Source organism: Vicia villosa, linkage group LG1 (assembly GCF_029867415.1).
Source record: "Vicia villosa cultivar HV-30 ecotype Madison, WI linkage group LG1, Vvil1.0, whole genome shotgun sequence".
Lineage (NCBI taxonomy): Eukaryota > Viridiplantae > Streptophyta > Magnoliopsida > Fabales > Fabaceae > Vicia > Vicia villosa.
The window spans coordinates 60585646-60729824 of record NC_081180.1 but is presented as its reverse complement, the minus strand read 5'-3'; the positions used below and the strand labels follow the sequence as shown (position 1 = coordinate 60729824).

General features: G+C 33.1%; 4 protein-coding genes, 2 long non-coding RNA genes and 1 other non-coding gene across 11 annotated transcripts; 4 read left to right on the top strand and 3 right to left on the bottom strand.

Annotated features, from left to right (window-relative positions):
* The first annotated feature begins 39629 nt into the window (after positions 1-39629).
* On the top strand, positions 39630-40913 carry LOC131639196 (transcription factor MYB44-like). The gene has a single exon (XM_058909702.1). It carries the CDS (start codon positions 39778-39780, stop codon positions 40624-40626), a length of 849 nt encoding a protein of 282 aa, XP_058765685.1. The 5' UTR covers positions 39630-39777; the 3' UTR covers positions 40627-40913.
* Positions 40914-47717: 6804 nt separating this feature from the next.
* LOC131607407 (uncharacterized) lies at positions 47718-49794 on the top strand. The gene is made up of 5 exons (XR_009285294.1): positions 47718-47952; positions 48049-48083; positions 48833-48909; positions 49131-49259; positions 49477-49794. It is a non-coding gene; the product is annotated as an uncharacterized LOC131607407 (long non-coding RNA).
* A 6960-nt stretch (positions 49795-56754) lies between these two features.
* Positions 56755-66135, bottom strand: LOC131639188 (probable cadmium/zinc-transporting ATPase HMA1, chloroplastic). Its single transcript, XM_058909693.1, has 13 exons — positions 65456-66135; positions 65230-65380; positions 64940-65124; positions 63694-63840; positions 62734-62929; positions 61800-61912; positions 60532-60773; positions 60084-60189; positions 59324-59488; positions 58692-58908; positions 57802-57989; positions 57635-57721; positions 56755-57234 (listed from the first exon to the last, which is right to left on the bottom strand). The coding sequence occupies exons 1-13, from the start codon at positions 65951-65953 to the stop codon at positions 57100-57102; spliced, it is 2430 nt and encodes an 809-aa protein (XP_058765676.1). The 5' UTR covers positions 65954-66135; the 3' UTR covers positions 56755-57099.
* Positions 66136-84713: 18578 nt separating this feature from the next.
* On the top strand, positions 84714-84820 carry LOC131645318 (small nucleolar RNA R71). Its single transcript, XR_009296947.1, has one exon. It is a non-coding gene; the product is annotated as a small nucleolar RNA R71 (small nucleolar RNA).
* Positions 84821-102292: 17472 nt separating this feature from the next.
* On the top strand, positions 102293-105397 carry LOC131607390 (uncharacterized). Of its 5 annotated transcripts, none has more exons than XR_009285292.1 (5): positions 102293-102701; positions 103111-103892; positions 103985-104572; positions 104761-104826; positions 104984-105397. It is a non-coding gene; the product is annotated as an uncharacterized LOC131607390 (long non-coding RNA). The 5 variants fall into 5 exon arrangements; XR_009285286.1 differs by having other exon boundaries at positions 102293-103294; positions 103363-103892; XR_009285285.1 differs by having other exon boundaries at positions 102293-103639; positions 103789-103892.
* A 7048-nt stretch (positions 105398-112445) lies between these two features.
* On the bottom strand, positions 112446-118983 carry LOC131639178 (protein MRG1-like). Its single transcript, XM_058909686.1, has 11 exons — positions 118728-118983; positions 118111-118164; positions 117464-117477; positions 116825-116970; positions 116378-116413; positions 115377-115417; positions 115063-115164; positions 114114-114193; positions 113845-114014; positions 113268-113352; positions 112446-112815 (listed from the first exon to the last, which is right to left on the bottom strand). Exons 1-11 carry the CDS (start codon positions 118863-118865, stop codon positions 112734-112736), a joined length of 948 nt encoding a protein of 315 aa, XP_058765669.1. The 5' UTR covers positions 118866-118983; the 3' UTR covers positions 112446-112733.
* A 13156-nt stretch (positions 118984-132139) lies between these two features.
* LOC131607382 (uncharacterized) lies at positions 132140-132882 on the bottom strand. The gene has a single exon (XM_058879394.1). It carries the CDS (start codon positions 132833-132835, stop codon positions 132383-132385), a length of 453 nt encoding a protein of 150 aa, XP_058735377.1. The 5' UTR covers positions 132836-132882; the 3' UTR covers positions 132140-132382.
* Positions 132883-144179: the final 11297 nt, after the last annotated feature.

Sequence of the window (144179 nt, the reverse complement as noted above, 5' to 3'; positions counted from 1 at the left end):
TGATTCTTTCCTGCACCATAACTTCCATGTCATAGTACGGTTCAGTTTTTTTAAATGTCGTGAAATCGGAGGGTTTTATCTTTTTCGTGTTAGCAACGGTTGAAGTAATTGGACAGAGAATAAAATGTGTAAATTAAGATCTGTTTTTGTCGATGTCAGAGTGATTTGGGGTATTGTATATTATGCTTTGTTTGGATTAGAAATGAAAGTGATAGGAAAGAAAGTGGAAGGAAGGAAAGTTATAGGAATGAAAGTGAAAAGAAAGTGAGATGATTTTTTAATTGTTTGGTATAAATGAAAGTGAAAGGAAAGAAAGATAACAAATGACAAAAGAAAAATTATATATTTAGTAAATGACATTAATATCCTTGTTTAGTATAAAAAAACTAATTAAAGTATCAATAAATATTTTAATACATGTAAAGTAATCTACAAATATAACAGTATTTATTTTTTAATATATAAACAAACTATATAAAATAGATTATTTACGTAAATAAAAAAAATAGAAAGAAAGCTTTTATATTAGTTTAAAAAGAACAATATATTATTGGAAGCACTTTTGTATTTGTGAACAAATCATAAGGTTATTATAGTCTTTATGAATAAAATGTGTGTTTTTTCACACTTTCCTTTCATTTTACAGCGGAAACAAAATAGAGGTGGGTCTCAGCTGCAATTTTCTTTCCTTCTCACTGTTCATAAAGTCACAAATGGTAGAGGGATCTCGTAATTTGAACTTTTTTTCCTTCTTCATCTTTCTCTTTTACTTTCATTACAAACAAACATAATGTTAAGAATTACGGTGCCGCGTATACTTTGGTGAAACGGATAGGCATTGGTGCTGGTGTTGTAACAATATATTTTGGGCTGGTTGATAATATATAGTTACAGGATAGGGTGTTTAAAAATCTGGTCCGATTCTATTGTTTGTTTTTGGTATGTAATTTGATTTATTTACAGTGGCAGAATTAGGTGCTAACTGAAGGAGAGGGCTAGTCTTTTTCCATTTTTCTTTGGTGTAATTTGTTGTGGTTTATGTTTTAGACAAGCTTGTTTCAGAGGAATTACTTATGCATGGTTTAATCTAATCTATTTATTGGCTTTTAAAAAAAAATAACACCACCACTCCATGGATCTTTTATGCCTATGTTTAATATTTAGGTTGTAGTATCAATTTGCACGATAAAATTGAGAAAATGTTTTGTCCACAGCCCCTTTCTTGGCATTTTTTAAGGAACTCAAAAATATGTGGGTCTCACACTAATTCTTTCTCTCTTAGCTATCTCTCTCTGCTGTCCCAAACGAAAGAAGTTGCCTCTCTCATCCTTACTTCTCTCTCGGCTACTTCTCTCTATTATATTCCATTTATACCAAACACAGTGTAAGGTTAGCTGCATTTATTTATGTCCAATTCTTTTTGGAAGGTCAATACAATGCCACACGCAAAGTTATGTGTGACATAACGTCGTACAAATGCATGTCTTTTTTTACCTTTAGTCATTGATTTTCATTTAGCAATCACTCGTATTCTGCATAGGATAATTTGGGGATGATTATAATTTTTTATCCAGCATAAATGTAACCTTCAGTTACACAAAGTAAAATTCAACTCATATTTTAAAATTTTCACCTTAATCTTATATGGATTTGAGTGTCGGAGTGCTAATCTTTTTTTGTATGTGCCTTATCCGATATTAGAGTTTGACTTAATTCATCCTTACAAAATCGGTTGATAAGGTAAGGAGTGTCACTCTATATAAACTCTTTCAATGCTCTATCTCGAACCAATGTGGGACTGTAGGATCTTCCTGATACACCCCCTCATGCCCAACATTCTTTTTTGGGCTTGATGCGTGGATATAAACGGTGGGTGGCCCATGGTCTGATTGGTAGGCTCTGATACCATATTAGAGTTTGACCTAACTCTTCCTTACAAAATCGGTTGGTAAGGTGAGGATTGTCACTCATATAAACTATTTCAATTCTCTATCTCCAACCAATATGGGACTTTAGGATCTTCCATTATATCCGATCACTAAAGATCTATCACCTCCGCACCAAAAGAATTTTCGTGGTGGTCTTCATCAATTTATCTACAATTCTCTATTTCAGTACAGAATAATGACATTGTTTGTAGGAATCATTTTTCTTTTATACTCTTGAATTTCTTCATTTTCTTTGAATCTCTCGAATTTCTTCAATTCTGTAATCGTATAAGCATTCACTTTCATCACCAACAATCGTCTTCGATCAAGTGTTTAGATTCTTCAAGACAATGTTACATATATTTTCTCCTGTCGACGAAGAATGTCCTCTATTGCAAAACCCACAAGCTTCATCGATGATTCCTAAACTGCCGTTCCTATAAACTCATTTGGTTCCTCCACTGCATAATCAACTTCCTACACCTCATATTTCACTTCCTCTACCGCATAACCAACTTCATTCACCTAATGTTTCCCTTTGTCACTGCATAATCAGTTTCCTCCACCCCATGTTTCATTATTTCCACCACAGACTCATCTTCCTCCTCCTTGTGTTTCAGTCCCCTACTAGTTTATCTTCTCCACCACCTATATGCCTCGCTCGACGCATAGAATGAGAATAAGCTCCAATTGAACATTTTCAACCTACTACTGCAACAAAACATGAGGCTCATCTGCGCCAAAGAGAACCAGTGGAAAACTCCGACCAAGAATAGTACATTTTGATGAAAAATAAAGTTGCTTGAGTGAACATATAAATGGGAATGAAATATACTTGCTTAATTATTATCATCTCATAAAATTGTTCCATCAAAATACATGGTTTTTGTCATCATAAAAAAGGGGGAGATTGTTAGAACAAGATTGAGAATCTATGTTCAGAATCTGGTTTTGATGATAACAAGCATATATTTTGTGAGTAACAATTTTATTACTAATGGTTTCACTTAGTGTGCAGATATCATGTTATAAGCCTTATACAGGATTCATCAGAAAAAGAATAAAATGACTACATCATAAACTGGCTCAAATATGAAAGAAGAATCAAACATCTAGAAGATTGAAGAAGCCAAAATTCATCAGATGTTCTGATTGAGAACTTGTAAAACAAGCCCACTCAGAAGAACATGCAACTACAACAGTATCACAAAGAGCTAGATTTCAACAAGACAATCTTCAAAAAGTTAAACAGAAATATCAAAATTCACATACAACAAGCACAAAATCAGAAAGTACATCAGAAGCTTTAAAGGAATTGAAAAAGAAATATCAATATACATGAAGATCCGTTACAACAAGAAGATCACATGAATAGAAGATCAAAATTTCTGATAGAGTAACGCGGTGACATATAAAACGCAAACAACAACAGAGTCACTTGTGAACCAATGAAGAACCTACAGCTCAGCATACAAATTAAATAAAATACAAAGCTTAGAATCAAATGGGAAGCCATTAGAAACATCATCATAAGCAAAACGGCTACAACATTTAAAAGGAACAATTCCCAAGGTTGATTGAGGAAGCAAGCCACATGCAGTGCATCGGAAAGACAAGCTTAACCAAAGAAACACGCCATCAACTGCAATCATCATGTTGAAGATAAGGTTCTTCCAAGAACAACACTTGTCATTAAAGCTTCAATCTAGACAAAGCATTCAAAGTAATATTCAAACTTCAAACTATATATATATATATATATATATATATATATATATATATATATATATATATCAAACTTCAATCACAACGGCTAGATTCCAACGATAACTCATCAAGCTATATATATAGATCAAATTTCAAACTTGAGAGTGTGCCCATTCATATACCAAAATGCATTGAATATGCATCCAAAGTGTGAACCCGTGGTGCAACTACAGAGTGCAGAAAAAGAAAAATCTTGAGAGAAAATCTGTAGAGAAAAGCTTAGCATGAAAGTATAAATGAAGAAATATAAAATCATGCATCAGAAGTTACACAAGAGGCAACACATACTCTGTATGTGATGAAATAATCCATAGTGTTGTTATACGCTAACCATAAGTCTATGTGAAGAAATCATAGAAGAATTGAAGAAGAAATCTCTGCTGTTTTGCAGTATTCTCCACTGGAGTTATCAGAAGTTCACCAATACTTGATCAACTCATACATTTTTCACATTGAATGACTTGAGAAACTGAATACACTGAGTTGTTGCTCGAAGAAGTGTTTCATGTCTGCTTATGATCATTAAATGTGTTATCAGCTGTAACAAGTTTCATGATTAGTATTCAAGAAGAAGACAAGCATTGGAAGAAGCAATTCAACATAGAGTTGTTGCTCTAAATCTGCTTGAAGAGGAAATGAAGATAGTCTTACAAGAAAGAATTAGTTTCAAGAGCTAAAGCTCTAATCTCCTTACTTTGATGAGAAAAAAGACTGAGCTGAAAGAAGCAATTAATACAAGAGTTGTTGCTCTTAATATGCTTTCAGAAGAAGATGAAGATCCCTGAAGAAGCAAATAAAAATAGAGTTGTTGCTCTAAATATGCTTTCAGAAGATGAAGATCAAATCATAAGCAATCAACAAAAGAGTTGTTGCTCTTAATCAGCTTAAGAAGATTTGAAGACAAAGATCAGCATGAAGAAGCACTTACCATTTGGAGTTGATGCTCATATTCTGCTTAACAACAGAAATACAAGGATCTCATTCAGAAGTTGAAGACAAGAAGACTACAAGATATTTTGTTTCTTGTAATAATATGTAAAAACACATAGAGTTGTTGCTCGTTGTGTGTTATAGCTTAAGAAACTTCTGATAGATTGTTTAGGCACCAGAAGTGACTTTTAGTCAGCGTATCGTAAACATACGTATTGAGAATAGGAGACCATCTGCTTAATTAAGAAGCACACCTGTAATCTCCAGAAGATAGATGAACGTTATATCCAAATGGGATCACTGAACGGTTAATCATCTATAGTTAGTCACGAGCAGTTGGCTTGTGCGGGGTTAGTCACAGCAGGTAACTGTGCAGGTTACTAGATTGATGAACGTTATATCCAGATGAGATCACTGAACGGTTCAGTCATCTAGGAGTTAGTCACTCGCGGGTAGCTTGTGCAGGGTTAGTCACAACAGTTGGCTGTGCAGGTTGTTAGTCACGACGGAGGATCGTGCAGATGTAATCAAGTTTGGTTATAGTGGATTAAGACATCTGTTGAGAGGTAAATCACCTGAAGAAGGTGGATTGGAGGTAGCCTTATTCAGAAGGTGAACCAGGATAAAAATAAACGTGTCTTTTACTTTCTGCACAATTCAATTAAATCTGAACATTCACGCAGAATATCCTTAGAACTGTACTGAGACAAATCAGAAGTTCTGATGATACAAAGAAGTTAAATTGAATATCTCATTGGTTATGCAACTCCATTCCAAGCATGCTTCCGCAATAGTGTAAAGCATATCCAGAAGATGAGATACTAAGAAGAAAGAAAAGAATTTAAAGAAAATGAATTTTTAATTGATAAAGAACACAATTCAATCCCCCTTTCTTGTGTTTTTCTCCACCTTCAGAGTTGTCACAAGAAGACTTAAGGTTGAAACATATTTGTCTTCTTTTTAATATAAAATACATGTTTGTCTCCTAATATAACTGATACATATATAATACTGAAATGGGTGAAGATATGGACTATTAAAACACTGTCGAGAGTATAATAGAAATTATATCTAAAACCATATCAGCTAAAAATGATTTTACGGGTTAAAAATGACATTGACACAATATCATTAATATAATTATTTTAATTGTCTTATTATTAAAAGGGTCATGCTATCAAGTGCCTCAGGGGTACTCTTTAAGCATTACATATAAAGAAAAAATTCCTTAAATAAATGATTTATTTTAATATTCAATACATTGAATACAAGCAATTTCAATAAAATAAACTTTGTTATTCTTAAAAAAAAGTCAGTTATTTCTATTTCTAAAATGTTAAATATAAGTATTACTTACTTTTTTTAAAACTCTTAACAAATACCCCTAAGGCACTCGTTAGCATTTCCCTTATTAAAATACTCAAATAATAATTTATTTAATACAACATTTAATATTTTTTTAGTTATTCTATTAATTTACATTGCATAAATTCCATTCAATATGCTTTATTATTTATTATATTTTGAATATTTTTAAGATAGATGAATAAATCCATCAATTCACCGGTTTTTGCTTCAAGTTTTGTTAACTAATTATGAGAAGTATAATTAATTTTGATATTTTGAGTGAAAATTAATAAATTTTACCTTTTTTTTCTATTGTAGAAATTATATTAAAAAGGAAAAACAAAACAATTGATTCAAATATTGAAAAATGAAAAATTTATTGATAATTTTTTAAGTATGTTAATAAACGCGCGTCCGACCCTGTTACCCGTGTGTTTAATTAAGTTTTTTTCCTGGGTCCGATTTTTTAATTCATGTTTCTACTTTTATTTTTGAAGACAATTTGTTATCTAATTTTATTTAAGTCTCATATATTTAATTATTATATTAATTTAACTTTTAAAACATAATATGTTTAAATATTATATTTAGCAATTTTTTTTAACGTTTTATGAAATACATATTAAAATCTTATTTGGTAATTATAAATCCAAAATCAATTTTGATTCAAATTATCCAAGCAATATTAAATGTTCATAATTAAAACAAGTGAAACGATTTTATTCAATTTCAATTTAATTCTTTGTGTTTTTTTAAATAATTTCCTAATGCTCATTAAAATAAATGTAATGTTCATAACTATTTTTTATTGACATTAAAATATTTTTCAAATTATTCTAAGAGATAAATAAAAAATATTTTAATATAACAACAAAAAAAAATCACCTTATTTTTTGTTTACTTACTAAGAAAAACTGTATATAATAATTTATCCAAAAGTATTAGCATTTAGACTAAAAAATTGTTACAAATATTTGTTTTCAAAATATGTCCTTTTGGGTAATGTATCTAATCATTAATATTAGTAATTAAATACAGTGGAATACATGAATATATATTTTTTATTTACAATAACATTCAATTAAATTTACACTACCTCCAATGCACTTATTAATTGTCACTAGACATTATAATTATATTTTATAAATCATATAAATTATGATTTATGATTGCTAGTATTTTTAGCGGTATAAAAATATATTTTATAAATTATTTTATATGTAAATTGTTTTTAAATAATAATATATTTTTTATTGAAAATTAAATTCAAAATACTCCTTCCGTTCCAAAATATAAGAGATAAAAGTGCAGATTTTTTGTTTCAAAATATAAGAGAAAAAAATCAACTTTCATTTTTTTCAAGGTGAAATTAAAGACAAATTGCATTTAATTTACATTCTTTCTTACTTTTTCTATAATCAACCACCAATTAGAATTGTTTTTACATCTTCGGAAGATAATCATTTCAAGAAAATCTCAAAAAGTTTTCATCCAAATTATTATGATTTTACTTTTCTTAATAAGTGTGGTTTTATTTTTTTTCTTATATTTTGAGACAGAGGGAGTATAAATTAGTTTTACACATTTCTTTAATCATATATTTTTTAATTAGGAAGATTTAAAAAATAATGATAATACATTCAAAAATAACAAAATTTAAAATAAGTTTAATAAATATTTTTTTGTCAAAAAACTTGGTTTATCTAGAATATAAAAAGCTATATTACAATTTTAAACTCCAATTTTATTAATAGAAATTGATGATATTTTTTGGTTTTTTAACTTATATTTTTATTTATAAATTTTTACAATAAATTTATATACGATTAGTTTTTATTTATTTTGAAGATTGTTATTGAAGATTAGGTTATATGTTTGATTTTAATTTTCATGTTGAATTTGCATGAGCATATTAACATAATTTATTAATTTTTGACGGGATACTGTCATACATTTTAGATTTGTAAAATTTGTAAATATGATCTGATCTAATAAGAAGGTTTTAAAATTGAAATTTAACGAATTGTTGTCATACATTGTACGCTATAAAAAAAATGTAAATATGATGTAATAGGAAAGTTTTAAAACTAAAATTTTACGGGGAGCTGTCATACTTTTTTTTTTTTGACAAAAACAAACTTAACGACTTTCATTCATCAAACAAAGTTCAATACAAGGAGGTAGCATATTAAGGAAACTACGCCTAGTCCAAGAATTGGCCGCCTTAGCTAACAAATGGGCAACCGAATTCGCTTGGCGCTTAATGAACTTTACCTCAAAGTTCGAAAATAAATGTAACAAATGCTGAATAGACTTAATGATAAAACTAAATTCAGAAGAGCCGACATATTTATCTTTAAGAGAATTGACGACCGTTTGGCTATCACTTTCAAAGATAACATGCGAAAATTGGGATGAGATGGCATGATGAATTGCTTCCTTCAACGCCGTGGCCTCGGCTTCTAGAACAGAAAAAAGACCCGTATCCCAAGCAACACCTGCTCTGATGAATCTCCCAAGATGATCTCTAAAGCACCACCCTCTGTTAGTAGTACCACAAACATTATTATAACCTGCATCAACATTGCATTTCACCTGATTTATCAAAGGCGGAATCCAAGTCATAGAACTATTAATAGAATCACCTATTGTATGTTCCCCTCTGGATAGGAACCAATCGTACCAGTTGTGGTAGGCTTGTAACCCAACTCTAATAGCATCTTCTCGAGTATCTTGCCAAACCACATTATTACGACTCCTCCAAAGGACCTCAAGCATAACTGCAAATCTACCCGCCTCCCTACGATCCTCCCGGCCACAGACATCAAAAATCAAAGACTTAGCATCTTGGAAGGAATGTAAACGGGGGTCGATTAAAGAAGACAAACCTGCTGCCCGCCAACTATAAGAAGTAGAAACACACCCGAAGAAAACATGCCAATCATCTTCAACTTCTAAATCGCACCACGGACACAAAGATGAACAATTAACATGATGTTGTTGCAACTTAGAACGAGTCGAAAGACAACCCCTACAGATTCTCCATAACAAAAGTTTAGCTCTAGGAGGCGCAGAGATGTTCCACAAACTCTTCCAATTGCCCTCAACAACCTGAAGCCTAGTACCGCTTTGCATTCCTTTCCAAAGATTGTACCCCGATTTCACACTATACTCTCCATTCTTCTCCTCTTGCCAAACCAATCTATCTTCCACAAGAATGGATTCAGCCCCCACATGATCAAAAAGAAAGTACACCTTACCAACATCCCATTGTTTGACGTTGGGTAACAAAAGATCTTTAACGAACATCTCATACACTTCTTGATTTTGTGGGCCTCCAACCCACCACCTTCCTTTCTCGCGCACCCACGGATCCGTCATAACCTTAATTTTATTCCCTTCGCCTATACTCCACCTACTACCACTCTTAAGAACATCCTTAGCTTTGAACAAACTTCGCCAAACAAAACTCGGATTATGACCAAGATTAGAATCAAAAAAAGAGGAGCGAGGAAAATACCTTGCTTTGAATATTCTAGCCACAAGAGAGGTAGGATTCGTCATAATATTCCAACCTTGTTTTGCTACCATGGCCATATTAAAGGCTTTGAAATCCCTAAATCCCAAACCTCCTTCACTCTTCCGCATAGTTAACCTCTCCCAAGCCATCCATCTTATACCTCTATTATTACGGCCACCCCCCACCAAAACGAGTTAAGCATTTTCTCGATATCGTTCACCACCCCATCCGGTATCAAGTAAACACTCATAATATAGGCGGGGATGGACTGGAGCACTGATTTAATCATAACTTCTTTCCCCGCTTTAGATAAAGATCTACCGCTCCAAGAATTAATTCTTTTCCAAATACGATCCTTAATAAACGAGAACACCTCCTTCTTGCTCTTGCCGATCATGGAAGGTAAGCCCAAATAGTTCCCTGTACCCAACACACGTCTCACCCCCATCACCCTCGCTAAATCATCTTGGGCTGGCACACTCAAATTACTGCTGAAAAACACTTCAGATTTTGAAAAATTGATCACTTAACCCGTTGCTTCAGCATACGTATTAAGGATACCCATAAGGTTTGTCACCTCCCTTATACTTGCCCTGCAAAATAGAAAACAATCGTCAGCAAAAAGCAAGGGGGACACACTAGGTGCCCCCCTGCAAATCTGAGCACCATGGATATCTCCTCGTGAAACACCTTTCCTAATAAGAGCAGAGAGGCCTTCAGAAACAAGGATGAACAGATAGGGCGACAAAAGGTCTCCTTGTCTCAAACCTCTTCCTGGAATAATGGGTCCAACTCTATCTGAATTGACAAGCACAGAATAATGCACCGAAGTAACACACATTAACACCTAATGGGTCCATCTCTCCTCAAATCCAAGGCGTAGTAGAATATCTCTAAGAAACCCCCAATCAACTCGATCATAAGCTTTACTAATATCAATTTTCAATGCTAGAGTAGCCTTGTAACCTTTCGATTTCTGTTTCAAAACATGCAAAATTTCCGTAGCTACCATAGCATTATCGAAAATGGACTAATATTTAAAATAGGTTTAATAAATTTTTAAAACTAACTCATTTGGATTCAACTGGGGTTTATTAATTTATATGGACTCAACTGGTAGATGTGAAGTATCTTACTAGTATCTTTAAAATTTGAATATAGAAGCATGTATACGGGTTGCTCGGTCACCGCTGGGTCGATTTTTGAAAATCGAGCCCGCCTATTTTAACTCATTTAAAACCGAAAATATCATTTTAACTACCCGAGACCCTCATATATATACCTGCCCATTTGGCCTTTTTTGATTTCGAATAGCTCGATTTATTCCTGTTTGAGGGTTTATGTCCATCCCTACCCGTCACCACATCTTTATTTCCAAAATACTTGAAAGAATTTGTGAAATATGTCAATAACAAACAAAAACTGTATCTAATAATAATAATTGTACATTACAGCTGTCCCTGCTCGATTTTAATAATTGTGATAAAGTACTACAGTTCGCCGTACTATATTTATTTGCTATTTATAGATAATTCCACGCGGGTTGAAAAACTTACAAAACTCTCTCATAAAGGTGAAGTGAAGCATTATTATTACCATCATTACCACGCTCTCTCTCCAGTAAATATATACAGCTGCAAGTTACCAGTCCAAAATGATGGTTACAGTAACTTTACACTCCCTTTTCATTTTGCAGTCCTCAACTTACTCTAACTAGTAACTACTGTGTATTTTGGGCACGTCAAAATATCTTATCACCAATTGAAAGTGACCATATTAACTAGGGTGGTAAAATTAGGGGTGTTCAAAATCGAATCGATCTAATAGAAAATTGGAAAATCGAACCGAATCAAATTAAAACTGTAAAAAATCGCTTTTGATTTAGATGTGTTTGGAGCATTTTTAATGGAACCGCGTAGTTCGATTCGGTTTATAGTTTGTATTTTACAAACCAAACTAAATCAAACCAAACTGCATTATGTTACAAAATCTTACTAACTAATATATATTTTCTTAATATTTTAGAAATATCATCATAAAAACAAAATATATTTTATCGTATTCTTTGTAAAATATTAATTTGCATGTATAATATTTATTTACAAATGCAAGTTCATGTATATCATTCTTTAGACCGAAGATAAAATTGTAAGACACGTTATTATGTATCAAATCATAAACTTATTTTGACAATTATAAATTTTTTTTATGACAATGTATGAACGATTAAACACAAAATTATATTTTTCTCTACATGTATATGTATAGCTCAATAAATTTTTTGTAAAAAATCGAATCAATTCAAAGCGCATTAATTTGGTTTGGTTTGGTTTTATTTTTGAAAGTCAACCAAACCGAACCGCACATTTTTTTCTCTTGCGGTTCGGATGATTTTTAGCATCAAAATCATTCAAACCGCACCGCGAACACCCTTAGGCAAAACGGGCTAGATTCGAAGGAAAAATCCATTTTATCCGCACTTTTTCGTGGGGTTGGGTAAGATTTGAGGCCTGTTTCCTTTAATGTGTCCGTCTTACCCGGTCCTATTTTTTTGTGGACTTTTGTGGACATGAATTTTTTCATACAATTTTACAATTTTTAGGTTTAATATGTTCAATGCCCGCGGGTCTTCCTCGCTCCGTCATCACTTTTTTGTATGGCGGGACAAGATTTTATACTCGCACTCTCAAATATGTCTATCTCACCCTATTTTTTTTATAGACTTTCACGAAACTGATCTAAATGTAGCGGACATGTCTGTTTGCCACTCTTAATATTAACTAAAGTTTTCTTTATATTGCATTCATTGGCATGGTAAAATACAATTAATTTTTATGTTGATATTAAAAGTTGTTAGTTTGGTAAGGAGCATTAAGTATTGTTAATTTAGCTCATAATCAGAAGATTATTGCATGCATTGCATATTGACACAATCCGAAGATGAAGGATTAAGATTGCATGAAGACAGAAGGCATTAGTTGGCACTGGGCAGTAGGTAGGAGTAGGAGGTACAAGTAAACAGAAATGGATTGGATACGGATCTGTTGGATGATACTATTTGACATTTGAATAATGAAAACCTATACCCCCATCCTACCCGACAACTTTCTCTTTCGCCCTTTCCCTATACCTTTCTTTAATTCATCAACATCCACTACTAGTCCCTACTTTTATTAGGAATTCATTCAATGACAAAATTGCACTATAGCACTAGGTTCTTTAATGTGATTTTAAAGTTTAAGATTTGTGGTCACTTCGTTCCTTCTTATAAAATCTTTCAAAAAAAAGTGTATAAGAAGTACTCAAACTCGTCATATAAAAAAAATCCGGAAACTTAATCTACCCATTTTTTTAAGGGGTCTGATTAACCAGTGTCCTTAGAATACTCTTTAAATATACTAAATAATAAAAATATTTTTTATAAAAATTAATATTTCAATTTTCAATGCATTTTTAATACATTGAATACACGTATTTTTTAAAAAATTTATCACTTTAATCACTTAAAAAGTGTTTCAAAGGCATTGGTTAGCATTTTTATCTAATCATTCATAATTTGAAAAAGAATAAATCTATCTTTATCGCATTGATTTAATTTAACAAGTCAAGTCATGCATATATCAAATTCATAAAATATTTTTTAAATAATTTAATATCTAAAATTTTACTTTTAAAAAAAATAAATTAAATGTTATCTATTGGAACTCATGCTTTGATGTTCATACATAATTACAAACAAAATTATTGAAGTATTTGTATTAATAAATATAAGGTGAAATTTTTTTATTATAATAATAACAATAGTGAATAAACAATTAAAATTGCATTCAATTTTTTGTAAATGTGACAACTAGTACTTCAGACAACATACTGTACAAACAAAAATGTTTATTCTAACATGTTCAGTTAAGATAATTAAAAATGGAAGAGGCTTATAATTAAGGAAGAAAAAGTAAATAGGAAGAAGAGAGGAAGGTGACCGACAGGTGTGAGTGAGTGAATGGAGAGAAATAGGGATAGATATAGGCAGGTAAAGAATACAGCCTGGACTGATAAAAGAAAGCAGGAATGATTCGCGCTCCGATTCGGCGACCGATCTTGTCGTTTTCTGCCACGTCAACATACTCTTGTCTTCTGGGTCCTACTCTGCTTATGTATTTTTCTCCCATCAATCAACGACCAAAACTTTTTTAAATTAAATTCAAAATAAATAAATAAATATCCGCACGTAATGCTATACAGCCTGTATAGTCGTCAGTCAAACTCAGAAAACCCATCATCACCCAACCGTTATCATCGTTATCTCTCTTTCTCTCTCCTTTCCGTTTTTTCTTCTTTATTTTACTTTAAGCTGAGATAATTACTGTATTATTAATTATTGTGGATCTCAGCATTTTCTTTGTCCATATTAACTTCAACAACTGTTATATTCATTCATGTTCACTTCCACATCCCTATCTTGCCCCTAACGCCTCAACTTTACTTTCAATGGTTGTTAAGTTTACTTTTTTTTAAACGGAAATAGGTCCCAGAAGAAGAAAAACTGACTTACCTAGATATGTTTTTGTTGCTTCAATTTAAATTTGTGGGCCTCGAATATTGTTTTTATAATGCAAAAACATTTTGTTGGATAAAACTAGTATTATTAATTTAAAATTGCTATCCACCGTTCTTTTCTCGGTTGTGTTTGTTGTTGATGAAACACTGTTCTTTTCTTTCAAAATATAGTAGGCATTTATGTATCAAAACAAATAAAGTAGCAGATACAACGAAAATAAATTTTAGGTAAACTTTAATGGGTCTTGTTAACCAGTACCTTCAGGACACTCTTTAAGCATATTAAATAAAATATATATATTTTATAAAAGTCAATATTTTAAAGAGCACCCTAAAGACGTTGGTTAGCATTTCCCAACTTTAAAACCGGAGGTCATAACTGTTAATTTTATAAATCAGTCTTTCAAATCTTTTTTATATAATATTACATTAATTCTATTTACTTTTCTATCCTAGTGAACACCCATAATTTTTAATCTATAATGTTAACATTCAACATTCAAGTCAATATAAGAAAAAAAAGTGGCGTATGACTGAAAGAGGATTATGCTGCTGCACCATATTTGAAACAATGTTCAATAGGTCATTGGCCACCTGCACGCCATGGTTAGCATATAACAGATTCGAAAACACTTTTTCTCCATGCACTATTACAAAACATATCATTGATGAAGATATATTACTAATTCACTGTAATAATATTTTTTTTATGTATATTATTATTTTTTATTTTATGAAGAAACATTGATCATGATTTTTAAATTTAAATGTGGTTATAAAAATTGGGTGAAAAATTTCGAATTCCAGCATCCACATTTTTCTATTTTTTCAATAAAAATAAGCGTGTGACCCTTAACATTTTTTGTTATTTAAAAATTTAAAGTATAACAATTACGGTTGTTTTATTCAACTGTGGTTATGTGTTTCATATTTCATTACAGTTGTTTCTTGCAACCATTAGTTGTTTCTTACAACCATTGTGAAATTCTTTTCACTTAATAAAAACATAACAGACAATTGATTTTGTTTATAACACTCAATGTTGCCTTAGCGAACGAGATGACTGCAATAGTAAAATCTTCACCATCTTCAGTAGATGTGCCTACATTAGATAATTTTATTCTTCTTCCACTTTGGAGGCCCTAACAGATGTGCCTTCAGACTTTCGAACCTTTGAAGTTAAAGCTTCCTCAGATTTCTTCTTCTCTTCCTTTGCTTGTTTCTTCATGAGCTTGGTAATCTCCTTCTTAAAATCCCTCTTTTCAGCCTTATACTGTTTATGTTTATCCATTTTAGCTGTAATGTGACCTGGATGTTTAAGTTTACCCATTTTTATAAGAAGAAAGCTTCCTTGAAGACTATGCATGAAGAACCTGACTTTGACTATCTGGAAGACTATGCTTAGATTCTCTCTGTTTTTGTTTCTGCAAACGTCTATTTATGTTTTTACTCAGATTATCTCTTATCTCTTTTTTTATCTTTTATGTGTAAATTCTTGTGCCTACTTCAAAAGAAGAACATCAAGAAGAAATGTGGGAAAACTAACAAGTAAGTATTTTATATACTTCGTTCATAATTTACTGTAAGTTATAATTTCTAAGGTTGTTCACTCACAACTATTATTATTTGGAATTATATGTATTTATTTGGATATTATGGATAACTACTTCATATGTAGGTCAAGACACCAAGAGACAAGACTCCAATAATGGCGACCTATGTAGGTCAATGACCTATGACTTATTTCACAACGGTTGAAAAATTCAACTGTAGTTATACGTAACGCGCTACTTAACTTATAACAACAGTCACACGCCCGTTGTGAAAACTATAATACATACAATCACACCTTACCTAACAACAGAGGTAAAACTGTTATTATATGTGTTTCAGAACCATCATTATGGTGGTTTTCGTACTAGTGATGTGTTGTAGGAAATGGTGAAAGTATAAGTAAAGGCTCACCCTAGTGAAACTATGGCACAGATCTGAGGAACGAAAGAAGCTAAAATTATCGATTTATCCTAGGTTGGACATGATCTTGTTTCGACAAATCGCACAGAGATGTTAGAAGGACTTGGTCATCTATTCTTTGAGGACAAGGTGGTGGATCTGTGATTGCTTCAGCTGTAGCGACAACAACTTTACGTTGTAATACGTAGCTTTGGAAGCCACCATTGTCGATGGGTCGAAAGAAAGATCTGAGGGAATAGAAGCTGAAATTCAAGAGAAGTGATCAGGAAATGATGATTTGCACTTCCAATGGAGGAGATATAGATTTCTAACAGAAGATGTTCAATTGAAATCAGATTTGGTTATAGTCGAAATCCCTTGGAAGTGCAAGAGGATTGGACTACTCCTGAATTGTGGGAGAAGCCAGGATAAATCCTTGTGTCTCACTTTCACTCCTCTTTATCTCTTAACTGTTTTTATCCGCTGCTGCTCATCAGACTCTGAATCAAATTCTAATTTTATATTCAGAATCTGTCAAGAGATTTTATTAAGAGAAAAGGGAGAAAAAGTTAACACAATTCAACCCTCCTTCTTGTGTTTTCTCACCTTCATGCAGATGGTAACAAATTCTTCTAGAGAAAGAAAGATTTCTAGCTTACATAACTCTGTTTTGATAATTCCATCTCTAAAGCTGAGATGAGCATAAACATTCTTGTCAATTTCATGAACAAATCCTCAGGCATGTTGCAGTCAAATTTCTTCATATTTGTTTGGATGAAAGCATCAAAGAACTCAAATTTTAAATAAACATTGTCATCCACATAGTAAGATGACATGAGATTCTTGAAGGCAAAGTTATAGTAAAACTTATTTTCTCGTTCTTGAGACAAAAAAATCATCTGAGAAGTATGTTGTAGTTAAGATACTTTCGAAGGAACAATCTATCTTTGGTTCCATTGATATTGATGATGCTAACACAAAAGTAGCACGAGAATAACAAGAAGGCAAGGAGATGAAAGCAAGAGAAGATTATATAGCAATTTAATTGATTAAATGACATTTTAATTGATTACTTCATTAGTGTCAATTGATTCTTATTGATTGGTGGAGGCAACAGGCATGTTTTAGGGCTTTTAATCTATTATCCATGGTTAAATAGATTAATTAACGTTAATTTTGAAATTTTAAAAAGTCCTAATCGTTTAAACATTTAGGTTTAATCGATTAAATGAAGATTTTTCAGCTTCTTTGGTCCTTTCGGGCCTTGAGAGATTTTGAACCCAAATTTTATTTTTACACCTCCTCTTCTTTTGTTTTACACCCTCTTTGCTAAGAACTTTATTTTTCACAATAAAGATCAGTATAAAAAAATAACTAAATGGACTATGCAATTAATTTAACGATTGTTAGAGGAACAACCAGAGTTTTTTGAGTATATTCTTTTACCAGGTAATTTACCTTAAATATCAAGAAACATTTGAGAAGAGATCTCCCCCCCCCCCTGTTACAAAAAATGGAACCAAGGTTTATTCTCTTTATTTTTGCATCTCTTCGAATAATTTGATACGAGTTCTTAGCTTCAAATATTATTTCCTCCTTAGTGAGGTTCCTTAAAAAGAATCTTGATCCAACATAAATTTCCAAAGAATTCTTTGAGCAATGAATTATATTTCTTCTAAGAATATTTGGACTCGTGCTTTGCACAGATTTTCATGGTTTGAAGATTGGTCTCTGAAGTTGCAATGTATTCCTACAAAACATATCATAGATATGTTTTAATCTTTGGTTCCCAAATCTTTTTTTGGGTTCTGGTGGTTTTAAGATGACTTAGATCTTTTGAGATATATGTCATTGACCATCTTAAATCATGCATTTTGTAAAAACAAAAAAGGTTCAATATGACCATGCTTATGACAAAAATTGCATTTATAAACAGGGTGACTAATTTTCTTTTTAGAGTGACAAATACTTATAAATGACTTGGAATTATTATTATGATGATAACATAATTTGGATTTATTATAAGTAGCTCTTTGGTTAGATAAAATCATATCAATATTATCTTTTCCTCTAATAAATTTACTTATGGTTTCATGTAAGTTATCCACTAGGGATGGGAATAGGCCAGGCCGGCCTACAGGGGCCTATAACCTAGCCTATTGTTGGAGCGGTAAAGCGGCAAGCAAAAAGTAATAGGTATTATTTATTACCGGGTGATATAGGTTATATCGTATCGTAGTCCACAGAGATTGGTGAGAAAAACTGCCGTTCGACTATCTTGCGTTCTAAGTTTCATGATTGGGTGCGGAAAAGTAAATGCGGGAAAAGTAAATAAAAGCAAATAAACAATCTCAATAGTCTAAGAGAAATAGTTATGGAATTGCATTTCGTTCTACCCGTCGAATACTTAAATCGGAAGATCTTATCGCAACACACTCATAATACGCATCAAAATCACCAGGCATCAATCGAAACGCCACATCAGTGTCCATTTCTGAAACACAGACAAAAACTCAACCGTACTATTCACATCAGCGATGTCTCAACCGACACAAACAACACAGAGGCATTAAATTCGATACCCATTGCGATTATTAGCCCTAAATCCATTTCTGAAATCTAGAAACTAACAGTTATCATTCCTAATCAAGATCTACGGTGTCCATTTCTGCAACAACACAAATCCAGAGCATTTAAGCAAAAAGATCAAGAATAACAACAATGATGATTTGTAAAGCGAATATATAAACGATCCCAATATCGAAAAATGTACATACAATAAGAGTAGAAATATACATACAACACCCACTATTGGAATGAAACATAGGGAAGAAAGGAGATGAACCGGAAACTCTCACCGTCACAATGAAATCGAGACAAATCCATAGTCAATCCACATGATGTAGCATCCAATGATGTTTCTTAAGCCTCTAAACTATCAAAAATGGATCAGAGCCACTCCAAGGGGGAAATGGGTGATAAAACCGTAAAAAAATCTGTTCAAAACTATTTATACAAAACTGATATCGCAGAGCGCGCGACGCGCCCTCTCACTTATGTACCAAACCGCCCAAGTGCACGACACACCCTAATCCGGAGCGACGCGCCCTTAGTTCTGCCCAAAATTTATTCTTTTGCTCCTACAGCGCGCGACGCGAGCTACACCAGAATAGTAGCTTTATTTCTTCAAAAACGTGCAGCAGCCGTGTCTTCGACACTTTATTCCTCGAGGCTCCGACAACGCAGTAAAACCTACAAAAATACAACAAAACTATCAAACGGTACATATTTAAACAAAAACGTAATAAAACTCAAAGTATACGAATTTACACAAAAACGGGGAATTATTCAAACGGTACTAACAAAAAGTATCGATAAGTGCCACTATTTACATACACAAAATAACTACATTTTGGCACTTATCAAACTCTCCCCAACTTGAATCTGTTTGTCCTCAAACAAGGCCCAACACTCAAATCGCAAAAGTAAAAATCCAAAGAATCAAGAATCAACAAGATTTGGAAAAACGAAACAATTGTACGGTTCAAACAAAAATGTACGAACAAAGTAAATACTTACCACAATCCTACAACGACAACATGAAAACGAAACGAATCCTAAGTACAAAAATCATACAAAACATTCAAAAACAAAACAAACTCAATCACGAATCACGCCTAACAAAAATTCATCGGTAGATGAAAAACACCGAAAGGTGAGGACTTTGACACACACCCGACAAACTTGCAAACAAAAGACAAAATTATGCATTCATCCACAAACAGTATCGAAAATGCAATGACACGAATCACAAGGGCTTTAAAGGTTGTAATGTGGCTCGGTTAATAAACAAGTGATAAGTCCTAAAGCTAATCGAAACAAAAACTTGCCTAAACCTAAGGGAGTAATTACTTCCACAAAGTTTCAAACAAAGGAATTTCAATCCAACTTTTCTCTTCATCACAAGTTTCACACCAAACACAATACTTATTAGCACACTCTTATTCATACTCTTTTTGTTATTTTCTTTTTCAAACTTTTTCTCTTTTTTTTTTCTTTCTTTTTCTATTCTTTCTTTCTCACATTCTTTTTTTTTTCATTTTCTTTTTCTTTTCTTTCCACAACCTCATACCAATCATATCATAAAGAGGCAAACATCCTCTTCCCAACTTGAATTCAACCACAATATCAAGTGAATACTCCCTACTTTCTAAGGCAAGGTAAAAATCCAACCAAACATCATAGTTAAGGATCAAGAAAAACGATAATCAAAATCCATCAAAAAGGTGAACTATGTCTCAAGTTCAAAAACAAAATGGACAATGACAAAAAGGCTCAAAGGGGTTACGAATGGTCACACACTCACAAGGTAAATTGACATTTGGCTAAGGTAGTTGTGCTCAAAATCAAACAAGTGCCTTGATCACTTTCGTGCATTCACAAAATCAATACTAACGAAAGATTAAACATAATAATATCCAGTTAAAACAAGAAAGTCGGTCACTCGCATATGTACACAATGGAAAGCCACCTCACATTTATGGTAAAAAGGGAAAACTAATTGTGATTCAAGTCATGAGCAAGTTATGCAAAAAGAATGAGTAATATGAAATGTGTACTAATGAAAAGTCTCATAAACATGCTATGCTATAGAAAGCGATAAACGATTACCTTGCGACGTACAAATTTGAACAATCATTACCGCACAATCGGCATGTCTAATCTATCACAATCGGAGAATTACCAAATGCGACTCCAAGTAATCGGACCAAAATTTGAGTCTAAACAACAACAAAAGAATTAAAAAATAAAACTATAAAATACTATACTATAAAGCCTTGGTGTAAGTGGGAAAAATGCGAGCCAAGTGAACAATTAAAAAGAATTTACTGGCCAAAAGCAACACAGCGCGCGACGCGCCCTAGAGCGCGTGACACGCGCTACACTAGAAATAACCACACCAGTCTAAAAAGACTAGACTTTCTAATGCGGCCTCCACTTATCACCTACATAACTCATTAACAGAAAAATAGAAAAATAAAACCGTTGGGGTGTCTCCTAACAAGCGCTCGTTTTACGTCGTTAGCTCGACGCCTTTATTGTTTCGCGAATGGTAAGTAACTTCCCTGCGGTACGCCAATGCTTTTGCCTCAAACGCAACCTAAAGAAATGACCTAACCACACGCTTGAACAAACGTTGCGAAACAATATAATTTACAACAAAACGTAAACAACACGTATGTGCAAATACTCAAACAATAAGAAAAACACAATTTACAACGGAATGGTGAAATTGACTAAACAAGTTAAAAAGTGAAGATATGTAATTTAAGAGCTAATCTGAGTTCAACTTGTTTAGTCAGTTTACCAAACAAAAAGAAACAAGTATAACTATACAAAAATATACAAGTATGAGTCTATACACAAAATATACGATATTCACATATTTACGAAACTTAAAACGAGAAACCATCGCAATGCGATTAATCTCAACCAATCCCCAGCAACAGCGCCATTTTGTTGGAGCGGTAAAGCGGCAAGCAAAAAGTAATAGGTATTATTTATTACCAGGTGATATAGGTTATATCTTATCGTAGTCCACAGAGATTGGTGAGAAAAACTGTCGTTCGACTATCTCGCGTTCTAAGTTTCATGATTGGGTGCGGAAAAGTAAATGCGGGAAAAGTAAATAAAAGCAAATAAACAATCTCAATAGTCTAAGAGAAATATTTATGGAATTGCATTTCTTTCTACGCGTCGAATACTTAAATCGGAAGATCTTATCGCAACACACTCACAATACGCATTAAAATCATCGGGCATCAATCGAGACGCCACATCAGTGTCCATTTCTGAAACACAGACGAAAACTCAAACGTACTATTCACATCAGCGATGTCTCAACCGTCACAAACAACACAGAGGCATTAAATTCGATTCCCATTACGATTATTAGCCCTAAATCCATTTCTGAAATCTAGAAACTAACAGTTATCATTCCTAATCAAGATCTACGGTGTCCATTTCTGCAACAACACAAATCCAGAGCATTTAAGCAAAAAGATCAAGAATAAAAACAATGATGATTTGTAAAGCGAATATATAAACGATCCCAAGATCGACAAATGTACATAGAATAAGAGTTGAAATATACATATAACACCCACCATTGGAATGAAACATAGGGAAGAAAGAAGATGGACCGGAAACTCTCACCGTCACAATGAAATCGAGATAAATCCATAGTCAATCCACGTGATGTAGCATCCAATGGTGTTTCCTAAGCCTCTAAACTATCAAAAATGGATCAGAGCCACTCCAAGGGGGAAATGAGTGATAAAACCCTAAAAAAATCTGTTCAAAACTATTTATACAAAACTGATATCGCAGAGCGCGCGACGCGCCCTCTCACTTATGTACCAAACCGCCCAAGCGCGCGACGCGCCCTAATTTGGCGCGACATGCCCTTAGTTCTGCCCAAAATTTATTCTTTTGCTCCTACAGCGCGCGACGCGACCTCTAGCGCGCGACGCGAGCTACACAATAACATCAGCTTTATTTCTTCAAAAACGCGTCCGTAGCCGTGGCTTCGACACTTTATTCCTCGAGGCTCCGACAACGCAGAAAAACCTACAAAAATACAACAAAACTATCAAACGGTACATATTTAAACGAAAACGTAATACAACTCAAAGTATACGAATTTACATAAAAACGGGGAATTATTCAAACGGTACTAACAAAAAGTATCGATAAGTGCCACTATTTACATACACAAAATAACTACACTTCGGCACTTATCACTTATTTAAGGTCAGGTCAGGCCAGACCTATTTGATAAAAAGGTCAGACTTAGGCTTTTTTTAAAAGCCTATTTAATTATACAGGTCGGGCTTAGGCTATTAAAAAAGCCTTTGAAGCCTTATAGGTCGTCCTATATTTTAATATATATTAAAAATAGTCTAAATAGGTTGGCCTATATATGCATATATATATTAGAAAAAAATGCTAAATAGTTTGGTGTGTGTGTATATGTGTGTATATATATATATATATATATATATATATATATATATATATATATATATATATATATATATATATATATATATATATATATATATATATATATATATATATATATATATATATATATATATATATATATATATATATATATATAGCCTATGAAGCCTTATAGGTCGTCCTATATTTTAATATATATTAAAAATAGTCTAAATAGGTTGGCCTATATATACATATATATATTAGAAAAAAATGCTAAATAGTTTGGTGTGTGTGTATATATATATATATATATATATATATATATATATATATATATATATATATATATATATATATATATATATATATATATATATATATATATATATATATATATATGAGAAAGATGTTAAATAGACCGACCTAAATATTCATATATAGGCCGACTTATAAAGCTTCTTAAGTCATACGAAATAATTAAAAACCTTAATGAGAAAGAGACTTTTAAATAGACTTTCAGGTCAGGCCAGACTTTTAAAAAAGCTAGGTCAGGCTGAAAAAAGAGCCTATAGTAGGCCATAGGACAGGCTCATGCCTATTAAGTTTATCATAGGCCAGGCTCAGGCCTTATAAAGCCTAGCCTAGCCTATTCCCACCCCTACTATCCACTTCATTTCTCAATGCATCACATTTTTCACATTTATTTGATTTTAAAGTTTTTCTTCTAAGTGCATTATTCTTATCTCTAATCCTATAATTTTCATTTTCAATTTCTTTAACACGTTTATTAAATTCTTTAATTTTTTGAGCTGATCATTTCTTTTACTGAGCTCAGCACTTAAATCAAACAATTTTTTATAGGATAAAGTAGTTAGCTCGTCGTCTTTATCATAAGTAGCTTTAAAAAAATGTTTACCTCTTCTTATGATTCTTTGGAATGTTCTAAATGAGATTCCTCAAATGATTTTTTGGTTGACAACTCAGTTATTTCTCAGATATATTATTCACATGTCGTTCTAAATTTCTTGTATGAAGGAACAAACTTATCACATGATTTTTCTGATGTTGATTCTTCAAAAGATCCTTCATATATTGTTACAATAATTTCATATTAAGTTTCATGTGATGATGTTTCAAATACTTCATCATATGATTCTGATGATGATCTTGATGATGCATATAAGTTTGATTTTCTAATATTTTCATCATCTTTAATCAACTGGATCAATTGTTCTAATTTTTCAATGATTTATTCTTGTTTTATCTATCTTGAAAATTACTAATAATTTTTGTATCTTTGGATTCAAGTGCTAGATCAAGTTTTTGGTACCAGTTCCTGAATCTTAGATATTTCCAGAAACACAATTTTTTAGATTAAATTCAAGAGTTTTAAAATTTGAGAACCATCCTTAAAGATTATTTTCATTTTGACTTGGTGACTCAATTTATTAAACACGTGTAATTTACTTTTCCATCTTAGTAGAAACTTCATAATTAAGGGTGTTCCATAATTCTTTGGCCAAACTACAGTTAAAAACACAATGTTACTCTCTAGTGCTTAAACCACATGTCATTGAGTACTAAGCTTGATACCATTGTTGCACTTTTATATTATCTTATGTGGTCCACATATTTACGTTTGTTTACTACTTCATTATCAAAAGAATGAGTAGAACCAAAAGGGACATTTACAACATAACTCCACAGACCTCAACCAATAGAACATAAAAAACAGTTTTATTCTCTCTCTCTCTTTCTCTCTCTCTCTCTCTCTCTCTCTCTCTCTCTCTCTCGCTATATATATATATATATATAACCTTTCACCATGATATGGTGGAGGTGTATTCACGGAAAGTACTTTTTAAAAGAACAAATATTTGAAGTCATCATACTAACTCCTAATAACATCAGTCTTATAACAAGAGTTAGGATTTGATGTCACTTATTGACCAAGTGACTCCAAACACAAAAGAGAGGGGGGGGGGGGTGTCTTCTGCTGTTTGAAAATCGAAAACAATTTCAAAAAAGTTTGGTCTTTAAAACAATTTTATTTTATTTTATAAACAACCAGAGATACGTTAGTGAACATATAAAAAGAAGATAGAGATGAAGAGAGATACTCCACATAAATAACATAAACAAATAAAGAGAGAAAGGATATAGAGAATGACACTAGAGGTTTATACTAGTTTGGTATAACCATTTGGCTTACTCTTATCCTTAAGAGTTTTCTCTTGAGAGTTCCACTTAAACACACTTAAGCGTTTTTCAAGATTTGAACACGAACCTTCAACAACTAACAAATAGAGCGTTTACATTTTCTAAGCTCAAGAACCAACCGACAAATCTTTTCCATACCCTTAGCTCAAAAAACTTCAAACAACAAACAAATCGAGCATTTACACTGGCTAAGATTAAGAACCTACGACCAAGCTTTTATCAAGTTTATCTTGCATCCTTTAAATTCTTTACATAAATAATTCACAAGAGAATCACACTCTTGAATATAAAAGATTAAGCACAACACTAGTTAAAATCTAACTCTCACAAAGGCTTTTCAGTATTTAAGCACTACAATAATTCTCGTGAAAAAGTAATTTCAAAAGCAAGGAGAGTAGAAGAGAAATAAAGAGGTTTCTATTAAAAAATATGGTGTAAAATGGAGTGAAGATTAGCCTCCTTTATATAGAAAAAAAATTTGGCTCAAAAGGAAAATGTTCCATGGGCTGATAAATGATTTAATCAATTAAATCATGTGTTCATCTATTAACTCACTTGAAAAGGAGGAAAATCTAGCAGAGAAAAGGAAACCAAAAAAAATGACTTAATCGATTAACAAATTTTCTAATTAGTTAGAGGTTTTTACCCTTGCCTTGATCGATGTTCGTAATTCTCAAAGGTGTCACATGCAAGTATACATGTTTTTGATCATAGCAGGTGATAAAAGAAAGAGTATCGTACCCACAAGGAGTGTTACTGCTTAGATATGACTTTTGTATTAGATATATTCTTTCACTTTAAGCATAAGTAGAGAGATAATAATAGGTGATGATTTGAATCCAACTTTCATGTAAAAATAAAGTAGACTGTAGAAAAATGTGGTGTGATAGTATTAAGAGAAATATAGTTGAGCTTTAATCCATTAATATGTTTTGGTGTGTTCATGTGTTAATGACATATGGTGTCATGACAAGCAATGTCAGAAGAATCTAGTGGTGTATTTCTACATCATTCAGAAGCATGCATAAAACGGCAAGGAAGGCAAATCTCTAAGTTCACGTGTTACCCTAATATACTTCTACTAAAAGTTCTTATTTCCTTAATGGTTGCAATTTCTTATGTCTAAGCAAACTAGGTCAAGTGAATATTTCTATCCTACTCTTCCAACCATTTTTATTCATGAAATACGCTTGTGATTGGATCTCTCGCAATAACAAGTTGTTACCTATCTCTAAGGTGATCAATCAAATAAATAAGTGTTGGAAATGTAAACACATGATAAAGCAAACACTAACCACACAATCATATAACATAAACACGCTTTTAATATTAATATCACATTGCTCAACTAAAAGAAGTTTAGCTCATATTGAGCTGAGTAGAAACAATGAACATGGTTCTCAAAGGAAACATCTTAAGACAAGCAAATGAACAAAAGATATCAACCTAAGAGGAAACTCCAGTCACGCTAATGGTCATCAACAAGCACAGACTAGGATGAGGCGAGAAGACTCTTTCACACTTCTACAAACACATTCTGGGACTAGTGTAATATAAACTTGAAATATTTTCTGAACCCTTTTCAATGTTGCTTCCAACTCTATTTATAGGCCACTAGATCATGGGCATAGGTTAAAGAATTTCCCTAAAGCCCACACATCCACCAATTCTTCATCATAGAAAAAGGTTATCTTCGTACCAGCAGACAGTAATAGGAGACACGGTGAAATGTGCAGGCTGACACAACAGGAGCAGGCGGCGCAACAGTGTACCTTTGTGTTGTACCCCAAAATTTTCCCTCCTATCTTTTTCTAATTGGATTAGGCTTTTCATTAGATCATATGCATGCATACATGTCACTGGTTCTATGATCACGAGATCAAGGTTCCATCTCTCAAAAGCTACAGCAGAAGTGACTGTTCTTTCAGTCGATACAGTGAAGCAAGAATTCAGGTTTCTTGAAGTTTGGATAGGGTCCACGGTATTTCTCAAGCTCACATTATGGACCAATCAAATCCCTATTATAGAAAGTGTTCCCGCACTACAGTGTGCTTTGAATCATAAAAGAAATCAAGAGTTTTCGTCTATTTCAAGTCAGTTCAGATCAAAAGACCGTTCTTATGGTGCAAGTGCAAAATTCGTAACTTCTGAGCGGAAGGGCGTCTTGGCTCGATTCTCGCATGGATTGAGACCGTTTTGGAAGTCTCAATAACTTCCGTGTTCGGCATGAAGGTCAATTCATCAAGGAAAGTGGTGGGAATTAATTGTTCCTGAATTTTCAGTTTTACTGTTCAACTGTCTTTCGAATGTTCAAAAATTCATAACTTCTGTCCGCTAAGTCCGTTTGAAGAGATCTTTATGTCAAAAGAACATTATTGGGGTGTGCAATATTTCACGTGTTCGGGTCGGGAATTATTTCTATGAAGAAGATTTTCGTATATACAATTTACCTGAAAATATACAATGAAAAAGTGTGTTGAACCGCTGTCTTTCGGACTATCAAAAATTCATAACTCCTACACCATTTATCGAATTTGGCTGAAATTTTAACATAAATTCTGTCTCGATGTCCCTGACATTTTGTATGTTGGGACCGAAGGCCAATTCTGCACCCGAAATTCCAGAATATTGCAACAGCAATGAGAATTGATGGCCGAAACCGAGTTTTCGACACTGTTCGACAAGATTCAAAATGTCGTAACTTCTTCAATTTTTATCAGGTCAGGTGCATCCTAGAGGAATTCTTTCACAAATTTTGTCAGCTATGATTTCTATTCATACCTCGAGTTTGGATTTTTGATCGGAAGATCGAGTTTCGTCGCATTCTTTGAGCGGTACGTACAAATATTTTGCACAGTTAAACTTTCCGTCTCAGCTGACCAGATAAATTTCTCGCCGTTCAAACGCGCATAACTTCTTTACCATTTATCGGTGGTCTCTTCTGGCGGCAACAATTCACAATTTCGTCATCTTCGATTTGCCAGTGGTCTCGGCTCCAAATTTCGCACCGAAACACGTTTCCTAAAAAATAGAGCCCAAAAAGCCGTTTTGGCGCACTTTTTGAAATTCAAATTTCAAACCCTATATATATATATATATATATCATTTTCCCTCATTTTTTGCCATAACTCCACTTTTTCTCCAAGATCAAACTATCTTTTTTCTCTCATTTTCACAACAATCTCAAGAACACCAACAATCTCAAGAATAATTTTCCGAAATTTCTTCAAAAACTCAATCAATCTTCCTCTTCTCTCCCTCTCACTCGCACGACCATCACCACTGTAACGTCCGTTAATTTAATTAAATTATTATCGTATTATTTTTTAAAGTTGTGTATTATTGTAAAAGGTCGATTTAAGTTGCGTGGTTGTTAGTCGAATTAATCGGTTAAATTAATTAGTCGATTAATTAGTGGATTAAGTTGTAGAAGTTGTATTAAAGTAATACTATGTTAATTATATGGACTTTTATGGTTAGAAGTAGTAATCGCGGGGAGGTGTAAAAATGAAGCCCAGTAGAATAATAAAATAATAGTAGTATTAGTATTATCAGTTAGTTGAATATGTTATAAAGAAGTTAGAAGTACCAGTAGAGAGGTTCTGGGTTTTCAATCAGAACAAGAATTGGACGTAAGAGTGCCGAGAAGAAGAGAACAAAAAGGGGCAAAATCTAGGAATTCGATCGGAGAAAATTATAGAGCAACCTTCACTCCAAGGTAAGGGTGGGGTTCTGACTCTATAATAGGGTATATGATGAATCGTATGAGGGATTGGGTTTGTAGAATTATCTCTGTTGTTTGTGCTGATAGTGTTTCAATTTTTGCTGTCCCCGCCTGGTATCGATTATCGTTGTTGTTGTGTCTAAATTGTATGATGTTGTAATATTGTATTCCTGGAATTGATGTTGCTGTATGTGTTGAATTTCTGTTCCGGTTTGTATCGATCTTCTGCTTGTTTTCCACAGAAATGTATTATGCTGTCATGTTGTCGTTTTGGAAATAATTAGTATTGAATGTCATGAATTTTAGTATATAGTAGTTGCTCTGTTGCTGAGAGTTAGTTGAGAGGTAGTATTTGAAGGAAGAAAGGGATTCGAAGAAGTACAGAGACGAAAAAAAAGGATCAGGGGCGCCCACCCCTATGTATAAGAGGGAGGGGGCGGTCACCCCCAGGAGGGATGAAGTAAAGGGGCGCTTTCTCCCTGGTAATTGGTGGGGGGCGGACACCCCTAGTGGATGGGGCCACCATGAATTTCATTTTCTTACCTAATTAACACTAAATTAAGTCCTAGGTACCACTTAGTAGTTTATATCAATTAATTAATGTATGATAATTAAAGGAAAACAGGACTTTAGGACATTAGCAATAGTAACCAGAAGTTATATATAGCAGAGTAAAATTAGTTATAGATATCAAAGGTATCTATGCCAGAAAAACAGTGAGAGTCAATAACAATAGCAATAATACTGGGAACTCTAATAGTAGTATTATGCTGGAGGATCTAATAGCAGTAAGTAACAGAAAATGTCAGTAGCAATTTTAGCAGAAAAAATTAGTTAGCGGAATAAAGTTGAACTGTCCGATTAAATTGTATTGTTTGCGATAAAACTGAGACTTGAACAAGTTGTTGTAAAGTGAATATTGTTGATGTAAATTGCAGGTGGTGAGTAAGTTGTTGCATTGCCTCTATTAATTGGCGAATCCAAGTTGTAGGCTTATGGCCAATGTTGATGTTGGTGCTATGTTGTTGTTGTTGCATTCATTATTGTCGCATACATAGCATATTCAAGTTAGAGTAGTGCTCGGTAAGTTGACCTAGATTGGAAATTATTAAGTTGAAGGCTTATGCCTTATTGGACGCCTCTATTAACTGGCAGTTTTTAAGTTGGGAGTTCTGCTCCAATGGTACCACGTGCACGTGCATTTTACGAGTCGCGTGATTAAGTTATTATTGTGATGTTGAATATTGATGAATTATGTTGTTTGCTAGTTGTGAAGTGGTGATTTTATACAATATAATCTATTATATTATTTATCACACGTTCTCTTATATGGTTCGATATCTCACCCCTTCTGTTTGAATGTTACCCCTATGTTGGTAACGTGCAGGTAATCAAGAAGGATATCTGTCACCTTCATTTGTTCGAGTCGGTGTTGTCGCTCTGATACGTAGCACATGGGGGGACGGACACATGTTTTTCCTTATTGTTGTTTTGTTTCCGTTGCTGAATTTTTGAGTTGTTTTCCTTTAAGACTTGTTGTTTTGAAGTTGTTTTATGTTGAAATAAGAAGCTATGTTTATTTGAGGTTTAAAATTGTGAATCCGCTGCGTGGTTAATTAAAGTTGATTTATTTTAAAGAGACTAAACAGGTTGAGTACGATTTTATCCGTTTAAAAGTGTTACGTATATGTATTGAATACGTTTATGTCGTTGTTATTAAGTGTCAAATATGATATCCCGTGTGTGTTGAAATTTTTATACTCTGATTTTTATTATAATTACCGGGTAGAAATGGGGTGTTACAACCACCACCACCAAGCCTCTGCCATCGCATAGCTTCGACGAACCTCCGGCCGACCACCGCGAGTCCGCGCCGTCCACCACCTTCTCTGATTCGCACAATTTTTTGCGCCGATCTCTTCTTTTCTCTTGAACTTACAATCGTTGATGATGATGTTCATAGTTGATTTCGATAAAATTGAATTCAAATTGATTGATGTTGATTAATTGTTGATTTGAATTTGAGAATATTAATTGTTGTTGTTGATTATGTGTTGATGATGATGATTAATTTTGCAAGTTGAACCATGAACATGCTTGTTGTTACCGATCCTTGATAATTGTTGTTGTTGATTATGTGTTGATGATGATAATTAATTTGCAATTGGATTTGATTGAACATGCTTGATGTTACCACTTGTCGTTTATTTCTACATGATACTTGTTGTTGTTAAATTGATGATGATTAATGTTGAATCTAATTGTTGCATACTTGTTGAATCTTGAATGAAAATTGTTGACATGAATATTAATTATTGTATACTTGTTGCTAATTTTTACGGTGATAGTAAAGTGTTGACATGAACACTAATTGTTGCAATTTGTCGTGTTGCTTTTCCGTTGTTGTTTGTGATCCCAATTATGCTTTTGTTGAATATGTGAAATTTCCGGAATTATGCGTTTTGTGCTTAAAATGTTGCTTTTTTTGAAGAGATTTTGCATTGCGACATGTTTACGATCTTATGCCATATTAATGTGAACTGATGCTTGCTCTTGTGCGCTAAAATGTGATGTTTGATGTCGATTTTGGTAGCTTTTCATGCTTTGTGTCGTTGCTGCCCGGAAAAATAAGTAGGCCGTAAATCATGTTTGGAAATCCGCTTGTTGCATTTTTATGCTAGTTTATGCGCTAATCATGAATCGTGTTGCTAGTTTTCGATTTCGGTGCGATTTTGTGTATGTTTCTTCATGTGATTCGTTGCTGCCCCGTATTTCAAATGCATGTTAAAAGATGATTTAATTGTGCGGTATGCTTGCGTTACCATTGTTTTACAACTTGGATGACATACATGTAGTTTGTGGTCATTTTCACGATGTTTTCTTTGAACATGTCATTGCTGCCCCGTATTTGTTGTTGTGTTTCCGATGCATGTTTCATTCTCATTTCTTCCAGATTCGCTCTTATTTTATCTTGCGATGCGATTGTGAAACTTTGGTTGCGATTACTTGTTATTTCTAACGAATTTGCTACCTTAGGATCTTGAAGGCGATTTTCGGCGGATGCATTGGCTTCGTGCTCCTCTTTATTTGCAGGACACGACATTACTTCCGCTTGCAATTATACACTATTTATTGTTTTGTCTGGATTGTGATTTTCTTGCAGGTGTTTTATTCAAATGTGCTCGATGCACATTTCGATTTGTGATTCGCTTTCACACCAATGCTTTCGTGCTTATGTCAGATGATTAGACTTTCTGACTTGCTCTGTTATTGATGACAGCTTGCGCGAAGTTTTCCAGTTTTTTATTGCTGCTTGCTTTTACTACATATTACTATCCATTTGGTACCGATTCTTGTTCCCTTTTATTCTCTTTCCCGCATCATCTATTTCCATGAGAACTAGGGTAGACATTCATTTTACTACTTTCAAATTCCATGAGAAGTAGGATTGGAGTCCCGACCGTTTCTTTTTTGGCGAGAATTTTGCTGGAAGTCCTCAAAGGATGCTCTATTTTTGTGTTTACTTTTCGTGCTTGCAGATGTCATGGTGCGGTAATTCCTCGAAGATGCTCCATCGTTAAGTCCTGAGGAGGCAAGCGGAGAGGGTTCATAATCAACCCCTGCCAGTTCATCGAGTCAATCAGTTAGCGCGTGTCACACGCTGTTGCTTTTGAACTTGTCCCGCTCTTGTTATCGAGTCATGTCGATGTGGAAAGGATCTTGTAGTCGGATCCCCATTCTCTGCCATAGCTAGCATTTACCGACGCTGACGCTTTTTTCACGAACGCGTAATTTACTATTATTCCCCCCGCATTTTCGTACTTTCCTGGTGACATGATACCACTCTATAGACACACCTATTCATCACAGTAGCTTGTTTGGGCTGGGCTTTTACGCTGATTGCTTTCCAAACCCCTATTTCAGGCCTTGCACTCCCTTGGTCATTTTTATTTTAATTGTCTTTTATTTAATATTTTGTTTTGATTTTATTTTCTTTTATTGATTTTAATAATTGAAAAAATGTTTAAAAATATTTTAGAATTGTATATTATTTTTAGGAGTTTTATTTATTTTAGCATTTAATTGGTTTTTGCTATTATTTTCTCTTCCTTTTTGTATTGATTTTTTATAAAAAAATCTCCATGAGCTTGATTGTTTATTCTAATGGATTTTGTTAATTGTTTGATGCTTGTTTGATGTTATTTGATTAAATATTTGTGTGATAACATGTTCTCTTAGGATTTATTGATTTAATTTTAATCCTTGATTAAAATTGAATTAATATAGACCTTAGGATTTGATCGATACATGCCAATAATTAGGGTTAAATTTCCTTGACTCCAACCTTAAGAGCATGACGCTTGATAACATTAGGGTAGATCTTTCCCCTTGTTCCTCTTCTTTTGCATAACATCCCTTTTTTATTTTAAACACAAAAATCTCTTTCTTTATCAAACACAAAAATATGTAATAAATACGATACATATAAATACGTCATGAGCCTTAAGTACATGGGAAAAGATGAGCAAGAGTTATTCCTTACCTCTTTTTAGGGTATTTTATACCTGAGACGCTTGGCTCATTCGTACGAAATACTCGCTCCCATGTCATAGACTTTAGTATTATACGTATCCCAAACACTTCCAATAGTAAGAGATAAATACTCAAATACCCCCAGCCTTTGAGCGACCATTTGAGGTACCTCCTAACAAAACACTTCAACAAATCCAAATCCTCTTGCTTCTTGACTTTTCTCTTCAACCTTTTTATAAAAGGGCATGTTATTTTCGTTCTACCGCAACACAGACTATGTCTAATGCTAGAACGCGAACGTTAACATTGTCCATAAAAATACAAACAAACAACCATTTTCGGGACGAACTACGGAGCTTTGACTTCTTTATTACACTATGAGGATACGTAGGCACGGAGTTTAGGAAATCCTGGCGAGCTCAATAATAAAATCCTTTTCTTTTTCCTAATCAATTCATTCATGTATTCCCTTAGCAAGTAAGTATTTAAAAATACACACTCTTTATTTGAACAACCTGGGTGGATCCCGTTGAGTACAACAGACGTGAGGGATGCTAATACATTATCCTTGTGTAATCGACTCCTGAACCCGTATTTGGTTGCGAGACCTTGTTATTTCCCTTCTGAGGTTTTCTTGATGTGTTCCTTTCCCCTTTGGGATAAATAAAGTTCGATGGCGACTCTGTGTGTTTTTTCGCAATAGCGACCTTAGTGATTGTATAAACTCTTGGAATATTTGTCAAAATAATGAAATTATGCAGGTTTTGATGGGAAAACATTGAAGAGTGCACGTAGACTCACGCGAGGACGACAGAGTCGAAGCACTATAAATCCTAGTGTCATCTCTCTACCCTTTTACTCTTGTATTTACATTTTGTAGTATATTGCATGTCTCAGTTTTTCATTTCATAGAGTAGTTTATCATTTATTGCATTGATAGTGATTTATTGCTTAAGATTATGTTTTGTTGGAATTAGGACCTGCCATACCCCAATTTTTGACCCTAAGATCATACATCATTTGCATTTCAATCATCAATCAAGATCACAATCTTGAGGTATCATTTTTCCTTTGAGGGGAATCATCAAGCACTTTTAGCTTTTTATTTGTTTTATACTAACCAAAATCCAAAAATATGTATTTTGTCTCTTTTGTTTATATTTTACAGGTAAAAGATCGGGCAGAAATCAAAATAGTGCAAGAAAACAGATTTTTTGAAGATTTCACTATGGAAATCGATTTACCCATGAGGGAAATCGATTTCCCTGGGGCAAAATTCAAAAAATATAAGGAGGGAAGCATGACATCATTTTGGCACCAATTTTCTTTGATCATTTTTGTCATTTTACCAATTTTCCACCTCATCAAAATTAATTCCCTTCATTAAACCTTTTTTAACCCCATTTTACCATTTAAATACCATTTAAACACCAATTAAACACAAGTTAATTACCAAATGCAAAAAGACCAAACTACCACTACTCTTGCTCCCATCCTATAAACAGAGGTCTCTACTCCCTCATTTCTCAACCTTTTGATAGCCAAAAAAGTTCTTGCAAATTCATTTCTCAAGCTTGGAGAGCCAAAAAATTGCTTGCAAATTCATTTCTCACCCTTTCCAAAACCCTCACCCAAAGTTCATTCTCATAGAATTAGTGAGATTCACATTGAATCTTACTAGTTTTGAACTAAGTCTCATACATTTCACTCTTTTCTTTGCTTGTTCATCTCCAATTGTGAAAGATCTACACACTTTATGCTTGTTCTTGAAGTTACTCCAACAATTTGGTTCAAGAATTGGTAAATTCCTAAACTCTAAGATGTAGATCTTTGTTGCTTGTGTTCAATGCATCTTTGATGCTATATTGGTCCTATTTGATGGTGATTTGGTGGAAAATTCGTGCTCCAATTGATATGTGATCATAAAGTGTTTGTATGTTTGCTTAAGTCAAGTTTTATGCTTCTTAATACTGATTTTTTTGAAAACTGCACTGAGGAAATCGATTTCCTCCTTAGGGAAATCGATTTCCATTCCGTTTCTACGCCAGATTTGAAAACTTGCACTAAGGAAATCGATTTCCTCCTTAGGCAAATCGATTTCCCCTGGGACAGAATGTGTTTTTTGCCTTTTTTATGCTTGTTTTGGCTTCCTTCTTCCTCCACTTCATTAATATCATTGGATCTAGGATGTTGATAAGTTTGAAATGACCAAATCCATAATATTAGATGAATGATATTAATGATAGTGTGAGTTGATTATCTTTTATTCATTTTATTCTTCTTCTCCTTCTTTTTTTCTTTTGATCGATGAAAGTCTTAACACCTTGAGAATTCTATGGATTCTTGGTAAAGACTAGATCGCTCCTTATTTTTCTTTTCGTGCGGTATTGCTTTCGGAGAGTGATCTACATATCGCTTCTCTCGCATGCATTAGCACATAAAGTTTTGACCGGCCTCGTTGTAGGGTGATTTCTACATAAATCACTTGGCGATCTGCTTAACATAGCGCAATATTTCGTGTCCTGAATCATAAAAAGATCAAATATGGAAGAGAATTGTATGCGGTTGATTTAGGACTTATGGAGGTTTATCGTGTAGTCGCTATGATTTTATCAAGTTTCTGATAAATGTCCATTGAATTTAAATCCGAGAACATCCTTCACTCACCATCGATCTTTCTTACTAACTTTGATAACATACTTGACAAGTTTCAAGATGGTTATCTTTAACATCTAACAATTGACTTTAATTTCCGCAATTTATTATACCGCTCTTTATTTTTTGCTTTATGCTTTACTTTATCATTTCATCACGTTTATATTCCGCTATTTTCTCTTTGTCCATTTGGACACTATGTTTATGTTTCCGCTATTTTATTTTTGTCCACTTGGACCATACTTTACTTTTATGCTAAAACACTAATAAACAACAAAAATCTAAAAAACGCTTAAGGCTCTTTTTCGGACTATTGGTTACTATCCTGAGCATTTTGGAGATTCGGACTTATGGACTTAGTACCTCTGGACTCTTATTCCGTGATTACTCTGTTGTTATTCTGTCTGTCTGGCATTGGATTGCTGTCTGTTTATGTGTGCAGGTATTTCCTTGAAAGCCCTTGATGGTTAATTCCAAGGCATTGACATAAGGATTTTACCCGAAAACAGCCGTTACTCTGCCCGATTTCCGTCAGAATTTTAATGTGCTTAATGCAAAGTGGTGCTAAAGATAATAAGTTCATCTGGATCCCCAAGTGATAATGTTGGTTTAGTATTGATAGTCCAAAGGATGAGAAATCTACCTTGACTCATAATGTCAAGTGTTGGCTTCTTATTTCGGTTAGACCGTTCTTTTCCTTAGCTTTTATTTTACGCAATAGGATAGCCTCTTCATCTCCTCCCCTTCTTTAATTTTCAAAATCTTCTCTCTTTTTACAAAACCTTCTTATGTTTGCAACCTTTTCAAAACCTTTTCTTTAAAAATATCTTTTGCCCTTAGTGGCCTTTTTCTTCAAAAAAGTTTAGACACGACTAATTGTTGAAACGAGTGGCGATACCCCACGATTTTGAAATTGATTGATATAATGAGATCTTTTCCGCCTGAGAGAGCTAGTGGCATACTCGTTGATTTCTATCCGAGTTGAAGCCCTTCTTTCATTTGCGATGCAAAGAACTCGTTTGTTCTCATGCTCAAGATCAATGGCTGAGTATTTCTCTCCGACGATGATAAAGTGTTTATTCGTTTTTTAAAAAACGTTTTTCCCTTTAAGCGGAACTACATTAGCTCTGACTTCTCCATTGCACCGAGGAGGTATGTAGGCACAAAGCTTAACGCTTTGCCGAGCTTATTTTAAAAATAAAACAAACTCTTTTTAGCACGCATGACACAAATTTTCAAAAAGGTTCCTGTGGAATACCACAAATATGAGGGGTGCTTAAAACCTTCCCCTTGTATAATCAACACCCGTACCTAAGATCTCTTCTTTTTGTTTTAAAAACAAACTTTGGGTTTTCTTCGTTCTTTTCCCTTTTCCTTTGGAAATAATAAAGCGCGGTGGCGACTTTCACTGAAATATCGAGTCGAGTCAATATAATGGCTTCGATCTCAGATTTTCCCCGCTACAGGACCTAATTGAGTTGTTGTGGTGATTAAAATCTGAAAAACTAGTTAAGTTTAGAATTCGCAAATTGAATCATAGTATAATCATCTTTCGTGAATTATACTAGTGGTATCGATTGAATACCTTTCGTATCATCATTAATTTAATTTGTGATATTTGTACATTTATTAAGTGTTTGTGTGGGTTAATTTCTATTCAATTATAACTCACTCTATTTCACTTTAAAATACTTCCATGCACATACTCTGAAAATCTTTTGATATTTAGTTTTCAAATAATAGGTTGATTTGTTTTAAAAAGTCTATCCACCTCACCTCTCTATTTTATACTGTTTTCTTACATCATATTCTCATTCAACAAATATAACATTTTAAATACTTTATTAGATCTCTAACATTAGGGGCCATTAGATACATACTAAAAGATTGATTGACATGAAGAATAATCTCACGGAAAAATGATTACGGTACCTTGAAAAATACATAAAATTTTGGCCTAAGGAAACAACTAGGGATGGACAATTGTCGGTTTCGATTGGTATCAGGCTTAAAATTTAAATCCGACGTAAACTGCAGTTTCATGTTAATGACCCAATTTCGACCGAAAAATTTTAATTTTCGTCAGATCCGGTTAAATCGGTTAAACGATTAAGTCGGGTGGGCTTTATCGGTTTTTAATATTTATTGGAAAAAACTCATTAAAATGACTAATTTTTTTTTATAAAATTTCACATATTCAATTTTTAATTGTAAAAAAATAAAATAAAGTTTTAAATAATTAAAGAATAATTATTTTTATGTAATAATTTTTCTAATATTATTTACATTATTTTGGTTATTATCACACTATAAACTAAACAACATTCAAAATATTTTAGTGTATCGTTAAACTAAAAAAAAATATAATAATCTAACAATATTGTGAATTTTATTTTTATAATAAGTTAGTCTTATAATAATAAAAATAAATAAAATAAATATTAATTGAGTTCGGAGGATTCAGTTTTTAACAGATTCAAAATAATTATTCGAGCCCGATCGAACCAACGCTATAATATCCAAATTAAACAACTAAAGCAATCCGACATCCAATCCGACCCGATCCGATGGTAAAGAATAACTAACGGATCGATCGATTTAAATTGAGAGGATATAATTTGTCCCCTCCTAAAAATAACCGATGAGAAAGTGAAAGAGGACCGCCAAATAATAAAACAATAATACTAACATTTATCCCTTCGAATTTAATCTTTATTTATTTTAAAATTTATTGATTATAAATACGAACAAACTTGTTTATATAATATAAATAAATATTATTTTTATTTAATTCAGCGAACACATATGATCACATATGATCGTTAGTCATCTGCTCAAATTTAACCTTTATTAAATTTTAATTGATATTTTAATAAAATTTGAAGCCTATAATTTTGCATTTTAGAAGAATGGTTCATATTTTAATTATTTTTTTATATAAAAACGTATATATTTAAAACTTTATATATATATATATATATATATATATATATATATATATATATATATATATATATATATATATATATATATTCATAAGAAATAATCTTTATAAAATATTAATAAATATTGAAAATATTTTTAGTTGTTGAAATTCTCAACTTTAAAATTCATAATTTTATTAAAATAACATATATTTAATTAAAAATAAAATATTTCCAATACACGGGATTATGGCGCATTATTGGCAAGTTTACCCATGGTTCTAATTGATGAACACTAACATATTTCAATCAAATTTAGTATATTATTATTATTATTATTATTATTATTATTATTATTATTATTATTATTATTATTATTAGACCTTAATTTAATGTATAAATATCTTACAGTTAATATGTGGGTTAGCTAAAGAAATAAAATTAAAAAAAAAAAGTGATGAGTTGTGTAAAGAAGAGCAGCAAAGAATCGACGCGTGTTGAAATACAGCTGTATCGCAAAATCCCAAATCAACCGCTTCCCAGGAACAAGCGGTATCCACAGTCCCATGACCGATACGAAAATCCCCAAAAACCTAACCTCCCAAACCGTTTCCCCTCACCCACCCATAACCCTCACACATATAAACCAACGCAATTCCAACTTCTCTCTCACAACAACAAAATCTCAAACCCCAAAACCTTCTCCCAATAATGGATCGGATCAAAGGCCCATGGAGCCCCGAAGAGGACGACGCTCTAAAGAACCTCGTCGAGCGCCACGGCCCCCGTAACTGGTCCCTCATCAGCCGCGCTATCCCCGGCCGCTCCGGTAAATCCTGCCGCCTCCGTTGGTGTAATCAGCTTTCTCCTCAAGTCGAGCATCGCGCTTTTACACCTGAAGAAGATAGTCTCATCATCAGAGCACACGCTCAGGTCGGTAACAAATGGGCCACGATAGCACGGTTACTCTCTGGTAGAACCGATAACGCTATCAAAAACCACTGGAACTCAACTCTCAAGCGTAAGTGTTCGTCTTTCATGGCTTCCGACGATCCATCCTTCAATCCTCAACCGCTCAAACGCTCCGCCAGCGTCGGCGCGCCGGGGAGTCCGTCCGGTTCTGATTTAAGCGATTCCGGAAATCATATCTTCCGTCCTGTTCCCGTTCCGATTCCGGTTCGATTACCTGTCGAATCAACATCTGAACCAGAACCAGAGGAAGACGACGGTCCATTTACTTCGCTTTCGCTCTCGCTCTCTCTCCCAGGCTTGGATACATCAGATGCGGTGAACAATCACCGTCCTGCGGCGGTGGTTCCGACTAGTCCATCTCCTTCTCCGTTAAGTGCTGTAACGGCTTCTGTGGCGGCGAAGGTTTCTCAAGAAGTTGGAATCGGAGCGTTGAATTTGAGTGGTGAATTCATGGCGGTTATGCAGGAAATGATAAAGAATGAAGTGAGGAGTTACATGGAAGAGCTTAATGGGATGTGTTTTCAGGGTGTGGATAGGCTCAGAAACGTTTCTGCTAAACCAATTGGGATTAACAGGGTTGATTCCTAATTTGGGTGATTAGAATTTAATTAGAGTATTTTAATTAATGTTAATGTTAACAAAAAAATGGGTTTGAAAAAAAGAAGAAAAGAGGAAGCTTTATTTTTTTCTTTTTTTTTAAGCAAATAATTTTGGCCAATGTACAGAGGAGAGAGTTAGTTGAGAAATGGAAGTTCATTTACTTGGCAATGGCAAATCTGTAAATTCTCTCTTGTTCGGTTTGGTTGGAAAAGAAAAAGAGGGTTTAGTTGGGAAAGAAAATGGAATATCCTCAAAAATTTCTTATTTGAGTTTAATTAATTTTCTACTATTATCTGTAGAATGGTACAAGTATAATGTAAATAATCGTTATTATGGTTCAAATCCAAAATTAAGTGAGAAAAAGGAAATTGAAATTAAGTGAGTCATGAAAAAGGAAATTGGTGCGTTGTTTGGAATTGGGAGTGGTTTTTGTCAGTTATACATTTATGAACCTGAAAATTAGTTGATCAGTTACAGATCAGTTACAATATGGTCATATTTTGAATTTTTAGAATCGAGAAATTTTCCGCATAACCACTGGATAGTTGAGAGTTGAGACCGTTTTTTATGGTTTTTTTAAAACCAATTTAACTGCAGTTATTTTTTTACAATAGCTGATCACACAATTAATAATATATATTTTTGGTTACACTTTATTTTTTTCGGTTACACAGTTAAGAATATTTTTAATAAACGAATTAAAACTTGCTGCATTTAATTTTAAGTAAAAATAAAAAAAATATTGATACATGTGTTAATTTAAATTTTCCGTGACTTTGTCTTTATGCGTGAATATTTAATTTAAATTAATTGATTGATGAAATTAATGTGTTTATTTGTATGCTAAAGTAGTTTTATTGATATATTTTTGGAGGAAAAAAAAAATACATTTTACGTTTTGGGAGTTAAGTAGGTTGATGTTTTACTACTATTGGGAAAAGGACTAAGTTTTGTTATTATGTACATTTAACTAGTGTTACATTAGTTATTAATATGTAAATATAATCATTCCTTTTAAAAAAAGTAAATACAATCATCTTTATTTTTATAGTAAATAAAAAAATATAGACTTAAATATCAGTTCTAATTAATGTGAAGATGGAGAGTTTGGTTTATGAGTTAGAGTATAATATCATTAATGTTAAAATTTATTTTTGGTCCCAATGTATTTGATGATTTTGGTCTCCGCTTTTAAAACATTTTGATCAATTCAACTTGTGTGTGTTAAGAGAGAACATACGCACATCAATTAAAATGAAGTAGAGTACCTTGAATTAGAATGGAGTGTATATATGGGGAACACCTTCAAAGAATGCATCAGAGATATATGGAGAGATATTGATCAAACGATTCCTATTCTTGATAGGGAGAAATAGTGTATTCAAATGCGAGTAATCTTCAATGTTCAAGATGTATTTGAGTATGTAACTCATGGATTTCAACTATTAGTGGAGAATGCTAAAAGAAATTTAGAAATTGGCATTCAAAGAAGCAAGGAAACAAGATTAAAATGCACTATTTTAGATACACCAATGTGTTGAAGCAAAGGTGTTTGATAAAAAAATTCATGCTACAACATCGAAAAAAGCATTGGACATGCTTGAGAAATATTATGGAGGAAATTCAAAGGTCAAGAAGGTGGGCCTTTAATATCTGAGAAAGCAATATGAAATGCTTGAGATGAAATAAGTCGAATCAGCGGCAAACTTCTTCATAAGGGTGCAAGAATTAACCAATAAAATGAAGAATTCTGGAGAAATTGACAGAGCAAATGAAAGTTAAAAAGATACTTCGTAGTCTCACCCCTCAATATGATATGATAGTAATAACAATTAAGGAAAACGAGGATATGATCATTATGACAATGGAGGACTTGCAAGGTTCACTTGAAGCCAATTGAGACTAAATCAAAGAGAGACTGATAAATATTTTGAGCAAGCTTTGATCGTTCATTTAAAGAAAAGACCTTTTGAAGATATGAGGAAGAAATGGAAGCAGGGGAAAGGACAATATCATAAAGAAGCTTCTTCATTTAGCAGAGAGAAGAAGAAGATTGAAGATAAACTTGAATCTCCCAAAGGAGGAGGAGGGTTTAATAGAAATCAAGGCAAGAAAAGGTTTCAAGACAAGAGAAAGATCCAATGTTTGAACTGTGAGAAGTATGGTCATTTTGCATTTGACTGTTGGTTTGGAAAGGGAAAGCAAACCAAGACTGGTGTAGAAGAAGCTAACATGACCCAAGATGACTCTGATTCATATCCTATTATGATTATGGTAACAACTTGTGAAGGAGCTCAATACAAAGAAAGGGAGGCAAAACAACATTGATCGGAGATGTATTATTTATTCGTGGTATGCAATACAATATCATAGGCATTGGTCACCTTGTTGAGAAAGGATTCTCAGTAACCATGGAAGGCAAGGATGGTGCTAAAACCATCCTTGGAAAGGAATAAAATTTAGAAGGATAAATTTAATACCACAAACCTACATTGTCTCCATACATCAACTTCTATTGAAGAAAGATGGCTTTGGCACCAAAGGTATGGGCATCTAAATTTTAGAAGTCAAGGAAAATTGAATACTATGAAGTTAGTATAAGGCTTGATTAAGATAGTGACACCAGTTAAAGCATATGGTATTTGCATGCTTGGGAAGCAAACAAGATTTCCTTTTGTGAATTATTTATCTTTAAGGGCCAAGCATGTATAGAATGTAGTTTTATCTGACATTGGTTATCCATTTGAAACCCTTTCTTGTGGAGGAAATAAGTACTTCATATCATTTGTAGATGAATTTAGTAGGATGTTGATGGTGTATTTGATAAAGACTAAAGGTGAAGCTTTAAACATATTCAAGTGGGTTAAAGTTATGGCTGAGAAACAAAAATGGTGTGGTGAAATGGCATCTTGCATTAAGTAAATCCTCCATATACATATCAAAATAATGGCGTGGTTGAAAGAAGTAATAGAAGCTTGGTTGAAATGGCTAGGAGCATGCTGAAACAAAAGTCACTCCCTCACAAATTTTTGGGTGAAGCAGTGTCTATTACTACTTATGTTCTAAATAGATATCCCACCAAGATTCTAAGGAATTAGGTTCCAGAAGAAATCCTAGCATCACTCATCTCAAGGTATTTGGATCACTATGCTATAGACATGTGCTAGATGAAAGAAGAAGCAAACTTGAAGACAAGAGTGAACCTATGATCTTAGTTGGTTACCACCCAACCAGAGCATAAAGGTTATACAATCCAACCACTAAGAAATTGGTAATTGGCAGGGATTTGATTATAAAAGAAGCAAAATCATAGGATTAGATCCAAGGTGAAGAAAGAACAAGAGTTGTTTCAATGCAATTTGCCTTTAGTGATGAGAATATAGTCATAAATGAAGCTCAACTTGAAACAGTGGTGCCAAATCAAATTCAAAGACCAACTAGAAGCATACAAGTCTTTGCAAGATTTAATGATTGTGAAATTATATATGATAATGTAGTGGATGAGGAGGGAGAAATAATTCATTTTGCCATGTTAGTCGGTGCAAAACCATTGGAGTATCAGGATGCCATTAAAGAAAAGGTTTCGAAAGATGCAATGATGGATGAACTTAACTCAATTGAGAAGCGTGACACACGAAAATTGACTCATTTGCCTGGAGATACGAAACTAATATGTGTGTACTGGATTTTTAAGGTAAAACTGAATCCAAAAGGAGCTATGGTGAAGCATAATACAAGACTTGTGGCAACGGGTTTTCTTTAGAGACAAGGCTTGGATTATTTTGAAGTATTTGTACCTGTGGCAATACACGGGACTATAAGAATGGTAATGGCCTTAGCTTGTAATAGAAGATGGACATTATTATATATTGATTTAAAATTTGTGTTTCTGAATGGCCCTCTTGAAGAAGTGTTATATGTGTCACAACCTCTAGGTTTTGAAGTTAAATGAAAAGAGCATATGGTGCATAATTTATACAATGCTTTTATATGGTTTGAAGTAGGCAGCAAGATCCTGGAACAAGAGGATTGATGCCTTCTTCATCAATCATGGTTTTAAAAGATGCTCAGTTGAACATTTTCTGTATGTCAGATACAAGAAAGAAAAATTAAAGTTTTTGGTATATTTGTATGTTGATGATTTATTAATAACTAAAGAGTCTCAAAGTCAGATAGAAGGGCTTAAAAGTGCCATGAAATCAAAAATTGAAATGGTAGATATAGGGAGTTTATCCTACTTCATTGGTATGGAATTTATGTACAATGAAGATGGATTAATTTTGCATCAAGCCAAATATGCTACTAGCTGAAAAGATTCAACATGTTGGAATGCAATATTGTTGTGACTCCTGATGAAACAGGTCAGAAATTGGAAGGGCTGGACAATGAATAAAAGGTAGATGCCATTATGTATAAACAAATGATTGGATCACTAAGATATAAATATATATATATATATATATATATATATATATATGCAAGAGTAAACTAGATATCAACTTTGTTGTGAGAATTCTAAGTTGATTCATGAATGATCCGAAGAAGTCCCATCTGCTAGCGGGTAAAAGGGGGTTGAGATAAATCAAAGGTACTTTGAATGATGATGTATACTTTCCATATGGAAGCAAGGGAAGCAAGGATAAAGTGATAGGATTTTCTGATTTAGATATGTGTGGGGATAGATTGGATAAGAGGAGTACCACAAGTTATGTTTTTAAGTTTCAAGGAGCTCCAATATCATGGATCTCTAAGAAGCAACCTGTTGTAGCTCTTTCTATCTATGCAGAGGAATACATAGCTGGGTGTTTAACTGCTTGTCAAGCTGCTTGAATTGAATCAGTGTTATTTGAACTTGGAGTAACTATTCAAAAAATGAGCAATGGTATTCTTTACCTTTTTTTAGTGTGTCTTATTCAAAGTTTTAAAGTAGTTGGACCTCGATTTTAGTGAGTTTTTACTTTCGAAATTGTGTTTTCTCTAGATTTCAGGTAAAAAGAATGAACCATGTCAAAATGGAGCTAAAACTGAGCCAAATGTGTAAAGATTGCTTAAGATAATGGTCTCTAGTACAAAAATCAGAGCTTATTACGGTCAGACCATAATGACCGTTACTGGCCGTAATGGAACCTTCATACATAAAAATAACCAGCATTATCACCTTCCCGTAATGGCTATTATTGGTAGTAACAGGCATTACCACCTGCCATTAATGGTCGTTACTGGTAGTAATGGACCAGAAGCCGACCTAAATTTTCCATTTTTACATCTGTTGTTTTTATGTCCCTTCAATTTCTGAGTGTTTTAGAAATTTCTCTTCATCACCAATGCCTCATTTACACGAATTTAAGTCATTCTTTATGAATTAAGGCCTCTATAAAGTTATAAAACATTGAGAAAAACACAAAGTCATTTTCTAAATATTAACCTACTTTTGTACTTTGTTATTTTTCCGTGTTTTTACATTTTGCGAGTGTTGTTGTACCATTGTTCAAGTATCCTTGAAGCATCTTTTGTATCATAATACACTGCATTTTGGGTTTTTAATTCCAATTTTGCTTTATGAATATGCTTGTGTTGCCTATTGTTATATATAATTTAATCACAATAATGTCTGAGTAGATCTTTTTAGGATTTCGGATCATGAGGAGTGTCCAATGATAGAACCCGTTTAGATTCTTAACAATATTTGTTACGAGAAAAATATATCACTTATTTTAGATTTTTGCTTTAAACGCACAATTTCTCTAAGAAAGTAGGAATGCCTTAGATATCGATCACATACTAAAAGGGAGTGAATTGGTATCTAAACTAGAAATACCAAATAGATGAGTTTGAGGACGACAAAAGTGTCTCAAACTCAATTGGGAAACTTTCATTTTCAAGTAGTTGTGGTTAGAAATAGATCCTAAACAAACAAACTATGTTGAAAAAATTAGGTAGTGTGTTGGTTTAGAACACAATAACACGCTGACGAAAGTAGGTGTTATTCACTTCCTATTTTTCTACAAATTACTTTTTTTCATAATAAATAAAGTTAAGAATTTGCATGAGATGTAAGTTCCCTTATGAATGTTTAATAACGAGAAACTTCCATTTATTCTAATTTTTTGTTTTGAAAGATTAAGTTCACTATGAAAGTAGGAACGATTTAGGCATCAACTATATGCTAAAAGGGTATAGTTAATTCCCAACATAGAAATTTGGGACAGTTGAATCTGAGCCGGCGAGAGTGTCTCAAAGTCAACTGAGAAAAGATCTGCCAATTTTAATAGTTGTGTTTTAAAAGGTTTCTAAAAGAATGAGGTACACTGCAAAAACAGATAACTTGTTAGTTTAGAACACAATAATGCGTTGACGAAAGTAGGCATTAGCAATAATTTTTATTTATTTCTACAAGTAATTTTCTCGTGATAAACTAGAATCAGAATTTGCACTAGTATGTCTAGGACCGGAATCTTAGTCTCGGATCCCAATTTATAAACTGTAAAAAATCAATTTTAATTATTCTCAAAACAAACCAACTTAAACAATCGTCTTAGCTAAACACCAAAACAATATAACTCAGTAATTTGATTTTTGGTCTCTCTAAACGATATTTTTACTACTTTAATATTGTTGTACACTTGCAGTGTGTCAAGAACCAATTAAGCTTCTTATTGAGAATAAATTTTTTATAAACCTTACAAAGAATCATGTCTCTCATGGTAGGTCCAAGCATATTAAAACAAGGTTCCCCTATATAATGGAACAAGTGAACAAAGGGAAGTTATCTATGAGATATTTCCAACTAAGGATCAAATTGTTGACATTTTTTATAAAATTTGTAAAGGGAGAACAACTCTATGAACTGAACACAAAATTAGGAGCGGTAGCATTTGATTAAGATATGCAGTATCTACTATCTATCCATTACTAATAGATTGACCAAACTGCCTATATTGTCCTTTCACCAAAATTAAATTACACTAATAAAAGGGCTTTTTCGTAACAAACAAATTAAGTATTCACTCTTTCAACTTTATTGGAGGGATGTCCCAAGTGTTAGTTTTTCATTGGTCCGAGTTAAATAATACTTTTCCCTACAACCCAACCTTACACTCTTTCCACACTTTTCCCTATTCATTCTCTCTCTTCCGTTTTGGTTCTTCTATCTCTTCCCCCCCTCAAACCCTAACACCTTCATTCTTCTATCTCTTTCCGCCTCAAATCCTTTCACCATCTTCTTCAAGCTTCTCTCTATTCCTACTTCTTCAATGCAGAACACACAAAAAGTTATTTTTCCCTCATATGACATTCGATTTCCTCTTTCCATAGGTATGAACGAAACCCATTGTTTCCTTTCCACAATGATTAAAAGCTTCATTCTGATTTCATGTTTTCCTCACTCTATTTTTGGTTTATTCTTTGCAGAACAACCTATTCAACAAATCGCCGACTCATTCCAGGTATATCACCACTTTAAATTTGACATCTTCAAACAACTTCTTTACATGTTCTCTGTGTTTTATTCTAAATGATGTTTGTGGGTTGTGTTCTAAGTGTTTATTCAAAAGAAATTGGATCAAAGTTTATCTCTTTTTCATATATGTTGTTTTCTTTATTTTTCTCATCATAGTTTTTGGTTTGTTTGTGTGAGATTTTGGTTTGTTTGTTTGAGGTTGTGCAAGTATACAACTTTTTCTCATCATGGTTTTCGGTTGTGTTTGTTTGCTTTATTGAGTCTACAACTTTATCCTTAAAACAATGTTTCAAACTTCATGTTTCTATTGTACTTTTACAACTATGAGTTGGACTGTTTTCAAAAGTTCATGTATATTCAAAGTTATCCTTTCTTCTAATTTTTTGTTGGTTAAATGAATATGGTTTGTTATGATTTTTATTTCATTTTATATTTTGGTTTTCAAATTTACATTTAAATTTTCTTTATTACTTTCCTTGAGGGATTACGAAACATAGAACAAAACCAATAATAACATGATTTCTAAATGTTCCTTGAGAAAGAATTGTGTTGTTTAGTTGTCATTTGGGATTAATTTTGTTTTTAGAATCATTTTGATATTTTTTTAATTATATTTTTTTTTCTTCTTAGTAGATTGATTTATTTAATTAAAACTTTTTAAAACTTTTTTGTTCTAATCTCCTAATCTCTGAAAATTTTGCTATTTACATTTTACAATCCAATTTACATATGCAGGACTAAATCAGGATGCTTGCTCTCAAAACATATGCCTCTTGCTGTTAGAAATTCAACTATACTCAGCAACAAAATTGGTACACTTCAACCTACTAATAATTATGTCCATTTACAACTTTGTTTTCGCTTTTCTTTGCCTATATTCTGGTCTTTCGTCCATGCTTTCTATGTATCAAATAAGAGGTATTAATTGCAATTCCTGTTAAAATATCACATCAGTTTAGAGAAAGCTGACTGTCTTTTTTTTTTTAACTCTAATTAATGCCTTTCTATGTTTGTACTTTATACATTACAAAAGGGTTGAGCACTTGAGCTGTCACTTCCATTTGGAGTAGGATGGCCATAGATCTCATTACATGATGTCGAACAAGCACCGACATGACTTGGGTGAGGAGTATACCAGTGTGACAACGAAAACGAACAGTTGGTAGGTAACTTATATACAATTTCATAAACTATATTATAAGCCTAATACTATCACTTGGAAGCTAATACTTTCACTTTTAATTTCCTGCATTACAGTTGCATAAGGCATTATCATGATGATTATGCTTCTTTTGGATCTTGATTCTCATGCCTTTATCATGTTGATTATGTTTCTTTTGATGCTAATCTAACTCAAAATATCTATTTTTGTGTTGCAGATTTAGATGATACTTTCTATCCCCTATGATGTGGTATTGCAAAAGATGTGGCAATATAATGTGTTTATGCTTTGTTAATTGAAAACTTATACAACAACACTGTATTTTTTCTACTCACTTTTTTCAATGGGGAATGCTCACATCATTATTTCTAACCGTCCTTAAACAATTTTTATTATTGGTTCATTCTAGAGTGTTGAATTTCTTATTTCTCAATAAAAATGTTGAGTTTGAGTCACAAATTTTTTGTTCCTTTTACATATTAATGCTTATCACATGTTTTATTGAATAATTTGTATTATACAATTATTCTGCAATATATGGAGTCTCCAAAACTTTAAATTTTGGTGTATTCTTATTTTTAATTTTGTATCTCTTTTCAATTTTTTTATAATTTTTGTTAAAGTATAATTTAAATTTAAGTAGTTAAATTAGTTATGTTATTTATAGATTTAAATAATAAATTATATATTACGGGTCCGTATCAACACAATTTTTATTTTATTTAAATTTATATCATCATTATTTATTTTATAGGTTCATTTTTTTCAAATGTTTTTTTCTCTATCTCACAAGTATTTTTTTTCTTTTTGTATTATGGATTAATATAATTGAGTTTACATAATTATTTATCACTTTATAATTAAATAATTTATTTTAAAATTACACGTGTATCTAAATCTAAATATATTTTATATCGTATCAAATAAATGTATCAAATAAATTTACCCGTGCGGATGATCATTTACTATCAAGCAATTACTATTCAATTGACCAAACTATCTATTACACACAGAATTAGCACATGAATACGATAATAAAATGTTTAATCTTACGGGCCATTTTCAATACAATGTCTATTTTATTCTAAACAACAATGACTTTTATTTGAAAACTAAAGTATTTTTTTTTCAAATTTCAAAACGATTCCTATGGATATTCGATTTTCAAAGAATTGGGAGTATAAAAGAGCAATTGATGAAACCCTAACTCTATTTAAATAAAACGATTCCTTTTGATTATGCATATTGCTTATAGTTCCTTTTATTTATATTATTTATATCATTAAAAAAATACAACACCAGGAAAAAATTCACCCGTGCGGGAGCACGGGTCTCTGACTACTTATCCTTAAAGTTATAGAACTTGTTTTGAGAGTTTTAATTAAGGGAGACTATTCTGTATTAATTCAAATTGAGATAGAATAGAGGGAAAAGTTAGTTACAAATTGTTTTAGAGGTGGTTAATTAGCTATAAATATTGTAATAAATTGTGTATTCATTAATCAATAAATAAAAGATTAAAAAAAAATTCCATTAATCTTTTTACTTTATTCTCTTTGCACTCTCTCTTCTTCACCTGTATCATTTTGATCTTTAACATTTGATAACACCAACAAATAGAACATCAAAAGGTGGTGTTAGTGAGTTGGAAGGCTAGCTCCTCTAGTGGGCTGGGCAAAATTAAATACAAATGGATCTTATAGAGATGGTGGTCATATTGGTTGTGGTGGAATCGCAAGAGGAAGTGATGGCGAGTGGGTTAGGAGGCTTCATTAAGAATATTGGTATATGAAGTGCTTATTTGGTGGAACTATGGGGAGTGTTGGAAGGACTCATGAATGCTAGAAGATTTTAATTTCGATACATAGAGTTGCATGTTAATTATCTTGTTATTGTGCAACATATTAAGTCACCTGGAAATAGGATTTGGAAATAGAGGTCTCTTGTTGAGAAGATTCATTGTTTTCTAGCTTTAAATCGGGAAGTTATTATTCATCACTCCTACCGTGAAGCAAATTAATGCGTGGATGTTTTAGCCAAGTATGGTTGCTGAGCGGATACTAGGATTATTTATTTTCATGTTTGTCTTAGTAGTATAAGTAACTTTTTGCTTTTTGGTTTATTGGTTAATACTATCCCTCGTGCAATTTCGTTTCGTTGTAATTCTCTTTGTTTTGGGCAATCTTTTAAAACCCATACCGATCATCGACTCAGTCAAACTATTGGGTCACAAAGTTAATGGTCAGACCAGTGAGTCACCGGTCGAACCGCATAAATTCTAATAATGTGAAAATATATTTTTATTTTTCTAATATAACATGACTTTTTTTCAAACCTTTTATTAGTTTAAAGTATTATTATATCTTATAATTAATTTTTTAACATTTTAAATTTATTATATTATTATATTGTACGATTAATAATAAATAATAAATAGTAAATAAATATAATGAGAATTGTAATATTGTAATTATATAATATATAATTTTTTTTCTCTTTAATCAAATTAAACATTAAAGAGATTCAGTGCAGTTGTTAAAACTATAATCCTAATAATTTTGAAATGTTACCAAGTCTGATTTTTAAAATTTGACAAAATTTCATTTTTATAATTTTAATATTATTTAGTTATTATAAATAATTAACATAATTATAAATATAAAAAAATTAGATTCTAAAGCAGAGACACCAAAACTTAAGAAAGTAAAAATAGGGGATCAAACCACCAGATCAAAAAATCCACCGGATCACTGGTCTATCCTGTGAATCCGTCGGGTCACACTGATTTTCATCGGGTCGTTTGCAACAATGGTCCGATGATCTTACCGGACCGCTCTATCCTCGAGTTCACGGTTTAACCAGTTCGACCGACTGGAACATTCTGGATTTAAAACTGTGGTTTCGGGTTTAGGCCCTCGTGAATATAAAAAAAGAATGTAGTGTGTGATAAGGTATTATAAAAAATAGTTATAAAATAAGTTGATGGTTTCTTATTGAATGATTAGGGGTGTGATCTATTCGATTTAGGCCGAATTTTGATTAAAAAATGTATGAATCAATGATATCTGTATCGGTTTGGTTTAGTTATATTTTTAGTCTTTTTAAAAATAGAACCTGTTGTGAATCTTATTGAAATTACGAAAAAAATTCAATATCAGTTTGGGAGGAAAAGAACAGTAGCAACCAAAATAAATGGTCTACAGCAATAATAGTTTGTACACAGATAATATAACAGAATAAGGCGAAAAAATACAATGGTTTGTCTACCCAGTTTGATCAAACGATCTACTCTAGGGAGAGAACAGCTCTCCAATTCACTATACTCAGAAATTTGTTTCAAGATATTACAGATGAGTTACAAGAAAATATCTTTTGCCTTCACGTTCCCAAGAAAAACCTGAAGGCGACTAAAAATTAACCTTATTTTCTACCAAAGTGTTTCCCAACCTCTTCAACCTTCAATATATGAATAACCTAAACCCAAGGTGTAAACTAGTGTTTCCCAATTCCCTAGATAACTCCAAAGATTTCCCAAAAACCCTTGCCTTTCTAAGGTTTCCCTTGAGAATAACCAAAACTCTATTTTATGCATTTAAACCCTTGCTCTCCCTTGTTGTTGTAAGCTCTAAGATTGTCACACCTACAAGCATATATATATATATATATATATATATATATATATATATATATATATATATATATATATATATATATATATATATATATATATATATATATATATATATATATATATATATAAAAATAGCAAATACCTAACAAACAAAGCCCAAGATCACAATCCAATTATACATGGATTCATGGACCGAACCGAAAGAGCCGAAAACATGCAAAACGAGAAACTGTCGCAAAAGCCCGAAAACCCAAAATCACTATTCAACACACGGATGATACTATTCATCCATACGAACGACGCTATTCACTGACAGTTTTTTTCCCCGATTTCTATTTTTCGACTTTTCGTCCGATTTTTGCGGTAAATGCAATCTCCAAAATATGTTTTCTTTCTCTTCATCAACAAAGATTTTAAGGCACATTTACAACAGAACCGAACCATACTAACCAGTTTGATTCAATTGGATTCAATTGATTGGTTTACAATATTTTTCCCCAAACATTATATGCACATGTGTATTCTCCGTATCATGTGTTTTAGTGTATTTTCTTTTTACAAATAATACATTTTATATCATCTATTTTATGTTCGACTTTTCAAACAACTTACGAGTTATACTTAATCTATACAAAGCATTGACATGATTTCCATTTTATCATGAAATAATTTCAATATCACATACAAAAGTTGACACTTATTGTAGAAGAATCAGCTTGTTGTGTGTTGCTTCCTATGACACTTTCACTTATCATTTGACTCAATTTTTCCATTACCTATAACAAAAGTATTTGGTAAGAACGTGTGAAACAAATAAACTTTAACAAAGCACTAAAACAAGTAGTTTTTTAAAGCATAAAATAAAACTTTATCAAGAGCAAACAAATGAAGATTTGACAACATAGACACAAAATAAAAATAATTAGTCCAAAAATATAAACAACTAAACACTTGAATCTTGAATCTGCATTTATTCTATCTAGAGCACTTCTGACATAAGCTTTCATCAGTTTATTATATAGCTTTAGCACTTGAATCCAAATGCAGAGAAAATTTAACGAATCCAGGTAGAAATTTCACTTGTATTTACAATTCACAAAACTTATTTATAATGGAAATTTGCTGAAGTAATAGATCATTGAGAGTGAGATAAAAATCATGCAATAATCATTATTGGCTTAAAAGAGAATTTTCTTTGTAGCTAAACTAATTCTTATTGATGTCACCTTAATTAAGTTTGCAAGTTAAATCCATCCATCCTTACAGAGATTTAAATAAACAATTTCTAGAGAAGGATGTGCTTTTCATTATACATGAACACAAGATAAAATACAGGGTAGGAAAAGCAAAGAAGTAATAGTAAACATTCATGTTTTAATTAATAATGAGTTTAACAGAATCATAACAAGTCACTGAATTTTCAACAAAAGTTACCTTTTGGATCTTCAATAAAATCACACTGACTTTGTCAAACTCACTTGATATCAAACATACACTTATAAATATTAGAACAGAAATTGAATAATTACGGGGTCATCGACTCATTGTATCAGTTCACCAATTTGACAATTTCTTAAAACTATAATATCAAATTATCTCTAATTTTATCGATTCGATTCAATTCTAAATTAAATTAGAAAAAATTAGCTTTTTTCAATTTAGTTTGATTTAAATTTTTGATTTAATCGATTTTTTAATCCTCTTACACACCTTTATGATTGCTTATTTCAATAATTAAATCCCTTTTTATTATGACAAAAATTCTATTGTATATATTAATTAAGTATTTTTCCACCCGATTGATTATTACATTAGGCAAATTATTCTACCAAATTTTGCTGTGCTCTTTGCAAACAAGTTGGGTTACATAATGAAGAGCTCTATGAGAATTTTAATTTCTATCCCTTGAGTTATGCTGGATACTCTCTCAATTGTTTGTAATACCAAAAATGTATCTCTCATTTCTTTTATTAATAAATTGTCGAAATTTTTTTCTCGCAAAAAATCTGGTATGTCAATAAAAAAATTCTGTAAAATAATGTTAATTTTTTAATTTTATTTTTTTAAAAAAATTATTAAGATACAAAAAATCCGATAAAACTATGTAAATTTTTAGTTTTTTTTTTTTTAAAAAATGATAGTATATGCCAATAAAAAACGAAGTTAATATTATCTAATTTTTTTATAAATCATGTATAAAAAATCCAATATAAAAAATGCTTTTATACCAATTTAAGAAAAAAATTGTAATAGTATCAAAGTTTTTTTATTAATTTTTTTAAAATCCAATATAAAACTTAGATTTTACACCGATTTTTAAAAAAATGCAATATTAAATTTGGTATTATTCGTCAAAACATTAAAATTTAAGAGTATTATGATAAAAATACTACTAATGAAGAATTTGGATCCAATGGAAAGAGTATATTTTTTTTAGAGTGTATTATTATAAAGAGAAATGCTAACCAGTGTCTTTGGGGCACTTTTTAAATGATTAAAGTGGCAAGTTTTTTTAAAAATGTGTGTAATCAATACATTGAAAATGCATTGGAAATTGAAATCATAACTTTTATAAAAAAAAAATTTTTATTTAGTATGCTTAAAGAATGCTCTGAGGACACTCGTTATCAAGACGCCAAGACCCTATTTTCAATGGCGAAGAGTTATCTATTTAAAAAATTCACGAGTATCTTTTCAAAAGCCTACGCTTTCAAAATACACCATAACAATTTGTAAGTGAGTCATCATTCCATTTAAGAAAAAAAAAGGGATAATAATCTGAAAGTAAATTTTCATACTAAATCTGAAAGTATGTATACTTCCAGAAGTACACTTTGGTTCATTGATGTGCTAAAATTGCTTGCACTTCTTTAAGATAGTTGCCCTCTTTTCAAACCTTTTGCACTTATATAATGAAAAGCAATAAACAAAGACAAATTGGTCTTCCAATAAACATTTAAGGCATAATTGGTCTTCCAACAAACATTTCAGCCAACAAACTCTCTACTTGCCTTTTGCATCCATCCTCTTTGTCGGAAGTAAACTTCTAAATTTAGTCCAAAATAAAAAATAGTCTAGAAATATACTTTCAAACAATTTTTTAGCAAATTGATGATGACTCTTTCACAAAATTCTGAGGTGTGTACATTTTAATACGTCTGAAAATATATTTCAAATTTTAAAGAGATATACTCCTTTTTTTTTTTTTTTTTTTCTGTTTGGGACATCAATGAAATAGGGAAGCGAGATTAAATAATGGTGAACCCTACCACTTTCTTTTTTCTCTCCAATTGAGCGATGAAAGTGAGAAGAGAAGTTTCTTTATGAATGAGTTCCATAATTGAACGAAGAAAGTGAGAAGAGAAATTTCTTTATGAATAAGTTCCATGAATACCTTTACTTCTTATATGAATAGCTATGTGCTTTCCTTGTAATTAGGGTTGACAAACAAGCATGTCCATCTGCAAAAATCCAAAAAAGAACGGAAGAGAGGAGGGGTGAGACAGGCATAATTAAGGACGCAGGCTTAAAACTTTGGTTTGCCTTCCAAAAAAATGAAGGTGGGCGGAAAATATCCACGGAATTTTCACCTTTTAAGTCTAAAAAAGTAAAATTTTATGTAAATGTCCATATTCACAAAAGTTTAGAAAAAAAAAACAGAACAAGGCAGATTTATTGAAAGTAACAAACCTAAAATCTTAGCCCCACACAGTAAAAAATTGCATGGACCGAACTCGTTTTGCCCCGTACCTGTAATGTACCAATGGCTACATGGAATGGATGAAAATATATGGATAAAGAAAAAATGATTCACTCTATAATTAAGTTATTTATTAATTGAATATTTAAAATAAAAATTAAATATTTAAAATAAAAATTAAATATTTTACTCAATGGTGAACAATAGATATTAAAATATATGGCCCCCGATCATTATCCCATTTCAAAGGCAAAATAGGGGTTAAATAAGGGGAAGCAAGCCTAAACTAATAGGCAAACTTCAATTCTTTGGAACTAAAAAGATGCCTACAGATATACCATGCTATTATACATCAGGAAAAGAAGACTGGAGTCTATACAGGGGTATTGACATTTTCTTCTCGATAAACAATATTAATTGCAACAGCAATACACTATTTTTTCTACTTTCAAACAACACTATATCACAAATTTGCAGTTGTAATACTGCTTGAGCCTGTTATATTTGTCCTAAGCCGACAGTAGTCTAGATTTAACCTCGCCAATCAGCTGTAAAATATCATGCTTCCAGGACCAGGATGGTTCATTTAAAGCACGTATGGAATTTAGACAAACAAGCAGGGTTCCACCTTCATGTAAGAGAACCTGCATGCATGTTAAATATTAATTAGAAGGCCTACAGAAGCAACCAGCCAGAGGTTGATGATTTTTATTGAGGAAGCTAAAGAAAAAAATACTTAACTAGGGGCAGAAGTTAAATAATTTGTATATTTTTCTACCGTGTTATGGAAAATTGGCATGTAAAAATCTTCAAATTTCATTTGGAGTGAAAATAGAAAAAAGGAGAGGGGGAAAAGACAACCTTGAATCAATTTCTAAAATGATCACCAGAAAACGTGTCTTACCATTCACTTACATGGTGCCATAATTTCTAAAGAAAACAAATGTTTTGCAGCATATCACATTCATTCTGTTTACAAGGTCAATAAAACATGCCTGACAAATTGCAACAGGATTGAGCATTAAATCAGATAGAATTTCATACCGTTATCCACAATGGCAGAAATCCCAAAACTGACGGAAGGGAAGCCACAAATATGCTAGACAATGCCAGAGCCACGTTTTGCTTAATCTGCACGTTCAATGACATGTGAGGAAACAACAACTAATTGGTGAAGAAATTATGTATCCTAACAAATGATATTACTGTACCAGTGAAGTTGTTTGGCGGGATTTGGCAATACAAAATGGTACTGCAGAAATATTTTCTCGAAGCAACAGCACATCTGCAACAGCTATAGCAGTTGCACTAGCACGATGAGCAAGCACAATCCCAACAGTTGCAGCAGCAAGTGCTGGGGCATCATTAATGCCTTCACCAACCATAATTAAGCCTCCCCCTGTCACAGAAGTAAAAACAACAGCATCAAGCACAAAACTGTATAAATACTGTTAGATTTCTTCTAATGGCAGGGAGAGACTAAGCCTCCCCCTTATGAGAAGTTATTATGACTGATATTATTTAATTTTAGGAATAAATAGGGAAAAGATAGGAGAAACTGATCATGGGTGGTTTTTGAATGGTTTGGGAGGGAGAGACCAAGACTCTCGAATTCCTTGGATAGGAATTGCTTTATATCTATTCTATCATTGTCTCTCTAAACATTCTCTAATGCACTACTGTATTAATTCTTTATTAATAATATAAACTGCTGTTCTAGACAAACTCTGCAGAGAATTGTTCTATATTTCTGTTTTCTTTTCTTTAATTCATTCACCATAGATACAAGTTTCTATCAAAGACATAATTCAATTTAGACATTATTATTTAGGAGCCTGGTTAAGAAAACAGTCTCATCGCAAAAATAAGACAACATAGCCAACCAAGTTAGAAGAACAATCTAAATTCTATTTTGGAGGAGTGAGTACGCATCACTGCATGAAACCTATACTGAAACGAACCAATAGTGTGTCACTACGAATAGTGTATTTATTACAAGTAATGAAATATGAGATTTTCAAAAACCTATAGTCCGGGTAAGTTAATGTAAATTAAATACTCCAGGCTTTCAAAAACCTTTAATTTATATCAAGGAACTCACCCATTTCTCTTGAGATATCCTTTACATGGCTCAGCTTATCTTCAGGCTTTAGGTTGCAGTGAAACTCATTGATACCCACAGCACTTGCAACTCTCCTTGCGCTATATTCATGATCACCAGTTAACATCATCACGCGGAGCTTTGCTTCATCTTGCAATTCTTGAATAACATCAAAAACCCCTGGACGAGGCCTATCCTCCAGGTGAATCAAAGTGACCTGCATCAAGTGGTTAGTCCAGTAAGGTCTATGCGGAAACTGTTAATTAACAACAACAAAAAAATGGTAGCAAATCATGTTTAGTGAGATTTAATGTGTTTTGTTTGGGAAGAGGAGGAGAAAAAGGACCAAAGTAAATTGAAAAACATTGCTTTGCTTGTGATTAATATATTTTAAATATTTTGATAATCATAACAGCATAAATTGAATTTGGATAATTTATCAAAGCTTTCCAAAACCCTCCAAATCCTTCTCCAATACAATTTTTGAGTCCCCCCATATTATGGCCCTCAAAACCCTCCCTTCCCAAAACCCTCAATTCTTTCCACTTCAGCCTTTCATTTTCTCAAATTCTTCCCTTCCCCTTCCTCCTAAACTCCCAAACAAAACCAAAGAGTATCTAACAGTACACTACCTTTTTATTAATTGAAAGGGCAGCATGAACAAATTCACTGCCATAAGGAGATGAATTAATAGCTTCCTTGATCTTTTTTGATTCATCTTCAGATTGACAAAATGAAGTGATGAAATCTATAGACCCAAGGGATGCTTTCAATAGATTAGCACCTCCAGTTGCTGACTATAACAAAATAAAAACCAATTTGAGTCATTTTATTTGTAATTCCCAAATAAACTATATGATAATAAAATATGCATACAATATAAGTCAAGCTTACTGCTGAATACTTCACAGGCCCCATCATAACATATATAGGTAGCACTGGCATTTGTTTAAGTATATAAAGAAAACAAAACAATGCAAAATAACGATGACACGTTTTTAAAAGCGTACAATGAAAAAATGGGAATCTCAAGAGTGTGTTAGCGAGTTGGATTTTGTAGGGGTGGAAACTTTGGATGGCTAAGTCTATATTTTAATATATATATATATTTGATATTTAATTATTTTTTGAAAGATAATGATATCTGAGCATATAATATCATGTTGTTCTTTTACTTTTTCTGAATATCAAATATCTTTCAAAATATAAACTTGACCCTCCAAAATCCTCTAAAAACCAACTTGCAAACACACCATAAACGAAATATATGCAATAGTAGCAGCTAGAGATACTGACAATGCATGGTAGTCCTACTATAATGCTCGGATTTGTCGAGCAAAATGAATTTTTGAGTAACGGGTTGAGCAATGCATGCAATAGCCAGGTACCAACCTCAATGCTGTTAACAGTGGCAGTAAGGCCTCTACCAGGAAAGTATTCAAAATTTTCAACACAAACAGAAGGGAGGTCTTTCCCTTCACTATGGTCAACAACAGCCCTGCAAATCATTTAACAGAAAAAAAAAAAACTGTAAAGACTGAGAAGAGATCATTATGTTCCAGATCATGCTATATTTATACATTTGAAATGGCATAACTGAACATTCAAGACTGAACTGAATAGTTCATAATATATATACTTGCAAGCCACTCTCACAATGAATTGTTAACCCAATATAGTCCAAAACCAAATTGAGAAACACACAAATGAAAGAAAATAAATACACTTCTACTCTTCTTCAAGAAATAAATGAATGATGCAAAGAACCAATGACAACTGCAGTTGTTACTTGTTCAACGCGGGTTCAAAGGCAACAAAAATATTCTGTTCAAAATGATACCTTCCAATGGGGTGAGTAGTGCCCTTTTCCATAGCTGCAGCAACAGCAAGAGCTTCCTTTTCACAGGTGGGAATGCAGCAGGAAGAAATGTTCGATTCCTTTCTTCTAATTTGATGACCATAAATGGGCTCAACTGCCTTGAATATAAGTCCACCAGTAGTTAATGTCCCTGTTTTATCAAATGCAATGGTATGGCATGAAGCTAGCGCGTCCAGAACATGTCCACCTTTGAGTAATATGCCCTGCAAACTGAGGTAACTGTCACACCCATAAATAAAGGTATATTCATGCTAAAAAATTGGAAAATTTTGAATATAATTCTACTTCACTTTAGACCAACAAACACAAAGTTCAGAAAGACTTGAATGAAGTAAAAAAAAAAAAAGATAATCAAATCATAGCCTTCAGTTCAGCTTATTGATTGAACCAATCAGGAATCTTTAGTAAATCAGTAAAAAATTAGTTTCACCATATTTATGATGATTCTGGTTTTCCCATTCGAAGCATCAAGCATGTGTAATACTGTAATACTAGTATCTATAGTATGACTTGGTTTTTCTTCATTCACAAACCTGATCAATTTCCAAATTTACACTTGGTTAAAACTGTTACTTATACTTTGTTTGGATGCAGAAAGAAAACGAGGCAATGGAAATGAAAGGAAAATAAAATGGAAAGAGAAAAAGAAGAAGAAAATATATGCTTGGATGCTGGTAAGAGAAAAGAACGAATCTATTCATGTTAATTGATGTTTCTTCCCCACAGATACAAATGCATAATTTTTTGTCTTTTCTCCAAATATAACTAAATGATCAAGAATAGCCGATTATCTTGTCAGGATTATTAATTATTTTTTCAATAAAAATAAACTCTTGTGCAGATTGTGTGGGCGAATTTGCCCAAAGCAATATTTTTCTTCCTCCCTATCTTTTCTCTTCCTACATTTGAAGGGGAAACTTTTTGAGCAAGTTCTGTTTATTTCCTCTTCATTTCCTTTCCTCAAACAAACCATGAAGCGTCCATTAAATATAAGCAGGACTTTAAAAAGATGCAGGATTATGATTGTTGAAAATATAATGCGGAATACAAAATGAAGATCACAATTGTATTTATGGGGAAAATACTTCAAAACTGAAACACTAGGATACCACTTCCTTCTAGCTAAAGGGCCACAAAAATATTTGAAGAGACAATTAGTATATAATGTTAAAAATGTAAATATATTCAGTTAGTGTGTATTTAGATACTCCCGAGTAGGTAACTAATACCTTTTTTGCACAGGAGCTGATTGCTATGGCATATGCCAGCGGAGCCACAGCCAAGGCACATGGTGATGCTGCAACCATGAGCCCTAAAGCTCTGTAAATTGAACCTCTGCAAGCTGCACCAACGGAGACTAAATAAGCAGGAATATGAATGTTTAAGTCATATATAGATATACGACAGAGGCAGTGAGCACTTTATAAAGTTGGTGATAGTGACTTTCTGTGCGTGGTCTTAACCCTCCAGTTTCCCCGGAAAAAAATTGTGGTAATCCAGAGTTCAGCTGGGAGGTAATGAAAGACTGGAAGTGATAATGACTTTAGTATATTATTAATGAACTCCATACGTAAACAACCCTTGCCCAAGTACAAGGATGAAGAAACAAGAGCTATGCCCAAATGTCCTGAAGGAGCAGAAACGACTGTATGCATTCATGCATGCAAGGAGGCATAAGGGGAGAATTGCAGGGTCTGTCCTCAGTCCTCAGAGCAGACGAGCAAAGTAAAGGACAAGAGGGGTTGTTGACAGCCTCAACAGCTGGTGCAATATGAATGGGGGGAGGAATAAGTAGAGCGATTCAGGGACACAAGAAAGTGGGACGATATTGTCGGGGAGAATGGTTAGAAAGGTATGGTAAAGAATTGAGAAATGGTGAGGTTTTGGGTAGCAATGAGATATTCTGCACTCTACAGAATTTCCTATGTAATTCTTTTTTTTTCTCCTGCATTTCCTTTGTGATTACAATCTTAGCAGAGGGAAATCTCCGCCAGTAAAAAGCTCGGTATACATTTTTTTCTAATTTAATTCCACATTTCCGGTAAATGATTATTAACAGAAGGAATTGATTGACATATATGATCCCATAAATGATTAGTTTAAAATTTTCAAAATTAATAAATCATATTATACAACACTGCTAGGTTAAAAGAATTTAAGTACCTGGTGTACTGATGAATGGCCACTTAAATACAAGTGGTCCAAGAACAGCAATAGCAATTGATAAGACCACAACAACTTTGCTGTAACGTTCACCAAATTCATCCAGCCACCTTTGAAGTTTAGGTTTATTCAACTGAGCTTCTTCAGTCAACTGCACAATTCTGCTTAGAGTTGATTCCTTCCATGTCTTTGTTACCTGTGATGAAATAATTTTGTACTTTGCAGTAAGTTCCCAACAAAATCGCACTGTAAACAAGATAAGCACCTATCAGAAACATGTTGAAATGTTGAACAAGAAAGCACCATCACTGACAATCTAGAACTGGCAACCTAGTGTCACAGTCTCTAGCAACTTATCCTTACACACATTTAGAACTTCACTCATCACCTTAGTTTTCAATCTTCATCAATGAAAACAAAACTTTCAAACTTAGGTACAGCCAATGTCATGTGAAACTTGGCAATAAATAACCAAAAAAATGTTATGAAGATATTTATTTCCAGTCAAAACATTCTTACCAATAACTCTATCACCAAGTCCACTCATCCCTACCACTACCATCAACCTCAGAACTAAGGGTTTACGCAAAAGCATTACAGTAATCCTCCTAAAATAAAATATATTGAAAAACTAAGATTCAGAAGTGTAACAAAGATTAATCATCTTAATGCAGTCAGCCATTGACACATCATTGATATTGTTTGATTTTATTCCCACCTATTAACACCACCACCAGTTAGACCTTCTCCTCCCAACTGTATCATCCATTACCACCATAACCAGTCACCACATGACACAAGCCGCAAATACTATTATCGCCATTAATATTTCGGTTCCTCTTCTTCATACCACTAACATTATTACATTTTTCCACTGTAAAAATAAAGCTATAGCTATGAAATTTAATATAGTACATAAAGGACTGGAATAGCCAAACATCAATATACATTCAGATATACCTTCACAATTATTCTCCCATCTAAATTCCTTGCACCGCCAGGAACTCTATCTCCAACTTTGGCCTCCAGAGGTTTGACTTCTCCTGTCAAGTGCTCAATGGTAATGGTGGCACCGCCTTGAAAAACTTTGCAATCTACAGGCACAGACTAATCACAACACCATCCCATTATACTTCAATAGTCTGCTATAGAAAACTTGAAATTCTAATTTCTTTTGCTCTTTAAGAGGGAAGGCGTGAAATTGTAAAAGAATATTCAATAAAAGATTCAGGAGAGAAAAAAGAGATGGAATAATGCTTTTAAAGTAACAATAGAAAAATAAAAACATTTGAGTCTCTGAAATAACACTGAACTTTGAGAAGACTTGAAAGCAATCTTTCTGAAATAAATTTCTAATTTTTGGTCTTCAATGTTTTCAGATCCAGTGATAAGATAAATATAATCTAACTATATAAGATGCCAAAAAGAACAAAATAGATCATCTGCAGTGGCTTTATGGATTGTCTCTCTTAATCTAATGGCTCTATAGCAGGCTGGGTCATAAAGCTGTTGCAGAGAATTAGAGTCTGTTTGAAATAGTTTTTGTTTTTAGTTTTTAAAAACTGAAAAGTAAAAATTAAAACACAATTTAGCCATTTCAGTTTTTTGCTTTTAAAAACTGAAAAATTGTGAAGAGTTTTTAAAAACACATTTGTAAAATATTATATTCAAACAAGTTTTTAGTTTTTAAATTTTCAAAAACTAAAATAGAGTTTTTAAAAAGCCTTTCAAACAGGCCCTTAATATCCCAAAAGAATATCCTTCATAGATGCCTATTTGTATTTAGATCCTAATGTCCTAAGATTGATGGCCAGTATGGACTGGTATTTGAGAGATAACCTCCTGACATAAACACTTGTGAACCTGTTTTGGGTTGTTTTAAGCTTATCTCCATAAAGTGTTTGAATTATAATCTCTTCTAATGATATTTCTAATTTAAGAGAAAATCTTTGGACACAATTTTGCTGTATAAAAGATTTTGGATTGTAATTATTGATTTTACCAGCAAAGTTGCAAACCACATAAGCCACTGGTTCACTATATCCAAGCCAACAAAAATTGAAACAATTTCCAGCTAATGATTGCAGTAAAAGAATATTGCTTAGCCATTTGAAAGCCTTAAAAAAGCCAGCAATCATGTTTTTACTTTCTAGAATTTGAAGCAAATAAACTATACCCAAGCAATTAAAATTTCAAAACTTCTTACCTCTCCAGCACCTACAAGCACATATGATCCTACAATTATATCATGCACGGGAACCCTCTTGTACGCCAAATCAGATGTATTAGGAAGTTTATCATCTTTTGTATCAAGAACAAGTGCAAACTCTGGATTATTATCCTTCAACTCTCTAACATCAACCATTGAACGACTAGTGAAATACTCTTCAGCTGCATATATACACCATTCAAATTAAGCCAATCAAACTCATCACATATCTCCAAATTAATTAAACTAATAAAGTGTTTGCCGGAATAACAAAAACAGAAACTCACCTATATGTGCAAGATTAAACATTGCAAGTAGTAACCCTCCTTCCAAAGAGTTTCCCATGAATACTGATGCAAAAGCAGCCATTGCCATTAACACATGGATGCTCACTTTTCCACTACTTATTTCAATTAAAGCATCAAGTGATGCAGAAACCTGATATACAGATATTAGTAAGTAACTGAATTGAAATTGAAACTGAATTGAATTGAGTGAGAGATTGTTTCTTACTCCAACCAAAGGGAAGGCTACGAGAATGAGAGAGTTCTGGAAGGGTTTGATGAGTGATTTTGGTAAAGTGTGAGGGCAAATAGCAGCGGTTACAAATAAAGCGGTTGAGAAACAGCATAGATGCAAATGCTCTCTCAGAATATTTGCTAGGTCAATCCATTTGGTGGCTTTGGCGAAAGTGATAATCGCTCTTTGAGGTCCAGTGAGATTAGCGTCATCGATGTCATGTGAATGATTATGATGGTGATGGTGATGGTTATGGTCATGGTCATGGTTGTGATCGGTGTGATTGTGATTATGGTGGTGGTGGTTGTGTGTGGATTGGGCGGAGCAACGGAGTTTATGGTGATGGAGGATGAGGAGTTTGGAAGAATAGAGAGGTTTGATTGAAATTGGGGATGGAGGAAGGGGGAAAGTGAAATTGGGGGATTGGATTTTGGTGGTTTTGGTGTGGGTGTGGAGATTGAGAGAGGGGATTGAATATGAAACTGCTTCCATGTTGAGGAGAATGGAAAATGGAAGACTTGGAGATTTTGAGTGTTATTAGGACATGGGATCGATTGGTGTGGCGTAGTTGTTTGTTTTTTTCTTGTTCTGGGTCACTAGTGAGGGAGTGAAAATGAACCGTTCAGTTTGTTGTTACGACATCGCACCACATAGTGTGCTCATTCGTATAGTTTGGCTACCGTACGTGGGGGCCTTGGTAAATGATTGAAGTGAAATTCAAGAAATCTAGCGGAATTGATTAAATATACTATTCCCTCCGTCTCATAATAAGTGTCTCATTTGTATTTTTTTGTATGTCTCAAAATAAGTGTCCCTTTAGAATACCAATGCAACATTTATTATTTTTTTCCACTACTATACCCTTATATATTAACTTTCACATTTTTCAACAACTCCACTACCTATAATTAATAAGGGTACTTTAGTAAATGATACTAATTTTTTCATTAAAACCAACACATCTAATCATTTTCTTAAGAACCACACAAAGCTCAAATAAGACACTTATTATTATGAGACGGAGGGAGTAACATTTAATTCACATACACTTTGTCCATAGACACACAAAGGAAAGTTTCCAAATTTTATAAAATATAGGTCATCGAGTCATTTTTCTTAATTATGTGTTTGATGTTATTTATATCTTCTTTTTATTCTTATTGAAGATGTTTGTAACAATTTAAGATGCAAAGAAGATTCTTTTGGGGAGGAGTATAATTGTATAAGCATAATCTAAGATATTTTAGGTCAAGTGTGATATTGTCTACAGATCCAAATATAAAGGGGGTTAGGAGTTATAGACCAGTTAATTTAGCCATTTTGGCTTAATGGAAAAGGAGATGGAGATTGGTTACAGATGCTCCAGGTCTCTGGTATGATATTCTTGTAGAGAGATATGATATCTCAGTTGTTTTTTCTAATTGGCGGGGAGAAATTTGGGGTTATGGTCTACTTCTTCTTGGTGGAAAGGTGTGTCTCCTTTTGAGTCTAAAGAGAATAAGTCTTCTTATTGGTTTGCTAATGAAATTCTTAAGAAAATGTAGTTAGGCCTCTAGACTTTTTTTGGGAAGATCCTTGGATAGGAGTTATTCCTCTTAAGATCAAGTTTCCTAGTTTATTTACAAATTTTCTCCAATCAAGTTGGTGGGAGAGATTGGCTGGATGAAAAATGAGAACCTAGTTTGGGACCTTAGGTAGAGGATAACATTTTTTCTCTTTCTCTACGTGTTACTTATAGTTGATAATCTTCTTTATGTGCGTCATGGTTCAACTCTCTCTCCCTCTCTTTCTCAAGATAGAGATAAGTGGAGTTGGAAATACGCAAAAGATGGTCTTTTCTCTATTGCATGTACTTATCATGTCTAGATGAATCTTCTTATCTCTTATTTGATTGAGAAACCATTCCTCCCGTAATTTGGATCAACTATGGCCCTTCAAAATTGATGGTCTTTTCTTGACAGCTTTTACAAGATAGACTCCCTTCTATGGAGAACTTGTTCAAAAGGTAGTTGATTATTGATGCTAATGGGATCTCTTGTCCTCTGTGTGTGTGTGTGGGGGGGGGGGGGGGGGGGGGGGGGCTAGAGTCGGTTTCCCATTTTTCTATTACTTGTGACTTAGCTTTGGCATTTTGGTGTTGGATATTCTAGTGGTTGGGATTATAGGTGATTATTCCTAGTGGTCATAAATTTTTGTTTGAACTTTTTCTCTCTTTAGGTGGTAGGGATAAGTCTAAGGGTGATTTTACTATGATTTGGCATGTTATTGTCTCGTCTATTTGGAGGGTTTGTAATGATGACATTTTTAGCGGTGTTCAAACTATTGTGAAGAAGTGGAGGAGAAGAGTATTTTTTTTCATTTACTTTCTCCTACTGCCTTCATAATCATAACCTCTATCTTAACCTATAGTGGATCGAGTGTCTGACTAACTTCAGAGGTTGGTAGTGGTATGGTTTATTGATTCTCTCTTGGTGACCTTTATTTTGTTTATGGTGGTTATGGAAATCTAAAATCTAGTCTGAACTCTATGGGTGATGTTTTAGCTGCTTGGTTGTTTTTTTAGATTCTTCTGAGTGTTTAGCTCTTTTAGTGTACCTTTTATCTGTTTGATTTTCTTGTTATATCTTTTTTTATTGGATTATTTTAGTACTTCTTGTATTAAATGACTCTCTCCTCTTTTATATTTTGGTGGTTTCAACCTATTTATTAATATTATATTTTCCATTTTGAAAAATTGATGATAAAAAACCTATGAATTTATATCTGATATAAAAGAATCTCACACAAATTATGTACAAATAATTGAAAAAGATATAAAATTTAAGTCTGCATCCAACCTCATATATTCCAAAATAAATGTTGTATGAGATTTTCTGCACAGGGAATAAAAATGTAATAAATTATTAAAGTAGATTTATACTAAACTAATTTTATTATTACAAGGAGAAACATACACATCGTCCTTGGAGGAGAGGGTGATAGTTAAGTTGCTAGGAAGGAGAATAGGGTATAAGGCATTGGAGACGAGATTGAAACAAATATAGGTCATGATGGCATAGTTAACATTATTAATCTGAGAAATGACTACTATCTAGTAACCTTTTTCCGTGAAGGTGATAAGAATGCAACATTTTCGGATGGACCTTGGTTCATATATATGATCATTATTTAATAGTAAAAAAATGGAGTCCAAACTTTCAACCCGAAAGTGATACTATTGAAGACGTGGTAGTTTGGATTTGAATAAAAGGGCTTCCAATTTAGTATTAAAACACCTAGATCCTATCCTTTATCGGTGACAAGATTGGCTAAATAACGAAAGTGGACAAGAACGTGATACAAGTTGAACGAGGAAAATATGCAAGACTATTTGTGGAAGTCAGTCTGGCCAAACCATTTCTTGCCATGTTTACTATTAAGGGGAGAACGTTTAAAATGGAATATGAAGGTCTTCATCTGTTATGTATCAAGTGTGGGAGATTTGGACACTTTAAAGAGGGATGTCTGGTAAGTAATATGAAGAACGTGGAGAGTAATAGGACATGGGTGAATGATAAGAGACAGACTTAAGTAAGAATGTAAAATGACTGGACTAGGAATGTGGAGGCAGAAGAGGATCCATAGAGAATAGTTAATAAGCAGCAGAGAGGTAAGAAGGTGGTGGATGGTTGGAGAAACCAAACTCCGATAACCATCAATGGTGAGCAATCATTGAAGGGTTCGATATTTGTCTCACTTAGTGAAGAACTCCTAGCAATAAATGACATAATCAATAAGAATGATGAGCGCATTGAGGTTATAACCAAAACCAAAACAACAGATAATGATGATCAGATGAACATTAAAAGGAATAATTATGGGACAAAAACTCACACAAAAGAAGAGATTTTAGGATTAAGGAGCATTCATGTAGAACGTAAAGCTAGGGTAACCACATTGAAGCAGTTAAAAGGTATTAATGGGAAGTTGAAATAAGTGAGCATATAAGACAAAGGAAATAAGTATAGCATGCTAGCAACACGTGGCAACATTATGTTATTTACAGAAAAAGTAATTGGGACAGGAAAAAATGGAAAGGAATATTTAGTGGGAAAAGTGAAAAATAGAAATACTTTGGAAATTCACCAATCAAAACAAAGCAGTTGGGATAAGGGAGAGAAGACTGCTAAAATGGGACAAAACACTTTTGAAGTTAAAGAAATCATATTTGATCGGGGGAGACATATGTCACGGGAAGAGAACTAATGGATCGTGGAGAAGGTTTCAACCCAAGCAGGACGCTGAATCAGGACCAGTTGCATGACACCTGAGAAGGGGAATTAAGGAAGGACACGAACTACAATGGAAGAAGAGAGGAATGGATGCCCAGCTAAACAAAATGATCAGGTTGATGTAGAAATTATTGGGTGAGAATATGGAGTAAGAAAATAATCTAGAAAAGGGGTGAATAGACTTTTAAAACAAAATTCAACTGATTTCTAATAAATGAATTATCGGAGGTTTTTAGAGTTTGAGCATGGAAAGTATAGACCAAAAATATAAGAATTATACTTATATAGAAATTGTTTCGCGTAAGCACTTAATCACATCACAAATATCATGAATGATCTAATGATGATACACAAGGTATTCAATTATTTCAATTGTATACTTTACGAGTTGTGTTTATACAACGATTCAATTTTACAAATTCTAAACTCAACAATTTTCTCAAATTTTAATCACCACTAAACATAGGCATGCAATATCATGCAAAATTTAAATACAAAAGTAAAAGAGAGAGAAAGAGAATACACTGGGATTTATAATGCTTCGGCGTTCATCCTCGCTTTGCTTATGTGCACTCTTCAATGGTTTCCAAATGGAACCTGCATAGCTCCATTTTATTTTGACAAATATTTTAAGAGTTCATACAATCACTAGTCCATAATATTGAAGAAAATAAATCTTCTATCTGGATCTTGACTTGTATACAATTTAATGTCAAACTCTTCTGTGCAATCATTACTCGATTGACGCTTTAAAATTTTCCATTATCATCAATCTTCTTCAAGCTTCGTGTGTAGCAATCACCCCTTGATCCTACCGAATTGTCTGAAGATTTGAGAAGAACTTCGCCTTGTCCGTATCCTTCCTAACAGTCACTACCAGGGCAATCTAGAGAGAAGAACCTCATTATTTTCACTGGAATTTGTTAGCACCAATGAAAACACCTCAATCTTGCAAGAACTTGAAAAATCTTTACCCAATATTCAAGAACGGTTAGTTTCAAGACAACGTCTCCCTTAATCAATCATAGATATCTCATTATCAATATCGGAAATCAAAACAAAGGTTGAAGAAGAAAGAAAATTGAATGCAAGGGTTTTGAACTTTTCAAAAGTGGGAGGGTGTTTATTTCACATGAAATCACAAAATGATTATGAGATTCATTAAATGAAAAGTCTTGACTAAAATTTATTATATGTGCTTGAGATTAAGCACAAAAATGAGTGGTAAAAGATAGTTAGATTCGAACAAAAAACAATACATGGTTTTAGTCAAATGAGCAAGTGAATGAAATAAAAGAAATTAGATTCTTAACCCATTTCACGCTTGATTCGAATCAAGAACAATGTCTGATTTGAATCAAAGACCCCATGATTAGAATCATGTACATATTCTGATTCGAATCAACTGCAATAGTCCCTAATAGAAAATGCTAAAAAATGGTATGATTTGAATCAGGTGTAAAGTGTGATTCGAATCAAATCAAGCAGAGGTGACCAAAAGGAGCTTGATTCGAATCAAGTGTAAATTGTGATTTGAATCAAAGTGTTTAAAAGTCACTGGTTTACCTCTGTCCAATTTAATTTGAATCATAATGTGTGTTTGATCTATTTGATTCGAATCAAACACATAAAATCTCAATTTTTTATAGTTTTAAAAGTACTTTGAGATTTTTCTTTGCACCTAAGTTGAATAAAAAAACACATATAGTTTTTATTCCACTGACTCATGCAATTGACTAAAAGCATCATGATTAAGTTCAAATATAACCATTGATTTATGCATGCTAAAACGAATAACGAATCAATTTCAACTTTGATTCAAATATGTGCAATCACGGGGGAGACTTTATAATGAAATATTAACATTCTTTAGATATTGTAACCATTGTGTTTCTCATCATAAACTGACTATATTGGTAATGATGGAAATGAGATGTGATCCTATGAAGCTTAATAAATCAATGGAGTTCGATGACACTATAGTGATAGAAAACAATGGATATGTAGGAAGAATAATGGTAGCTTGGAGAAAGAATCTCTTGATAGTGGAGCTATGTAGGAACAAATTCCGATATATTCATTTAAAGGTCAAATATTTGACTGGTAAGGAATTTTTGTTCACAACTATATATGTCAGTCCCAATGAAGACGAGATGAATGAGCTTTGGGAAGATTTGGAAGACATTGTAGTGGACATGGAGCTGCCATGGATGCTAGCTGGTGACTTTAATGATATAACCAATATTTCTGAAAAGAAAGGAGGGGCACAAGCTTCTATACAAAAGTGAAATATATTCATAAAAAGAATGAATGTCTATAAACTATTGGATATGTTAGGTTGAAGTTTACTTGGAGAGGTCTCATCTATCATGGAGGTCAAAGAATCTATGAGAAGCTTGATCGTGCGCTTTGCAATGAAGCTAGGAGAATGGAGTTTTCAGAAGCATGTGTCAAAGTTTTAACACACGTGGAATTCTTAGATAATTGCCCTATTATTATCACTTAAGAAATTACTAATCATGGTGAGGCACTGAGAAAGTTTAGGTTTGAAAGTTCTTGGATGCTAGAAGAGTTTTATCAAGACATGATCTCAAAGGCGTGAAGATAATACAAAAGCTTGGAGGAAAACATCAAGGTGGTTAGGGAAGATATCAAAGATTGTAAATTCAAATACTTTGAAGAAATATTACAAAAAAAAAAAAAAGAGAACATGGTTAGATTAAATGAGACGCAATGTTGCCTGCAAAGAAATGCTAATTTTGTAGGGCTCAAGAGACAAGAAGAAAAGCTTCAAATTGAATTAAGTGACATTTTTAAAAAAGAAAAGCTAATATGGTTTCAAAGGGCTAGAAAAAAATGGTTAGATGATGGAGATCATAACACGAGATACTATCATATGAAGAATATTCATAGAAGGAAGCTTAGTAAAATCATCATGCTAAAAAATGTTCATGGGGAATGGATAGAAGAGAGCGGACAAGTCAAAGAGATGATCAATGATTATTACAAAAAGCTCTTTAGAATAAGCAACAAGTGGTATTAGTGGAGTCAAATAGATATCACTTTTCCTTGCACCGAAATTGATGACCTGCAATGGTTAAATGCTCAAGTGAGTGATGAGGAAGTTAAGAATATTGTTTTTTCAAAGAACCCATGGAAAGCCCCTGGGCCAGACGGGTTTCCACTAGGTTTTTACCAACAGTCGTGGAAAATTGTTGGAAGAAAAGTGTGTGATTATGTGAGAGAAGTGTGGGTGAAGCCTAGTGAAATTACAAAGGTCGGGCAAATTGATATTTGTTTAATCCCGTAACTAGTGCAGCCTCAAATGTTTACTCAATTTCAAGTGATTTCTCTTTGTAATGCGATCTACAAAATGGTGATCAAGGCGGTGGTTAATAGAATAAAAGCTTGTATTTTGAAACATGTGTGATCGCGACTTTACGTGTCTATAAATCTGATGACTGCAAGTGCACAGTCGTGTCGTGTAGTTTTAAAAGATATCGAATCCACAAGGACTATGAATCGATCTACCGTTATCTAAGGTTACTATGTAAAGCTAGGGCTACTAAAATTTTGATTGTTCCTAAGGGATAGTGATAGTGAGAAATAAAGAATATAATAAAAGACAGGTATCAGTATGTATTTTGTTTAACTTAAGGTAATCCGAAGGTCCATTGGCTTTTGCATAATTTAATTAAAAATCTTTACTAATTAAATTGATTAAAAATCCTCGTCTCAAACTTTCGCTCTGTTGATTCAGATTACTATCCTAATCCTAATGTACGCTTTCGCCATCCCATTAGATTTTAGAAGAGCTTTTTGGAAACAACGTAATTAATAAAATGCCTATTTTATGAAGTTGTTATCTATTTAAATCTCCTAATCTCAAACTTTCGCTCTATTGACTCGGAACAAGCTAATATCCCTAACGTACGCTTTCGCCATCCCGCTCGGGTATAAAAACAATTTTTGAAAATAAATAAGTCCCAATTAGTTTTAATACGCTTTCGCCATCCTTAAAACTAATGTCCTATGTCTACTATCCAGTTAAAGATCTCAAACTTTCGCTCTATTGATTTTAACCTTTGACCGTCTTAACCCCTCAAACTTTCGCTCTATTGGTTTTAAGACTTACTAATTAAATTAGACATATAAACCAAAAATAAGTGATATTTAATAAAACATAATTAAGCCAATTTATTTCGGATCCCTCGGTTAACTTACTCTACATACCGACACCTTAGTAATTTAGCCAGACATATTAATATGGTTAAGCATGCATAAATAGATTCGGTTTATAATAATAGGCATGTTAATAGGCATACAATATATCATGCAAATAAACATATAAATAAGGCGGTAAATATTAAACCTGAATTAAATAAATGGCAAGTAAATCTTCAAGTATCGAACCTCCACCACAAGTTGGCTGGATCGTTCTTCGGAATTTAAACGGGCAGAAAATAAAACAAGGAAATAAAAACGATAAATCTAACGTAAGGCTAGATTTATAAAAAGTTCACAACAATTTCCGGTGTAGAAATCGTTGTGAGAAAATAAGTGTTTGAATGAAAGCAGAATGAAAAATATGATTCGCGGTACAATTTCGGCAGCACTTCGTTAGCAGGAAATCGGACACTTTGGACTGAGGTGACTGCTTCTATTTATAGGGGATGCTTTGCAGTGACGTTGCGTGAAAAGAGGAAATTCTTCAGACTGGCTTGGAGACGTGCGTCTCCGATTCTTCAGGAAGACTGGGCGCGTGACTTGAGACGTGCGTCTCAAGTGGAGAAACTTTAGGGAAATGGAGACGTGCGTCTCCCTTTTGCTGATGTGGCATAGGGACGTTGGAGACGTGCGTCTCCGCTTACTTGTGTGGATTGGGCTGCTTTCCTTCGTGGGCTGGATAGCTTCATTGGGTCTTTGGGTCTCTTTCAGCACACTTGGGCCTTATTTGCACTCCCTTTTTACTTCAGCACCTATTTTTCGTCTTTTAGGCATAGATATGGGTCGTTTTAGCTCCATTTCTTCTCTTTTTCGCAATTAGTCATAATAAGAGTGTAAAACCTGAAACAAAGAAAAAACTCGCGTAATATCATAATAAATCAATATAATAAACGGAAATTGCTATAAATATCTATGAATTTCAAGCTAAATATACGATATAAAATCGTGTTATCAAATTCCCCCAGACTTGAACCTTTGCTTGTCCTCAAGCAAAATAACAAGATAGAAATGGGAGGACAGCAAAATGAAACACGCTTCCACCACATCGTTCGGTCATACTCAGCTACATTGTGTTCTTGTTTGAAAATAATGTTGCAGATCCAAACAATAAACTTATAGTAGCGACACTAGACAACTCCCAGTATGCATACCAATCTGAATCATGCCATTATAGCTCGACCTTTTTGACTCGTCATCATGTTTTACCCTTTTCATTCGCGCGCAATCACATTAAGCCCATTATCTTGACACGCACATAGGAGAGTAGTCGGTTAGTGACTATGATCCTTCTCATGGAGTTCTGGCACAATATGTGGTATACTCCTTAGCATTCACTTGTAGATTGTGGGGAATCGGACAATAGTCCTTCCTACCAAGTTCAGTGCCAGATGACTTCTGAACCAATCAACAATGAGTTTTTAAATTCTTTGTATTTGAGATTTGCGACCGTTAGGTTAAATGATCTTGTGAGGATCACCTTACTTAGTAGGCACATTTCTTATTATGGTTAAGCACATAATTATTATTATGAGGATCATACACTTATATTCATCGACTCTCTGCGTAGTTTGTATCTAAGACGGTGCCGACTGCTAGAATAAACTACTAAGGGTTACTTCAAAAATTAAAGTCGATGGTTTCGGTATAACGGGTATTCAAATTGGTTACGCATACTTGGGGGTTTTAGAGTGTTGGGACAATAAAGGTATTGACTTGAATCAATTTCTATGCGTTGAGTGTTTGAGTAGCTTCGTATTTCTCAAACGTGTGGGGTTTGCGATTATCGTTTAAGAGCAAAATTTTTGTTATGGCTCAAGAAAATGGAAGAAATTGAAATAACTACGGAATTATAAAGATAAGACTTGAAATTCCATAAATATTCTTTATTGAATTAGAAAAAACATTACAAGGAAGGGAAATAAACTAAAAGGAAATAAAACTAAAGCAAGTAATACGACTCCCCCAGACTTAGATGATGCAATGTCCTTAGTGCATGAGAACTACTCCTCAGTGTTGCGGTTGCGTGAACTGCTTACGCCTCTTGTACGAACACGACGACGGCTATCAGTAGGAGAGCCATTCACACGAATGTTAAGATCATGCAATTATGTAGCAATTTCAGTGTATTGGCCTTCGTTCCTAATAGCGTAGTCACGATGCTCCTGTTGCATCTCTCGAATAAGCCTCAGTGTTTCATTTTGATTAGTCTGCATAGCTTGAAATAGGTGGTCTTGTCGTTGAATTGCAGCAACATGGCTTCAAGAGTGATAGGCGGAGGGTTGTTTTGAGGAGGTTGGTGGTCATCAGCTTGCCCTTGGTTGAGTTCTTCTTCATTTGCATCCACAGGTTCATTAGGATGTTCAGGTTGGTTATTTTGAGGATTGTCTTCAATAAGCCTCCAACGCTGAACATAACGGATGTTGATTCTTTCGGGGCATGGAAGGATGACATAAGGAATCAGAACTTTGTTGACGACCAAAGTGTATCGGCCATCATGGCGGGGTGAAACTAAGTGGGAGTCACGGCAATAAGTGAGGTCGAGTGATTGAGCAGGTAGCATGAGATGAGAGAGGGAGAGGAGATCATCACCAAGACCTAGAGCACATGCCAAGGTGGTAATAAGTCCGCCAAACAAAAAGGGGTTTGTAGCGGAGGCGTTGACACAGCCTTGGATATGTTGGAGCATAAAAGGTGCGGCATTGAAACGGATGTTGTTTAGCGCACAGTAAAGGAAAAATAATTCATGCTGATTTACCTTATGGTTGTTGGATCTCGCAAAAATAGTATGCCCCAAAACACGCTGAAAATAACGTATGGCGGGGTTTTGAATGTGAGAAGCATGTAGAGCCCTCCAACCAGTAGGAACTTCGCTAGTGAGATTAAACCACAGGTCGAAAGCATGTTGCTCCCATGAACGACCATTGAGTTCTTGAAAGATAGTGCGGAGAGCATTTGGTGACGTATTAAAGTGCAAGTACGTAGCCACTACTTCCTGATCCAAAGTATATTCACGGTTGAACATCCGAAATTGGATGCTACCGGTTGAGAGCGGTTGATTAGAAGGAGTGTCGTAGTTGAAAGAACTCAAGAACTCTAAGACGAGCGGCTCATAAGTGGGTACGGGTTCGGTACAAAGATGGTGTAGGCTAGATTTAGTGAGTAAACGGGTGACACCATCAATGAGGCCTAGAGTTTCTAGACATTCGGTGTTCACAAATTTTGTGGGAACAACCAAACGTTCATAAAAAGCGAGGTATTTTGTTCTTTGAGCATCATTGTCGTCTTCTCGGAAAATAATATTTGAAAGGTCGGGAGGTGGTCTCTCAGGACGCACACTACAGATGATTGAACGTGGAGGCATGGTGAGTTTGAAAATGGAAAATAAAAATGAGAGTAGAATGGTAGAAAATGGTATGAAGGTTGTGAAAAGTAAGAGTGGTGGTGGTGTGGTTTTATAGTGAGGTTTGAGAATGGTGTGGTTAATGTAGAATTAAAATGGATTAATGGTGGTGTTTGAAGTTTGAATGGAATAGAAGATTGGGAAATGATGAAGAATTAAGAGGTAAATGATGGAGGATGAATGATGTTTATGGTGTTTAAATGGAATAAATAAGGGGAAGAATGAGGAAGATTGAATGATAAATTTTGAAATTCAAATTCAAAATTCAAGAGGGAATAAAGATGGTCTTTATGCGTGGTCAAATGGTGCAGACTGCTGGCCTTGGGAGACGCGCGTCTCAGGCAGTCAGTCTGCTGGGGGACAGGGCATGAAGACGTGTGTCTCCTGTCCTTTGCATGCTGAGGTCTGGTCCCACAGAGGTGGAGACGTGCGTCTCCTAGCTTAGGGAGGTGATCTTCACGCATGCAATGGTCAAGACAGGTTCTGACAGATAACAATAAGTATGGAATAATAGTTCAGAACAGTGTCATTGTTTCATACTATAAACAGCAAAAATAATGGTAACCAGGAATATATGGCAGTTAATAGTAATGCAGTAAAACACAGTAGCAGTAATAAATAGAATATTGCATTTAAAATTAAACCGGTACTGAGTGTTAACAGGAGCAGAATGTAAAAGTGCAGAAAATTAAATTCTAAACTAGGAATATGAAATTACTAAAACTAGAAATAAAATCTAATAATCTAAACGGTAACATCTAGCCACGTCTATTGTTATGCACATTAGAATAAATGTGTTTGAAAACTTCGTCGAACTGAGCATTGACGGTGTCGATGATATCGAAGAAATGCATTTGCAAAGTGTGAAGCTCGTTGCGCACATGTTGTACATCTTTTTGTAGTGCAGTGATGGCTTGCTCGTGCGTGTTCAGATTAGGCATTCTTTGATTTACTGATGCGGTGGATGCAGCGGGTTGTTGTTGCTCGAGCACGACATCAGTCATATCAACAGTGTAATCATCAACAGAATCTTCAGAGGGAGTTTCAAACTCATACTCAGGTATAGATTCATCTACAGAAAGAGGTTCATAATCAGGAAAGGGTTCATCTTCAGGATTAGGGTCATAGTATCCAGGAGGAGTGTCAGGCTCAGATTCCGATACGTGCATTTCCTCATCAAAATGTTCATAAGCTTGAGGGGTTTCAGGTGATGGTTCTCTCTCAGGAATCTGACCATAGTAAAGCCAGTTAGCAGGGTTGTGCACACTCGTCCTTGGACTCGGTAAAGTGAACTGATCCAATACTTTGTTATCAACGAGTAAATCAAACTGATCAGGTCCAAGGTTACCGATGATACCTCGGTTAAAGCAGAAATGAATGTCCATAGAATGGTGGGAACCAAGAGGTGTCAATCTAAGCAAAGGTACTCTCATTCCTATAGCATTAGCAATCATAGTGACAGATCCGCCGATCCTAATAGGTGAAACTTCGTCTTGCGTGATGCGCTCGAAGTTTGTTAGCATGAATGCGATGGCATTGACCGGGCGATTCTGAGAGGAGCAGAACATGATGAATAACTCTTCTCTAGAAACTTCAATGATATTATCAGGTTTTCCAAAGATGTAGTGAGCAATGATCTTATGGAAGTATCTGAAAGCGGGGTTATGGATGTTCTCAGATTGGAATTCGTTCTCTTCAGGGTTATCGTTTCCAGTGATCTTGCCCCAGTATCTTTCCAACTCCCAGTAAGCAAGATTGTCTTCAGCTACTTTGGTGTATGCATCTGATCCATGAGGTAGCTCTAGCATTTCAGCAAAATCTCGGATGCAAAAATTAAATTCCATACCAAAGAGTCTAAAGAGAATGACTCCTTTTCTCAGTCCTTGTCCACAGTTAGGAAGATAGGTCAGGGAGCTCAAGAATTCCAGAGTGAGCTTCCGGTAGGTACTAAACTTGCGGAACAGGTGAGAACCAGTCCAGCCAATTTGGTTTAGCAGGTGCAAAACGCTTTCTTCGATACCAAGTCGTGCCATAGTCGGTTGGTGAGGGTAGCAAGTCAAATCCATTTGTCTTTCAGCCAGTTTATTAAATCTTGCTTCTTGTCCTCTGCCACGGAACACAACTTCCATATTATCGACTTCTTGCATCTTAGTTAGTAGTTAAGAAAAACCTAGAAGTTGAAAATATTAAGATTAAGTTAGAACTAGGCTAGTGTCGATTTTAAAAATAAAAATAAAATTAAATAACAAGTTATAATAATAAATATAATTATAAAAAGGAAATATTTTCTCGAATTAAGACAGCAGTTATAATTATAATAATTATTATAAGATGTATGAAAAAAAAGTAAAAATGATTAAAATTAAAATAATTAAAAACAGAATAGATTATTTAAATGAAAATTAAAAGGTTAAAAATAGAAATAAAGTAAAATAAAAGAATAGATAAATGTGGGTTGTCTCCCACCAAGCGCTTTGTTTTATGTCGTAAGCTCGACGATTTTAAAAATAGAAAACTATTTTTTCGAAAGAGCGGGCAGCTCGTCAAGTTTAAAAACTTCGATGTTTTCATCGTGTTCGAGGTGATGGTAATACTTTAGACGTTGCCCATTTACGACAAAAGGTTTGACGGTTTCTCCTTTGATTTCAATCGCTCCGCTCGGAAATATGTTAGTTATTTCGAAAGGGCCAGACCATCTAGATCGTAACTTACCAGGAAATAATTTTAGTCTAGAATTAAATAAAAGTACTTTATCGCCTATGCTAAAATTTTTCCTAGATATACGCTTGTCGTGCCATTTTTTCGTTCTCTCTTTATAGATTTTTGCGTTTTCGTAAGCGTCTTGTCTAAGTTCTTCCAATTCGTTTATGTCTAGAAGTCGTTTCTCACCAGCGGCAGTGTAGTTTAGGTTTAAGTTCTTAATGGCCCAATAGGCTTTATGTTCTAACTCTACCGGTAGGTGGCATGATTTTCCATAAACGAGTTTGAATGGGGTAGTTCCTATTGGAGTTTTGAAAGCTGTTCTATAAGCCCATAAAGCTTCATTTAGCTTGGTTGACCAATCTTTCCTAGATATAGCAACAGTTTTCTCCAATATTTGTTTTATTTCGCGGTTAGATACTTCTACTTGTCCGCTTGTTTGTGGGTGGTATGGTGTAGCTATTCGATGATTTACTCCATATTTTTGAAGGAGTTTCTCGAGTATTCTTGAAATGAAATGGGAACCACCATCGCTAATTACCAATCTTGGCACACCGAACCTAGGGAAGATGACGTTTTTGAAGAGTTTGATAACTACTCGTGTATCGTTTGTAGGAGAAGCGATAGCTTCTATCCATTTTGAAACGTAATCGACAGCTACGAGTATATATTGATTTCCAAACGACGACGGAAACGGACCCATAAAGTCTATTCCCCAGACGTCAAATATTTCTACTTCAAGAATGCCTTTTTGAGGCATTTCATCACGTCTCGAAATGTTTCCGGTTCGTTGGCATCTATCACAGTTTATTACAGCAAAATAAACGTCTTTCCACAGGTTGGGCCAGAAAAGTCCAGATTGGAGGATTTTGGCGCAGGTTCTAGATGTGCTATGGTGTCCTCCACACGGTGCAGAATGGCAGTGTGTTATTATGCTTCCTATTTCTTCCTCGGGTACACAACGTCTAAAGATTCCATCGGGGCCTCTTTTGAACAGGAGTGGGTCGTCCCAATAGTAGTGTTTTAGGTCATGGAAGAATTTCTTCTTCTGTTGGTAACTTAGATCAGGAGGAAGTACACCAGCAGCTAGGTAGTTTACGAAATCTGCATACCAAGGTGTGTCAGAGCGGGCTAAAGCTATTTCGGCTAAGTTGTTGGTTTCAGCGTTTGGATGGTATGGTTCGAATTCATTTGCTTCTAATTGAGCGATGAGTCTTTCATAAGGGAAATCATCGTCAATTGGTACTTGTTCGGGTTTTAGATTTTCCAATCGAGAGAGGTGATTTGCTACGACATTTTCAGTACCCTTTTTATCTTTAATTTCCAGGTCGAACTCTTGTAGTAACAAGATCCATCTCAAAAGTCTTGGTTTGGCGTCCTTTTTGGTTAGGAGGTACCTATTGGCGGCATGGTCAGTGTATATGATTATTTTGGCTCCTACCAGGTAAGAACGGAACTTGTCTAGTGCAAATACGACAGCTAATAATTCTTTTTCTGTCGTGGCATAATTCATTTGAGCTTCGTCTAGGGTTCTACTCGCATAGTATATGACATGTAGTTTCTTATCTTTTCTTTGCCCTAGAACGGCTCCTACAGCATAATCACTCGCGTCACACATTATTTCGAAAGGCTCATTCCAGTCGGGAGGTTGCATAATTGGCGCAGAGATTAATGCTCGTTTAAGCGTATGAAATGCTTCAGTGCATTTATCGGTAAAAATGAATTCGGCGTCTTTCATTAGTAGTTCAGTTAAGGGTTTTGTGATTTTAGAGAAATCCTTAATGAAACGTCGGTAAAAACCAGCGTGTCCCAGAAAACTTCTTATTTCTCTAACGGTTTTGGGAGGTTGAAGGTTTTCGATAATTTCAATTTTGGCTTTATCTACTTCGATCCCTCTATCGGATACGATGTGTCCAAGTACAATTCCTTGTCGAACCATGAAATGGCATTTTTCCCAATTAAGGACTAGGTTAACGCTTACGCATCGTTTAAGTACCAGTTCAAGGTTCTCTAAACATGTTTCGAAACTTCCTCCACAGACAGAGAAGTCGTCCATAAAGACCTCCATTACTCCATCTAGGAAGTCGGCAAATATTGCCATCATGCATCTTTGGAAGGTCGCGGGTGCATTGCATAGTCCAAAAGGCATTCGTCTATAAGCGAATGTACCATAAGGACAGGTAAACGTGGTCTTCTCTTGGTCGTCAGGGTGGATAGGAATTTGGAAAAATCCGGAGGAGCCATCCAGATAACAGAAATGCGAGTGTTTAGCTAGGCGTTCGAGCATTTGATCTATGAAAGGTAAAGGGAAATGGTCTTTTCGGGTAGCTTTGTTTAGCTTCCTATAGTCAATGCACATTCTCCATCCAGTTTGGGTACGTTGTGCTACAGATTCGCCTTTAGCGTTGGTGATTACAGTAACTCCTTATTTCTTTGGTACGACGTGAACATGGCTAACCCATTTACTATCGGATATAGGATATATTATTCCGGCTTCTAGCAGCTTTTGGATTTCCTTTTTAACCACATCGCTCATAATATGATTTATCCGCCTTTGATGTTCCCTAGAGGTTTTACTATCGTCTTCGAGCATAATGCGGTGCATACACAGAGAAGGGCTTATACCTTTCAGATCTGATATGTTATATCCTAAAGCGGTCGGGTATTTTCTTAGGACATTAAGTAATTTTTCAGTCTCGGTTCGTCCTAAGTTGGCGTTCACTATAACTGGTCGGTTTAGTTCTTCGTCTAGAAATTCGTATCTAAGATCGGTAGGAAGTGTTTTCAGCTCTATAGCAGGTTTCTTAGGTCCAGGTATAGGATCGGGAGTTAAAGCTAAGCATTCACTCAGGTGGTCATCTTGATATTCCTCACGCCAGTTGTCATCTTCAAGAATTGGCGGCATAGGAATTCTTAGGATCTCAGTTTCCTTATTTGGTTCGGATTTTATTTCTTTGACACACTCGTCGATTATGTCAGCAGAACAGCATGTGTCAATTATAGAAGGTGCTTTTAGGAATTGGGAAAGGATAAATTCTATTTTCTCTTCTCCTACTTCGAAAGTAAGCTTTCCTCGCTTTACATCTATAATTGCACCAGCGGTTGCTAAGAACGGTCTTCCTAATATGATCGGGATGTTAGAATCTTCTTGGATATCCATTATGATGAAGTCAGTTGGGATGTAGAATTGACCTACACGAACAGGGATATTTTCTAACATTCCTACAGGGTATTTTACTGAACGGTTAGCTAGTTGAAGAGACATTCTCGTTGCTTTAAGCTCACCTAGATTTAGTTTCTTACAGGTTGAAAGAGGCATCAAACTAACACTAGCAACTAAATCGCACAAGGCCTTCTCTATAATGGTTTTACCTATTACGCAGGGTATAGAGAAACTACCAGGGTCTTTCAGTTTTGGAGGCATGTTGTTTTGGATGATAGCGCTACATTCAGCGGTAAGCGTTACGGTTTCGTTATCCTCGAGTTTCTTTTTGTTTGATAAGATTTCTTTTAGGAATTTAGCGTACGAAGGCATTTCAGTTATGGCTTCTGTGAATGGTATGGTTATGTTTAATTGTTTCAGAAGTTCTACAAATCTTTTAAATTGCGCTTCGGTTTTTGATTTAGCTAATCTCTGAGGATAAGGAATTGGTGGCTTATAAGGTGGTGGTGGAACATAAGGTTTCTCTTTTTCAGGTTCCACTTCGTTATGGTTCTCTTTAGTCTTAGCAGTTTGGTCATCAGTTGATGTCTTTTGGGTTTCCTTTGGCTCTTGTTGTGACATGGGTACGTTTTGAGTTCTAGGATCAATGGGTCCATCGTAATTCGTTCCACTTCGCAATGTTATTGCGTTCGCATGTCCTTTAGGATTAGGTTGTGGTTGAGCAGGAAACGTGCCAGCAGGGGCAGCAGTAGGTGCTTGTTGTTGGGCTACTTGTGAGATTTGAGTTTCTAGCATTTTGTTATGAGTAGCTAAAGCATCTACTTTGTTCGATAGTTGTTTTAGTTGCTCGCTGTTGTGGATGTTTTGGTTCAGGAAGTCTTTATTGGTTTGTTGTTGGGAAGCTATAAAGTTCTCCATCATGATTTCTAGATTCGACTTCCTAGGGGTATTTTGAGCAGCTACAGGCGCTTTTTGGTAGCCAGGTGGTACAGCAGGTGCTTGTCCAGGTGCGTACAATGCATTGTTGTTCTTATAAGAAAAGTTCGGGTGGTTTTTCCATCCAGGGTTGTACGTGTTAGAATAAGGTTTCCTTGAGCATAGTTTACTTGATCAGATGGGACTCCGGTCAAGAGTTGACATTCGGCAACTACATGTCCAGTCAATCCACAGATCTCGCAGTTAGGTGTTACAGCAGCAGCGGTGGCTGAAGGAGTGATGGTTAAGTTCTCGATCTTTTGAGTTAAGGCGTCTACTTTAGCGTTAACGCGGTCTATACCACTTACTTCGTACATTCCTCCTTTGGTTTGGGATTTCTCTAGAGCGGCTCGTTCTCCACCCCATTGGTAATGGTTTTGTGCCATGTTCTCTATGAGTTTGTATGCTTCATCATGGGGTTTGTCCATTAATGCTCCGCCAGCAGCGGCATCTATAGTCATTTTAGTGTTATATAAGAGACCACCATAGAAAGTATGGATGATCAGCCATGGTTCGAGTCCATGATGAGGGCATATTCTAAGCATGTCCTTGTAACGTTCCCAAGCTTCGAAGAGTGATTCATTATCTTTCTGGGTAAATCCGTTGATTTGACCTCTAAGCATAGCAGTTTTGTTAGGCGGAAAGTATCTCGCTAAGAATACTCTCTTCAATTCGTCCCATGTAGTTATGGAATTAGAAGGCAGGGATTGAAGCCACGCTCTAGCTCTATCTCTCAAGGAGAAAGGAAAGAGACGTAATCGAATAGCTTCGGGACTAACGTTGTTAGCTTTGACAGTGTCGGCGTATTGCACGAACACAAATAAATGAAGGTTAGGGTCGTCTACAGGGCTTCCAGAGAATTGATTCTGTTGAACAGCTTGGACCAACGAAGGTTTCAGTTCGAAATTGTTTGCCTCAATCGCAGGTGGTGCGATACTTGAGTGCGGTTCAGCGCGTGAAGGAGCGGCATAGTCTCTAAGAGGACGAATAGCAGCTGTCATACCCCAAAATTTGCCCTCCAGATTCCTTTTTAAGCGTCCAAATAGAAATGAAGTCCATTGAACTTAAATTGGTCCAAGCCCATCCATATGTCATTATAACTTCAAAAATTTTTTTATTTTATTTTGTTAACATATTCTAATTTTTTTAATTTTAATTTTTATTCATAAAAATTCAAAATAAATTAATTAAATATGGAAGCATGGAATAGGAACACGTGAATCATATCAAAATCATCCAAATATTAATCTTAAGGACCAAAGAAATCATTGAAGATTGATTGGCATGTGATTGGCTTCAAAATGGAAGTTTTCTATATCTTTTCCATATCCAAAGCAATCTCTTGATTTCACAAAGATTGAATCTAGTTTTCTTGACCTAAAAAAAAGTCTGTTATATATACAAGAGGTCTCAAAGCCAAGGGGAGGATTTTTTTTGGTTGCAGCCGGAACCTAACAAAGAGCTAAAACCGTGAATTCAAAAGGAGTGAGCAGAAGAAGTTTGAGGCGAATCGAAGCAATTCCAAGTACTGAACAAACTTCTCCGGCCCCTTCTGAAGAGAATTCCATAATCAGAAACGTCCAAAGCCTTCAGGTTCGTGTTCTTCGCGTTTAAAATTGGTCAAATCTGTTTTTCATTCGATTATGCCAAACTACAAATCATAACTACTTTTTGACTGCATATTTGAGTTTGTATGATTGTTTGGAAGATTTCTGGATTGGTATTGTTGAGTTTAGATGCAGGTTTATGGAGATGCCATTGTTAGGGTTTATAAACTCCAAATTGGGGACTCTTGAATCACAGGGAATTGACCCAAACTATGGCCACCAACGAATCCAGAGCGAAGTTTCCGATTGATCCATGTCTTCGGAACGTGTTTACTCATTGTTTTTTCGTTGAGATTAGATTTGCAGGTTTAAGGCCACATACAAAAACCGTGGCCTAAAAGTCTGCAGTTCTGGGAAAAATACGATGAGGAAGAAGAGGACTGGGCGCGGTTCTTTTTTTTTATTTCGAATCTTTGATGAATTTTTTTATATATTATTTAAGTTTGATTCTATTAACAACATATGTATCTAGCGCAGCTGGCTAAAGGAGAGGTTTGTTCACCATAGGGACGCGGGTTCGAACCCTGGTGTCCCCCATTTTTTTTAACCAATTTTCTGAATGGCATGGCATATGGATCGCACATGTTTCACACGCAGGTAGCTACCATGCGCCCTCATCAATCAGCCATTGGATCATAAATTTCTTGGATCCATCACTCATGAGGCTGCAGCTCCACCAAGTTCTATCAACATTCAACCACACTGGATTATAGCTGAGTGTTTTTTTTTTTTAATTCTTTTTATTTTAACTACATTTTATTCTCTTTTTGTTTCAACATAATTATCATTTATAGTTTTTTTCTTATCTTAATAAATTATTTTATAATTATGATTTTATCGAAAGTTCGAGTTTTCATGATTTTATTCATAATTATTTTATTAATATTTAAAATTCAATCCTATTTTCAAATAAACCTTTCTATCAATTAAATAATTAGGATTACATCCAATAAATATTTAATTGATATTTTGATTCAAACTCTCGATTTTTATTATTCTATTAAACTTGGTCAATTTATGCCCTAATCAGGGTTTACGAAGTTCATACCTACACTGAATTTTTCTTCTCTTCTTTGCGCAAATTGTCAGGGTTGACTTTTCAGATGCCTCCCGATTACGCGCCACGTCAAGCCAAAAGCTAAGTCCTATTTCGTATTTATTTTAAATAATCATTCTATTTTATTCTGTTTTTTTATCAAATTAGGGTTCAATTTAATTGCCATGGAATTAGCCATACACTCACTGCTTCCTATTATTTCTTTTGCCAATTCTCTAATGGTCAGGGTCAATGCTTAAGGCTCAAGGCAAACCTTTGCCCATCAACCTTCATCAATCGAAGCTAAGTTCCTTTTACCTTTTTTTCCTTTATTGTTATTGTTATTGATTAGGATTAACCCTAATTATCATTTGAATCGATAATGCACTCACCCATTGTTTTCTGTTTACTCTTCCTTTTCCAATCTTCAGGGTTTGTCAATTTCCAAAGCTACGAGTGTCGGTAACTCTAAACCCTAAACTATTATACCTTCTGTTTTTAATTGTTTTTAATTGTATCCCGCTGGTTTCGATTCCCCTCTCCTCCGCTGGTTACAATTTCCCTTCCCCGTTATTACTGTTTATATTAAACTGCGTGGTTAGTAATTCTAGGGAGTGCAACTTATTAATTGAATTAGCATCACGTAATTTTACAAGATAACATAACTGAACATAATCACGTGATTGGTGCACACACGCACACTTTTGGGTAATCTCTCTGTTTCCTGTTGCCTTGTTGCCTTGTGTTTCTTTGCAGAATAGCCAGTCCCTCGAATACGAGGATACCTCAGCCATGTTGCCTCGATTAAAAGGTCATGGTCCCTAATGATGCTGCCTTCGATACACTAACATGACCTCGACCCTCGGAAGTTGCCTACGAAAAAGGCTGAGGTATCCTCTGGTTGCCTACGAAAAAAGGCTATTCTGATCCTTCCTCTTAGACTACCTGCCTCTTTATGGCATGGGTCAGTCTTTGAGCGAATAATAATTCGACGACCCTTCTACCTCCAAACGAAAGGCTTCCTGCCCTCTTATGGCAAGGACTGACCCTTTCATTCTGAAAGGCTAAAAAGAGACCTATCATCTGAGTTTAAGGTGATTGCCCCTAATTGCCTTGCCACGCTCTATTTTCTATATTCTTTCTCAAAATTCTTCAAAAACTGGCTACGCTCATTTTACGAGCTAAAGTCCATTTTTTCCTCTTTCATCTACATTTTCTGAAAACGAGCAAGCAAAGCAATTAAGAGCCCATGGAAAACCATGGATGCAAAGGGTGCCTTACACCTTCCCTTTGCATAAATTACCCCCCCGAACTTAGATTTCTTTAAAAGGTTTTTTTCTGTTTCTTTTAGCCTTTCTGAATTTGTTTGGATAAAATAAAAGTCGGTGGCGACTCATGCTTAACCGCGACATTTTTCGATTGTAAAAGTCAGTTCACCGTATTACAGAACTGGCGACTCTGCTGGGGACTTTCGATTAAAAGAGGGGTTACCTTAAAAGTTTAGGAATCACTTAAATGTTTTCTATTGTTTGCTTTGCTTGCTTTATTTTTCAGGGCTGTTTTGGGAAAAATGAAGGACGAATCCTATTCCCGGATTCAAGAACACTTAAGATTAGGAGTGGCATAGTCATGGCGACCTCTTTCACATATGTGGGAGATGAGTCAATATGAAGTTCACACTTGAGTTAGGACTCCATAGCATATGCACACCTTTCTCAAATGAGGGAGGTCTATGTATGTGTCTGTGGGTGCGCCGGAGCTCAAGGACCTTTAGTTACCCTTAACCCATCCTGGCCTTTAGGAACGTAGTGGGGGGGCTACTCTTGACAAATGTTAAGAACTAGTCGCTACCCGATGCTACAATTCAGATAGGTTCTTTCTCAAAGTATCATTGCATGGTGCGAATGCATCATGTCCGAGGGTGCTTTAGAAGGGCTGACAATTCTGGATAACTTATAGAACCCGTTGCTGAAATTTCCTTATCCATAGAAATACCCTTGGGAAGGACACCTGATCAGACTCCATGCAAGCCTTAAGCCAAAAATTGTCTGACTTGTGTGACTCGCGTGACTTGTGTGACTTATTTGTGTTTACTACTAACCTTTGTTTCCTCGCAGGTTTTGTTGAAAGGACTTATTTTGTCCTTACCATCTCACACTAAGTCTAACGAACTGCATTCGCATAACATCATGACATCATGACATCACAAGCATAACATGATTTAACTAACCCTTTCAAGGATCTTAGGGATTTAAGGCACACAATTTCAGGTGCCCTTATCAAAGGTTGATTTCCTAATCAAGGGGCCAGAGGATTTATTTTTCTCTCGCCACATACCTTCCAATTCAAAGACACAGTACCTAATCAAGGGGCAAGAGGATTTATTTTCCTCTAGCCATATACTTTTAAATTTAGAAGTATCCCGAATCAGAGGCGATGACCCACTCGATATGGTGAGCTTGATTCTCAAAGAAAGACGTTCAAAGACAAAATTCGGATTTCTTCAGACAAAAACGCGACCTAATCATTTTCTAATGTTGCTAACCAAATTCCTAAAGATCCTTGAAAACATTTCATTTGCATTCATAACATCGCATAACAGGTTTCCTATGATGGATTTCTGATCCTTCCTCGCTGTTTATTTCAGCATCATGAATCTCGAACAATCAGTTAAGGATCTCCAAGTTCAAAACACCGAGTTCCAAGCCTTGATTCTGAATTTGTCCAAGGGGCAAGAAGAGCTGAAAGCCATGCTGACTAAAAAGAAGAAGAAGAAGGTTAAGAAGGCTCAGGTGAAAAAGCTTAGACCGATTTTGCAACTTAGGGATGCCGAAACCTCTGAAGACAGTGACGAGGACGAGCAAGATGATGATGCTAGTGTCAAAACTGATGCAAAAAGTAACCATGATTCTGCCAAACCCTCTGAAGAAGAAGAGGACTATCACCATGAGGATGAACATCCTGATGAAAAATACAAGTTGTTGGAGGAACGTATGAAAGCCGTGGAAATTCAGAAGGTACCTGGACTGGATTTTGAAGATCTAGGACATATCTCTGGAGTTGTTATACCTCCGAAATTCAAAGTTCCAAATTTTGCAAAATACGATGGAGTCTCTTGTCCTAAGCTGCATTTGAAATCATATGTGAGGAAGATTCAACCTCATACTGCTGATAAGAAGTTATGGATCCACTTTTTCCAAGAGAGTTTATCTGGAACTCAACTCGAATGGTACTATCAACTGGAAAGTACCAACATCCGTACCTGGGAAGATTTGGTCGTTGCTTTCTACAAGCAATACCAATACAATGCTGACCTCGCACCAACTCGCATGCAACTACAAAGCATGTCTATGGGACCCGAGGAAAGTTTCAAGGAGTATGCTCAAAAATGGAGAGATCTAGCTGGAAGAGTCAAACCCTCCTTGACTGACAGAGAATTGGTCGATGTGTTCATGAATACACTGACTGGTCCTTTCTATAGCCATTTACTTGGAAGTTCCTCGTCTGGTTTCACCGACCTCATACTGACTGGAGAGCGTGTTGAAAGCGGTATCCGAAGCGGAAAAATTCAGGTGGCTACTTCTTCTGGTACTATTAAAAAGCCATACAATGGGAAAAATGAATCCAACACTGTTGGGGCAGTCCTGGTCTCTAGTCAGGTTCCAACACAACAACAACAAAAAGATCAACGCAAGCAACAAGGTGGCCAACGTACTTGGAAATCAAAACCCAAGAGGTCATTTACCCCACTACACATGCCATTGGCTCAAGCTTTGCAACACTTGCTCGATCGGAGTCTAATAACTCTACTACCTCCATACTCATCTCCTGCTAATCCCGTCCCTGGGTACAAGCATCATGCAAGATGTGCTTACCATTCAAATAGTCCCGGTCACGATACAGAAGAGTGTGGGCCATTGAAACATAAAATTCAAGACTTGATTGAAGAAGGGATCGTTGAATTTGGGAAACCAGAGAAGCCACAAAAAGTCTAAAGGATAGCTATTTAGATCATTAATTTACTCGCATTCGCAATTTCTTTCCTGTTTGTTTAAACATTCGTCTTATGTCAGACTCTATTTATTTTATCATAATCATTAATGCATTGCATATGTTTGTCTTGATTTATTTCTCTTCCTATTTCTATATTAAACTTTGTTTTTACTTAGTTTTCTTTACGATATTTAACTCTCGCTAAAGCGGTAAGCCTTTTGAGGGAGGATGACGAAAACGATACCACAACCTCATACAGTATGCTTTCAAACAGACTATGCTGACGATGTACAGGCATTGTTTCAATTCCTAAACAGTGGAGATATAAGGATGTTAATCCATCGCCAACCCCTTTTGAGCCTAAGAAGTAGAAGTTTCTTTCTCATACAGATTAAAACCCTTAATCATAACCCGGGGCAGGGTAGTTACTCAGTTACCTCAATTATACCAGGTGCTTTGCATAAGTGACGGATTCCCGTGATTCTCAAGTCAGGCAGTCAATATCCATGAAAGAAAAAGAAAACTTTTAAGTTAAAACCTATGAAGGAGACTGATAAAAATCGAAACATCCCGCTGACTGTAATCTCAAAATAAACAGTTCAGGCAAAAGTTAGGGATAATAAAGTCAAAAAAAGAGGTTACTACAAATCCTCGACAAAAGGAAAAATTACAAAAAGGATGGCTGCCTTTTCAAATAAACTTTCGGTGCTTCAACCATCATCAAATGTCAACATTATGACTTCAAGACCTGCTAGAACTTAAATGCAAAGGTAACTGAGCATAAGATCGAAGAACATCACGAAGATTGGGATGGGTACAATCAAATTTTGAGCCTTTATCCTTTGTTTCTTAAACCGTGAACCGAGCCATGTTACAACCCTTAAAAGTCCTAACTGAAGCATGGTTAGTTCGAAAGCATACTGTCACAAAAAGGGTATCCTGACTCCTTAAAGTTTACCAAAAATCCTGAGTTGATATCATGATTTTACAAATATCGCTTTCTTACATATTTTGTTTTACTAAAATTATTTTTAAACTCCAAGACAGACATATGCATTGCATTTTAATGAGTGTCATTATAAAATAATTTTGTCTACGTAATTTCAAATGTTTGGCATCAGGAAGAACCTGCATGGGGCATAATTAATGACTAAAAGTCTTCCTGACAAATAAATTTGTAGAGACGTCTCGTATGCATGACTCGATCAGCTAAAAGCTTGTTTACACAAGGGGCATGATGTATTATTATCCCGTCTACTATGGGAAAACTAGTCATGATTCATAGAACCTCTCAGAGGCACCGAAAAACCAGAGAAGTTAGTCCATCACTGGGGGCATGTCACATCAGTCACAAATCTTAACAAATGCTATTTAGCTACTAGCATCAGATGATGTCAGTATATGTCTCTTCTTTGAAGTTCTAATTCCAAATTCAAGTATCAGGCATACCAAGCTATTAATTCCAGGGGCAGGTATACTCTCGCAAGTGTTTTTCAACAGCAAGTATTCAAAGACAAGGGGCAATGAAGAATTGAAAATCTCTGGACATTCCCCACAGAGCAGTTTTCATAATATATCCCCACATAACACGTCATCTTCAAGCAATCTCTTCCTAACAGAGACTTGGTTCCCCAACGGATTTTATATCTCCAACATAATCTTCTTCTCTAGCATGGTTTATTCAAACTCGATATATCTATCAGAGTTGCCGCTCAGAAATCTGGTCGGATATTATGCTCATCTCTCTTGTCCCCATGATATATCAGGATCAGATCACTCACGTCAATCTCATCCCCAAGCGAAGATCAAAAATCCCCAGCTGGATATCATCGAACAAAAGACAGGAATTTTCTTGTCATTATCTCCAACAGCACACAGAGATTTATTTTCTCAACCCGCAGTTGCTATACAAAAATTATCAATATGCTTCGACTATATAGTCCATCCCTGCATCACTCATAAATGCATAACATACAGTACTCTCGTTTATTTCGAGAATCTCAATACATGCATCATGACATTGCATAAAACTAATCTTTCCTTTTCAGGACATTTCATAATCAAAAGAATATTACCATCCAAGTATGGTGCAAATACAATCGTATCGACGATTCAATCTCATTCAAAACGAATACAATTTTGATGCTTCAGCCCGAGTCTTTCTTCAAAGATAATTCAGAAACGATCAAAGAACATCCTGTCCTTTCTAGGAACCTTTCTAGGTAATCTTTTCTAAGATGATTCATATCCTTTCTAGGAACCTTTCTAGGTGATCTTTTCTAAGATGATTCTTATCCTTTCTAGGAACCTTTCTAGGTAATCTTTTCTAAGATGTTTCTTATCCTTTCTAGGAACCATTCTAGGTAATCTTTTCTAAGATGTTTCACATCCTTTCTAGGAACCTTTCTAGGTGATCTTTTCTAAGATGATTCTTATCCTTTCTAGGAACCTTTCTAGGTAATCTTTTCTAAGATAACTCATATCCTTTCTAGGAGCCTGTCTAGGTAGTCTTCTCTAAGACATTTATCAACCTTTCTAGGTAATCTTTTCTAAGATAATTCATATCCTTTCTAGGAGCCTTTCTAGGTTAGTCCTGATTAAGACATATCTCAACCTCTTTAGGTAATCTCCCTTTAAATATTTATCCAACATTTTCTAAGACATCTACTGCCCTTTCAAGGAGCTTCTCAAGTTAATCTTCTACAAGACAACTCTTCTCGAGCTTTATTTAAAGCCTAATAATTAGTAATCATAGCCTTCTTTAGGCTAGTGATCTACCCTATTCAGGAACCTCTCCAGGTAGTCTTCTGTAAGACATTACTTCATCTCTCCTTCAGACATGATCAATGCATATGATCCAGTCTGAAAAGCATCTGCTTTAGACAAACAATTCTTCAAACATCTGATGGCATCTTCAAGCCCATCTCCGACAAGCACCTTTCAATACTTCAAGCTCGGATATAGTCTAACATATGACTTATCCTGACTTTCATACTTATCCAAATCATATGGCATCTTTAAGCCCATCTCCTACAAAAAGTCCCTATCTCAGCAAGGGCAAATTTCTTGGGTATTCTAGTGTTCAATCCTCTTCTACCTTCAGACTCCGACAGGCACACATGCCAATCTATATCTTCAGGTTTAAGAAAATTGAACAGGGGCAGCTGTCATACCCCAAAATTTGCCCTCCAGATTCCTTTTTAAGCGTGCAAATAGAAATGAAGTCCATTGAACTTAAATTGGTCCAAGCCCATCCATATGTCATTATAACTTCAAAATTTTTTTTATTTTATTTTGTTAACATATTCTAATTTTTTTTATTTTAATTTTTATTCATAAAAATTCAAAATAAATTAATTAAATATGGAAGCATGGAATAGGAACACGTGAATCATATCAAAATCATCCAAATATTAATCTTAAGGACCAAAGAAATCATTGAAGATTGATTGGCATGTGATTGGCTTCAAAATGGAAGTTTTCTATATCTTTTCCATATCCAAAGCAATCTCTTGATTTCACAAAGATTGAATCTAGTTTTCTTGACCTAAAAAAAAGTCTGTTATATATACAAGAGGTCTCAAAGCCAAGGGGAGGATTTTTTTTGGTTGCAGCCGGAACCTAACAAAGAGCTAAAACCGTGAATTCAAAAGGAGTGAGCAGAAGAAGTTTGAGGCGAATCGAAGCAATTCCAAGTACTGAACAAACTTCTCCGGCCCCTTCTGAAGAGAATTCCATAATCAGAAACGTCCAAAGCCTTCAGGTTCGTGTTCTTCGCGTTTAAAATTGGTCAAATCTGTTTTTCATTCGATTATGCCAAACTACAAATCATAACTACTTTTTGACTGCATATTTGAGTTTGTATGATTGTTTGGAAGATTTCTGGATTGGTATTGTTGAGTTTAGATGCAGGTTTATGGAGATGCCATTGTTAGGGTTTATAAACTCCAAATTGGGGACTCTTGAATCACAGGGAATTGACCCAAACTATGGCCACCAACGAATCCAGAGCGAAGTTTCCGATTGATCCATGTCTTCGGAACGTGTTTACTCATTGTTTTTTCGTTGAGATTAGATTTGCAGGTTTAAGGCCACATACAAAAACCGTGGCCTAAAAGTCTGCAGTTCTGGGAAAAATACGATGAGGAAGAAGAGGACTGGGCGCGGTTCTTTTTTTTTATTTCGAATCTTTGATGAATTTTTTTATATATTATTTAAGTTTGATTCTATTAACAACATATGTATCTAGCGCAGCTGGCTAAAGGAGAGGTTTGTTCACCATAGGGACGCGGGTTCGAACCCTGGTGTCCCCCATTTTTTTTAACCAATTTTCTGAATGGCATGGCATATGGATCGCACATGTTTCACACGCAGGTAGCTACCATGCGCCCTCATCAATCAGCCATTGGATCATAAATTTCTTGGATCCATCACTCATGAGGCTGCAGCTCCACCAAGTTCTATCAACATTCAACCACACTGGATTATAGCTGAGTGTTTTTTTTTTTTTAATTCTTTTTATTTTAACTACATTTTATTCTCTTTTTGTTTCAACATAATTATCATTTATAGTTTTTTTCTTATCTTAATAAATTATTTTATAATTATGATTTTATCGAAAGTTCGAGTTTTCATGATTTTATTCATAATTATTTTATTAATATTTAAAATTCAATCCTATTTTCAAATAAACCTTTCTATCAATTAAATAATTAGGATTACATCCAATAAATATTTAATTGATATTTTGATTCAAACTCTCGATTTTTATTATTCTATTAAACTTGGTCAATTTATGCCCTAATCAGGGTTTACGAAGTTCATACCTACACTGAATTTTTCTTCTCTTCTTTGCGCAAATTGTCAGGGTTGACTTTTCAGATGCCTCCCGATTACGCGCCACGTCAAGCCAAAAGCTAAGTCCTATTTCGTATTTATTTTAAATAATCATTCTATTTTATTCTGTTTTTTTATCAAATTAGGGTTCAATTTAATTGCCATGGAATTAGCCATACACTCAGTGCTTCCTATTATTTCTTTTGCCAATTCTCTAATGGTCAGGGTCAATGCTTAAGGCTCAAGGCAAACCTTTGCCCATCAACCTTCATCAATCGAAGCTAAGTTCCTTTTACCTTTTTTTCCTTTATTGTTATTGTTATTGATTAGGATTAACCCTAATTATCATTTGAATCGATAATGCACTCACCCATTGTTTTCTGTTTACTCTTCCTTTTCCAATCTTCAGGGTTTGTCAATTTCCAAAGCTACGAGTGTCGGTAACTCTAAACCCTAAACTATTATACCTTCTGTTTTTAATTGTTTTTAATTGTATCCCGCTGGTTTCGATTCCCCTCTCCTCCGCTGGTTACAATTTCCCTTCCCCGTTATTACTGTTTATATTAAACTGCGTGGTTAGTAATTCTAGGGAGTGCAACTTATTAATTGAATTAGCATCACGTAATTTTACAAGATAACATAACTGAACATAATCACGTGATTGGTGCACACACGCACACTTTTGGGTAATCTCTCTGTTGCCTGGTGCCTTGTTGCCTTGTGTTTCTTTGCAGAATAGCCAGTCCCTCGAATACGAGGATACCTCAGCCATGTTGCCTCGATTAAAAGGTCATGGTCCCTAATGATGCTGCCTTCGATACACTAACATGACCTCGACCCTCGGAAGTTGCCTACGAAAAAGGCTGAGGTATCCTCTGGTTGCCTACGAAAAAAGGCTATTCTGATCCTTCCTCTTAGACTACCTGCCTCTTTATGGCATGGGTCAGTCTTTGAGCGAATGATAATTCGACGACCCTTCTACCTCCAAACGAAAGGCTTCCTGCCCTCTTATGGCAAGGACTGACCCTTTCATTCTGAAAGGCTAAAAAGAGACCTATCATCTGAGTTTAAGGTGATTGCCCCTAATTGCCTTGCCACGCTCTATTTTCTATATTCTTTCTCAAAATTCTTCAAAAACTGGCTACGCTCATTTTACGAGCTAAAGTCCATTTTTTCCTCTTTCATCTACATTTTCTGAAAACGAGCAAGCAAAGCAATTAAGAGCCCATGGAAAACCATGGATGCAAAGGGTGCCTTACACCTTCCCTTTGCATAAATTACCCCCCCGAACTTAGATTTCTTTAAAAGGTTTTTTTCTGTTTCTTTTAGCCTTTCTGAATTTGTTTGGATAAAATAAAAGTCGGTGGCGACTCATGCTTAACCGCGACATTTTTCGATTGTAAAAGTCAGTTCACCGTATTACAGCAGCCATCTCTAACTTCGGGATAATTTGATTAATTTGATCAGTAAAAGTCAATTCCTGATTAATAGGAATTGGTGCTACTTCGGGAAGATTGCGAGCTCGACGTTTGACGTTAATGAAACGTTCGATCTCGTTAATTCGTTGTATTAAATCTCCTCCTTGTGAACGAGTATTTGGCATACAATCGTTCAGAAAGAAAGGGAATAATTGTCCTAGTCTCTACGGTGTAACAGTGAGTTACGATATCGACTTAAATAGTCCCCGGCAATGGCGCCAAAAACTTGATCGCGACTTTACGTGTCTATAAATCTGATGACTGCAAGTGCACAGTCGTGTCGTGTAGTTTTAAAAGATATCGAATCCACAGGGACTATGAATCGATCTACCGTTATCTAAGGTTACTATGTAAAGCTAGGGCTACTAAAATTTTGATTGTTCCTAAGGGATAGTGATAGTGAGAAATAAAGAATATAATAAAAGACAGGTATCAGTATGTATTTTGTTTAACTTAAGGTAATCCGAAGGTCCATTGGCTTTTTCATAATTTAATTAAAAATCTTTACTAATTAAATTGATTAAAAATCCTCGTCTCAAACTTTCGCTCTGTTGATTCAGATTACTATCCTAATCCTAATGTATGCTTTCGCCATCCCATTAGATTTTAGAAGAGCTTTTTGGAAACAACGTAATTAATAAAATGCCTATTTTATGAAGTTGTTATCTATTTAAATCTCCTAATCTCAAACTTTCGCTCTATTGACTCGGAACAAGCTAATATCCCTAACGTACGCTTTCGCCATCCCGCTCGGGTATAAAAACAATTTTTGAAAATAAATAAGTCCCAATTAGTTTTAGTACGCTTTCGCCATCCTTAAAACTAATGTCCTATGTCTACTATCCAGTTAAAGATCTCAAACTTTCGCTCTATTGATTTTAACCTTTGACCGTCTTAACCCCTCAAACTTTCGCTCTATTGGTTTTAAGACTTACTAATTAAATTAGACATATAAACCAAAAATAAGTGATATTTAATAAAACATAATTAAGCCAATTTATTTCGGATCCCTCGGTTAACTTACTCTACATACCGACACCTTAGTAATTTAGCCAGACATATTAATATGGTTAAGCATGCATAAATAGATCGGTTTATAATAATAGGCATGTTAATAGGAATACAATATATCATGCAAATAAACATATAAATAAGGTGGTAAATATTAAACCTGAATTAAATAAATGGCAAGTAAATCTTCAAGTATCGAACCTCCACCACAAGTTGGCTGGATCGTTCTTCGGAATTTAAACGGGCAGAAAATAAAACAAGGAAATAAAAACGATAAATCTAACGTAAGGCTAGATTTATAAAAAGTTCACAACAATTTCCGGTGTAGAAATCGTCGTGAGAAAATAAGTGTTTGAATGAAAGCAGAATGAAAAATATGATTCGCGGTACAATTTCGGCAGCACTTCGTTAGCAGGAAACCGGACACTTTGGACTGAGGTGACTGCTTCTATTTATAGGGGATGCTTTGCAGTGACGTTGCGTGAAAAGAGGAAATTCTTCAGACTGGCTTGGAGACGTGCGTCTCCGATTCTTCAGGAAGACTGGGCGCGTGACTTGAGACGTGCGTCTCAAGTGGAGAAACTTTAGGGAAATGGAGACGTGCGTCTCCCTTTTGCTGATGTGGCATAGGGACGTTGGAGACGTGCGTCTCCGCTTACTTGTGTGGATTGGGCTGCTTTCCTTCGTGGGCTGGATAGCTTCATTGGGTCTTTGGGTCTCTTTCAGCACACTTGGGCCTTATTTGCACTCCCTTTTTACTTCAGCACCTATTTTTCGTCTTTTAGGCATAGATATGGGTCGTTTTAGCTCCATTTCTTCTCTTTTTCGCAATTAGTCATAATAAGAGTGTAAAACCTGAAACAAAGCAAAAACTCGCGTAATATCATAATAAATCAATATAATAAACGGAAATTGCTATAAATATCTATGAATTTCAAGCTAAATATACGATATAAAATCGTGTTATCAATGTGTCTCCATATCAAACAGGGTTTGTGCTGGGTAGAAATATTCATGAAAACATAATAGTTACAAAAGAAGTTTTGCATAGCGTACATAACAAGAAGGGCAAGAAAGGCTACTTTGTCATAAAGGTGGATTTTTATAAAGTTTATAAGATTAGTTGGGACTTTATTTGATGTGTCCTTTGAGAAATAAAATTCCCAAATAACATTATAAACATCATTATGCATTCGATCACGAGTGTGGAAACGGATGTGGAATGGAATGAGTCTAGAAGTGAGTTATTTAGCCAACATTGTGGAATTAGACAAGAGACCATATCTCTCTTTACCAGTTTGTGTTATACATGGAGAAGCTTTCACATCTAATATTGCAGATGGATGATGACAATAATTGGAAAAATATACAGATGGAGAAACATGGCTCTTGGATCTCTCACTTAATGTTTGCGGATGACTTCTTATTGTTCGGTGAAGTGAAGGAGAGCCCAATGACGTGTATTAGAGAAGTTCTTCATAATTTCTATGAAATATCAGAACAAGAAGTTGATACAAACAAAATAAGTGTAATGTTCTCCAAAAATGTAACTTAAAGCATTAAGGTGAAACTGTGTCAAATTTCAAACTTTCTAGAAACTAATCAGTTTGGAAATTACCTTGGAGTCCCTCTTAGTGGAAGAAGTCTTAGAAGATCTTACTACTAGTATGTGACGGAGCAGTTTTCTTCAAAGATGGCCAACTTAAAATTTAACCATCTTTCTTTTGAGGAGATCTACGAAATGCAAATAAAATTAATGTGGGGAGACACAAAAAAGAAGAGGAAGTATCATGCAATAAACTAGGGGTACCGTAACCAAACATAAAATGGATGAAGGATTAGGGTTGATGAAGCTTGGCACTATGAATAACACTTGCATCATGAAGTTAGTTTGGAAGCCTTATAAGCGATTTAAAGACTTGTGGTGTTAAGTTATAAGAAATAAGTATAAGTGCACGAATTTGCTTGAGTGCTCACATTGAAGTCCAAACTAAAACCTTTGGAAAATGATTGTTAATACCATGCCTCAAGTTTTGGAGACATAAAGCTGGAGCATAAGAGGTGGCACTAACATTGTTGTTTGGCAGGATTATTAGGTCGAACCAGGTTTAAAAATTAAATATTTAAACCTGTTGACTCCAAAAGATTTAATGGAAGCTAAGCTTTGCAACCGGGTTAGCCAAAGCAAATACTGGAATTGGATGACGCTTATGCCTTGGATGCCTGATTCAATGATCCAGAAAATTAAAGCTTTCTTACCTTCTAGGATATAATACGAGAAAGATGAATTCATAATGGCAGGCACTAGTCTAAATGGTTTTTCTGTCAATGAGATGTACAAAAGTCTGGATAGCCATAAAAAGATGAAAAGGAGAATGTATGGAGGAAAGTTTGAAAGCTTAAGATGCATGAAAGAGTTAAACATTTGGTGTGGCTGCTTGTGCATAAAAGGTTGCTAACCAATATTTTCAAAAGTAAGAGGCCTGAGTGTCCAAGTTGTAATCTTTGTGGTAATGTGTGTGAATCCACCATCCATACTGAGAGACTGTCCCTAAAGCCATGGAAATGTGGAAGAACATGGTCCTTGATACTATAGACATTGATTTATTTACCATAAAGCTTGAATATTGGCTTATTTTGAATCTAAATACGCATGGAAGGAAAAGACAGAATTGGAGTAATGTTGGGCGTTGGGGGGCCATTGTATATGGATGTGTCAAAACAAAGAGAATCATGATGAGAATTATCAGAGACCGCCAAACCCGAAGATATATGAGTTCAAAATTTAAAGGAGTATGAGGAGACCACAATCAAGAATAGAGTGGCGATGGAAAGGGATCAAACAACACACATGATAGGGTGGAATACTCCTAAAGAAAATTGATTCAAATAAAATACAAACAGGGTGTGTAAAATTAATAACATAGAGGATTGTGGTGGTATTATAAAATATTATCGAGGGCAATGCAAGGGTTGTTTCTTCAAATATTTTGGAATGTGTATTGCTCTCAAAGAAGAATCATGGGGAGTTTATTAAGGGTTAAAACTTACCAAGAGATTAGGATGATTGAGAAGGGTATAGTTAAATGAAGATTCCATGATTATTGTTAAAATGCTAGAACATGGAACACCATCTAACTAGATGGTTATTCTTTGATTAAGAAAATTCATAATTTAATCGAGAAACATGATGAGGTGCAAGTGATTCATTCTTACATAGAAGCAAACAAGTGCGTGAATGCGCTACCTAATGCTGAAATATATAGTGATGTAGATAGTGTTTTTTTTATGATGTGCCAAATTCCATAAGAGTTTACTTGAGAATAATGTAAAGGGAGACTCTTTCCCTAGATTGTTTTTGTTATAGTTGTTTCTTTTGAATTTAGAACTTTTTTTACCAAAAAAAATTAATTAATTTATAGTTAAAAATAATGTATATAATAATAATAATAATAATTAAATAATATGAGGGCATATCATATGAGAATGCTATCTTTATATGAGAATGTGAGAATGAATCTGAACCATTGGATTTTAAAATAAATGGTGGAGATTATGGATGAATCTTTTTTTCTCTCTCCTAAATTTTGAAATAAATGATGTAAGAGAGAGAAAAAAAAGATTCACCCATAATCTCCACCATTTATTTTAAAATTCAATGGCTCAGATTCATTCTCACATCCTCATATAAAGATAACATTCTCATATGATATGCCCTCTAAATAATACAATTAAAAATATAATAATTATTTCCATTAAAATATTTGCTTCAAAACAATTTCATTTATTAAAACATAACTCACTCTAAAATAGAGAATGTTAAAATATTCATGAAATCTATTATTACTATCCGAATCTATAATATAAGAAAATTTACTGTTCTGGATTATCCAAAAATACCCTTTTATTTATCTTAGTCTAAATTAATATATTTGGGGTAAAAAAGGTCTTTTACTTATTTATTAAAATAATTGGGTTGCAACCAACAAAAATAATGTTGGTTTATCACTGGCCCGTGAGAAAGCAATTTGGAACAAAAAGTTTGTTACTTTATAACTGGCCCACAACCCCATAAATTGAAACCCTAAAATTTTAATTTTTCTTTGACCATGCCAGGCCACTTTATACCTCTTTAAGCCTAATATAGTCCAAATTGTCTCAGTGACTGCTACCCCTTTATCTTCTTTCTCCCAAAATCTCTTAAACCGTAAAAAGTTATGATAAAACACTGATCTTCTTCTACATACATGAGCCTCACACGCTACCCTGGTATTCTTCCTTCACACACGTTTCCTACTATCTCTCTCAAAAGGTTTTATACTTCTCCATTTCTCTTTCCAAACAACAACAAATTGATTCTTCCAACAATCTTCTGCTCTCAATTTTGCAAGTTCTCAAGTTCGCAATGGCAAGACCTTTCGAGAAGCTGAAGGACATCAATGAGAGTAAGGAATTATGGAAAATTTCCGTCAGAATTCATCACAGGTGGACAATTTTATTAAAGACCAATGAGCACTTCGATTTGATTCTGGTTGATAAAGAGGTTTGCCTTTTGGTTTCGATTTTTTTCTTGTGTTTCATGTTAATGTTTCGTTGTTACAAATCTTAAATTGGTTTTGGTTTAGTGTTTTGTATTCATATTGTTTTTCTGGTTTCGTGTTAACCTGGATTTTCATTTTAGGGTTTGTTTGTTAAAAAACTGAAATTGAAAGTGTTTCATTTTAGGGTTGGTTTGGGTTCATGTTAAACTGTGTTTTCTTTTTAGGGTTTATTTGTTAAAAAACTGAATTTTTCAGATGTTTCAATTTAGGGTTTCATTGATAAATTTTAATGGTTTACTTTTACATCTTTAAAAAACTATTAGATGTTCTGAATATGTATAAAACTGGTTTAGTTTAAATTCTACTTTGTTTCGTTTTTGTAACTCTTAGACTAAAGACTCATATCAACAGAGTCTTTGGAATGTCTGTTCTTCTTCAAAGTTTTAGACCTGATATTCATCACCATCAGTTGTTTCAAGGAGGTAGCGTAAAAGCAATGTTTCAGCCGTGATAGGGAAATTTATTTGCAGCTACTTCTGATAAAATGACATCTATTTGTAATGTCCAAACTGACAAACAAATTTACTCACTCCAGGTAATTGTGATGTTTCTCACTTTAAAAAATTTCTGTTGATTTTGTAATTAAATCATTTGTCATTGTAGGGTCGCCATGAACCGATAAAAAATATTTGTTGGGATGCTACTGGAGATATATCGGCATCTGTTAGTCCAAATTCAGTGTATATCTGATATTTGACATATGGAGATGACATTCAGAAGGTCAGCTCTTCTCGAAACCAGTTTTATTCCAGTGTTTTTCATCCAAATAGTGCATTCCATAGAGTTATGGAACATGGCTGAGAAGGGCATGAAAATTTCTGCGCATGTGAAAGTGATATCTCCATTGGCTCAGTATCTTGTCACTGGAATGGTTGCCTCTGTGAGTCGCGACAACACTGTAAAGTTGTGGAAATAAATATCATACATTTTATGATCTAATATCTCTCTTTCCCTTATGCCTGTTGGACCTGTTCATTATGTTGGGTTTTTGATCATGATATCGAATGACCCGTTGATTGTGATTTACAGGCGGTGATAAAATGGTTGCATCCATCACTTCTCGCTACCTAGCAACGACAAAAGCTACTGAACAATGGGGATCAAAATTACATTCTTTGTGTGTTAGATTTGAGGTGCCTATGCTTATTCAAATCTACGAATCACTTTTTTTAACAATCTGTACTTTAAATGTCGTCTTAATATTTGATTTTCAAATGTTGAGTAGGGCTCACTTGATCTTAAGGCCGCAAAAGAAATTACAAATTATCTAGGAACTGATCATCATGAGTTTACCTTTACTGTTCAGGTAAAAGCTTGAAATTGATGTTTGATGGATTCTTTAGTACTTGAAACTGAGATTATGAAATGAATAATATGTGGTGTTATGTTATGTTATGTCAAATATATGTATTGAGGACTGCTACTGCCCTTATATTCCTACTGCTTTTAAACAAGATTTTATTTTGCAATTTGATTGAAAACAATAACATTATTTTTCAGCTGGCTACTAACTTCTTAAATGAAGGCAACCTTTCCATATTTTTATGTATCTGTCAACCATTGTTCATATGTTGTCGGAGCTTTATCGATATTTGCAATTGAAGGTTGATAAAGCTTATATTCACTACTAAAATCTCGCACTGACATCGTCTTGTGAGCCTGTTCTAGAGATTGGTAATGTTGGTAATTCCTAACATGTAAACTAGACCTTTTACTTGGATATATCATTTTGGTTAGAATTATGGAAAGAGCTAAAAAAACAAGAAAACCTCATACTGATCCAACAATTTCATCTCCTGGTTCAAATCTTAAGGTAATTAATACGAGGCCCGTTGAAGCTTTGATCATAGTTTGGGTTGTTTAATTTTTAAGTTACTAAATGACATACAAGGGTTCTGTTATATCTATTAAGATTTACTGTTCAATCTCATATTATAGTTTACAAGACAGGATCTGTATGTGTTGTCTTCGTTGCTAACATCGGCACGAATGATGCAACAGGTATCTTCAATGGTCTATGAGCATCTTACTAGATATTGCAACAGTGTTGTTCTAAATACTGCAAAGGTTTGTCTCATCAACCTCCAATAAATATATATAGTTCAATTTACTAGACTGAGTTTTAATCTTCATGTGATTAATCAATCTATCCGTGATACCTTATCTTCTATTTATTGTTTTCAAATTAAGTAGCATAAACTAACGCTTTTTTTCTTCTATTTAGTGAATCGGTCAGTATTTTAGGTTCCGGTTCCTAATGTGAAGTTTCGGGTTCCGGTTTACAAATCTTACGCAAATAATTTCATGCAAGTTTTGCTTAATGAATCTACAGTCTTGCATTTTTTGAAATTTGAAATGACTGCCCCAACAATTAAATTCTTCCTGAAAAGATGTGTACATGCAGCTCAAGGGTTTCTTGTATGAGCTTTAACTGACACGCTCATAAAATCTACCATAAGAAGCAACTTGTATCATTAGCTACTGCTTCTTCAACACCATAAATGGTTATGAGAAACCAATTTCTAAACATCCTTAGAATTACTTATTCTGTATGTACAATTTCAAAAAAGTTTGTGTTAACCAAGTTAACCAAAATACACAATGTACTTATGCACATTATCATATATGAAATTTCACTATCAACTTCCTTATTTATAGACTGCTTTGTAATATCAATTGAGTTTTTGCTTTGTAATATCAATTGAGTTTTTCTTTTGATTAAATTAGCCTCCAAATTTTGCGTAAGAACCAAGACAAATTGTCAGTGATATTGTTAGTAGTGACATAAAACAAAGTTCAACTTCTCTTTGTTTTCACTTTTTTGACTTCTTGGTTATTGATTAAGGAAAATAATTACAAGTTGTCTTATGATTTAATAATTTACTATAATAACAATAATAATAAAATTTTCCTATTGCTAAGTAGTCTTTGCTCATTCTCTTTCTATTATATCCTTTTAGTTCTAAACATTTTTCATATGAAGTAAACAATTGGATTTTTACATTTATTCTTTCAGCCAACACCAACTTTTGACTTAAGTTATATAAAGTAAAGTAGCTTCTCAACAAGTCTTGAGATTTCTTACCAGTTACTTACACTTTTGTTGGAGCTTCCCATCTTTTTCATTCAAGTTAGTTTAATGTTTTTGAATTATTACTTATTTGGTAACCTCGATTCCCATACCTTTCATACGGTGCATGCTCATGTATGTTTGCTCTTCACTTGTGTTATGCAACATCATTGTATGTAGCATGGTATACTTTACTGCAAATCTCTAGAATTGTAGAAGTGTATATCGCCTATTGGAGCCTCATCAATGTAATATAAACTAAATTCGTCTTATGAATCTATTATAGGTGTTAGTTCGGTAGTAAAATTGTCATTAGTATCACTTTAATTACTAATATCGTTGTTAAACTATTTTTTAGTAGATAATAGATTTAAGTGTTTCATGACAGATTTAGTTGTAAGAGTAAGCATCTCCCGGTTCTTTTGTAAGTTTTCTCCAAGAAAGTTCATTGACTTCGCATGTGGTTTATCAATTTTCCTTTCTATACGGGAAAACATACAGGAAAATGTATAATTGATTAAAATACAATAAATATATAGTTTATTTCAATAATTTATGTATCGTATTTATTTGATAAATATTTTATCTCAAATGCACTTTATGACACAACAAGAATAAAATTATTGATTCAAATGTTAAAAAAAATAATCATTGAAATATTAACACACTAAATATTTTATTATCAATTTTAATATTTACTTTTTACAAAAATTCAAGTAGCATATTCTAAGTGATTATTTAAATGGTGTTATTGATAAAACATAGATATATTATTTAACTCAATAATTTAAATAATAAATCTTTAATTAATTTATCTAAAATTTCAAACATGTATTGAAAAATAGTTTTTACGGGTAAATTATAAATCTTAAACAAATAATTATTGTAATAAATTTTACACAAATTAAAAATGTTTTTTATTTGTCAATTATTCAAAAATGGAAAATGCGTATTATTAAACAAATATTTGTTAACACGGAAAAACGTACTATTGATATAAATATTTTTATAAACGGGAAAAAATCTTTTTGTTGATATACATATTTTTATAAAACAAAAAATATATACAAATATTTTTATAAACTTAAAAAATTGTATTGTTTGATACAAATATATTTATAAACGGAAAAAAATGTAATGTTAATACAAATATTTTTATAAACAGAATAATTATATTGTTGACACAAATATTTTTATAAATTGGAAAAAGAGTATTGTTGAAACAAATATTTGTTTTAACCGTAAATGTTTAATGTTGATAAAAAATTGTATAACTAAAAAAAATTTGTTGTTGATACAAATATTTTTATAATAGAGAAAAAAAATATTATTGATAAAAATATTTTTGTAAACGACAATATATATCTGTTAAAAAATGCGCGTATCCGACCAGAACCTGTGCGTACGCACGGGCTTTTTACTAGTTATTATAAGGGGATTAATAGTAATGCATCCTTTAAATGTATTTAATGGTCTAATAGATTATATATGCACTTGCACATCAACATGTTACTCACATATAGACAAATGATTTAATTCATATACTAACTATAGTCTTTAAGATTTTTACAATGTCATAAATAATATTTCCTCTAGTTACTAATATAAATAAAAATATTGAATTTCATATTAATTAAAAAAAGTTAGAACGTAAAATACAAATAAAATTTATTAAACTCTATTGATATTCAATGAATTAACTATTCAATTACATATATATACTTAATATAAATTCAAGGTTGTGATGATGACAACTTTGGATACAACCCTAACTCTAATTCTTACGTGGCATCATATTATGATCCTAATGCTTATGTGGCATCATATTAAAATTTAGAATTTTTATCACTCTTATTTTAATTCCAACTCCAATTCAATACCACAATTAATAATAATATTAAAATAAATAATTATAATATTAATAATAATATATCACTATTGGGATTTAAATATTAAAAAATATGAATATTATATAATCTTTTTATTTATAATAAATAGTTAAGACAAATTTTTTAGCCTAAAATATTTTAATTCAATATAAAGTTATAATAGTCTTTGACATAATATTTAATTTACATAATATTTAATTTAGTCTTATTTTTCTCTTATAATTGTTAAGGAAAAATTACAAAATAGATACTACTATAAAAAATATAATTTAAATAATATATATAATTATATTTCCTTATAATAAAGAAAACACATTAAAATATAAAATACATAATTCTATAAAAATAGTAACATTTTTATGTTTTAATTTTATTCCTAACTTTAAATATTGATCTAATTCTAATAGTAATAATGTATTTTTTTAAAGTCTTATTTTCCTTTGTATTGTTGTTATGACTAAAAAAAATAGAAAACTATAAAAAAAATTATTAAGTTATCCATAATTAAATTGAAATATTGAAACGTTGAAAATAACATTATTAACATCTTTTAGTTTAAAATATTGTAATATAATATAAAATTATAATAGTCTTTGGTATACTAAATAAAATTATAATACTATTTCATTTGGTCTTATTTTCTGTCATATTTTTATTAATGAAAGATTAAAAAAATAGTTGTTTCTATATAATATATAATTTTAGGTAATATATAGATTTAGAAATTCTTATAAAAAAATAATATATTTTTAAGAGTAATATTTTTTTTGGTTTGAATTATTATAAATAAATATAAATATTGATTTTTTTCAATCCATAACTTCCTATCATTATTCTTTTTTTTCTTTCAGTTTTTAATCTCCATTAAAGATACCATAAATAATCTTTTATAGGTCCTTGTGCAATACTTATTCCTTATCAGTTACTATTTTGATAAATAATTGATAGACTAATCATTCTTTAAAATATATAAATGTATTAATATAAATGCTTTCCAAAATTAACTATTAACTTTTTCGGTTCAAAATATAAAAAGATATACTTTAATGTACATTTTTTATTATCCAATCAGTCTTTATTTAATTTAAATTATATGCATTCATTATAAATATCAAAAGAAATGATCTCCAATCTCATTCTTTTTTTTCATTTCTCTTTTAAAAATTTTCTCCTTCTTTTTTATGAATTGACAATGCAAACTGAATATAATTTTAGATAATATATAGATTTAGGATTTCTTATATAAAAGACAATATAATCCTAACAGTAATAATGTATTTTGGTTTGAATTATTATAAATTTATTGCAATTTCTTTTCTATTCCATAACTTCCTACCATTATTAGTTTTTTTTTTAGTTTTTAATCTTCATTAAACATATCATAAAAATTTTATTTGAATTGGTCCTTGGTGAAATACTTATTATTATTTATCCGTTACTATTTTGATAAATAATGGGTTGAATAGTCAATTTTTAAAATATATAAATGTATTAATATAAATGCGTTACAAAAATAACTATTAACTTTTTCCGTTAAGAATATAAAAAATATACTTTGTACGTTTTTTACTATCCAATCAATCTTTATTTTATTTAATTTCTATGTATTCATTATAAATACCTAAAGAAATGATCTTCAATCTCATTCTTTTTTTTTTCATTTCTCTTTTAAAAACTTTCTCTTCATTTTCCTCAATTAACAATGTTAATTGTGAATTGGTCGAATATATTATTTGAATTTACATTCTCCTTCATATAGTTAAAGGAAGAATAAGAAATTTATGTAATTTTGAAGGTTTTTTTCCTTCTTACTTTATATAGTTCATTTTTATTATCTCATGTATGTGATTTGAATAGTTATAATTTCATTATTTGTTGAATTTTCAGGTTGAATCACATTTTTATGGAGAAAAAAGTTAGTTGGTAAATCACATTTGATTATAATTAAAATTTGGATTGACAAAGGTTAAAAGATAATTAGACTAATATATTACTTGAGTTCACTTTTCCTTTTCTATAATTAATTGGAACAATAAAAAAGTATGAAATTTCTTTATTTTTCCATGTTGAGTCACATATTTTGTCAGACGATAAAGAGATGTTGAATCACATTTTTTATCGAGAAAAACTGAGTTGATAAATCACATTTGATTATAACATTGAACTTTGGATTGACAAAAGCTAAGGAAGAATTAGGATAATTTATTATTTGAGTTCACTTTTATTTTCCTATAATTAATTGGAAGAATTAAAAAAGGTAAGAAATTTCAAGTCTATTCCTTTTTTTGTCTTTATTTTTCATTTATCTTTTTTAATTATATATCAAATAGGAGATTTGATCAATTATAATTTAATTTTTTTTTAAGTTAAGTCACATATTTTGTCCGACGATAATGAGAGATTGAGCCACGTACTATTGATTAAAAAATAGAATTTTTAATTGGCAAAGACTAACTTTTGATTGGATGTGTGAGGAATATTATTCTAGAGATTATAATTATGAAAACAATATATTTATAACTTTTGTTGTTCTTTTGTATAACGTTAATTTTTCAATATTAATTTTATACATGTATATGAATTTTGTGAAACTTATAATTACTTATAAGTGAATGTAATTATATTTTATAAGTGAATGTAATTATATTATATGATATTAATTATAATTAATATATGTGACTATGTTTTGTATTTGGTAAAATAACCTATAATAAAATATTTTTTACAATTTTTATTGAAAATTCAAATTTAGGTAGAAGAATTTTTTTATTATGGTGTATTGTAAGGTACACCATATTTTTTTCTATTTAAAAAAATATAATTTATCTTAAAGTATTGTTTGATTTCTACATATTTTAATATAAAATTTAAAAATAATTAAATATGTTAAAATTTTATAACTAAAATATTTCACTTCAAATTTAAACATTAATAAAAAAAATTGAATAAGTTGATCTCAATATTTTAGTGTATCTCTATCATTCTATTTTTATTTGCAAACATGTTATTCTATAGTTTAATTTATGTATATAATGTTTTAACCCTTCGATGTTATAATAATGTTTGAAACTTTCAATTAGAATTATATTTTATCATTATTATTAATATCTTTCTGCACAATCGTTAAATTTTATAATTTCAAATACTATTAAAATACTCAATGAGTCATACTATTTACCCTAAATTCTTACATTTGAACTAAATATCACAATTTATTATGAAAAAAAATGCAACAATTTTGTTAAAACAATTAATTAGAATATATGGTTTTTTTTAATAAACTAATTAACCGTGCATCGCCCGGGTCACTGTCTAGTTTTTTTATATAAAAAGATATTTCCGCCTTCTAATCTAGGTCCTCTTGATCAATTAAATGTTTTTTGAATTAAATGAATAGTATACTTATAACATCATCATTAAATAGCTTTAAATTAGTATATTTATAAGAAAAATATTTTCTTTGTTGTTATTATAAAACTAACTAAAACAATAAAGATCAAAGAGAGGTAGAGAAGAGAAAAGCAATATTATATCATCTTCTTTCAAGTGTATTTTACATTGTAATATGAGTCTCTATTTATAGGACTCAAGGGAGATAGAAAATCACACATATTAACACATATTAAGTATGGAATAGGAAGATGAAAAATTAGGAGATGCATGGACATCCACTAACATAAATATTCATAACAGTTGTAAATAATTCTAAAAAGCTTAATAACGTCTCAATTTTTTTTCTGTAGGATCAATTTTTGATACAAAATCACTTATAAATTCTTTTTCTTTTCTTTTTTTTCATTCAACTAAGTGATTTCACGTATATTTTAATTTTTTTTCTTCGTGATTTCATCGTTTTTATATGACGTTGTGTTTATAAATTATTTTTCTTTTCTTTTTTTCATTCAACTAAGTGATTTCCCGTATATTTTAAAATTTTTTTCTTCGTGATTTCATCGTTTTAGTGTGACGTTGTGTTAGTTGTCATTTTATTGTGACGTTATTTTGTTTTCCTATTTTGGTGCAGTGTTTGTTTAGTTTAAATTGACAAATTAGTTTCGACTCAGTGCATATTTAATCAATAACTTTGACGTCATCAACGCTCCAGACTCGGAGACATTTCAATTTCATCATATTTGTAGGCGGCCACATTTGTAGGCATTTTACCATTATATTATATGCTATTAATGTTTTTGCTTGCAAAGCTATCCTTTTAAGTTTATAGCACTTTTAAATTTGTATTATTCAATGCATTCTATCAATTCAAATTTGAACGAATAAATTTGAATTGGAACAGATGAATGTCATTTTTAGTAAAAGAAAAAATCTTAAAAGCCATGAAATGTGTTAGAATCTCAAAATATGTTTCCAAGTTATAGTTTGTGTTTACTAGAATTTTAGAAGTGTAAAACAGTTTTTAAAGTTTTTTTACTATGTGCTTTGGTCAGGTATAAACTTAGCCTGAGTGCAACCTAGTGAAGGCTATTTTATCCCCCTTTCAACACTAGTATGCATCCAAATAAGCCATCAAATTTTGCACATACAGATGCAAAGCTTCAGATGATTTGTGCAGTCTGAATGTCTACCCTGCTATAAAGATGAAGTTTCTCAAAAGAGGGGGCAGAGTGGAAATTAATGCTCTAAAAATAGTGATTTAGAGACCCCAAACATAAGGGTCCAGCCTAACTATATTTCAACAACACCTCCTAAATTAACTTTGGATGTACAAATTTAAAATAAACACAATTTTTGTACTATTCAAATGTACACTTCAAGTCGTGTAGTCCAAAAGAACACTGTCTAGCTATATGCAGTTGTTCTTTTGAAAATGTAGTGGTGGGAAAATATCTATATGGAGTCATCAGATGTTTTGATTCACAAGTATTGTGTAAACTTTAAAAATTAAAGAATGAATTAGGCAATATTATTATTACAACAACAGATTTCCAAGGGAGAGATATATATGGCAATCATTAAGAATACAACAGATGAGGAAGACTAGGAATCAAGAGTGACTCTCATTCATCCCTTCCCTTCCCTTTTCCTTTTGTCCCATCATATGCTGAGAGAAAATAAGTGCTTTGATTTTTCTGCAAGAACCTGCAATCAGTTTTTTTCATCAAACCAATAGCAACAAAATTCTAGAGAAAGTAACATGCATTTTTTTGTAATATTAATATCTATCATAATAGTTGCAAATCTTAGCTCAACTGACAAAAACCGATATTACTAGATTGGAAGCCAACAACAGGGTTCGAACGCGAGCTCTCACAGTTGTTTACAGTGGTTATTACCATTTCGCCGACAAATCTAATAGTCCAACTCCTTGGAATTTATTGCAATTATCAATTTGTACACAAGCTTATGAAGCCAAAATTTTATTGGCTATTAAAGCAAGTACATCAATATTTATTTGACAGCTTTTGACATTAATTCAGCTAGGAGCATAGTGCAGTATTTATCAGGACTCTTAAAAAGTTATCACATTTCAGTAAGGATCCAGAACAATAGAATCTAATATCAAATATAATGAGATGAGTATAAACGTTTACTTGAGAAAGTCAAGCAGTTTCAGCTGCAAGCGGTTTAACGTTTCCTCTTCAATGTTCACATATGCCAAAAGCTCAGGTAACTTAACTGCAAGCACAAGAAAAAATCTGATTGTTTTACGGATACATTTAAGAAACTTCTTTCAGGTATGTTCAAATGCTACACCCTTAATAGAAATATATTGTCTCTAAGAATACTCCATTGTTTCAATGGCTGAAATAAAAATAACACTGCAGAGAATCACTAAAAATTCTAGCAACTAGCCAAAAATCATTGAAGATTCAGCAATCACCGGAGAAAATTATGATGGTTTAGCAAATAGTAAAAAGGGAGGGTCAAAACCAAAACTTCTAGCCATGACTCTTGAAATTTTCAAACTTGAGATGCCAGAAACAAGATCCACAAGAAACAAGGATCACAAAAATATTTCCCAAGACAAAATGAAAGTACATGTGCCCGCATAGGGTATCCTCCTTCAGAGCACACACGTAAAAGCAGAAAAAAGTACAGAACATACCAAAGAGGCGTAATAAAAGTACAGAACATACCAAAGAGGCGTAATAAAAGTACAGAACATACCAAAGAGGCGTAATAAATGTTCAGCCCCATATATGGTTGATGGAGACACACTGTCCACAACTGCTTCATTACATTGCTTGCGTTCTTTTTTATATAAGAGCATCATAGGCAATGCTTTATCAAAATAACACCTTATTCCTTTCAAAACTTCCCCTGTTGAATCAGCCGCCCTGTATTATAGAAACACATTGTAGATGCCTTCATCATTAGTCCAAAACTAGATGTATGGGATGAAGCATAAGAATTTTTATTTAGAAATAATTTCTTACGCGCTGTCTTTCTTTGACTTATATTCAAGGTACTTCGTCAGAATTTCATCAACAGTGGGTGAACGAGGAAGTTTTACAAGCTGCAGGGAGAAACGTAAAAAACAAAAATAAACATGTGATGAGATTATTAACTCACTAAAATAGGTTATCACTTTATAAAGTAGTAATCAAATGATAGAATGTTAAACAATCATGCATTGCATCAGAATGAAAATAATGTCATCGCATAAATATTTGTAAGCTAAAAAGGATAGGTTTAAATAGTCAGATATTTGAGAGGCAACAATGACACATGGCTTAAACAAAGGAAATTGTATGCAATAGTTCTACAATTTGTACAGAAAACTAATAAAACATGTATTTTCATTTTAATATAAATGACAACCCAAAAACTGAGCATTTGTGCATTTTGGTCAAGGAAGCCTAAAGAGATTAAAGCAATTTGAGAAGACAATTCTCTAGATATCCAAAAGAGAAGAAGTGTCTGTAAGATCATTGTCAAATAATTCAGCTACTATAAAACTATGATATATATATATATATATATATATATATATATATATATATATATATATATATATATATATATATATATATATATATATATATATATATATATATATATATATATATATATATATATATATATATATATATATATATATATATATATATATATATAACATCATCGATAAGTTACCAGGTGGCTTATTATAATAAAATTCAGTTAGATGATTTTAAATTGCTTGGCGTCCGTGTAAAATTGTATTGGCACAAGTATCCTTTAATTTCAAGTAGAAAAGAAACAACTTAACTCACGGTCATCTGTATCAGGTACAGTAACCTTCATACATGAAACATACATCAAACTCTAACCCTAAAAGGTGTGTTCTAAACATATGCGAGAAAATAATAACTGGATAGAGTAAACTTAATTATCTCCATTTACCTTATCTTGCTGATTAACAAAGTCCCAGTCATCAACAAGTTGTTTCTTTAACGATGCAGGGATTTGAATTTTAAAAAGCTTTTCAACATTCCCGCTGCCCTTCTAATAATTAGAAAATCACACTTAGTAGAACGTTTCCAGTCAAAAGGATTGCGGCAAAATGAAGGTATTTGCATTTTTAAGGAAATGTGAAATGAAAATAGGTAACAATTACTATATGATATGAAGAGAAATTCAATGAAAATTGTAAACCTTCTGGATCTTAAAATAAGGAATATGCAGACAATACAATTAAAACATGGTATAAACCAAACCTCAATTCCTGAATCATTCTTTCGTTTTTTTCCTTTTGACACTGCACAGTTTGACATGTTAAACTTATTAGTGAAGCCAAGCTGATATAAACACAGTTATTTTCACATCAACAAATCAATGAAGACATTGCATTCAAACAGAAGAATTGAGGTCCACCTTAGTGATTAATAACTAGTGTGTTTAAATGGAGGGATCATGAAAAATGATTGTCAGGCATAAATATCGATGAAATAGCCCATGGCTTAAACATAAGTATAAAAAACTGAAAGAAAATTTTATACGGTTTAGAAGCTAGATGAACTTAATTTATTTAGAAGGAAAATTCATAATTAATATTTATATTCAACAAATCAAAATGATTAATAATAAACAGGTTAGCTGGAATGGATTATTTCATCCTGGCCAAAAAAGAAGAGCATCTTCATCTTAAAATCCAATTATGTAGGATTGAATACCTAATCCAAAAAAAACTAATACTTGCAATCACAAAAGTTGAAGCTTAAGAAAGTTATCACAGGACATCTTAAAAAGAATAAAATGTGCCATCAACAATTTGCTTAAGGCAACAAAAATTAGTTATAAACAATGCTAAACAAAACAAAAAGGTTTTCTTGACTAATTAGATTTGTCTCCTTAACATAGTGTCATAGCCCACTTATTAGATGGAGGTTATTGGCCTTTTCAGGGATATATGGGTAAGAATTGTTATGGGTCGTATATTAGACTATTTGGCACAGGAATCAGGTAACCAGCAAAGTGGGTAATTTTTTCAGTGGGATATTAAATCCAAAAAAAGGAAAACCAGGAAGAAGAAAAAAGAAAGAAAAAATTCAAGCCTCTTCTAATCAAATGGTTCAAAATTTTGCGATAGAAATTTGGTCCTATTGAGCGTGAAGAAAATAGTCAAACTAAATATTAAAATACATAATTTAATGAAATTTAAAGGAAACTGAAAAGATGAAATTTAAAGGAAATTGAGAAGATGAAATTTACTGAATACCAGTGTTCTTGATGTCTTCTTTATCCACTTTGGCATCTACAGAATCCAAAGAAAATGTTAAATAAGAAAATGTTAAATTACGAAGCTAGCAAAGCAGAATAAGGACACATATCATAATAAGGATTTTGTGCCAGGGCAATTGCACCTACACATTGTTAAGTGTTTAAAAATGTGTAGGTGCAATTGACTGGTAAGGAATAGAAATGTCCACATCTGTGACTCATATACATATCAGATACAAGAAAGACACTTAGTATAGAGGTGTTTGATAATTCAATGTACATCCCAAATATTCTGGAGAGAAGCACTAACAGAGAAACCTTTTACATTTACAAACACATACTAGGAGTCTTTGGAACCCCCTTGCCAGAATAGAAGTTTGTTATTCAAAAGCTACAACAAACTGTAATAATACAATATCTCCACTTGAAAGAGAACATTTCTCACCAGTAGAACTTTTGGCCTTTCCTTGATTTGAACGCCCAGATTTAACATTCTTGTCTACACCTTGCTTTTTGTCTAACGCATGCTGTTTCACAACATTCGCTTCAGTATGTTTCATTAAACGGCTCTCACCTACCCATTCATCCCAACTGTTGGAAATATATCAGACCAATGATAATATTAAAAGACCATGCAAACATTTAATTGGTCATTGAATTAGAGATAAGGAACATGAATTCATTAATAAAAACGGGAAGAAATACAATTTAACCTTTTACATGTAGTTGATGCAAAACATTTATGGCAACATAAGCCACAATAAAGGCAATTCTCTCTAGAAAGTTATAGATCAGCATTACAAAGGCCATGTAAACAAATTGTCAAACAAGTTCCAATAAGAACCTTGCGTACCACTTCCATTGACATTTAACATTAGAATTTGACTTTGGAAATTTGTCAAGTATTAACTCGACTGCTTACTTAATGGTAAAGCTTACACCAATTTTGAGTCGCATGCATAAGAACGACTTAAGTATTTTCAGAAAATTATAAATTGAAAGTTTGGAGCATGATCATTAAGACTGGTCATTTGTACCTTTATTACTTGATGAAATAAACTAATGGAAATGACAAGAAACTCACTTTTTATTCCAGCCCTGCAAAACAAAAGCGTAAAGCAACCCATAATCAATACTATATCCTGTGAACACTTAGAGTTTCGGATTAACTTATCAAGTGAATCACTTTGTCAAATCTGGCAAGATAAATATTAGTAGTTTAAAAAATTAAATTAAACAGAGGCAACGGTAAAAATGACTTTATATCTAATTAAAGTTTACATACTTAAGTTTGAAAAAAACTTCATTTTGCAACCCCGTTTACTTTCTGAAAACATTTTAAATACTGATTATCTAAATTTTATGTTCAATTTAGATTGCCAACAAGGAGATGCAAGACTCATGTAATGAATACTTGTGATACAGAGAAAATTGAAAGCAGACTGCGAAGGCATTTTCAAAAATAATGGAAGCAATATTTTGGCATTTTCAAATATTTTGAAAATTCTAGATCTGTTTTCAAAAATTGTAAGTGAAGATAGTTTGAGAGTGAAAATGAAAACAGGAAACAAAGTAAACAGACTCTAGCCTTGCAAAAAAATCCTCCCCTTACTTCCATTTCCAATTGAGTTTTTAGGCAAAAAACTGGATTCAAATGTTCCAAACTAAAACCGAACAATAACGTCCGTGAAACAATATCTACCGAGAAGGAAATATCATGGTTAAACTTACAAGGTAATGAACAAAGTATCTCCATTCATTCTTTCTGATCTCCGCCTTTTGCACCTGATGAATAAACCATACAATAACTTATAAAATCACAAGGTCAGAACAAGATATACACTTTGTCTCTGATGTACATTAGGTTTACATACATAGAATAAGAACTTCATCAAAATAGCCTAAAAACACTCTCAATTCAACATCTTACCACTATCCACCCTTTTCTAGTGGATATACAAACCCTATGATCAAACATTCAATCAATCATACATTGGAAAAAAATTGTAACAATTTCAACAACTTTTAACCATTTCAGTCAAAGTAAGTAGAATCAACAATTTCAACAAATTTTAACAATTTTCTGAAATAAATAATTTTAACAATTTTATGAAATAAATACAAATGTAAACTCTAAAACACTGAACCTAATCCCTAATCCCTAACACAGAAAAAGCAAAGTTTGGAACGGTTACTGACAGTTAGTGACTGCAAAGTTAAATTTCTTTACAAACACGGAATTGACGAATTTGAAACAAGTATGAACAATGAGAGAAAAATTGAGAGGAGAAAGAATTGAAAATGATAATTGGAGAAAAAATTGAGTAGAAGGGGAAAATGAGAAGTACCTTTGCTTCGTAGATGCGGGGACCGTGGTAAGCGAGGACTTTCTCGCCCTCGGAGTATGTGCTTGAATCGGAGGGAGGAGCGTCGGCGGGAGGAGCGTCGCCGGAGTTGGTGGAATTGTCCTTGGAGGAATTTCCCATGGTGGAGAGAGAGAGAGTGTGAAGTGGGCGGGAACGGAAAACGACACGCTGTTCGAGAAACCAGCGATTATTCGGACAGATTGAAGAATCAATATTCAGTATTTAATAGGCAGTTTTTGAGAGTTATTTTTCTGTTGGAATTTTTGATTTTTTTTACGAAGGAGTTTTTGTTTTATAATTTTCACACGTGTCTTTTTTAGATTCATTTATTTTGAATTTTGAATAAAGATAAACAAATGTTTTCACACTCAAATTATTATTATTATTTGTAAAAGAGTTATTAGTATTAACTTTGAACTCAAGTGCTATGTGATTTAAAACGAAAATAATAGATTTTTTATAATAAAAAAAATATAGATTCAAAAACCAAGGATTTAATTGATATGTATTGACGGGTTAAAATAATTTTACACTGTCATCCAATAAAAAATCATAAATCTGTCGTGGCATTAATTTTTTTAAATAAAAAGTGATTTAATTAACTAATTGGTTGTGATTGGTTGACAATATAAACATCATTCTTTTTCTCGAAAACAAAATAGTCTATAAACATGCTATTTATGAAAACTTCTAATTTATTCTATATATCATTTAATTGGAAATGCTATTTATGAAAACTTAAATTGCAAATAATCAAACTTGCAAAAGCTAGGTTTCAAACCCAGGTCACTAATGTTACATTCCTACTAGCTTACCACTAAACCATGCATGCTTTGTTGTTTATAATTGCAAAAAAGTTCTATATAATAATATTCCATTCTTTTTCAATTAAAAAAGCTGTACATATTATTTAGTTTTTTAATTAACTTTTTCAGTAATATATAAATTAAAAAAGCTGTATTATTTAATAATTATATAATTATAAAATGTTAAAATTATTTTAATTAATGTTTTTTTATAAAATATTTAATTAACGTTTTTAATTAACTTTTTCTTATAATTATGTTTAAATGTATTTAAAATATTTTAACGTTTTTTTATATAATTATATAAATGTATTTTAAATATTTTAACGTTTTTTTTATAATTATATAATTATATAAACAAAATGTTAATTAAAATTATTAAAAAAATATAATTATATAAAATACATTTAAATATTTTAATAACTATTTAAATAGTTTAATAACTATTTTAATTGCCCAGTTTTTTTAAAATGTTAAAAAATTTATAAAACATTTTTATTAACGTTTTTATTTACATTTTTATTTTAAAATAATATTAAAATAATATGTACAGCTTTTTAAAGTTATTATAAAATAATATTAATATTTGTAAAATGTTAAAAAGTTAATATTTATAAAATGTTAAAAATATTTATTAACGTTTTTATAAATTTATTTTTATTAATGTTTTTAAATATTTATAAAATGTTAAAAATATTTATTTAAATATGTACAGCTTTTTAAAGTTATTATAAAATAATATTAATATTTGTAAAATGTTAAAAAGTTAATATTTATAAAATGTTAAAAATATTTATTAACGTTTTTATAAATTTATTTTTATTAACGTTTTTAAATATTTATAAAATGTTAAAAATATTTATTAACGTTTTTATAAAATGTTAAAAAGTTTTTGTATGTACAGCTTTTTTTTATTAAATCTATATATTTTTATTAACATTTTAACGTTTTTTAACATTTTTATTTTATTATATTATAAACGTTTTTATTTATTTTTTATATATATACATATAACATTAAAATGTTAATAAACATTAATATGTTAGTTTATAAAAAAAAGTCTAAATTTTAACGTTTTAATTGTAAGTAAAAGTATAAAAAAGTCATAAGTTATAACAAGAAAATGTGAATGGTTCAATGGTTGGAGGATCACCCCATATGCATTAAGACTTGGGTTCGAATCCCAGGTTTTGCAAATCAATTAATTGGGATTTTTGCAACCTATCCACGCCACCTAAGCAAGCAATGAAGATTCTGTGCCACCTCAACAGATTCAGCGCCAACTCACCACACCCAGTCAGCCAAACAAGGGATAGGGGGTTTCTGGAAACAGAATCTTGTTTTCTAAGGGGCGAAGGCTAAATTTTTTTTAATAAGGGGGAAAACCGAATCTCGCTACTTTGGCAGGGGGTGAATAGTATTTAACCCATGTAATTATATGTATTGGTTGCAAAATTAATCTTGGGAATCTGAAACAACGAGTTATCCTCTTCATACGATAAACTTCACTCTTCCTTTGTCCATTCAATCTCATGAATATCTTCTCATCAAAATCTTCTCCTATACCAATAAAGATTTCCAATTCAACAATCATGGAACCAGCCGACTTCTTCATCGATTTGGCTTCAAATTCAAAAATATCTCATGATTTCTATCTTTTTCCTAGGTAAGTAATCAATCGTTTCTGCTGTTGTTTTTTATTTTGTTGGAATTTTAACCTAATTCCAGTGTATAAATACATAACATTGGTTTCAGGTTTGTCACAATTTCGTCTCCACCAGAACTGCGGTCTCACCACACTTTAAATTTAATTTTTTGTTGCTTTCTGCTGATTTCTGATGATTTCAATTATATAAATATGAAAATTTTCTTCTCCGAGTTCACATGGCTTTCGAGTCGTTCATCTCTGTTATATTTACAATTTCTACTACTATATTAGTGTTGTTATCTATATAAATACTAAACACATTAACCTTAATTTGTTCAATTTTATTTCTGTAACCTTTTCGCTTTTCTTTCGATTTTCCAGCCCCGTCTTTGACCAAATCACGGGTTTCACTATAACTCAGCCATTTCCACTATTTCAGAACCAAAAAAATGCTCCCTGCCTTTTGATTTGATTATCCAGATTCAATTATACCATGGCATATGGTAAAGGTCTTTACTTTTTCTGTTTAATCAATAGTACTGTCTTTGATTTTTACCGGTTAATTTGGTGAGAACGAAAGGGCGTTGAATTAATTTTTCATGGTACTTTGTCTTTGAATTATTCGTAATGCTACTACGTGATTCTTTCATCTCTTAGTTTTTTGGTTAAATTTGTAGGTTCTGACTCTTTCAAATCAAAATCTTCATTCACTTCAAAGCACATATTTAAGATAATGGATGATGGATCAGTTGGGTTTAGCGATAATTCTGATTTACTGTTTTGATGTTTTTATATCGCACTGTTGGAGGATTTCTCCTTTTTCATATCGTAACTAGATCGTAATTTGATAGTGCCAATTGTTAATTATGCTGCCAATAGCATTGGAGTTGGATAATGTAATTTTGGAGGCTTTATTCCTGGTCAGATATTTGGCCATCAATATTTTTCTAAAGGATGTGTTTATCTGTTGTATCATCGTTTTTATGGATTTGATTGTTTAGTAAAATGTTTATTGAATTTTATATATTGTTGTTTTATTATTATTGATCCCATGTTATATCAAGGAGACAATATTTCAATATTTGTATGAGAATTATCCCAACATCACAAGTAGGGGTGGAAATAGGCTAGGCTAGGTTAGGCTAGGCTTTAGAAGGCCTGAGTCCGGCCTACGATAAACTTAAAAGGCCTAAGCCTGGTCTAAGGCCTATCATAGGCTCAGTTTTTTAGCCTGGCCTGGCCTAAAAGCCTATTTAAAAAGCCTGTATCTTATTAAAGTTTTCAATTAATTTGTATAACTTAAGAAGTCTTGTAGGTCGACCTATATATACATATATAAGTGAACTTATTTAGCATTTGTTATATTTATATATATATATATATATATATATATATATATATATATGGTAGCCTATTTAGCTTTTTTTTCTTCTAATATATATGCATACATGAACCAACTTATTTAACATATCTCTAATATATATGAAAATATAGGCCGGCCTATAAGGCTTCATAGGCTTTTTTAATAGCCTAAGCCTGGCTTATTAAATAAAATAGGCTTTTAAAAAAGTCTAAGCCTGACCTCTTTATTAAATAGGCCTGACCTGGCCTAGGCCTATGTAGGCTGGGTCGTAGGCCCCTGTAGGCCGGCCTGGCCTATTCCCACCCCTAATCACAAGTTACAATATTTTTCAGAAGGATGAGTTTATCTATGGTATCATCATTTTTATGGATTTGATTGTTTAGTAAAATGTTTATTGTTTCTTTAAGATCAATGTAAATGAGCTATTGAAGCACTAGAATGAATTACGAGTAAATGTTTATTTGTTTGACTTCTTGTGTTTCTTTGTTAATTCGCTCACAAATTCCTTAATAAATTTGCCAACCGTTTTCTTTTGTTTCTTTATTCAAATAATTGGAATTTCAAATGTCAGATTATGTGTCTAATAATATTTGATTTTCTTTCCTCTACTTAGGATATAATTCAATAAGATTACAATATTTAATAATAGCTAATCTTATTGAAATAATAGTTTGTAAATTACTAAATAATAGCTAATCTTATTGAAATATTTGGTTGTAAATTTTTTCTCACAGATACGCTCAGCATATTTAAATATTTATTTTGTTTACTCATAAGTAAAAAAAATATTATTAAAATATTCACTATCAAATATCATATTTAGAAAATAATAATTAAAAATGAAATAACAAATATATGTAGGAAATTAAAAATTTAATTACATATTAAATTATTATAATAGTATGAGCGCCAAATAAAAAACATTAACCTTTTTAAACTAAATAGAAAAATTTCTAGAACTTTTTCAAACTAAAATAATATTTGTTTCAACAAAGAACATTGTAAAAGTTTACTAAATATTTAGTGATAAAATGGTAACATTTATAATAAAAGTTGATATAATATTTGTTTCAACAAAGAACATGAGACAATTATGATGTATGAAAAACATAATTTTCTTATAAAAAACTCAAAATTGTCATTATTTTTATTTTATTTATTTTATTATGCATTAAATATTTATAAGAAAGATGGATAAAATCATACTATATTTTGGCATATATAAATTCATAATATATGAATTTTATATTTATATGATATTTTTTACAATTTACTTATCGATCACATTTCATTTCTCAAAAACTTTTTGTTTTAAGTTATTCAACAATGGTTATTTGTCCAAGATTTGCCAAAGATTTCTTATAAAACTTAACTGTGTTTAAATTTATTTTCTATTAGATGATAAAATCATATAATATCAATAAAATCCATAAATTTACAATACAAGAATATAAAAATTATATGCTTGACCGACGGGCCGAACCTATTTTTCTTACAGGCCGACAAAATATTTACTTAAATTGAACTGATATTAGTTTAATGACTTCTGAATTACTATATCATTCAATTCATAAAATCTAATCAAATTATTAAACCAATTTGTTTTTTTTAATATTTTTTATTTAACGAGTTAATTTTTTAAAATACTTACACAAATTATTAATAACTTAGAAATGCCCAAAAAGTTTTATAATTTACAAAAATAATTTAGTTAAATTAACTTTTTAATATATACTATTAATAACAATGACATTTTATCTATACAATAGTAATCTTACTATAAGTAAACTTTCTAAATTATAAGTGTGTTTAAAATATTATTTTTACTTAGAAAATATTTAACCCTTGCCTCGCACGGGTCTAAATACTAGTTTATATAAAATTATGAAATTTATCATATACGCGCATATATCAACGGTTACGTGATTTAAATGATTAGAGGCTACGTAATTTAAAAAATATATATTACATTTTTATATACACAAAAAAACCGTTATATGAAGAAATATCAAACGCCTAAATAAAGCGAGCATGCCTATTTGTCAATCCCTAAAAGAAAGCTATATAGTTATAAAAGGAAGCTATATAGTTATAAAAGTAATAAGTAATATTAGGTTTTTTTTATGTATAACTAATATAAATTGAGGTATTGACTCCAAATGCAGTCACTTATCAAGAGTTGCATATTTTAAAAATATATAGAGAAAAAAGAAATGTTTACATAATTCAAAAGGAATAAAACAAGAGCAATCATTAAAAGTAGTGTTACACTTGATAATGGGTCAATTAGTCTCAAAAGTCAAAGAGATTCAAACAATGAACATACATTAGCAGCATGTCTGATTAGGATTGACTAACACATGAGGACCGTCGGATAATGAAGTCTATAAGATCCTCTAATGTATAATAGAATTTCTTTAAAAGGTTCTAGTGCTACTGAATTGGGAAATGACTAAGCCCTATAAGTACCCTTGCTTAGAACTGGTAAAAAATATAAAGATCATTAGATGACAATATCTATGAGATTATCTGACAGTTGTCCTTTAAGATAGATTCCCTTAAGCAATGTTCTAGGGCCTTTGAGTCTTAGGCTACTATTACACATCCTAACTAATGGGGCAGAACTATGTGCACACAATTCTAAACCCTAAATCTCGCACTCACGGTATGTACTAACTTGATCTTCAAAGTGTTTGTAGGTATATCCCTCATTTTCATATTCAATAAAAAGATAGTTAAGAAGGGTTTCATCGTCACTGGCATCACCATACAAACCACTCGAAGATAAAGATCTATCTAGATCAACTAATATAGTATTTGTTGTGCGTGATATATATATATATATATATATATATATATATATATATATATATATATATATATTAAACAATTGTATATTTTTCTTTACTATTCATACATGAATGATGTATATTTTTCCCTACTATTAATGCACACATGTCTCACTTTTTCCATTTATCTAGTCTTCTTTACTTCATTTTAATCACGTTTATTTCACAATTTATGTTATTCTTGAAAAATGGGTTGTTAGTAAATAATGCAAATGTTAACAAAAACTTAGATCAATAAATCTATCAACTAAGAACTTAATAGAATCTAACTCGAATCTCAGACTGATATGTCAAGTTCATTTGTTAGAAAAACACAAATTTACCATCTAACAAATTTACAAGTTTAGTATGAAATCGTTTGAGATAGTTTGTGTCAAAGTTTATGTAAATTGTAATCTAAAAGTTTATAATGACACCTCCTAGAAGGAGAAATGTAAAGCAGAATGATATCATAACAATGCTGACAATTTGAATGAAGAGAAATTTGATATGCATAGGGATTATGAAATTCCTAATATCAATTTATATTTGATTCTTATTATCATTCAAATACAAACTAGCCTATATGAGCCCCTCATGTTCAAATCCAGATGATAACTGATCTCTTTATGGTTTACTATGATGTTTTGTCACTCCACCAAAATTTTCATACATTTCCCCTTGAAAGTCCCACTAAAAACTTAAGCTTTTATCACAAAATCATCCCACAACAATCTTATACCAAAATTTTAACCATATTCAGCTTAAAACCTTTATAATAATATCAATATTATAAGATAACTATACTCTTGACTTTCAATTACAGCTTAGTTAAATCCAAACAATAAGAGAATAGACAATTTCTTTACAAACACATAATTGGTGAGTTTGAAATAAGAATAAACAATGAGAGTAAATTGAGAGGATAAATTACTAAAAATGATACTTGGAGAAAAATTATTAGAATGGGAAAATGAGACGTAGTTATGCTTTATAGATTCGGGGACCATGATAAGCAAGGACTTTCTCACCCTCAGAGTATATGTTTAAATTAGAAGGAGGAACATCGGCGGGAGATGCATTGCCAAAGTTGGATGAATTGTCCTTGGATGAGTTTCCCATGGTGGAGAGAGGGAGGGAGAGAGAGAGAGAGAGGGAGAGAGAGAGAGAGAGAGAGAGAGAGAGAGAGAGGGATGGAGGGAGGGAGAGAAAGAGAGAGAGAGAGGGAGGGAGAGAGAGGGGGAGGGAGGGAGAGAGAGAGAGAGGGAGAGAGAAATGGAAGTGGGTGGGAACAAAAAATGACACGCTCTTCGAGAAACAAATGATTATTCGAGAAGATTGAGGACTCAATATTCCATATTTAATAGGTCATTTTGATGGTTATTTTTCTGTTGGAATTTTATTTTTTTATGAAGGATTTTTTGTTTTTTAAATTCCCTACATGTATATATTTTTTATTCTTGCACATATGTTTTTTATTACACTACTTCATTTATTTTAAATAAAGATAAAATATTTTCACACCTCAAACTTATCATCTCCATCAACATGAGTTGAAGCCATCAAATGAAGCTCTCAGAAGCAAAAAGGAAACATAAAAGAATCATCATCCAATCCTCCTCCTCAAATTACAAAAAAGCAAAGATCATATGTTCAAGAAAGTAAAAAGACAACTAATGCAAGGTTACCCAGTTCCCAGAAAATAAATTTGAATGGAAGTAGAAGCTCAAACTCTCGAGCATCTGGTCAAGATTTATCATTCATTTGTCAAATTGTTAGTCAATTGATTCTTGATGACAAACTCAAAAGGTATGTGAACGATTTTCTTAACAAACCTGTTGAAGCTGATAATTTCGTGACTAAGTCTGCTGAGTCAGAAGTAGAAGTTAATTTTCTGAAACCATTGGAGCAACACAATATTTTGAAACTTATTGGACTGAATAGGAAATTAAACCTTGATCATGTCAAAGAATATTCGTGAAATCTTAAAGTGTCCAATAATGGTCTTAAATATGACTTTCGTGATCAAGTCATTAAGTTTATGTTAGATGATTTTAAGCACCATTTTTGGCTTAGTTTCAAAAGGTAGTGAAGTGTGTATTTCAAATGCATTTGGTTTTGATAGAGCTGAGTTTGTTCAGAGCATCTCCAAGTCTGTTTTCAAAGATTGTTTGGATTTGGCTAATTTTCGAATTAGTCAAGTTAAGTTCGAAATGAGGATTTTTGACCTAGATTGTTATGAAAGTTTTGTTTAGGAAACCCCGCAATTGGGTAAGGGCTGATGATCATGACTTATACCTAACATGGGTTCTTTTGAAATCTAATCACTATAATTAGGTTAAGTTTATTCTGAGCCGAATTGAGTATTATAGGACTTCTCCAAAGAGATCCTTGTTTTTCTCCTCTTTCATTCTATTCATCTTGGACCTGAATGATATGTCCTCCGCTGATAAAGATTTAGTTTAAGCTCTAAAGCCGATTGATCAATTTGTGATCAATCTGATGTGTTACTTCAAAGATGAAAATGAGGTGTACTATTGATTGGATAATGTTGGTAGGTACATCTATAAGGATAGGATTGATATTCAAGGAGGCTTGGAAATCAAGCAGAATAAGAAGAAGAAGAAGTTAACATCTGTTTTTAGTACATTGATTCATCCTTATTTGCTCCACCTTGTTCCTTTGACAAGTTGTTATCAGCTGATGCCAAGTAATGTCTGGATAACTTGGTTAACAATATATTGGATGATTCTTAGATCATTGATACTTGTCTTCATGCACATATTGCTTTGAAGACCAGAAGATCATAAGATCCTAGCTGAGTTATCTATGGCGAGAGGTGTCCTAGATCATCTTAAGGATTCCACTCTTGTGCTCACCCTTAATGATGATCCTCTCGTTCCTCCCTCAGATGACTTCATTAGTTCTCATGCATCATATCATGTCATACCATCATATGCATTTCATCCTTATTTTGTCTATTTTTGTTTTAAATTTATTTTGGTACCTTCTACTATCTTTTAGGATATTATTATGGACATTGATGTTGTTTTATGTATTTTATGGCATGTTTGAGCCATTTATGTGATATGTTGATATGCTATTGTTTGTGATCCATCTTTTATCTCTCGTCTCTTATAATTTTCTGAAATTGCATCTATTACAATTATGCATGTATATAAGTTTATGGTGCTTAAGTATCTTAAACCTATGTTTATAGGTTTTATGTTTATCATGGTTACTCATTTGCGTTTCTTTTCTCTCTTTTTTATATTTGTAAAAAGGGGAGAAGTTATCATCGATATTATTGATATTTACGCGCATTAAGTGTTTAATGCAGGGGGGGCATGAGTGCTTAAGTATCAAAGTGTATTCTATCATTATATTATGGTGATCAATAAAAAGAGGAACAAAATTGCGAATCATTGTTCTATAATACATTAAATAATTGCTTAACTCAAATTATCAATAATATCTCCAAATTTGCCAAACATCCAAAATGGGGGAGACTGAAATTGCAATCATCGTTGGTATCGCTTTTAGTTTTAATTGTTTGTCAATTTGTGTGTATAATGCATTATTTGATTTATTGCGTGTTTGTACCCTTCTCTATTATGCGGATTTATTTACATTGTTGTTGTATTATTGTTGTTATAACATTATTGTTATAATTCATTTGGAATAATATGTTGTATTCGTATTTATTTGCTTCAGTTATTTAGGTCTTTTTACATTTGAGAAACCTCTAGATTCATTGACTTAGTTGTATTAATACATGTTCGTGTCTCTTTTTGATCCTAGCAATTGGTTTTGTGTTAAAATAATAAGTATTGCTTGAATCACAAGTTATAACACTTGAATCAAGGTTGTAAGGATGTATAATTCGAATCATACATATGTGTGACTCGAATCATGAAGCCTCAAAAAACGTGGGATTTGGCTTTGTCTCATTTGAGTCGAATCAAAGCAAAGTGTGATTTGAATCACAACTTCTTTGAGTTGAATTATGAGGTACACATGACTTGAATCATGGCATCTTTCCCTTCTTTCTAACCTTTGATTAAAATTGATTGTTTCTTCTATTCGAATCATTACCTTATGATTTGATAAGAAAAATAATTTGTTTAAAAAGTTTAAGAGAGTAGAATTCCAAGCATGTGTCTAACCTCTTGCGCCATTATTCATCTTTCTCCTCTTTGTCAATGAAAGAGAGTGGCCCACCCATGAGAGAAAAATTATGAAAAAGTGTGAGGAATAACATCTTTTGAATAATTTTTTTTATTCTTGTTAAAAAAACAAGAAACTCACGGAAAGTGATGGGATTGATCAATCAAGTGATAACATTAGTCAGTCTTAGAACAATCTCCCCAGAACCTAAAAACCCATTTTTTTATCAAGAACCTTGAGAGAACCTGGAGTGTGTTCTTCATTCACCAACACCTATCTCCTTGTTGATACCTTGTGATTAAGCTCCTAGAATGTAGATCTTATGTGTTTTAGCTATGTGTGTGAGATTCTTCAGATACTATTCATCATCTTCAACCTTTGTCAAGAACCATTATTATGGACCTTCAACTCTAAAGATTGAGTTTGAGAGGTATACCAAAGGCACATTAGAGAATCTAATGTTTTTCTTTGAATTTATATTTTTGTGTATCAGGTGGAAGAATCGTTTCTTGGACATGAATTTTGGTTGTGTTTTTCACAAAGAGAAAAAAGTGTCTCTATACTCCATTGAATACTTTGGTGAAACCATGTGAAGGTTGTCGCATAACAAAGTTGGGAGTTATCCAATTAATTGAGGCTAATGACAATCCCTTAGACAAGTCTTTGTCAGATTCAAGAAAACAATTCTGCAGAAAGGAAGATTGGAGCAGGTAATTGTTGATCGCAAGATTATTGGATCAAGATCATTGTGGATCTTGTGAGTAGCAGTTAAGTATTTGCATCAACAGAAGGAATTGACATTGGATTCATGTGTAACCTAATGCACCGTGCCTATTAGCATTCAAATTGATGATATTTCGTTGTATCAGAATAATTTTATATTAATTCTTGAAAATAGTGGATGACATGATTATTTTCCCAATGGTTTCAAACCATTGAAGAGTGGAGTATGCCTAGAGAGACCGGTTGTTGAACAACTTTATATATATATATATACTCTCTTTCTCCTCTCTCTCTCTCTCTCTCTCTCTCTCTCTCTCTCTCTCTCTCTCTCTCTCTCTCTCTCTCTCTCTCTCTCTCTCTCTCTCTCTCTCTCTCAATTTTTGTCATTCATCATATAGTAGTGAAGTAATAAAATAACTTGTATGTCATTTATGTTAGATCATGCTAGTATTGATTTATTGTATAAGCATATGTTTGTGTTGCATCAAACCTAGCGAATCATGGTTAAGTCAATTTTGTTAAACAACATGTCTGTGTTGAGATGGTAATTTCTTAGATTAAGCAACTTGAACTATCCTAGGTTACTCATATCATTGTTTGACCGTTCTCTTAGTGATAACATTGAAATTCATTGGTTAGAATTCATAGTGATGAAATTATATGCTTCCATTCTTCGCTGTTTTAGGTTCCACCCACCAAACTCTAATTTTTGTATTGAAAGTTTTTTAAAAAGGGATCAGTCTATTCAAATCCCCTTTCTAGAAATCATTCATACTTATATTCCCAACTAACGAGAGGCATGCATGTTATAGATACCATAAACTCAAAAGTTCGATTTCATCAACAGCTGAACGTCAATAAGACACTTTAAATGCCTCTTATCAATTTCCGTCATCGGGGTGGCTCCCCGTGTATATCCTAGATTATCAATAAACTTCACTAACCGGCCTATGTGATACCGAGCCTCTTCAAAGATATCTTTTTCTTTATATACAAAAAAGTTTTTCCCCAATAGAAAGTGACCCTCAATTTAGTACTTGGAGAACAGGTCAACACACTTACTCTCCACTCAATTACCGACATCACAAATTGCAACATGAGCTTCATGACTAACAAGGGTTACTAAAAAGAATCAATCCTCAAAAGGTAGGAGTTTCAGAGGAGGTTTGAAACCATGAAGATCGACTTGAGGCAAAGTAATTTTCTACCCGTAGTTTGGGATGTCGAGTCACGAAGACATTTGAAAAGGTGAAGGAAGAGGAACACACATGGTGTTTCTTTCACATATTCACATTAATACTGTAGAATGTCATATATACCTAGCATGAAGGGTGAAGTTATTAAGAAGCCATGGACAAATGTTTTAGAACGTCTACATCAAAAGTAGTGAAAGAGAGGTGAAGGTCTGTGATGGAAAAAACACACTCACTAAAGGGAATGACGCAAACACCATATTTGTTGCATATTCTTTCATCCTCAGAAGGACTCACGTTTCAGAAGACATACTAACTTCTGTAAAAGCACTGTCATGACCACCTGGTTTGGCGAATAAACATGATACATCCAAAAAGATGGAATATCCTTTTGAGACTTGAGAATATTTTTCAATCTTGTCCTTCATATATTGATTTGAGCGTTGAAGTGTAAACTTTTTAGATCCCTCTATTCAACCGCATCATAAGACACGATCCGCCATCACCGTCGTTTGTCTTCTATTTTTTATTCTTGAACGAAACAATATTTGTTTATGGTAGAGTATCATGTTGGAATTATTGATATCATAGAGCATTAATATATAATTAACTATTAAATTAATTCCAATACATCCCACTTGGATATATGTGACATTACTAGCCGTGAGAACTTTCTTTCTTAAAACTTAGTTTTTCTCCTTGTTTTTTCTAATGATTTTTATTTCCTTTTTATTGATAAAAAAACATAATTATAATATATGTACATCAATTGGACTGTTGCAGCATTAACAACAAAGTGAAAAGAAAAAACAAATGTAAACATAAATAAATGAAGGTATTAATCAATGGGAAACTAGCATGCGTAACTCTAACCATAGGTGCATAACTCAATGAGTGAAGAACATAATATTAATGTCCTTCGCCAGGTGATGGACCGGAATCCTTAATTCCACCAAGAGTCTCCCTGTTGGTAAATTTATGTCCCACATCTCCCGAACTCGGACCCGAATCCTTAATACCTCCGAGTGTGTCTACATTGGTGAATTTATGTCCCACTCCTCCGGAACTCGGACCCGAATCCTTAATCCCTCCGAGCGTGTCTAGGTTGGTGAATTTATGTCCCACCCCTCCCGAACTTGGACCTGAATCCTTAATCCCTCCGAGTGTCTCCACCGGCACGCCTTGCTTGATTTCTCCAATAGAATTCGATAACCAACCAAAAATATCCATGACTTCATCTCTAGCATCTGAGTTTTTTGTGTCAATGATACTCAATGGACGAGCTTCTAAGATCAAGAAAACGGAGTTCAACAAAACGAAGAAAACTAAGAATATCTCAGTTTTGTGGATAGTGCTTTTCATCGTTTCAAAAATATGAAACACAAAGAGAGAGTGAAGAATGAAGTTTGTTTGTGTTGATATTGTGAATCATGAGGAGATGAAGAGTCCTTTTTATAGCATGGATAGTAGAATTTGGTGTCTTGACTAGAACGTGGAAAGAGAGTTCATGAATTGAAATATATGATAATTTTAATATACAGTGTTCAAAATTCAAAATTCAAATCAAACGTGGGTGTACGATTTTCTAAGGAGGAAATAACATGGGAGGTTCTGATTTCTGAAAACCAATTTTGATTGTAGTTTTGGGGAGAAGTGCGTACAAGAGTGTAGTAATTCGTTACGGGTCCAACTTGTCACTTGTTGAAAAGTTTGTATGATGAGCTCAGCTGTTTGTAAATTGAAGACCAATAGTATATTTTTCCTACAATATTTTTTTTGAATTATATATTTTTCCTACTAAAGCTAAGTATCAACAAGTTTTTGTTGACCATTAAACTCTATACAGGAATCTCACTAGTCACTTTCAGTGGAGTATCCTCTCTGACCTAATTTTTTCATCTAACTTTGTAAATATTAAATATAAATAATAAATTGTAATATATTAGAGTAGAGTTGTTAAAATGGACTAGTCCATCAGGCCAAAAAAATCTTAGAGTTTGAGTCTTAAAATTAGAGTCTATATTTTTTAGAGGTTTTTTAGCTCATCCCAGAAAAGTCCGTTATTCATTAGGGCTAGCTCATATAGATCGTGGGTAGCCTATTAGTCCGTATAACTATAAATTAAAAAATAAATATTTATATTTATATTGTCTTACTCCAAAATAGTACATTGATTTTTTTCACTTCACTAAATTTTATCTCTATTTTATTCAATCTCTCTCTTTTAAATATTATAATTAATATAATCAACATCCTTTCATCGTATTATCTTAGTTTTTCGATTAGGTTAAATATTCAAGTATTATTTGATACAATTTAGACATATATTGTATTTAGAAACACATCATAGTATTTATAAGAGATAATATAATATTTAAAAATATATTATATTTAAAATAATATAATTTTTAATTTTATTTGTAATAAATATTATGGAGTTTTTATTTTGATATTTTTAAATAAAAAAGTTCATTGAGGGTCAGGTAATTTGAAGTCCATCTAGGGCCGGACTCGGGTATTAATTCTCGAGCTCATATTACACATGGCCTTCTTGGCCCAGTCCTAAAAAGGCCATAGCCCGCCAGGGTCGGTCCGTTTAAGGTCGGGTAGCCCATTTTGACAGCTCTACTAGAATGAGAAAAATTAATCAAATTTATTAGGTTTATTTTTCTCTCTATTTAAGTATGAATTTAATTGATATATGCGCGAATAGTGTAGAAATATTTTACAAGATTAGATAATCATGAATATTGTTTGTAGATATTTGACTTTTATATAGTTAAGTCTATGTTTTCGTCCTTAATATTATAACATTATGCTGCGTCTTTTGAGTGTGACGTTTGTCGGTTAGCAAAACACAATCGTGTCTTTATTTCCTTCCAGATTTAATAAAATATTGATCCATTTAATGTTATTCATTCTGATGTTTGGGGGCCTGACTCTACCTCTTATGTATTTGGTACAAAATGATTTGTCTTGTTTATTAATAAATATAGTCGATTAATTTGGATCTTCTTGACGAATACTAAATCAGAAGTACTACAATTATTTATTCAATTTTATATTATGGTACAAACAAAATTTGGAAAACGTATAAAAAGAATTTGATCTGACAATGGTAAATAATATGACAATCATATATTTTAAAACTTCATTAGTAAACATGACATTATCTATGAATTCACATAGTAGAAAGAAAAAATATCATTTACTTGAAGTTGCTCAACCTCTCTTATTTTTAATGCCTACTCTAAACTCTTATCGGGAGAAATACCGTTCTTATTGATGCCTATTTGAGTCTTAGGTAATGTTAGTCATGTTCAATTTAAGCTTTCACATTTTCCCATTGTTCCCATATTACATAACCTTGAGTCTTGTGTGTTTGGTTATGTTGCGTTTGTTCATGTTGATGAACATATCATAACAAGTTGGATCCAAATGCTACTATATGTATATTGTTGAGTTATGCATCTAACTAAAGAAGGAAAAAATATCATCATTTTTTCAATCAAATTTTTTTCTCCATACATGCCACCTTTCATGAAAATGTATCATACTTCACTTGTCCTCGGCCTCAAGTGGAGAACATAAATGAGTTTGAGTTAGAGTTTGAGTTCCTTACCCTTGGTCTTAGCCTTCATAGAGTAAAAATTCATGTTCCTACTCCTAAACTTAAGTCTATAAGTGTTATGGTTTTCCAATGGTTGAACCTAAACTCGAGTCTATATTTGTTTCTAGTCCTCTAATATATCAAAGAAGAAGTAAACTTGGCCCGCTCCAAAAACAAATACAATAGTTTGAATTAGAGGTAAATAATAAAAAAGATTCTTCTATTGGGGATTCTTATATTTCTGAAACTTGTGATACTGACTTACATGATTTATCTATTGTTTTGAGAAGAGATAAAAGATCATGTCCATAATTATACAAATAATATTGTGAATTCAATGCCAATAACGAAGTATAAAACAAGGAAATAATAAAGAACAAAAATGAAAAAGAACACAAGAATTGGTTATAACTGATATTCTTTTACTTTCTCTCAAAACAAGATTACAAGTGTTACAAGAATAACAAATAACCCTCTCACCCTAAATTAGGATTTGCAGTAAGCAATGATGAGAGACTATTATGCTATTTATAATAAAACCTAACATACTAACTAATGAGTTTTTTCCACAAGACCCATTACACAAGCTAACTTAATAAACAAGCTAACTTAATAAATTAGGGTTTAAAGAATAAAACTTAATTTAACATGCTAACAACCCTAGCATCTTCGACACCAGCATGTGAACAACCTTCGACTTCATGCTTAATACTATCAAACTAAGAAGCTACCCTTCGATCATACTAGAGTTTGATCCAATATCTCACAAATCTCCACCTTGGACCTAACTCTACAACATCAAGGGAATAAACTAGCTTTCTTCATGTAGCTTTATCAACTGCATACAGTGAAAACACTTGCAACTCGGCAATGTCTTTTTGATCATAACAACAACATTGGAATTTGTCGAAACCTTCAGCACTTGGACTTCTCCATGCACGATTACTTCTTTGACGAAATGCAGCCTCACATTAATGTGCTTAGTTCGCTCATGGTAGGCTGAATTCTTCGACAGGTGTATTGCACTTTGACTATCACATTTAACAATGATACCTCGACCTTGAAGTTTCATCTCCTTCGCAAAACCATCAAACCACAATGCTTTTTTCACAGCTTCAGTTAGGGCAATATACTTCGTTTCAGTGGTTAATAAAGCAAAAAAATTCTAAAGTGTTGCTTTCCAACTGATTGCAGTGCCAAACATGGTGAAAACATATCCAAAAATAGATTTTCTAGAATCCATACAACCTGCATAATCAGAGTCGACATATCCTTCAATTTCTGCTTTAGTATCTTCACCTAAGGCTCCACCATAAATTAGGACCCTATTCATAGACCCATTTATGTACCTTAAGATCCACTTCAATGCTTGCCAGTGAGTCTTTCCAGGATTCGCCATGTACTTGCTTACAAGAATTACTGCATATGCTGTGTCGGGTCTAGTACAGACCATATCATACATCAAAGAACCAACTATATTAGCATATGAGATGCTATTCATATGGGCTCTTTCGACAACAGTACTCGGACACTGATCAATACTCAGCTTGAATTGAGGGTTTGTTGGAGTCACAACAGGCTTTGTATTCGACATACCAAACTTTTTAAGAATCTTCTGTAGGTATGCCTCTTGAGATAAGCATAATTTCGACTGCTTTTTATCTCTTCGAATACCAATTCCAAGAATCTTGGATGCAACTACCAAATCCTTCATATCGAACTCCATATTGAGTTCAGCCTTCACCCTTATCACATCTTCGACATTGTTGCTTGCTATGAGAATGTCATCCACATAAAGCAACAAAATAACAAATGAATTACCACAGTGGTCGAACTGGCTTCTAACAAAACTTATGTGTGCCATGAAATTGTCGAATATCCTATTCCACTATCGAGGAGATTGTTTCAGTACATACAAAGATCTATTGAGCTTGCACACATAATCTTCCTTCCCCTTTTCGACATACCCTTCAGGTTTCCTCATCAGGATCGTTTCATCTAGATCACCATACAAGAGCGCAGTCTTCACATCCATCTGTTCTAGTTCAAGGTCGAACTGTGCCACCATGGCAAGCAACATTCGAATGGACCTATGCTTCATAATAGGAGAAAACACATCATTGAAGTCGACACCTTCTTTCTATGTGAAACCCCTTGCGACCAACCTTGCCTTGTATCTTTTCGACGCAACTTCTTTGATTCCTTCCTTAACTTTGAAAATCCATTTACGGCTGACTAACCTTGCCCCAACAGTTTTTATGATCAATTTCCAAGTGTGATTATCATGAGGAGATTTCATATCATCATTCATGGCCTTCAACCATTCAGTCTTATTTCGACTCCTCATAACTTCCTTATAGTCTCTAGGTTCTTCGTCTAGAACCTCACTTGCAGAGATTAAGGCATAAGCTATAAGATTTGCATACCCAAGTCTCCGAGGTGGCTTGATGATTCTTCTTTACCTATATCTTGACAATAGATAATCATCGACATTTTCCTCAACTTCCTCTGCATCTTCTTCTTCGAATTCATTTGGGATATACAATTCAGTATCAACATGCTCTACCTCAACAGGAATATCTACCTGTTCCAGTTCTTCGTCTGATATTTCTACACTTCGACAAACATCATCAGTTTTCTTAAAAGCCATTTTAGCTTCATTGAAAACTACATCTCGACTGGTGATACTCCTTCTGTGACCTGGCTCTAGGCACCATAGCCTATAAGCTTTGACCCCGTCAATATCCCATGAACATGCATTTCAGAGCTCTAGGTTCGACCTTGTCTTGCCTAATGTGAGCATAAGCTACGCAGCCAAATACTCTCAGTCTGTCGAGATCTGGTGGATGTTCCGACCAAACTTCTTCAGGTGTCTTCATATCTAACGGTGTCGAAGGACATATGTTTATCAGATATGTTGCTGTCGAAACAGCCTCAACCCAGAACACCTTCTTTAACCCAACACTAGTCAACATGCATCCAACTCTCTCCAAAATAGTTCGATTAAACCTTTCAGCCAAACCATTTTGTTGTGGAGTACCTGCAGTAGTTCTATGCCCTGCAATACTAGAGGCAACACAAAAACTGTCGAACGCCTCATTGCAAAACTCAAGACTATTGTTGGTTCTCAACCTATTGACCTTTCTGCCAGTCTAATTTTCGACCAGAGTCTTCTAACTTTTGAAATTCTCAAAAGTTTCATCCTTAGTCCTCAGGACGAATACCCATAACTTCCTTGGATAATCATCAACTATGGATAGAGAATACCTTGCATCTGAATATGATGGACACCTTGCAGGCCCCCAAAGATCAGTATGGATATAATCAAGAGATCCATGTGTTCTTTGTTTGCCTTTGTTGAACTTCTCTCTGCAAGATTTTCCAAGTACGCGGGGTTCACAAAACTTCAGTTTTTCGACTTTGTCGCCACCAAGCAGATTTTTTTACCCTAATTGGACCATACCCCTTTCACTGACATGGTCCAATCTCATGTGCCAAATTTTTGTCTTCGACAAAGGTTTCATGGATGCAACATTTGTCGAACTACTTACAACTTCAGCCTCAAAGGTATACAAGCCTTGTTTCTTCACGCCTCTCAAGACTTCCTTCGACCCCTTCATGACACTTAGGATACTTTTCTCTCCTTGGAAAACATATCCTTTCTTATCGAATTCACCAAGAGAAAGAAGATTTCTCTTCAAATAAGGAACATACCTGACTTCATTCAACAATCTTATTGACTCATCATGGAGCTTGAATCTCACAGATCCAACACTTGCAATCTTGCAAGCTTTGTTGTTTCCCAACTGTACTGATCCACCATCTTGATCACATAATTCCTCGAAAAAGTCTTTGTTTGGAGTCATGTGCTAAGTGCAACATGAATCCATAATCCACTCCTTCCTAGAGTCACTGCTCGAAACCATAAGGACATCAGATGATTCAAAATCATCATAAATAATGGTTGCATTGCCATTATCCTTACCTCCATGATCTTTTAGGCGTTCAGGGCACACCTTTCTTGTGTGACCCTCCTTCTTACAATGATAGCATCGAATACCAGATGCTTCGCCATTATAAGACTTTTTCTGACTTTTTCCTTTCTTCTTGTCGAACTTACCATCCTTTTGCAAGAATTTTCCCTTAACGGCCAAACCTTTACCAATAGTCGAAGATTTATGCTCCTTTCGTTCGTTCAAGTCCTTAGAATACAGGGCTAATTGAACTTCTTCAAAGGTCAGGGACTCCCTTTGATCAGCGCATTTTTATGCACGTCCTTCCATGGTTGTACTAAAGTATTTCTTTGATTTGTTTTGATTATTTTTATGTTTTAATGTGTTTTCATAATTTAGTTTATTTTTATGCTTATTTGATTTTCGTATTTTATTTTCATCTTTGGCAGCTTTCACGGAAACGATTATAACTGGAGTTCTAGGAATTCGATTGAGGCGTTCTAATAATCGACAGAAAGCTAAGAAAGATAGAGCTACGACTTTCATGTTGGAGTCGAAGTCAAATTTGGAGCCTATAATTCCCAGATTTGCGTTTGAAGCTGCAACACTATTTTATTTTCAGTTTTTGGGTCGTTAAGTAATGGGTCTAGTTTTGTAATTCGACCCAGTTGGGTCATAAACGTTTTTGGATGATTCCTAATAAGTCTAGCCGTGGGTACTGTTCATCACGAACACTATTCACGAAATTTTGAAGCTTGTACGAATTCATGAAGAACTAAACATCCAGGGTCGTTCTACTGTAATTGCGTCTCTAACGCTTTGAGGTTTTTGCTTTACCAATTCAATTTGTTTCTCTTTCAATCCTGTTGCTTGAATTTTATTTGCTTAATCTAATCTTCATTGGAACAATTTTGATTAAATTCATTGATTACATCCTAATCTTTGATCGCTTTTGACGCAGCTTTTTCGTTAAATCGCGTATGCAAAATTGTGTTTGCTTAATTCATGATTGTTTTTTAATCCGTTTGCTTTATTCGGATATTAGGTGTGTTAATCTATATTATATCTTTTGCGCTTGTTAATCGATAAGTGATCGAATAGAGAACGAAGCCGCTTAGGGAATTGGTGAGGTAGAACCCAATGATTAGCCGAAGTGTGAAACAGTAGTTCGACTTATTTTCATAATCACTTAATTTAATAGTTTTTTTTGCCAAAAATTTATAAATCGAAACTTAAAACCCCCAAATCGAAACTTCAATTGGTTAATATAATAAAGAATCCTCGTGAGAACGATACTCGAGTCACTTGTCGCTATCTACGATTTTATTCAAAATAACTCATTTTTGATCCGCGCGCGACAGCGGATCACCTTTCCATACAGGAGAGTTTCTTTGAAGTGAGCATGTGGCAGAGGCAAAACGCACAATAGTAACATCGCTTGATCTTCATCATCGATCTTCACATCAGGAATGTGTGTTCCCCACAAGAGTCGAAGACGAGTAGAAGGCCATATGCGCCTTTGAAGTGACAGGTTTCACCCATACGAAACTGTTATACCCCAAAATTTGCCCACATCTTTTTTCAAGAAAACTCCAATCTGAAAATTAAGAGTTTCATATAATCATGGATTTTTATTTCAAATATCCTAGCATATGAAGTACTTAAATTTCAGAAACTTTTCTTATACAGTAGCTTGGCTTACAGAGGAATTTATTCTTACGCAAACGCCAAATACTGTTCATTACATCACAAATACTATTTATTTATTTACAGATAAATAGTACTAACACAATCATGCAGAGTTAACTCTTTTTGCAGGCGCAGAAGCAGGAAACTCACACTATACTGGTAACAATTGTTTTTGGTTTCCCACTAACTTTTGTACTATATTCCATTATTTTCAAAATCTTTTCAAATCTCTTTTTCAAAAATCAAATCTTAACTTGTGTGTTTTCTGCCAGTCAAATATTTCTATTTCTGTGCAGTAAACAATTTTCAGGTTATTATCGGTAATTTTGCCCGCATACCGTAAATATCAGTTATTTATTATGTTTCTGTTTCTAACAAGTCATGTAAATAAATTTTCATGCTTCACACAAAACAAAGACAAAAATAACAACAAAAAAGAAAAGAAAATTAACTTTGACAGTTGACTTTTTCACTTTAACTGCTGCTTCAGTACACGAACAGTCAGTTGACAGACAAACTGCAGACAGTACAACTCTCAGTGTTTTGTACAATCAATCAAATCAATCATTCACAATTCAAATTTTCAAAGATTTTTGTGTTAGAAGTCTTCTGAATATCACACGATTAGCAGAAACTCAGCACTGCACAAAAATCAGGTACGCTTAACTGCCTCCTATACAGACAGTCCCTAATCAGGGTTTTTCTTGTTTTAACAGGAGCAACAAGTTTTGAGAGCTCAAATGGATTTCATATACATCCATACATCTCAAAGTACCATCATACAAATTTTCAAACTTCAATTCACTCAGACGCACCGTCAGCAGCTCAAACAGTCAACAGACGACCCGTTTGACCAAAAAAGTCAACTGACAGTCAAAAATGAAATTTTTTGTCAAAGTCCATATTTTGTCAAAGGATTCAACATTTGATCATTGGATGATCACAATTCATCAAGGAAAGATCAAAAATCAACAAAACCCTAAGATTCAAAATTAGGGTTTTTGCTTGAAAAGTCAACTCAACTTTGACTGATCATAACTCTCTCATCCTTCATCCAAAAAATGTCAACCAAAGCTCATTTTGAAGGAAATTCAATTATCTTTCAAATGCAATTGATCCCATGGTCATAGCATTCACCATTTGAAAAATATGGCCAAAGACATTACAGGTCATTTTCAAAGTCAACAAAAAGACACTTTTTTCAAAAGGACACACAAGGAGAACCAAAAATCATTTTGACATGAGACCAAAGACATTGGTTAGAGGACTCTTTGAGGTTTCCAAAAAGTGCAAGATCTCCTTCATATGACAAAAATTGAAGGATTTACACCTTGTTGAAGTTGGCTAAATTTTGGGAAAATGCATGAAATCAACATTGCTCAAAAATGTTTTTTTTCCAAAAGATGCCAAGTTTTTGTGGTCCAAACATCTTTGCCATGTTACTATGGGCCTCCCACGACCAAGACAAAGCCCACATCTTTATTGGCCATTTTGACATGATTTTATCTTATTTTAAGATTAAAATCAAAGGAAAATTGCATGGATAATTGGTGACTTGGTCTCCAAGTATGACTCACCTCCAAAATCTTCAATTTTCTGCAGAAGATTGATGCCCAAGGCAAGAGCATTGAATGGAGTCAAGGCTTGGTCAAAAATTCAAAGTTTTTTAATATTAAAGAACCAAACTTTCAACAAAGGCAACTATAGCTTCTTGCTTCACTTCCAAGCAGCCTTTGGGCTATAAAAGGAGTAGCATACTTCAGCAACAAGGGGACACACGAAGAGATAGCAAGAGAATAGCCACAAACCTCTCAAAATTCTCAAAAAATCTCCATACTTTGTAATTTTCAAAATCAATTTTCCAATCAATATTAATACAAACCAAGCATTCTAATCATCTTCTCAAAGATAATAGAGTAAGATTGAACTTTAAACACAGGCCCATGAGAGTCGTATAAAGCATATAATACTCTTCATGTACATATGAATTTTATTTTCGTTTTTGTATATGCAACTGATTTCAATGCTAACCAACCATCCTATCATGCTCATAAGGTCCTATGCAAATGATCTGGGCCTTAACATGCCAACTCCCACGTGAGGATAGCCATATGCCATTAACATAAGCTTATGAGTGTTCATACTTTAACATCTTCGAACCTATAGCTATGAGCATCAAACCACGAAACTAATGACATATTTGGATTCAGGGCATCATGTTTAGTGGATCTGGGTTGTTTTCATATGTTGCTAACGTGTGTTCTTGCAGGTTTGGGAAGCTACCGAAAATAACGTTTTTGTATCGTGAAATAGAGGGGGTTAAAAACCCCCGCTATCTGTCTGAAAAAGTGCATGGGACGGAGGTTGAAGACGACCACGCGTCCGAGCGTGGTTCGTCAGTCAACTTTTCAACCTTCTCTCCTCTGTTTCCATTGGTCCATGCAGGCGAGGGTGGGGACCAGTCTGACTTTGGTCTCCCACTAATCCCATGCCTTGCTTTAATCATGTGCTTCATGTGACCTCAGATCTGAACCCTTGGATCAATTCAATCTCCAATCCAACGCCTCACACACGCAGCTACACCATGCTCCCTCAATCAAATTCCACACTTGATAAGTATCCTTTTTATATTTTCTATTTTATTTTATTTTTATTGCAAAAATAATTAAAAATAGTTTTAAATTCCAAAAAATTCCACAAAAAATATTTTAGACTTCTAAAAATATATATTATTTTCTGAAATAAAAATATTTTATTTTTCTTCATAATTTCAATATTTTACATAATTAATTAGTATATGTTTATATATTTACTTTTTAATTATTCTAACCAATCAAAAAATCATAAAAAAAATTGTTCTTTGTGTTAAATATTGTTTATATATCATAAACTAATTTTGTACATATTTAGGATAATTTTATCATTAAGTTTTAATTATTTGTGTAATTATTTATATAATTATGTTTTGATTAACTTAAAATATCCAAAAACAAATTTCAAAAATTCCAAAAAAATTAGTTTTGTTCTAAAATCAATTAACAAACATTTTGTACATATTTTTAAACTTATTTGCTAGGTTTAATCATATTTCCATCTTTTCTTTATTTTAAATTAATTAATAATGCATTAATTATATTTAAAATAAATCACAAAAATACAAAAATATGCCTTTTATTTATTGCAATTTAAAATTCCTAGATAAATGTATAGGATGTCAAATTCATGTAAATAGGCTAGTTTACATTTCCCGCACAATCGATGTAATAGCGTAGATTTACTTTCTGCACTTTACATTTCCGCATTTTAATTTCCAGCACCCATATAAACTACGTGTATGTCAAAGATAAAACTGAACCGTCAGATCACTAACTTCAAAGATAAATATCTGAATTCAATCACAATCACATTTGCACCTCCTAGGGTAACCCCTTTTCACTCTTTTCAAAATCAAAGT

Bases quoted from the DNA above. Each gene is read 5' to 3' on its own strand.
- LOC131639196 (XM_058909702.1), top strand. From the start codon at position 39,778: ATGGATCGGATCAAAGGCCCATGGAGCCCCGAAGAGGACGACGCTCTA.
- LOC131639188 (XM_058909693.1), bottom strand. From the start codon at position 65,953: ATGGAAGCAGTTTCATATTCAATCCCCTCTCTCAATCTCCACACCCAC. The intron at 65,381-65,455 runs GTAAGAAACAAT...TCTGTATATCAG, and splicing joins TAGCCTTCCCTTTGGTTGGA to GTTTCTGCATCACTTGATGC. The intron at 60,190-60,531 runs GTATCATTTTGA...AATGATTTGCAG, and splicing joins ACTACTCACCCCATTGGAAG to GGCTGTTGTTGACCATAGTG.
- LOC131639178 (XM_058909686.1), bottom strand. From the start codon at position 118,865: ATGGGAAATTCCTCCAAGGACAATTCCACCAACTCCGGCGACGCTCCT. The intron at 115,165-115,376 runs GTTTGGTTTATA...TCTAATTATTAG, and splicing joins AGAATGATTCAGGAATTGAG to AAGGGCAGCGGGAATGTTGA. The intron at 112,816-113,267 runs GTAAACGTTTAT...AACTGATTGCAG, and splicing joins AAACTGCTTGACTTTCTCAA to GTTCTTGCAGAAAAATCAAA.
- LOC131607382 (XM_058879394.1), bottom strand. From the start codon at position 132,835: ATGAAAAGCACTATCCACAAAACTGAGATATTCTTAGTTTTCTTCGTT.